This window comes from Eumetopias jubatus, unplaced genomic scaffold, assembly GCF_037043125.1.
Source record: "Eumetopias jubatus isolate StellerSeaLion01/CBP00866 unplaced genomic scaffold, mEumJub1_p1.0 scaffold_6, whole genome shotgun sequence".
In the NCBI taxonomy this organism is placed as follows: domain Eukaryota; kingdom Metazoa; phylum Chordata; class Mammalia; order Carnivora; family Otariidae; genus Eumetopias; species Eumetopias jubatus.
This window is the reverse complement of record NW_028274812.1, coordinates 96,589,672-96,733,850: the sequence shown is the minus strand read 5'-3', so window position 1 is coordinate 96,733,850 and position 144,179 is coordinate 96,589,672. Positions and strand designations below refer to the sequence as shown.

General features: G+C 37.0%; 1 protein-coding gene, 1 non-coding gene and 1 pseudogene across 2 annotated transcripts; 2 read left to right on the top strand and 1 right to left on the bottom strand.

The window, feature by feature from the left end:
- The first annotated feature begins 68,303 nt into the window (after positions 1-68,303).
- SACK1B (scaffolding CK1 anchoring protein B) lies at positions 68,304-130,647 on the top strand. The gene is made up of 4 exons (XM_028097507.1): positions 68,304-68,759; positions 120,079-120,243; positions 121,005-121,129; positions 128,346-130,647. The coding sequence occupies exons 1-4, from the start codon at positions 68,304-68,306 to the stop codon at positions 130,645-130,647; spliced, it is 3,048 nt and encodes a 1,015-aa protein (XP_027953308.1).
- LOC114204682 (U6 spliceosomal RNA) lies at positions 82,600-82,706 on the top strand. Its single transcript, XR_003608209.1, has one exon. It is a non-coding gene; the product is annotated as a U6 spliceosomal RNA (small nuclear RNA).
- Positions 130,648-135,984: 5,337 nt separating the features above from the next.
- Positions 135,985-136,275, bottom strand: LOC114204610 (dolichyl-diphosphooligosaccharide--protein glycosyltransferase subunit TMEM258 pseudogene; annotated as a pseudogene).
- Positions 136,276-144,179: the final 7,904 nt, after the last annotated feature.

Here is a 144,179-nt window from a genome sequence, read left to right as displayed (position 1 = left end):
TGCTGGTAGGAATTATAATGGTACAGTCACTTTGGAAACATTTTTGCAGTTTCTTTAGAAACTAACATGAAACTAACATATAGCCCTGCAATTGCACTCTACAGGCATTTATTCCAGAGAAATGAAAAGTTATACTCATACAATAATTTGTACATGGATTTTCACTTAGCACTTTAATTGTAATAGCAAAAATCTAGATCAGCACAGATGTTCTTCAACTGGGGAAGCTTTAACAAACTGTGGTCCATCTGTATCATGAAATACTACTCTGCAATAGAAATTAACAAACTTAATACATGCAAAAACTTGGACAAATCAGCAGGAAATTATGCTGAGTGGAAAAGCCATCCCAAATGGATACATAGCATATAATTTTTATTTATATAGCATTTTTGAAATGACATAATATGAGAAATAGAGGAAAGATTAGTGATTCTCAGAGGTACCAACTAGGATTGGTGGTGGCTGGGGAAGGCAGAGGTGTGGGAGGGAAATGAGTGTGGTTCTAAATGGAAAACCCAAGGGATCTTTTTTTAAAATTTTTTTATTGTTATGTTAATCACCATACATTACATCATTAGTTTTTGATGTAGTGTTCCATGATTCATTGTTTGTTCATAACACCCAGTGCTCCATGCAGAATGTGCCCTCTTTAATACCCATCACCAGGCTAACCCATCCCCCTACCCTCCTCCCCTCTAGAACCCTCAGTTTGTTTTTCAGAGTCCATCATCTCTCATGGTTCGTCTCCCCCTCTGACTTACTCCCCTTCATTCTTCCTCTCCTGCTATCTTCTTCTTTTTCTTTTTTCTTAAAATATGTTGCGTTATTTGTTTCAGAAGTACAGATCTGTGATTCAACCCAAGGGATCTTAATGGTATTCAGTATCTTGCTATGGTGGTGGATACATGGACCTGCACAGGTGATAAAATTGAATAGAGCTAAATCCACATACATGTACACACACATATGAGTGCAAGTAAAACTGGAGAAATCTGAATAACACTGGTGAATTGTATCAATGTCAATATCTTGATTATGATATTATACTACAGTTCTTGCAGTATGTTACCATTGAGGGAAAACATTGTGAAGTGTACATGAGATCCCTCTTATAAGATTATTTCTTACAACTGTATGTGATTCTAAAATTACATCAAAATTTAAAACATAGGTTTCTTTTAAAAAAAACATTGTACGCTGAAATTAAAACCATAGTGAAAATATGATTACAAGAAAATGACTGAAGTACAAGGAAACATGTATTGCTTAAGAAGTGAAAATCTCCATTATATTTTTTTTATTTTAAAATCTCTCCTTTGTTTTTGTGTGATGACATTGTAATAGATAAAATTTAGAGGCAGCTGAAAAGAAGAGAAATCCCACCCAAAAGAATAGCCATTACATTTCCATATATTGATTTAAGTAAAGTAAGTACTATAGGGACATCTGGGTGGCTCAATCGGTTAAGCGTCTGCCTTCGCTCAGGTCATGATCCCAGCGTCCTGGGATGGTGTCCTGCATTGGGCTCCCTGCTCCACGGGAAGCCTGCTTCTCCCTATGCCCCTCCCCCTGCTTGTGTTCCCTCTCTCGCTGTGTCTCTCTCTGACAAATAAATAAATAAATAATAAATAAATCTTTAAAAAAATTTTTTTAAAGTAAAATAAGTAATATATAAAATATAGTCATTACTTAATGATACGGTAAAATATATATCAATCAAGAGACAGAAAATGTCCAATAACTTTCAGCTCAACATTATTTTCACAGTGAATCTCCTTCATACTCAGCAGTTCCCAACTTTTTTATACATTACAAAACACTAAGAACATTGTATTTATGTGCCACATGAGACTATACAGTTACTCATAGCCTTAGGGAACCAGTCCTTGTTCTCAGGAGTCACTGATTCCTAGCCTATCACCTTAAGACTGAAAAGATCAATATCTTCATACTGTGATTTTGCACTTTGGGAGCTTCTGATACAGGCTGAAATTAAAAATCTCTGTTTTTTTCTTGGATGAGGGGCTCTAACGGATCTGTGCTCTACCTACAAGCCCAGCTTCACCTTCTTCCACTTCATGCCTCAAACTGGGAGCTCTAATAATAATGCTCTGTTCTAGTTCTCTGAACACACCAGGCCTATTGAGTCTTCTCCATTTCTACACTCACTAATTCCTCTGCCTGGAAGTATCCCTATGCCTGATCCATCTGCCACAATGCTTTCATCCTTCTGTTACTGGGGTGATTAAAAGCTTTAAAGACTAAATCTCTTCTTAAAATTTGTGCTTAAATGGAATTTCATTTGTCAGATCAAAGTGTTGTATACAAACCTCAAAATTGACAATTATTTTGCTATATACATTCATTTACTTGACAATATCCTGATTGGACTATACCACTCTTGAAGGCAAGAAATGCAGTTTTTAATCTTTTTAAATTTCATTTAATTAATTTTGTGGGGAGGGCTAGTGAAGTACAAAAGACTGGGTGGTCAATACACATTTGTTGAATAAATTCATTACAAATATTTAAATAATATACATAAAGTGGTATCTACTCTGGCAGAATAACCTCTTTATTGCATCTTTGTCTAACACATAGTCCTTCTCATTACTGAATGAGAGTCATGAATTATCTCTCCAGAAAAAACACCTATGCATAAAAATTTGCACACAATTGCCATATTCACAGATTTCCCTGTAGATGACCTAAAGGTCACTCACCATCCAGGACAGTGGATTATACCAAAAAATCTTCTGAAATGAAAAATTATTTTTCTCCTATTGGGCAAACTACTAGTATGACTTGATACTTACAGATATTCTTACTATGCACTTAGACTAGATAGATTGTACTTAAAAAATTTTCAGAAATTGATGAGTTTATTTTATGCTTAATGTATGAAGCTAAAATGGTACCAAAATTGTGTATTATGTGTCAAGGAAAAAGGAGTCAATTAGTACCCAATAAATTAGATATTTCACGCTCCGGAATAACCCAGTATGTTATATTTTTAAATGTCTGAACCATCAAAACATGTTGTCAAGGTATTTCTTACCTCTTAAACTGATTTCACTCACTCTTGATGCTCAGAATATTTTGTTTTCAATGTGCTGAAAAGTGTATTCTATATTTATTATTTATTTTGAACATGTTCACATTTATGTCATGAACAGAATATAAAAAACATTTTAGGAATTACTAAAGGCATTGCAAAAGTGATTTGAACATCATTCAAATTTATTTCTACTTTTGTTAGTATCAAAGGCCCAATTGTAAATTGCTATGATTTATTAGATTTTCAGTATATTTTTATCCCTTAGATTTTATTTTACTTTTTAAAATATCTTCACATTTAAAACTATAAGAATACAAAGATTCAAATTATCTTCTCCAACACAGGATTAATCTTAACCTTTTAGCAGTTCAATTTTTGTATTGAGGCCATAATTCTTTTGGCATATCAATTAAATATACTGCATAATACTTTATTTTCTATTATGACAAAGCCCAAAATAAATTTCTGGGTTTTTTGTTTTTGTTTAAACTTTTTTATTTTAATTTTTAATTTTTTTTTTTCAGTTTAGGAACTCAGTACCAAAAAAGGGCCCTGGTTTGAAAAGAAATATCCACAAACGAACAAACAAATCCACAAAAATTGAACAGCAACAAACTACACTCAAAGTAGGAAATAGTAAAATAGCAGAGGTAGAAGTAGACCTCTAAAATACTTGTAGTTGGCAGGCGTGGGTGGCTTAGTCGATTGTGTCTGCCTTTGGCTCACATCATGATCTCAGGGTCCTGGGATCGAGTCCCACATTGTGCTCCCTGCTCAGCAAGGAGTCTGCTTCTCCCTCTCGCTCTGCCCCTCTCCCCACTGCTGGTGCTCGCTCTCTCAAATAAATAAATAATAAAATAAAATCCTTGTTGTCTTCATGATTTGTTTGACTTCAAATTTGATTTGTTTATTTTCATAGACACTGATGAATTTATATACAGACTTTTAAACACTTTATTAACCAGGACAGAAAACTCAGTTTAGAAGGTAAAACTAACAACATTCACTTTATCATCTCAGTAATTCAGTGCCCATTTGCTGTGGTGCCAATTTAATTATAGAAAGGTCTGTTAAAATATTTATAGGGTTGTAAAATTTTGGACAGACTAATAAACTTTATAACTACAAATATCTGAAGTGATATCTATCTTTTATGACTAATTATGGAAAAAATTTACTGTGTGTATTTTTTAGTTTTTTTTTTTTTTTTTTAGGATTCTATTTATTTATTTGAGAGAAAGAGAGAGTACAGGAGCAGGGAGGAGGGGCAGAGGGAGAGAGAGAGAGAAGCAGACTCCCCACTACATGTGGAGCCTGAAGACAAGAATGCAGGCTCTCAGGACCCGAAGGTCATGATCCTAGTCAAAGGCAGACACTTAACCAACTGAGCCACCCAGGTGCCCCTATGTGTATGTTTTTTTGTGTGTGGGGTTGTATCAATATTTTAGATCAATTACTCAACAAAAGTCACCTTTACCAAAACCAAAAAAGTTATGTTCCAGGTTATTTATTTAAAGCCATATTTGATGGGCGTCTGGGTGGCTCAGTCTGTTGAAGGACAGACTCTTGGTTTCGGCTCACGTCATGATCTCAGAGTCATGGGACCGAGCCCTGCATGGTTGCACACTCAGCATGGAGTCTGCTTGAGTTTCTCTTCCTCTGCCCCTCCCCCCACTCACACTCTCTGGCTCTTACTCTCTCTCAACTAAATAAATAAATCTTTTAAAAAAAATAGAGCAACATTTGGTATAGCAAAATTCCAGTATTTCTGTAGACTCTGGATCGCCTGGGGAGTTCACTGCAATGTACAGAGCATTTTACCTATACTGGAAATCATTATATTTAGGTCAACCCACTTGTGAAATTTGTACTTATTGTCTTTTTATTTACTTTGCTAATAATGATGGGTATATTTAATAAATGATTTAATTATATATTATATAATACATATTATATATTATAATATGTATGTATACACACACACACACACACACACACAAATATACACTCACTGCAGGTTCAGAGCCCTTTCCTTCCATGACCTTACCTGATTCTTCTAACAGCCATATGCAATAGGTGCTACAAAAAGTATTGTACCTGCTCAGTCCAGGAAGGAATAAAAGAAGGGAAACTTTAAATAACTTGCCCAAGTTTACTAGTTAGTCATTGTCAGAATTGAACCCAGTAAATGTTGTTCCAAGTGGAATGTTTTTCCATGACACTATCTCCAGACATGAAAGAACAATGAAGGCAGAAAGCTGCTCACAATTTTCATTCACCTGGAAAACAGAAAGGTAGGAGGAGATATATCTGACACTTTATTTACTATGATTACTCTTAATATATACAAATGTAAATAAGCTGTAAATAAAATCAGCAAGCATTAAATGCTCTCCTTTTCTCAGTGGGGTGCACCTTCATAAAGATAATATCCTGTATTGGTGCTAACCAGATGCATTTTTTGGTGAATATTTATGTTAGTGACACTCCCTACAGAAGATTTTCTATTGTCATGTGACTGGCTGGACATTCATTTTCAAGAACAATGTTATTAGAAGCCCTCAGGATAGGTGCCACTGGAAAAAGATCAACTCTGAAGCAACATGCTCTGATGTTATAAGAATCCTTGAGTCATGTTGAGTCACCCCCTTTAGTGATCAGTTCCCACATGATTAGGAAGATAGCATTACATATAGGTGAAAGTTTCTGAAAAGTCAACTTGTGGAATCTTTACTTACCTCTTTCATGTGAAAGACAGCACTTTATGATGTGCCTGATTCAGAATAATTTTTCAAATCAGCTGTTCTCAGCAATTGGTATCGTAAGAGCCTTTTTTTAAGGACTACACTGTGTTACTGGGTTATATCAGTGTTAGTACCTACTCTGGCTATTCTTACACTGTGGGCATGTGAGCAGTTTTTTCTATATCCTTGAGTTCTGCTAGGTCATTTTGCTGTTCTTGTGGCTCATATAAAGGATGTTAACTTATATGAATAAAGACAGGATAACCCCCAATAAACCTGAGCTTATGCTCAGGAGTGAGGAAATTAGTCCCTTTTTATCTTCTGATAGACTGGACAGAAAACACTGAAGCAGCCTTGATTAGCCTTACTGATCAATAAAAAGCAGCCACACTCGCAGTGGACTCTCCAGCAGCATTCCATGGCAGCCCCCAGTGCTGCCCTTCGACCGACCGGGCTTACTCCTTCATGCCTGTCATGTCAATCCCAGGCCTGGAAAATTCCAACCTGTGTTTCTTCTACTTTTGCTCTAGCTCCTGACCAGTATTAGATCTAATGCAGAAATGATGGACCAGATTTCACCTGGGTCCTTCCTTTCCACTTAGTTCATGCAACTAGTTCATGGATCGCCTGGTAATTCTTTAGTGAAGACACCATAATGGTTGTCCAGACTTTCTTCTTTTTCAAGTCTTCTAACTCTGCAATGCCTTTAAAATCCATCTGCAGTGAGCTCCCATATTTCTCTTACTTCTAGCCCAATGTACTTCTTTGTCTATACAGACATTCATTTTTTTCCCTCTGGACAGAGAAAGATTCCACTTCTTGACTTGCAGTAAATACTGATTTTATTTTTCTCCCACTTCCTCACTTGTATCATCACCATTCCTTCCATTTTCATTAACAAAGTTCCTTTTAGCATAGCATCTCCTCTAGCTCAATTACAACTCTGAAAATCCTCACTTGATATGGCTGCCCTGTCTAGTTACCTATCATATTGTATTATAAAATGTCTTAAATGTATAGACATGAGAGCTTACTGGATCTGGACCAAAGATCTGAAGTCACACAGGTAAGTATAAGAACTTGTACCCCCAATGTTATCATCTCTAAATCTCAGTATTTTCAAATATAAAAAGAGCCACCCAGTGCCTTGATCTATCTCTCATTTTTAACAATCCTTTAATTTGGACTAGGTGTGTTCATTTAAACTATTGGATTGTAAAATCTTTGAGAATATGAGCCAATTTTCTTTTCCTTCTCTTCTTTTTCTTCGTCTTTGTTCTTCTTCCCAACCTCCATTTTTCATAATAGGTATTACTTAAATGCTCACTACTCTATGAATTGACCTTCAAATGCTTTAAAACTTAAACTGGAGAGTGTGGCTGCTGATCAGGAGAAAATTACTCTCACAGGAGTAAGCCCTGAACCCGATATGGTTATCAGCTGATGGAGTTCTTTTCTCCTGGGTGGAAGAAAGAACTCCCAATCATGTATGAATAAACTACAAAATAGATATAGTGGTGACTGAGCCATGACATCTCAGTGAACCACTAAGACCACATATGCAATTTAATATCTCAATGGATAGAAGTCTTTATTCATAAAAATGCAATCCAGTAAATACCATAGCATTGTTTTACTACCCCTTTGCTTATCATTCATTGATTGGGTCTAGAACATAGAATTAGACATAATTTATAAGCACTTGATGTACATCTGACAAAAACAAAAAATACACGAAAGAAGATGATAAAATTATTTGGACTTGGTGCCAGTGCTAAGGGAGTTTATTATCAGAGTCAATACATCAATTTTCTTTATCTTTAGAGAACGTGGATCACATTCAAGTTCACAGAGAAGGGAAACAAATAATAGATCTTCCAAAGTGGGAAATTTTTGCAAGTGATACTAAGAACATAAGAGCCTGTTGATAATTTTCTCAGCTCTGGTTGGAAATTTAAAAGTAAAACATTCAAAACAAACACATAACAAGAGGACCTAAATTCCAACACTTACTAGTCAGTTTCTAGCATGCGGTGAACCATAGAGACTCTAGTAGCCGAATAATTTGGAATGGACTGCTCTCCTGCTCTGCCAATATGGACCTTGTTAGTGTGGCTATTCACAATGATGGGGAATATATTCTTTTGCTCAATGCATATTTTTAAATAGCTGCCATATGCCAGACACTAAGCCGTGTCCTAGAGGAATAGTCAAATAAAATAGGATCTGTGCCCTTGAAGATTTACAATAAAGCAGAATGAGAGATAGGCCTGTCTTGAGTTTCAAAATTAAACATCAAAATACAGGGCACCTGGGTGGCTCAGTCAGTTACCTGTCTGCCTTTAGCTCAGGTCATGATCCCAGGGTCCTGGGATGGAGTTCCATGTCGGACTCCCTGCTCAATGGGGAGCTTGCTTCTCCCTCTGCCTGCCACTCCCCCTGCTTGTGCTCTCTCTCTCTGTGTCAAATAAATAAATAAAATCTTTAAAAAAAAACACTAAAATATAAATATACATTAAAAATCATGTCTGTTTCTGATTATCCATATTATCATTTTCCTCCATTGGTGCAGAAAACTTATTAGAGAGATTGAGGAAGAGAAAATCAGTTAGATGTAAAACTAAATATTATTATATACAACTTAAAATCATTAACATATTATCAATTTCTTCGTTATTTAAAATGCCTGTCTTTCCAGGAAATACATCATGTAATATAAACAGTGGAATTTCCTCACCTGTTAGTCAAATGCACTCAACTCAATGAGAAAATACGCCAACTGTTTCTTCATGCATATCAATCAATGAAAAGATTTTATGTAGTACCTACATACAATGTAGGTAAAACTTTGACATTCTTTTTCCATTGGTACCACTGGAGGTGTTTTGATATTCCAGATGGAAAATTACTGGAATTTACATTTTTTTGGAGTGTCAGCCATCCCCAAACAAAGATAGTGTAAGGTCTACATAGGCCACCTGTTATTAGAATCTCAGTATTTTAAAAGTAAAATAATAGCCCCTTCATCATTAAATTAATACCTTGTATGACCTACCCTCAGCAGACTCTAAGTCACCAATAAAATTTTTCATGTATTCCAGGCTTTTGATGAAAGTCTTATAGCTACAGATGCCAGATCCATCTTACCTTGAAAAAGTTAAATATGAAATTAGAGGTTAAGAAGTAATAAGTGTTGGGGCGTCTGGGTGGCTCAGTCATTAAACGTCTGCCTTCGGCTCAGGTCATGATCCCAGAGTCCTGGGAATGAGCCCCACATCAGCTCTCTGCTCCGCGGGAAGCCTGCTTCTCCCTCTCCCACTCCCCCTGCTTGTATTCCCTCTCTCACTGTGTCTCTCTCTGTCAAATAAATAAATAAAATCTTTAAAAAAAAAAAAGTAATGAGTGTCAGCATGGTCATGTGATATCATATCATGGACCTATAACTGAGTTTTGGTACTTATGACTCATACTAGTGAGCCACAGTGAATCAGGCAGGCAGGGCTCTTTCTAAGTCATTCAGTCAAAAAGTTTGTTTCTTCATTGGTGAATGTTCCTGAAGAATATGGGTCTCCTATGTATTATACATAGATCACATTAATGAGGTTCACTGTTTAAAAATTTATGTTACTGGGCGCCTGGGTGGCTCAGTTGGTTAAGCAACTGCCTTCGGCTCAGGTCATGATCCTGGAGTCCCCGGATCAAGTCCTGCATCAGGCTCCCTGCTCGGCAGGGAGTCTGCTTCTCCCTCTGACCCTTCCCCCTCTCATGTGCGCTCGTTCTCTCTCTCTCTCTCTCTCTCTCTCTCCACCTCCCCCCTTCTCTCTGTCTCAAATAAATAAATAAAATCTTTGAAAGAGAAAGAAGAAAAAAAAATTTATGTTACTAAGAAGAACTTAATATTAATGATTGATTGGGTTTGAGGGACTGTATTTTTCCTTTTGACTATATACAATAAATGAAAGTAATAATGTTAGTCCTAGAAAAAATGATATGCCTTCCTTAAAATTGCAGATAACAATAAAAGTAAAATTGGCTTAGAAGAAGATATAAAGGTTAATTTGAGTTAGAATGTGTCAATTATATTCTGGATATATGTTATTCTGGAAGATGACATCAATGGATCATTAGAGTGAACTATGATGGCAAATTTAATACTTGGCAATGCTATTTCATTCAAGCCCTTCATTGACCTCATATGTAGAGCCAAATCCTCTCCAAGTACAGACTTCTTGCCCTAATTCACCAACAGATTTAGATTTATTATTTATTCAAAGAAAATATCATGTCTATAAAGATTATATTTAAGTTCTTCTAATTCTGCTACATTTAAGTTCTTCTAATTCTGCTATTCTCCATGGTCTTTCTGTAGGACTGTTTTGGAGAAGCAAAATTTGCCACCCCAAAATGTGTCTCTTTGGCATGTGGATTATTTTAGGCTATTTTTTAAAAGATTTTATTTATGTATTTATTTGAGAGAGAAAGAGATAAAAAACATGCATAAGCTGGTGGAGAGGCGGAGGGGGAAGGAGAGGGAGAGAGAAACTCAAGCAGACTCTGCCCTGAGCGAGGAGCCCCACGTGGGCTCAATCTCACCGCCCTGAGATCATGATCTGAGCTGAAACCAATAGTTGGAGTCTTAACCAACTGAGCCACCTAGGTGTCCTTAGCATGATTATTTTTAAAAAAAAACAGAGGTTCAGGAAAAAAACTTTGACTTTCCCCCTAACTGCCTAAGGACTTGCTCCAGGAAGGGAGGTATCACCATAGATAACTCTAGTATAATGCAAAGTCTGTTTGTTAAAATTTTTCTCTATGTCCATTGTTTTAGAATGTCCCAGCAAATACTGATTTATCAAACATTTACTATTTTTCATCTTCCTGTGAATTGTCTTCCTTTTGAAGTCTCAAAAACCGTATCTCCTGTTTAGCTCTGGATGGCCAATAAGCCTCAATTGCTTGACTGCCTGTAGGGCTCATATTCTTATGGAGCCCCTGTATGTACATAATTAAACTGTATTTTCTTTTCTTAATCTGTCTTATGTCAGTTTAATTCTTAGAAAAGCCAAAAGAACCTTGAAGGATAAGAACATTTTCTGACCCAACACTGTTTCTGGTAAAATGAGGTTAATTATATGGCACTGCCTTATAAGAGCGCTTGAGGGTTAGCTAATTACTTGTCCTAAAATGCATATAATATTTCAAATAAAAGAGGCTATGACCTTAATGTAATTTAGAAACTGCAGGAAAATTTATATATATATATATATATATACACACACACACACAACATAATATTTATATATCATGATGAAGACCAGTATCTTCTACTCTGACTTTCTTGACAAGGGATTGGAAAAGGAAGATTCTACCCTTCTATTCATTTTACAAAGTATTAAAGTGGAATGTTCCAACTCTGAAGGCATCTCAATCCTTGGTGCCTTTCTATTGCTTTCTTCACATCTTTAGTACTGTTGATATATACTCCTTTCTTTATTTACTATCAAAAGTCATGAAACTAAGTCATTGCAGTAGAACCATTGACAGGGGCTGTATATGTTGTTTGATTTATGGGGGCTGAAAAATCTTGTTGCCAGAAATATCTGTACAGTGCCAAAGATGCTAGCATTCAGGTCAACTCTTTGCATCAAGCACACTTTCCAACTGGCTTCTAATCAAATGCATGCAAGTTGCTATGATGAAGACGAGTGACCTGGAGAAAGAGCACTCATTAGTATATATTTTGACCACAACTTTTAAAAAAGAGCAAAACTCTCAGTGAACATGACACAGAACTACAATTGCATGGCCTGGTATATAGTACACTACATGGGGAAGGTAAGACTGCCAGAAGCCCAATAAAAGTTGGCCATAGCAAGCAGGAAGTTAATATGGAGACAGTGGAAGGAGAAAGAACCCAACCATTCAGAGAAGGCACTGGAAAAAGAACTTCTTTGGAAGTTGTCTGAGAATTAGGACTAACTAACATTCCACCCATTTCTGTCAAATTCTTATTTTCTAAAGGGCGTAGATATCCTCTGGATGCAATCCCTTGATTGGAATAGGTGTAATTAAATTCCAACAAAGAAAGGGAGACACTAGTTGAATAGAAACAGGTGTAAACTGACTTCAAATAGCAAATGTCACAGAATCCCTTGGGCTCTTTCAGGCTTTCAAAATAGTCTTGAGTTTTGTATAGCTAAACTTAATATATAAGTATTACCATGAAACTGATACGCTCCAAATTATTAGCTTAAAAGTTAAACATAAACAATATGAAATATGGCAAAGTCAAATAATAACACAAGTCAGTGCATGATTCAGGACTAAGCAAATCATAGAAGTGAGGTGAGTGGGTATTATAGCAGCAGGCAGACCAAGAACTGAATCCTAGTTCTACTCCCTACTAGCTTTATCAAATTGGGAAAGTTTCTTAGCCTATTTGCTTCTCGGTTTCCTCATTGGTAAAACAGTTAAAATAAAAGCTACCCACCGGGATTAAAGATTTATATGAATTTGCTTAGTACAGTGCTCAATAAAATAGTAAATGATTACTATTGTCATGGCTGCTTACAACCGCCACTATGGACAATAAAGGCAACAAGTGTTGAAGAAAATATAAGGTTCTATGAACTATAGCTCCCTGGGATAGTTTCACAGTAGAGACAGGGTTTGTGCCAGTATTTGAATGTTGAGTAGATTATGTACAGGCAGAAAAGATTCTGTGAATGGGAGGAGACTTCATTCTGTTAAAGGGGGAATGGTATAACTGCGTTGTGCAGACAGAAATATCTCTGACATGATTTAAAGACATAATGAGTAGACCGACCTAATAGGGAATCCATGTTAGGGAGATATGGGTAATAAAAGAGGAAAGGTTAACTTGGGACCTAATTATATGATTTTAAATATCTGCCAGCCCTTGGGCTCTTCTCTGTGAATAACTGATAATGGGCTGGGTTATGATTAATGGACCAGTGTCAACCAGAAGAGAGATGTGTGGTCATAATCTGTAGGGCTGTTCTCATCGCTGACATTTTAAATGGGTTATCAAAGACTTAGCCTACATAATTAGGTAGAGACTCTGGAGCAAGAGAATTGAGAGTTCTATTCTATTCCTCACTGAGCAGACCACAGTTGAAGTAGGGGAGCACATCCACAAAAGAATGAACAGAATTAAGAAACCAGAAATCTTTGTCATGGAGAGATGGAAAGTTTTGGGTATTGTCAAAGAAGCTCATAGATATTTTTTGAGAGCTGAGAAAAGGTTTTTTTCTCTTCTTCTTCTCATGATTAGATAGCAAAATGAAGGAAATCCAGATTTCAGAATAAACAGGGTCCCAAAAATAAAAAGAGAAGTATTCAAAGTATTTATAGTATAACATATAATATTTATATTACAACATAAATATTATATTTTATATTTAGTACAGCTTATAGTATTGTGTATTATAGTACTTCTGCTCTGTATTTACTCTTCAAATCATTATTTAAAGTAAAAAATTCCAGCTGGATTCTGTTCCAGTCATTTTGATATAGGCCAGGCATTCCTGTGTTTGATAACAAGAAAAAGGAATTTTCTGGCTTGTATAAAGATCTGAGGCTCTCTGAGTCTGTTTGTAAACTATGTCTTTCAGGAATGCAAGTCATTTAGAAGTATCCATCTTTCTGAGCTATAGAATGTGACAAGTTCTATGTCCAACCAGGGATGGGCTAAGCTAACAGCAAACCATCAGTTTTACTTTTTTTTTTTTTTAATTCTCTATGTTTAGCTGGGGGGAAAGAATCCTCAGGAAGACCATGTTAACAAATGTTCAAGAAATTAAGCTGCCATGTGAAAAAAGATAAACTTATTTGCAGTGTCACAGGGTAGGCCAATTCTAGCTTTAGATAAGAAATATTTTATAGAATTGGATGAAAATAGCTTAGCTTGCTTCATGAAGACGGAAATATTCAAGCCAAAGGTGGATGTTCAGTTGTTTGTGAGACTAGAAGCAGCTATCAATTAACTCAGTGATTCTCATTCTGTCTGCACATCAGCATCACCTGAAGGTTTTTTAAATCTACATTGACACCAGCCCCCTCCCTCCGACCAATTCATTAAAACCTCTGGTAGTTAAGCCTATGGGCACTGACATTTTCATTAAGCAGCAGGGTTGTGAATAACTACATCAGCTAAGGTAATTGCAGGTTGTCCCACAGTATCCATCCTATCTGTAACATTACTTAAGAGAATGCCATGAAGAGTCATTTAGCATGGGCAATCGTGGGATGATATGCAGAATGGATTGAGGGTAATCCAGTTTAGGGGCAAGCGAGACAAAGAGGGGGCTGCTGTGAGTCCAGCTGATCGATCATGAAGACTTCTGCAGTAAATATGCATTGCTTTATAATTAGAAAAGTACGTTTTTTAAATTAGCAATAATATTAAAGAAAATAAATGAAAACTTGAAAGTGTTTTCTAGCTTCATCTTCAGTCCCTCATGTACTCCCACCACTTTCCCCCAACACATGCCTATATACTTGTGTTCCGGCTGCAGTGGATTCTTGAAGGTTCTGAGAACATTATAAATAGATTTTTAGTCATTGAGACCAGTCTCCTAGAGTAATGTCTTCCCTTCCCTGCCTGGTAAAATCACTTATCTCCAAGACGTTGCTCGACTATCACCTCCTCTGAAATTTTCCCTGAATTCCTCAGAATTAATTGTTTTTCTATAATGTTCTGAACATAGTCCAAGAGTTGTATTTATCATGTTGCATTTTAGTTATTTTTATTCATGGTTGTCCTCCTAGATTTTGTTTGCTCTTCTGGGCAACAAAGAGGAGAGAGACATTTTTTTAAAATTCAGGTTTTCTTCAGGAAAATATAAAATCACTGATGGAATCACATAAGTTAATTGAGGATATTTTAGTTTGAAGCAGTGTCTGGGCACACATTTGTATATACCCTATAAGTGCTAACAAACTCATTTCTGAAGAGCTTTTGAGAGATGCCAGGGACAGAAATCTAGATTCAGGATTTATGCACAGAGAAGAAACAGTTGAAGGTCAACTTATTTATTTATTCAACAATTTTATTCATTGCCTTCTATATGTAAAAGTACAGAGCTAGCAGTTAAGGATACATTGGAAAACATATGGCTGGATGGCACTATCCTTTTGGAACTTACACTTCAGTGCAAGGGGAGGGAGGGTAGAAATGAATTTCTGAGGCTGAGTATGTATGCAGAAAATAGCAGATGGCTAATATACGGACACTAGGAAATGCTCCCTTTAACAAGCAGGAGAAGGAAAATGAACTATTAAAAATGGACCATTCAGTCTACTACTCATTCCTTCAACACTGTAACATATTTCTCTGGATTAACATAGCCAACTGAGAACTTTATGCCAAGTAGAGTAGTTACATAAAATATAGCAAGTCCAGTTAAATTAAACCAGATAAATGAAAAATAATTTTTTTAGTATAAATGTATCATATGCAATATTTAGGACATGACCTAAAATTTATTTGTTGTTTGTCTGAAATTTATATTTAACTGGGAATCCTATATTATTGTTTGCTAATTTTGTGAACCCTAATTCCAAGATTACATCATTTGACTCTTTGTAATGTATGTTTAATATATTTTTCTTCAGAATATTGTCCTATATGGAGATAATTTATGAGGGGGAAATAACAGGAAAGTCAAGCTGAGTAATATTGTTTAATGGAAGGTCTTTAATTTGAAGTTTAGATGTTTGATTGGTATTATAAACTCATAAAAATTATACCTGTATCTGAATACTCACTCAGTAAACATTTATTACTGATTTTATTACAAGGGTTTAAAGTCAATGAGAACATCAAATATATTACATAATTTTATGTAAAAATGGCACTCGATAAAAGCACCTGGGTGGCTTAGTCAGTTAAGCATCCAACTCTTGATTTTGGCTCAGGTCATGATCTCAGGTCCTGGGATCAAGCCCCATGTCAGGCTCTGTGCTCAGCAGGGAGTCTGCTGCTCTCCCTCTCCCTTAGCCCCTCCCCCACTCACACACACACTGTCTCTCTCTAAAATAAATAAATCTTTTTTTTAAAAAAGCACTCAATAGTATAACTTTATTGTTGATCATGTACAATTACACTGGTTAATGTTTTGTAAAATAAAAATAGCTGTTTAGACCAAGTTATTCATTCTTTTGTCCTAACAAGATTGGTACAAATTATTAACTTTTTCATTGACTTTTATTTTACTCTCTATATTAGCCAAATATTAATAAGTTAAACATATTGGCTCATTTATAGCAGACCTTTGCTGAATAAAAATTTTTATTCATCAGGCAGATTTTGCCACAGTTATCAATACAGAATTTTACTTAACTTTATTACTAAAGAATCTTACCATCTGGGAGAAAAATATTTGCAACCTTTCAACTGTAAAAATAAATCTCTCCTATATACAAACAATTGACAAATAGAATTTGAAACTAAAAACACAGTACCATTTACATTAGCAATACATAATGAAATATTAGCTATAAATCCAACAACATGTATACGAGATCTATATGAGGAAAGCTATAAAAATCCGATGAATAAAATCAAAGAAGAATTAAATAAATGAAGAGATATTCCATGATCATGGATAGGTCAAATATGGTCAATATTCAATTCTTTCCAAATTGATCCATAGATTCAATGCAATCCCAATTAAAATCCCAGCAAATTATTTTATGTATATAAACACTTGGTTCTAAAATTTAATCAGAGAGGCAAAAGACCTGGAGTAGGGAGAAGAATAAAGTTAGAGGATTGATGCAACCTGATTTCAAGACTTACTATAAAGCTATAGTAATCAACCCTGTGTAGTACTGGCAAAAGAATAGGCAAATAGATAAATGGAGCAAAATAGAGAATCCTAAAATAGACCCCCATAAATATAGTCCACTGATGTTTGGCAAAACAGCAAAAGTGATATAACGGATCAAAGGTAGTCTCTTCAACAAACAGTGGTGGAACAAACAGACATCCACATGCCAACAAACTGAATCTAAACAGAGATACTACACTCTTCACAAAAATTAACTAAAAATAATCATAACCTAAATGTAAAAGACAAAACTATAAAGCTCCTAGGAAATAGGAGAAAATCTAGATGGCTTTGGGGATGGTGATGCCTTTTTAGGCACAACATCAAAAGCACAATCCATATTCATAAAACTTGGGCTTCATTAAAATTAAAACTAAAAACTTCTGCTTAAAAAAAAAATCAAGAAAATTAGAAGACAAGTCATAGACTGGAAAAAATATTTCAAAAAACACATCTAATAAAGGGCTGCTATCTAAAATACAGAGAATTCTGGGCGCCTGGGTAGCTCAGTTGGTTAAGTGACTGCCTTCGGCTCAGGTCATGATCCTGGAGTCCCGGGATCGAGTCCCGCATCGGGCTCCCTGCTCAGCAGGGAGTCTGCTTCTCCCTCTGACCCTCCCCCCTCTCATGTACTCTCTCTCTCTAATTCTCACTCTCTCAAAATAAATAATAAATAAATCTTAAAAAAAATAAAATACAGAGAATTCCTACAGCTCAACAATAAGAAAACAAATAACTCACTTAAAAATGACATAAAACATTAGTAGACACCTTACCAAAGAAGATACATATATGACAAATAAGCCTTTGATGTTCCACATCATGTCATTAGGGAAATTCAAGTTAAAACAATGAGATATCTGGGCACCTGAGTGCCTCAGTCAGTTAAGTGTCCGCCTTTGGCTCAGATCATGATCCCAGGGTCCTGGGGTCAAGGCCCATGTCAGGCTCCCTGCTCTGCAAGGGAACCATCTTCTCCCTCTCCCTCTGCTTGTGTTCTCTCTCTCCCTCTCTAATAAATAAATAAAATCTTTAAAAGAATGAGATACCACCACATACCTATTTTACCAAAATCTAGAAGACAGACAACAGCAAAATGCTAGTGAGAATGTGGAGCAACAGGAACTCTCATATGTTGCTGAGGGAAATACAAAATGGTATAGCCACTTTGAAAAACAATTCAGCAGTTTCTTATAAAATCAAATATACCTTAACCATATGATCCAGCAATTGTTCCTTGGTATTTACACAAAGGAGTTGAAAACTTATTGTTTACACAAACACCTACACATTGACGTTTTCAGCAGCTTTATTCAAAATTCCCCAAATTTTGAAGCAACCAAGCTCTCCTTCAGAAGATAAATGGATAAATAAACTGTGGTACATCTAGACAATGGAGTATTATTCAGCAATAAGAAGAAATGAGCACTCAAGCCATGAAAAGAAATGGAGGAAACTTAAATGCATATTACTAAGTGAAAGAAGCCAATCTGAGAAGGTTATGTAGATATTATACCAAAATATGACATTCTGGAAAAAGCAAAATAGAGATACAATGAAAAGGTTAGCAGCTGGCAGGGCAGGGGAGCAGAGAGAGACAGAAGAGATGAATTGGCAGAATAGAGAGAATTTTTATGAATGAAAATGTATGATATTCTAATTATGGATATATGTCATTATATATTTGTACAAAACCATTTAACGTTCAACACTAAGAGTGAGTCCTTAGACAAACTATGGACTTGAATAATTATGATGTTTCAATGTAGGTTCAACTTTGGTAAAGAATATAACATTCCGGTGAGTAATATTGATAACTGGGGAGTCTATGCATGTCTAAGAGCAGAGAGTATATGGGGAATCTCTGTACATTCTCCTTAATTTTATTGTAAACCTAAACTGCTCTATAAATAGTAAAGTCTTTAAAACAAAGAATGAATCTCCTGGGGCACCTGGGTGGCTCAGTCAGATAAGCGTCTGACTGTTGATTTTGGCTCAGGTGATAATCTCAGGGTGGTGAGATCAAGCCCTGTCTCAGACTCTGTGCTCAGCAGGGAGTCTGCTTGAGATTCTTTCTCTCCCTCTCCCTCTGCCCCTCAGCCTACTTGCACACACTCTCTCTCTAAAATAAATAAATAAAATCGTTTAAGAAAAAGAATGAATCCCTATTTAATTGTTTTATTTATTATTGAAGTATAGTTGACATACAAGGTTATATTAGTTTAAGATGTACAACATAGTGATTCAACAATTCTATACATTACTTACTGTTCACCATGGTAAGTGTAATCTCCATCTGTCACCATACAACATTATTACAATATTACTGAGACAATATTCCCTATCCTGTACTTTTAATCTCCATGATTTATTTATTCTATAACTGGAAGTTTATACCTCTCAATCCTTTTTATCTATTTCACCCATACCCCTACCCACCTGCCCTCTGACAACCACAGTTCGTTTTCTGCATTTGAGTCTGTTTGGGGTTTTTTGTTCGTTTTGTTACATTTTTTGGTTCTACATATAAATGAAATCATATTGTGTTTGTCTTTCTCTGTCTGACATTTCACCTAGTATAATATTTCCATGTCCATCCATGTTGTCACAAATTGCAAGATCTCATTCTTTTTTATAGCAGAGCAATATTTCATTGTGTGTGTGTGTGTGTGTGTGTATGTGTAAACATCACATCTTCTTTATCCATTTATTACTGATGGGGCACTTGGATTGGTTCCATATCTTGGCTATTGTAAATAAGGTTGCAATAAACATAGGGGTGGTGTATCCTTTCCAATTAGTGTTTTCATTTTCTTTGGGTAGACACCCAATAGTGGAGTTACTGGATCATATGGTGTTTCTATTTTTAATTTTTTGAAAAAAAAGTACCTCATTTCTTTCCTATCCAATTAGGGTAAGGACTTGTAGGGGAGCAAAACCTGCCACCCCAAAATGTGTCTCTTTGGCATATGGATTATTTTAGGCTTATTATTTTTTAAGAAATAGAGGCTCAGGAAAAAACTTTGACCTTCCCCCAACTGCCTAAAAAATTTAGATAGAGGACCTGCTCCAGGAAAGAAGATATCACCATAGATAACAACCGAATACAGTTGACCCTTGAGCAATGTAGAGGTTAGGGGTGCTGTCCCCCATCCCTTGCAGTGGAAAATCAGCATTTTGACTCTTCATCTTTGGTAAAGAATATAACATTCTTCACTAAGAATGTTAACTAAGACTACTGTTGATTTAAACCTTTACGGATACCATAAACAGTCAATTAAAACATATTTTGTAAATTAAATGTATTATATACTGTTATTTTACAATAAAGCTACAGAAAAGAAAATGTTATCAGGAAAATCATAAGGAAGAGAGAATACATTTATAGTACTGCACTGTAAAAAAACCACATATAAGTGGACCCATGCTATTCAAACCCATGTTATTCAAGGGTTAACTGTAATATGAACTAAGTGTGGTAGACAGAGAGGAACTCTTGGAAAGTCTTAAAATTCTGCTTTATGTCCCGTTGTTTCTGTAGGGCCTGGCAGCAAACATTTGTTTACCAAATATTTACTCTTTTTCATCCTATGGATTGCCCTTTGAAGTCCCAGACCCCTACCCCCTTGTCTCTTATTTCAGGATGATACATACATTTCAATCTCCCAACTGTTTTTGAAATCTTTCATGTTTATGTTAATTCCTCATATGTAGGTAATTAAATTTGGTTTTCTTCTGTTAATCTGTCTCATGTCAATTTAATTCTTAGACCACACAAAAGAACTTTGAGAGGTAGAGAAATATTTCTTTCCCCAACAGGTCACACCCATAATTTAGGGTAGCTGACAGACTTTTATGATTCAAGTAAAATTTAGAAAGATAGGCCAACTGCTTTAGAATAAAGTAATTGGGTGAGAAACTTTTACTCTCACTGAGATAAAAGACATGATTATTCACCCTGAGAGTTACTTTTAATTGTATCTGGCATTCATCAGATATATTTAAAGATCTTTCCACCTCATTGAGGTAAAATTTAAAAAAAAAAAACGGCAGTTGATAAACCAAGTGAAAGGTCTGAATTGGGCTATGAGGATAACATGTGTGTGGAGACAAGCAAGGTCATTTATGTGAGAAGAAAGAAAGTGTCATTACAAAGTCTTCTCGAAAATCTGGAGAGGGACAGTCAAAGGAACTTCTACGCAAAGTGTCATAACAAAGGCTACTAGTAGAATGAGCTGGGTGGTTCATAACAGTCTCTCCTGATTTCTGCTCAATGTGGACTCTGTATATCACAATAAAGGTTTTGAACTTGAGATAAAGGGTGGTTCAACACAGCTTTCTGGACTCCATCTGAATGCTTGGTCACTTCAGGTATTTCTGTTTGTTGGTTTTTTGTTTTGTTTTATTTTGTTTTTTTAACCAATGGACTACATGATTTGGCCATATACGTTAAGAAAATACTAAAAGAATAGCATTTCTTATCAGGAGATATTGATTAGCTAGCTTGTTCATTTAAGATCATATAACAAATCAGTAATGGTAAATCGAGTAGTATCGATACCACTTAGATATTAAGACTTTTTGAATAATAATTTTAAATTATTGATATTTTCTAATTAAGGATCTGCTATTTATTTCTCATTGAATGCATCATATTAAATCCAGTTACACTTAAATTAAGCATTTATGGTTTCAGGCTAGAAAAGCAATGTAATATGATATAATATGAATGAGAAGTCCTAGATTCTAGCTTTAATGCCAAGATTTTATTCTGATTAGCTGTGTGATCTTTGGCAAGGTATTACACATTTCTTGAGATTTTTATTTCCTCATGCATAAAAGATAATATATCTTTGCTCATTTTCAGATATATTACCAATATGATACAAGATCATTTATGCAAAAAATGTGAACTAGAGAACATTTTACAAATGTAAGTTATTATTTTATTATAACAAGCAATGTAAAATATATATAAAAATATAGAATATTTTTCACACACATTTTAAAATAACTAGTTATTCCAAGAAAGGTTTTCTAATTTAATATAAAAAATTAACTAGGAATTAAAGTGTCAAGGATGGCTTTATTTGTTGGGTTAACTAGTTCACTTAGGGAACATAAATGCTTTATATGCTGATTAGATAACCGTCTGAAAATGAGGGTCTAATATCACTTATGTTGGAACTCAGGATTTTGTTGTCCTTTTGGACACAAAAGATTAGAAATACTTTGGGAAAAACAAGTTTTATTTCCATGTATTCCCCTATGCAACTTTTATACTATCCCAGAATTATATTACTTGTTCTTAAGCAAGTCCCTAAGTTTTCCTACATGCACTTCATTCTCTGATATCTTTTTATTTCTGCTCGTCAAAAGCTATAAATTTAATCAAAATATTATTTATTATATTCAAAGACTAAAAACAAGTTGGGTGTCAACTACAGACAGTTTCAATTATAACCCACTATTATTTCTCCAATTCTTACTTGATAATGGAACCTCTAGTTTTTAGCTGGGTCTTGGTTATCTGATATACAGGATACTTACATTTTCTCACAGTAGATGTGGACATGTAACTATGTTGTATCCTTTGGATATAAATAAGAGTGGTATGTGCCACTTGTGAGAAATGTTCTTCGCCTCTGCTTAGATTTACTACATCATCCTAAAACTTGAGAAAAAGATAGGCCCGGGATTTGACATGATGTGGCACCATACCAGCCCAGAATTTCTTTTTTGCATGTAAGAAAGAAAATTCTGCCTTGTTTAATTTACTCTTAGTTTTGGTTTTCTTTGATTTGCAACCAAACCTAAAACTAACAAGTGCAGCTTTCAACTTGGGAGAACTGGTTAAAAAAAATCCTTCAGACATTAAAATGACGTAACAGAATGGGAAGTTAATCAAGATATATTCAGTGATGCAATCAGTTTACACAATAGCATTTATAGTATGATCTGAAAGTGTAGAGAGCACCATATTAACTATTAACAAAATTACCCTGCATAAGAAACCAGCCCCAAAACTCAGTGGCTTACAAAAATAATGAATTACTTCTAGTTGCATGTCTATTTATTGTCTAAGAATTGGTTAATCTAGGAAATTCTCTGTTAGACTTAGCTCCAACTTGTTGGTTGGGTCCAGTGGGTCATCTTTATGAGTTCTTATTCTCTGGGTACAGCAGCCTAGCTTTTTTTTTTTTTCCCCATGGCAATGGAAGAAGTATAAGATAGCAGTCACATTTCAAGCCACTGCTTGTGTCACATCTGCTAATATCCCAACAGCCAAAGGAAGTCACATGGCTAAGTCCACAGTCAAGACACAGCAAAGTATACACAACCTTTAGTGGGAGGAAAGTCAAGTCACATAGGAAGGTCAAGGATAGATAGAGAGGATAAAAAAATATGACCAATAATTCATTCCTCTACAATTACAGAATTAATTTTGACTAACAGGCTTATAGGCAATTTTATTTTCTTATATTTGAAACTTATTATTTTCTAATTTAGATTAAATAAACAGCTGTGATAAAGAATAAATTCATAAAATGTAATTTTAAAACATTTTACCCATTCTTTAAGGCTCATTACAATGCTACTTTCTCTTTGAAGTCTTCTTAGAGAACAGAAAAGGCTAGTACTTTCCTTCTCTGAACTATGAAGTATTTATATTTATACCTTTCATATGGAATTTTTCATGTCTTTTTTCTTTTAATTAGCATTGTTTGTACTCCTTTCCCATTAGACATCAGAGCAGAGATTATGTCTTGCTCAGAAATGCATCTACTTAGGCAAGTTTCCCACACAGAAGATGCTCAGGAAATATTTATCAAATGAGTTGGTGAAGCACAGTCAAATAAAAAAAAAATTGGACACCTTGTATAGGAAAATATTACACAATCTTCATAAAACAGATACTGACAGATCATACCCAAAATATTTGAAACCTCTACAAAAATGGTATTCATTAGGATAGTATCCCATTAGAGATGGTATTTACCTGGTCTGGTTTGCACATTCCAAGGACTTGAATCCTAACTCTTGTAGACAGATAGGGTACATCCATTTTTAATGGCCAGTTATTTAACTTAGAACCTTATAAACATCACAAGAGGATTCAGTGAAAACAACTGAGCAGAATATAAGTAATCCTCAGACACCACCCTAGGAACTCCCATAAATAACTTGTAGAGACTTAAAAGGTGGAATTGAGACCCAGCTTTCATAAAGGTGGAGGCTACCATATTTTGAAAGTAATATTTATGTGGCTTTATTCATTTCTTCCCATTAATAAGGAGAAGCTTATATACATAAAGTAAATTCTACCGAGTATAGAATAGGTTATTTTATCAATCTGTAGTGTTTCCTTATAACAGGCCTTCAGAAAAGTCTCACCTGAAGTGATAGTCATTTCTGGTTTAATTCCCTTTCCCAGATGTCTCATATAATTCTTGCTTTTTGCCACTTGGTCTCTTCAAGTTATGTCAGTTCTTTTCAGACCTGTACATCTATATTTTTAAATGGATTTATTCAAAGTATCAGTACTCGTTAGCAGGTTTCTTCAGGAGTCTTTCCATCTCTCCAAAGTGATCTGGCATATCCTGGGTGTGGCTGCAGGTGCTGCAGTTCTCTGTATCTCTGAGAAGAGAGCTCTTGAGTTGTAGTCTACAAAGTAGGGGAAGGTGTTGCAGTATAAAAAAAAAAAAAAAAAGTCTAGTCCCTTTGCTGAGAAATTCACTTCATGATAGAAGTGATATCTGAAAGAATTTTACAGCAAGTTCATGTAATAAACCATCGAATAAATAGCTTGGTTTTACTTTTCATTGCTATGGGCCCCTTAAGAAGAATAATAGTTATTCTGGGTTCCCTTCTAAAGAGGGCAGCTGGTTTTATTTGTATAGATTCTCCTTCACATGAAAATGTCAAGGGAAAAACAGAATAAATAGTCTTTTTGTGTTTCACGACTGGAAATTGAAATCCTGATGATTAACTCTTTTTGACATTTGGAGCAAATATCCAGAAGGAGAAAGTTATGGCAGCTTTATATTCAGAGATGAGGTGTGTATATGAGGACAGGCCTAAGAAGAAGGGACACCCACCCAGGGGCAGGGAAGAGTGCCAGGACTAAACGTTCTGTGAGGGATACAGTGACCAGAGAGTTTATTTTCAGTCTCTTTCTTAGGAATCAAGCTCTCAACAACAACAAAGAAAGCACAGTTTTTGGGGTATCTGTGAGCACTGGGTGGGGTGGAGGGAGGTAAAGAAGCCGCATAAGTTGAGAGCCCAAGCAAGGGGCCCCCATGGTAAAGTTTAGAATCACAGGTGGAGCTGCCAACTGAATGGGTTCCACTGGTTTGGGCAGGAAGCTGGGAAAGAACCCACATTAGATGCAACTTCAGCATTGAACAGACACAACAGACTCACCAAGATATTCTGCATCCACTAAGAACTGAGGTTGCTATGGAAACCATGAAACTCTTTTCTGAACCAAATAAGCACTTGAAACTGCATGGCTGTACCAACTCAGGGATGAGAAGGAGCTCCTGAAAAAATATTGATAGAGGTAGTGCCTGCTGCATTAAACTTGAATTTGGGCAAACAAAAAAACATGTGACACCACTTTTATTGTTATTGTTATTGTTATTATTATTTGTGGTAAGCGCACTTAACATGAGATCTATCCTCTTAACAAATTTCCAAGTGTACGATACAGTATTATTAACTATAGATGCAATTTTGTAGAGTAGATCCCTAGAACTTTTTCTTGCTCTTTTAGTGTTATGAGGCTATAGTAAATTATGATTGAAAATGAAATGACATTTTTTATCCATCAGATTGACAAGAATAATAAAGACATAAAAATATTTAATATTGATAACGATGAGAAGAAATTGGTATTATTATACACTTTTGGTGAAAGTGGTATTTTTTGAAACATAACTTTATGTTCTGGGTTGCTAAGGTGGAACTATCACAGTAATTCCAGTTAGGGCCCCCCTCATTTTTCACAGCCTCCCTTGGACCTCTCCCATCAATATTTTTAAATCTTATTCACCTAGATGATTCCTTGACAGAGACTCAGTGTGTTAGAGAGCATGGTTTCAAAAAGAGTATATCACTGGCTCATCTTCCTCCATGCCCATAACTCTCATGTGTCTGTAAGAAATGTGGTAAGAGCTGACGGGGATATCAGTTCTGTCATATTTCATGCAGTGCTCTTATAATGTCATTTTTTAATTTTCTTTACATTTTTCCATTTACCTAAAATTATATTCATAGAAGTGAAACTGGATCGACACTGATTTTACCTTTCCTGAATTGGTCACTTTTTCTATTAATTTGTCTTTATATATTAAGCAAGAGCCAAAGCACAAGAGAGTCCACATTACCCAAGATTTAAAAACTTCTGCACAGCCAAGGAAACAATTAACAAAGTGAAAAGACAACTTAAGGAATGGGAGAAAACATTTGCAAACCATAAATAGGGTATATATGGTATATTGCCTGGTATATTAACCATACAAGGGGTTAATATCCAAAGAAAACTTCTTCAACTCAATAGCGCGCGCGCACACACACACACACACACACACACACACACACACACACAAATGGACAAAGGACTTAAATATACAGTTCTCAAAAAAAATATACAAATGGCCAGCACATATATGAAAACATACTAAACATCACTGATCATCAAGGAAATGCAAGTCAAAATTATAAAGAGATATCAACTCACGTTTCTTAGGATATTTATTATCAAAAAAGCAAGCGATAACAGTGCTGATGCAGATGTGGAGAAATTGGAACTCTTGCATACTATTTTTTTCTTTGTATACTATTTTTGCAAATGTAAAATGGTACAGTCACTATGGAAAACAATGTAGAGGTTCCTCAAAAAAATTAAAAACATGATCCAGTAATCCCATTTCTGTGCATTTGTGCAGAAGTTTTAAGTTTGATGTAATCCCAATTGTCTATTTTTATTTCCTGTATTTTGATGTTAGATCCAATAAATCATTGCAAAGACCAGTGTCATGAAAGTTTTCTCATCTGTTTCTCTAGAAGTTTTATAGTTTCAGGTACTATGTTTAAGTCTTTAGTCCCTTTTGAGTTGATTTTTGTGTGCCAGTTAAGATAAAGGCCCAATTAATTCTTTTGCATGTGAATATTCAGTTTTCCTAACACCATTTTTTGAAGAGGCTATTCTTTCTCTATTGTGTATTCTTGTCACCTTTGTCAAAAATCAGTTGACTTTAAACCTTTCCATATTATGTTAAACAAAGGCTCGGATCTCTGAAACATTTTCCATGAGTTTTAGGGCTTATGATATGATTGGTTTTATTGATAATGCTTAGTGGTATAAAATAGAGATTAAAATACTGGTAAGCAGATAGGAGTACATCATCTATAGCCCTAACAATCTACCACCACCAGTGGGTAATTTATGACATTTTCTGATCTAGTAAATCCCTCTGCCTTTTTCCCCCTCAGATAATTGAGATAAGACTCACTAACATTTATAGACTGTCCTTTGGGATATTCAGACGAAAGATGTTTTAGATGTATAAAATATTTTACAGCTATAATCTAATTAACCATCCCTTAACTTCTTGGGTTAAGTGACTCTAATTATTTCTTTGTAAATTTGTAATCTAGAAATGATGAGGTCAATTGATGTGCTGAAAGTAATATTCTAAATTTGGCACAGTGTTAGAAATACAGCCTAATAATTACAAAACTTACTGGTATAAATCTGAATAGAATCAAAAAAAATTCCTTGATTGTTTTAATTAGATTTGTCTGATTGGTTTGGGTTAAAAAGAATGCCACTCTAATGTATTAAACGAGTATTGTAAGACATCTTTTCTTTTAAAGTTCTTGTACTTGATATTCACTGCTTTTGTAGTTGTGCCAAATCTGTGAAAATTCTACAGACAGAATGAGATAGTAATCCAGGAATAGAGTTAAAATGAAAATGCTTGTGAGGCGCCTAGATGTCTCAGTTGGAAGATTATGAAACTCTTGATCTCAAGGTCATGAGTTCAAGCCACATGTTGGGTGTAGACATTACTTAAATGAATAAAAAATAAAATGAAAATGCTCTAGGTGCTAATATGAGCAGTGAGTTTAACATCTAACTTTGATTCCTTTGGTGAAAGACATCATGAATTTTATAAATCCTGAATTAAAACATTTGTTCTTCATCCTTTTTATCAGTTGAACTTCTTAAACTATTCTGTACATGTTTTGATATGTCTTTCTGTTATGCTATATTAGTTTTCTATTGCTGCTGTAACAAATTACCACAAATTTAATGGCTTAAAACAACACAGATTTATCATCTTACAGCTCTGAGGCTCAGGAGTCCAAAATGGGTTTCTTTTTTTTTTTTTAAAGATTTTATTTATTTATTTGACAGAGAGAGACACAGCGAGAGAGGGAACACAAGCAGGGGGAGTGGGAGAGGGAGAAGCAAGCTTCCCGCCGAGCAGGGAGCCCGATGTGGGGCTCGATCCCAGGACCCTGGGATCATGACCTGAGCCGAAGGCAGACGCTTAACGACTGAGCCACCCAGGCGCCCCAAAATGGGTTTCACTGGACTAAAAGCAAAGTGTCCAGGGCTGTGCTCCCTCTGGAGTCTCTAGGGGAGAATCTGTTTTCTTGCCTTTTTCAGCTTCTAGGGGCTGCCCACATTTCTTGGCTTATTGTCCACTTCCATCTTCAAATCCAACAATGGCTGGTCTAATCATTTCCATATTGCTATCTTTCTGGTTATCCCTCTTTTGTTTCCCTCTCATACCTATAGTAACCCCTGTGATTACATAGCGACCCCCACCCAGATAATCTGGGTAATCTCCCCATCTCAAGGCCAAGTGATTAGCAACTTTAATTCTATCTAATACCTTAATACTTCTTTGACATGTAAGGTAACATATTCCCAAATTTTAGGGACTAGAACATAGACATCTTTGAAGGGCCATTATTCTGCCCACCACAGATGCAAAGAAATAAAGACCCTCAAATGAGTAGTAGGTATAGGAAATTGTTGCCATAACTAACCTTACTAATCTCAAAAGTTCTAATTTCTTTTTAGCATGCCTAAATATCATTTTACTCACTTAGAAAATATTTTTTAAATATCAAACCTTTTGTATCTTAAGTATTTTTTTATCATTAAAGAAGATGAAAATATTTCTGGCTGATAATTATCTGAAAACATGCAACAAACTAAATCATGTAATTATATGTGACCGGTAACAATATCAGATAGTCAGCATACATACATAGAATCTACATGGTAATAAAAATAAAACTTCAATCCAGGAGAAAAGTGTTTGGGAATTTTAAAACAGAAAACACAGCCTTATAATAATGGTGAATGGTTCCTTTCCTATAAGATTATATTTGAAAGTGATCACACACATTTTATACACCTTAAGGACTTTGTTCCTTTTTTTTCTAGTCAATAAATGTCTTCACTGAGGCTAGAGAGAAACCTCGTTACGGGCAATCATAGAATTATTTTAAATTGTAAATATAACATATCATAGGATCATAAAAAATATTGATTGAAATAAATACATTTCCAAAGAAATTTGCCAAATTCCCCTTTTAAAAATGTGGGTTCAGGAAGCCTGGCTGGCTTAGTCCATAGAGCATGTAACTCTTGATCTGAGGGTCATGAGTTCAAGCCCCATGTTGGATGTAGAGCTTATTTTAAAAAATAAATAAATAAATAAAACATGTTAAGCTCTAAAGCATTTGACATTAAAAAAAAAAAATGTGGGTTCTTTCCAAACTTCCTCATTGTTTGTTGAGGACACCACTCTTCTTCTAGTCACTCAGCATCATCATGCACACTTCTGCTTCCTTTATCCAGATATCAAATTGTTATTCTATTTTTTTTGAAATGATATTGTCGCAGTTACCTTCTACAAACCCTAGTCAGTCTATACCAAGATTTCTATAAGAACATATCTAAAGGATTAGTCTACATTTTTTATTTGAAGGTTAAGGGAAAAAAATCAACTTACATTTACTGAACATTTTACCATGTCCTAGGCAGCATTCCAAATGCATTAAAATATAAAACTCATTTAGTTCTCACCTTGGCCCTATTAGTTAAATATTGTTTTAACCTCATTTCACAGATGAGAAAACTAAGACACAGGGAAGTTAAATAATTTACCCAAGATTGGGCAAATATAAGTAGTAAAACCAAAATTCAAAATCAGATAGTCTAGGCTGAGTGTTTCCACCAACCTGCTCACAATGCTGTGTGGAAAGTTCTGTGAGAGGCAAGTAACTCTGTGTCTTGGGGGGTTTGTGTGACCAATCATACTAATTCTAATATGTTCTCACTCCAACAGATTCCACAGGGAATTGGAGGGCATATTTAACAGAGACAAGGTCCCATTGGGTGAGAGGGCCTCCATTACCAAAAGAGGAAAGTGGAGGAACAAGTCTTACCACCATCAGGCGCAAACCAGCAGCGTCCTGTTTCCTTAGTCCTGCCTCATCACCCTTCTTTCAGCCTAGCTAGATAATGCTGCCAGGTGCTCTGATAGCACCTCTTACATCATGTTATTCTCCTACCCAGTAATCTAAATTGACTTTGTAATGCTTACAGGAGCAAGTCCAAACTACTCACCTGGCACTAAAGATTCTTATTATTCAGATCCATTGTATTTATCTAATCTTCCACTTCTTCCAAACATAGATTTTGTAATTCCAAAACCTGAGTCATCCTTGACTCCTCTCTTTCTCTTATACCTTAATTTACCAGCAAATCCCACCTACTCTAACTTAAAAACATATCCCAAATCCAGTCATTTTTCAACACCTTCACTGCCACCACCCTAGACCATGTAACTGTCATATCTTACTTGGACCATTGACATAGCTGCCTAACTGGTCCAGCTGCTTCTGCCCTTATGTCTCTGCAGAATCTTTTGAAGACTGCAGGGGAAACATTGCTTTAAATTACTCCTCTGTTAAAATCCCTCTAGTATCTCCCTATGTCAACTGTATAAAAATCTAAAGACCTTATCAGAGAGTGCAAGGCCTTGCATAATCTAGCCCCAGCAATCTCTGACTTGTAAACAGTAAAAAAATCTCTCTCACATTAGTAAATAGTATTGTTAGTAGATGTGTATTTAGGACCAATTTCTGAAAATATAGTGTAACTCCTGTGTACTAGTGTTAAGATAAAATAAAATGGAAACCTTAGGTTTTTATATAAAAATATTAGTTGAAATTTCTGGGGATAAAAACAATCATCATTATAATTGAAGTTGTAGTCTTTGAAGAAATATAGTTTTTTATACACTTCTGTATTTGAAAAAAAAATGGATTAAGGTCATCCTTAAATTCTCATTTAGATTTTGAAAAAGAATATTTTAGCTAGATATAATGTATTAAGAAAGAATATAACACAAGAGATATTAATAAATTGACACTTTCTGAAGGGAGAGAAACTTATGGAAAGAAGTATCTTTTTTTTTAAAGATTTTATTTATTTGAGAGAGAGAGACATTGAGTAGGGGAGGGGTTTGGGGAGGGACAGATGCAGATGCCCCACCAAGCAGGGAGCCTGATGCAGGGCTTGATCCCAGTACCCCAAGATCATGACCTGAGCCAAAGGCAGACACTTAACTGACTGAGCTACCCAGGCACTCCAACCTTGAATTATCTTTTAATATGTTTATCCAGTTTGATTTTTGGTAATACCTAAGTATTACAAAGTAATACAAAGTGAGCCTTAAGGGTAGCCCCTTCTTTTCCCTTTCTCAAGTAAAATCACTATTATAACTAATAAAAGCTGATTTTGCTTTATCTTCTATTAAAATACACATTTCAGAAAGTCTCCATAATGGGTTCTTTTTGAACATTTAAAAAATAAATTCCATTTTGATGCTAAACAAACCAGTATAAAACTGAATAAATAAATGTCATTCTATAAACTTGCCTTACTTAAAATTGGCCTGCTTCTTGTAACTGAACTATAGATCCAATATTGAAATCTACAAAATGAAACTACAAAAGTATTAAATGACATAATGGAGTCACTCTTCTTTTTCAATTGTGGTAAAATATAGATAATATAAATTTTACCATTTTAATAATTTTAAGTGTATAATTCAGTGGAATTCAATGCATTCACATTGTTGTGCAACCAATGCGACTATCCATTTTCAGAACTTTTTAACTTTTTTTTTTTTTTTTAGGGAGAAAGAAGGAAAATCCCAAGTAGGCTTCATACCCAGTGCATGAGCCTGACGTGGGGCTCGATCTCACAACTCTGAGATCATGACCTAAGCTGAAGTCACGAGTTGGACGCTCAACAGGCTGAGCCATCCAGGCGCCCCCAGAACGGTATCATCCCAACCAAAACTATACTCACTAAACAGTATCTTCCCAACCACCCTGGCAATCACTATTGTACTTCCCGCCCCTATGAATTTGCCTATTCTAATTACTGCCTACAAGTAGAATCCTATAAAAGTTGTCCTTTTATTCCTGGCTTATATCATTTGGTACAATGTTTTCAAGGTTTATCCACGTTGTATCATATATCAAAATTTCATCCCTTTTTAATGCTGAATGATATTCCATTGTATGGATGTACCACATTTTGTTTATCCATTCATCTGTTGATAGACATTCGAGTTTTTCCCGCTTTTTGGCTTTGTGAATAATGCTGCTTAAATATCATTCAAATTTTTGCTTTTAATTTCTTTGTTGTATATACCTAGAAGTGGACTTGCTGGATTACATGGTAATTCTCTGCTTAATTTTCTGTGGAACTGACATATTGTTTACTACAGCAGCTGTACCATTTTACCTTCTCATGTGCAAATGCACAGTGGTTCCAGTTACTCCATACCAGCTCCAACACTTATTGCCTTCTGTTTTTTTTTTTAATAGCCATCCTAAGTGGTGTGGGGTAATTCTCTTTTTTATCCAGTTTTATTGAGAAATAATTGACATATATCACTATATAAGTTTAAGGTGTATAATATTATGGTTTGATTTACATATATTGTGAAATGATTACCACAATAGGTTCAGCTAATATCCATCTTTTCATAAAGATACAGTAGAAAAAGGAACAAAAGAGAAAAAAAATTTTTTGCTTTGAGAACTAAAAATTAACTCTCTTAACTTTGCTATGAATCACACAGCAGTGTCACTTATAGTTATCATGTTATACATTACATCTCTACTACTTATTTATCTTATAACTGGAAGTTTATACCTTTTGGCCACCTTCTTCCCCAACTCCCCCTGCCCTCTATCTCTATCTCTAGGAACCACAGTCTGATCTCTTTTTCTATCAATTTGTTTGTCTTTCTTTTTTGTCTTTTAGATTCCACTTCTGAGATCATACAGTATTTGTCTTTCTCTATCTCACTTATTTCACTCAACAATTACTTTATTCAATGGCCTTAAGGTCCATCCGTGTTGTAACAAATGGTAGGATTTCCTCATTTTTTAGTACTTAAATAATATTCCATTGTGTGTGTGTGTATACATATACACATGTATATATAACTTCTTTATCTGTTTATGCATTGATGGACACAGGTTGTTTCCATGTCTTGGCTATTGTAAATAATGCTACTCTGGACATGGGGGAGCAAATATCTTTTTGAGTTAGTGTTTTCATTTCCTTTATATATTCCCAGAAGTGGAATTGCTGGATCATATGGTAGTTCTATTTTTAATTTTTTGAGGACCCTTAATACTGTTTTCCATAGTGGCTGTAGCAGTTTATAATCCCACCAACAGTGCACAAGGGTTCCCTTTTTCCACATCCATGCCAGCATTTGTTATCTCCTGTCTTTTTGTTGATGGCCATTCTAACAGTTGTGGGGTGATATCTCATTGTGGTTTCAGGATAATTCTTTTTTAATCTCAGAATGAAGAAGATTTTTCCAAATATAACAAAACAGAAGCCATGAAATAACATACTGATGAATTTCATTAATTGAAAATAAAAATTTAAGTAATGACTGCATGGCTAAAATCATCATAAGAAAAATCACTATAAAGACAAACTCAGAAATAATTGCAACTTTTAGACAAAGAGTTAATTTCCCTAATTTACAAAAAAAACCCAACTCCTTCAAATAAATAAGTAAATAATCATCACCTAATTGAAAAGTGGACAAAAGTTAGAAATAAAAAGTTAACAGAATAGAAAATTCAAATAGATCTTAAATATATGAAAAGATAGTATGTGTCTAAGGTGACCTAGTTCAAGATGAGCTAATGATATTATCTGCATTAGGCTAATATATAGATTCAATATATAGTAAGTACTCAATTAATAAATTTTGTATGTTTTAATAAAAATCTAGAGTCTCCAGGAAAGAGAGCAATGCAATCCAATTAGAACTAGGACACAAGAAAAAAAAAAAAATAGTTCTTAACTTGGAACTCAGCTAAAAAAATTAATTTCTTCAGAAGCAAGGTAAGAGACAACCAACGAACAAGGTATTAAAATATGAGCCATATTATTAAATTCAATGAAGTCAAATTGGTTTCAGTATAGTTGTAATTACAGAAGAGAAAGAATATAGGGAAATTTTCAACCAAACATCTATTTCTGGAAGAAATCTTGAACCTTTTAGATATTAGCAATAGAAAATTATTGGAGGGAGGAAGAACTACAAAAATTTCAAAATTTCATTCAACACTTTCATCATCAGACGTTGAAATACCTAATCACATCATTCATATACATGAAGATCTCTAAAAGTCTTTGACTACCTTAAAATGTGGCTTTAGTGAGTCTTTGACTATTGAAGTGTAATTCTAAGAGGCTTAAATAACTTTGAGAATGATTTCTCCTTGAGCAAAACTTCTTGGTGAGGAAAATCTATTTAAATTTCATAAACATTTGATATGGGATGTATGTGTTTAATTGTCATGTTCCACACCAGGAGATCAGAATGATCAAAAATATTCACATAGCAGCACTTCTAATCTCACCCATGAAGCCATTATTAAATGAATAATTAATATTCTTCTAGACATATACAGAAAAACAAAGTTAATGAACTCAAAAAATTATTTTCTACAATAGATATTAACTTTTTCATACCTCCCATTAATAAACTTAATTTACTCCCTCATTATATCCTGAATTCCTTCTGTGTACCAAATGTGATGAAATCCCTGCCCTTGAAAAGACTACATGCTAATAGGAAGAGATCACAAAAATCATAAAGCAACAAGAAAAAAGTCATATAAGTTTATAGAGAAAAATAAAGAAGGGTAAAAGAACTAGTAAATGACTGGAGATGGTTCTCTTATGTAGAGTGGTTGGGAAAAACCTCACAAATGAGGTCATCTCTAGGAAGCCTTGTAAATATTTGAGGAAAACATACTCTAGTCAGAAGCAATGGTAGGTGCAAAGGCACTGCAGTGAGACTCTGTTGTAGTAAAAGCAAGGAGGACAATGTGTCCATAGACTAGTGAGCACAGGGGAAAGTCAATGGCAATGAAATCAGAGAGGTACCCAGAGGAAAATTTGTGTATGACCTTTCAGGCTATTGCAAGAATATTGGCTTTAGTCTGAGTGGGAAGAGATGTCATTAGAGAGTCTTATAATGACGAATGGTATGATCAGATATATTTTTAAAATTTCACTCTGGCTGCTCTGTGAGAATAGCCATGATGGGGCAAGAGTAGGGAGATGGGCTAAGAGGCTCTTCCAGTAATTAAGGTGACAGTCTCTTTCCAGTCATACAGTGACTAGATATCTGGATGGTTGTTGTTGCCAAAAATAGCTACAAGCTCTGAAAAATACACTATGGGAAAGTGTGGCAGAAACTGCTAGATACCTCTCGATATTTACTTTCTCCTTACTCTTTGGTAATAGTTCATTAGCTCAACACATTGACAGGAGGATTCACATACTCCCCCACATCTCTTATGGTACGCATGGCCAAGTGACAAAGTTCTGGTGAAAAATAAGTGAAATATTATGTGATGGCTCCTTAGGAGTGGGAGTAACCTCTTTTTTATGCTTTCCTCCCTCCTGGCTCCTCAGAATATAGAGAGGTGCCCAGGCTGGAGCAGACATCTTAGATTTGGGGGCAATTCTCTTAATATAGTGGAACAGTGAGATAGAGGTCCCTGATGACTGTGGAACCTCCGGGAAGTTTCTATCTTGTTCATACCGCTACTTGTGTATTCCCATTAAACATAGCAGAATCTAAGCTTAGTGATCATAGGAGCAAAAGTGAATGCAGGTTGACAAATGTGGAGGCTTCGCAATAGTCCAAGTAAGAAATGACCAGAAATAAGAGGTGATGGAACAATAATAAGTGGAGAGATTCCAGATACATTTCAAAGAACAAGCCAATATTTGTTGGTGGATTGAATGCAGATTATATTGTAAAAGGAGCAATCAAACATGCATCCATATTTTTAGCTGAAATGAAAAGAAATGGAATTACTATTTACTGATTCGGGGAAGATTACAAGTAGGGCAGAATTTTGTTTTGTTTTGTTTTTGAAGTCTTAAAATAAGCAAGACTTTATTTTGGATATGTTAGTTTTAGGATGCTATTATATTTCCAAATTGAAATATGGTAGGGGCATCTGATAAATAATTCCACAGTTCAAGGGAGAAGACTGGGCTGGAGATAAAATTATGGACTTATCAGCAATCACTAGGGAATAAGTATAAAGAAATGATCACAGGATGAACTGAGAAGCATCCATGTATATAAATCCAAAAGTTGAGGTTGAATTAGCAAAGAAAAATCAGAATGAAGAGCCAGTGAGGTGTCTTAGAGGCCAAAAGGCATGGGGTATGGGGCTGTGTTCTAAGAATAGAGTGACCAACTGTGACAAATGCTATTGACAGATCCAGTTAAATGTAAACCAAGAATTGACCATTAAAATTGGCAACATGAATGACAGGGACACAGATGATTTTGTCAAGAGCTGTTGTTATTAAGTTGACTAGGTGGATGGGGGTGTCAGGGGGTGGTTCATTGGAATGGATTCCAAAAAGAAGGCAGACATTAGAGACTCCTAGTACAGACAACTCTTTTTATTTTATTTATTTATTTTAAAAGATTGTATTTATTTGCCAAAGAGAGTGCAAGAGAGTGAGCATGAGTGCGGGGGGAGTGGGGGGAGGAGGGACAGAGGCAGAGGGAGAAGCAGGCTCCCCACTGAGCGAGGAGTCCAATGTAAGGCTCGATCCCAGGACCCCAGGATCATGACCTGAGCTGAAGGCAGACGCTTAACCGACTGAGCTACCCAGGTGCCCCAGACAACTCTTTTTAGAACCTTTGTTGTAAAGAGAAAAGGAGGGATGAGGAAGTAACTTTAAAATTTTTTTTCATTTTCTTTTAGATGGGAAATACTATATTGTGTTTGTGTGTTCACAGAAAAGATTCAGTAGAGATAATCAGTGGAAAGAATGAAGCAGGAGAGAGAGGAAGTATGTCCTGTCTTTGAATGGGTGGAAATGAGTGAGGAGTTGGAAATCTGGTGTACATATGTTGGAATTGGCCTTTCACAGAAGTAAAAATAGTTCATCCAAAGGTTAGAGCAGGATTTTATTTTCAAGTTTTTACATTCGGTTGCTGGAATGTTGGGACATTTTCTTCAGATTTCTTCAGTTTTCTCAGTAAAATAAGAGAAAAATCATTAGCCAAGAGTGGAAAGGTGGAGATATTTGAGATTCAGGGACAGAGGAGAAGATAGGAAATAGGAAGTACAGTGTGGAGTGAATTAAACAAGGGTAATGGGGGTTGTTCTAGGTGTTGCTGGAAGTTACTAATCATAAATGTAAACTGGGACCAGTCAGCATGGTGGTGAGTTTTTCTCCAGCTGTAGTCTTGCCTTGGGTGTAGGTGTAGAATAGATAGATGGAGGATTATATTCACTCAGGATCAGGCTCTTGGCCAGGATAATACAATAGAGGGGAAGAGAGATAGGGAGTTTAGAGTATGTATAAGGAATGACTATAATGATGGACTGTGGAATCTAAGCCAGGGAGGAGTAAAATGAGGGATGAGGGGACAAAAAAGAAGGGAAAGGTGTTGGAGTTGATGAACTGAAGGTCTACAAGAGTTAGAGTCTTAGATATCAGAGGTGTAGTGGGAACAAACAGAAGAATGAAGGTGGTGGTCAGAGTGTGCGAAGTTTGACACCAATCTTATGGAGGGAGCATCACTGAGGGTAATGGTAAAGACCAAGTTATGACCATGAAAGTGGTTACTTGAGATAAATTGAAGGCTAAAATTGTTGGAGAAGAGATTAAAAACCTTAGTCACCAGCATGTATCAGAAAAAAAAATGATCTCTGTGGATCCTCATTCATCAAGAATTAGAGAGCAAACCAGGTTCTAGAATCTTCAAGGAAGTAGAGAGTGTGACTAAGAAACCTGTAAATGGCAGAGATGGCAGCAACAAAGAGAGATGATGGGTAGCCAAACAAGTCATGTACTCTTCAAGCTGAACTGTCTGAGGTACATGAATACACAGGAACTGTGGGATAATCTTGTGTTTGATACAATAACGACTCATTTTACCTGTTTTTGTCAAGTGCTCACAACGTACTAGGCACCACAGAAGGAAAGGCAAATAAGGGTGGCACAGTTTCTGGTATTAAGGAAATCATTCTAATACGGGAGATAACCTTGAAAATACATGGTGATACAGTGAAAATGCCTCCCAGCAATCTGTGGAACATTAACAGGATATTGTGATCATGGTGAATTGTTGAAATGAAAGCCTTTTGGATCATATACAAGTCATCCCTGGATGCAGTTCAAATTTGGATCTACCTTACATTGATTTTCTCAAAAATATCTAGTGAGTACTACATAAAAGCGACAAAGTGCAGTAGAAGATACAATGATATATTAGATTCAAATTCTGTCTTTATATTGAATTATTTTATGATGAGTCATGTCATAGGTAAGGCTTCCCATGGTTAACTTTTTTTCCAGAATTTTATTTAGGCAGTCACGTGAGTTCTGTTCAGCAAGGACAAAATTGTCTTTTCATGTTCTATCAAATTGTCTGAGTCATGTAAGCATTTGTTTAAAATTTAAAGCCAGAACTTCAGCTAAGAAAAATATCAGGGGAAAACAAAATTGGATACTGATGAGAGAATGCACTAAGTGCTATCTTTCTGAACAGATTCACAAGATTTTTACTGGGAACTTAAAACAGTGGGATATCATTTTGTTTGTTTTTTTGTTTGTTTATTTGTTTTGGGGGATTTTTTTGGATCAAATAATAGTATCTGTCAAAGTGACTCATAATGCCACCTGATGGCTGATATTTACCTCTTAATAATTATCATACCATGCCAGTGAATTACCAATACCAACAAAGAACTTGCTCTCTTCCTGCGATTATTCCTTACATTTTCTGTTGGAAGCCAATATCACAGTTTATTTAAAGGAATTCAATAGTTATTGACTTTTTAATTTGATTTAATAACTTGCTTGAATAGTTTTTCAGTTAAACATATAACAATATATGTTAACCTTAATTTCATCATTAAATTGGGGATAATAACATCTATCTCATGAGGTTATAGAGAAGAATAAATGATACATGTGAAGTTATGAAAAATGCTTAATAAATTTTAGTTAGCATTATTATTATCATTACCATCACAATTATTATTATAACTCCACAACCATTTTCTTACGAAACATCCAGTTGCAAGTAAAGAGAACCCAACTAGTACTAGGGCAAGAACACAATGAAGTTTACCCGAATTTGCAGAGATCAAAGAGTGACATAAGGGTGGGACAGGCATTGAGCCTCAGAAGACAATAGGATTAGGTCCAGGAGAGCCATCAAATTTCTCCTTCCCTCTCTGCTGTTTATCCCTGCACATCTGCATCAGCATTTCGTCTCTGCATAATGGCTTTCCTGCTTTTCTCCGAAAAAGGAGTTTGCGTGTTACTACAACATGTGAACTCAGAGGCATTGCCACGGCCTCTGAGTTCACATGTTGTAGTTCAAGTCACATGCTGGGATTAACTACCTAGCTCTCAAAGCCATTTCTCTCCAAAAATGGGAGAGAAAATGTGATCAGTCCAACTGGATTCACTAATCTCCTTCTGACTCTGTTAGGATCAAAAAGTTGGTATAATTTAAAAATGGCTGCCTTCTCATCCTCATGATGTTTCAGACAGTTTCTGGAGGACAGAGGATTATTGTTAGCACTACTAAAAAGATCTACCATGTTCTGCTCTTGATTTCTTAGCACATATATATCTTTCTTTCCATATACCCAAAAGATATTCTATCCACGCTTCAACTGCCTAATGCGTAACAACACACTGAACAGCTCCATAACTGGAGGAAACCTGAAGTAAAATCTGTTACTGAAACCAGAGGCATGCCACAGATCATGTATCAGGACTTTTTAGGAGAGAAACAACTCAGATTAATTTAAAGCTAAAATGGAAATTTATTAAGTCATTTAATTGGGAAGTGCAAAGATATTTCTAGATTCAGGCTCAATTAGATTGCAAAGTCCAAACCATTTTCCAATATGTGTATCTCTACCTCCACTGCTTCCTTCTGTGTGTTACCTCTACTTCAGAAGGACTTTATCCATGTGTCTAGGGGTGGGTCACTATTAGATTCATGATTTTTTAGTGTCTGGGTCACTATTAGATTCATGATTTTTTACCCCAGTTTCTCTCCACTATCAAATACATAATACGGAGGAGGACTCTTGTGATTGATCTCATTTCGGTCATAGGCCCATCCTGGATCAGTTGCTCTATTTAAGAAAAATGGAGTTCTATGGCCAGGTCTGCATCATGTGGTTACTTCTGAAGCTGGACATATATATGGGGTAGGGACATGCTGTATAATTGACAGCTGCACAGGACCTCGTTATTGGGGAAAGAATGGATCCACGAAGGTAGAAGGACTGATAAAATACTTCCCAGCCCAGGGGCACCTGGGTGGCTCAGATGGTTAAGCATCTGCTTTCAGCTCAGGTCATGATCCCAGGGTCTCGGGATGGAGCCCTGCGTCGGGCTCCTGGCTCAGTGGGGAGCCTGCTTCTCCCTCTGCCCCTCCCCCTGCTTGTGCTCTCTCTCTCTCTCTCTCTCTCAAGTAAATAAATAAAATCTAAAAAAAAAAAAAAAAATCCCAGATCAAGAGCACTGGATCTTCAACCCACAGGTTTTCTCCCTATAATTGTTACTGTAGTAAGTGCTGATCTCTCGAGATCACTGCTATAGGACTTCTACTTGGCCCTAAGCTAATTGTAGGAAGGGTGAGCCCACCTCTGCTCTGTCCTGCTTCATCCCAGAAGATAGAGCTTTACATTATTTACCTCCTAGAGAGAGAGAGTATTAACTGTCAGTTGGGGTACAAACATTAGGAGATGTTTGGAAGATGAAGTCTATGACTTAAACCACTTGGGGTACCAATTGTGTTTTCTCACCTCTCTGCTTTCACTTGTTTTAACTTTTTGGGGGGCAAATAATTTGTTTTGTTTTATGATTAACAAGGCACCCGTTTTCTGACTCTCAGCCATCTCAGATTCCTGTGTTGTGCTATATAAACAAATCTAAATATTGTTCTCTTTCTGCTTGCAGATTTCTGACTTGGGAATCTAAGCTTGTCCCATTCTTGCCAGATCTCACTGGAGGCTGCTAAAAATGACCAATATTTGTTAACATTCTCATATATTTGCTAGGTCCCCAAAGGTTCCACCTAAGGAAGGCAGGGGGTCTGAATTCTAGGATACATCAAGAGACATCAAATACTTCCAACTTTCCTATGCAGAGACAGAGATCCTTGCTGCTCACAATGACATGTGGTCTCAGACAATTTTCTATCTCAGGGTTTTGTTACCTGCAGCATTCCTTTACAAGATACCACTTTATTTTTTTTTTTTAAGATTTTATTTATTTATTCATGAGAGACAGAGAGGCAGAGGCAGAGGCAGAGGGAGAAGCAGGCTCCCCACAGAGCAGGGAGCCCGATGCAGGACTCAATCCCATTACCCTGGGATCAGGACCTGAGCTGAAGGCGGATGCTTAACCGACTGAGCCACCCAGGTGCCCCAAAACACCACTTTATACATGAGGACTCTTTGAGGTGCAAGTGTCAAAACACAACTCGGATTAAATCTAGAACAGAACTGGGTTGGTGGTTTTATACTTGACTGTATCTAGGACTCAATCATCTTGTAAAGTCCCTCCCTCCTTCCCCCTCCTGTTTATGGTTTATTTTCCTTCACAAATTGGCTTAATTTCCTCCTCCAACATTCCTTCATTCAGCTAAGAAAGAAGGAAGCCAGTCTTCCAGGCTCTTTCACTTCAGCTTAACAATCTCAGCAGAAAGCTTCTAATTCTCCAATTGCATTGTGATATATTGGTATTGCTTTAAACTTTACAACGTAATCCTATATGTCACTTAGGGGTGCATACATATGTAAAGAAAACGAGTGTCAGGATAGACATCAGGGTGATAAACACCAGACTGGGGAGCGTGATTGCCTCTGTGAGATCACAGGGGAATGAGCCGTGGTGGGGTACTTCAGGGACTTGAGCTGCATTGGTTTACATGAGTCCTTGTTATATTATTCCTTATACATTTAAGTATGACCAAGATATTTCAAGAGGGAGAAGCAGCCCCCCCTGCTTCTTTTAAAAAAGAAAAAAAATTGTTATTAATGTTGGGAGTTTGGTTTCAGAGACAACCTCTGATTGGCCCTATGTGGACGATTTGAGCAGCCTCTCCCCTCATTTCCTTTTTTTCCAGTAAAATGTGGAAAGCTAGGTCATATGCTGACATGGTGGCTGTGGGGACAATGAAGAGCTACTGTGGTTCTCAGGCCATCAGGTATAAAAGGAACAGGGAGAATATGGTTTTCCAAAAGAGGGGGTTATTGGTTAGACAAAAACAACTGAGCGACTTTTTAATGGGTTAATTTTCCCTAAATGAAACTCATTCCTTCTCTAATTCATTTGAAATCTGTCCAGGTATGGATTCTCACCACCTTAGATACTATGACCCAAGAGTATAATATTAACCATGGTCAACATACCTCAACATACCTGATACTCAATGATGGAGGAAAAAAAAAAAAACCACAAGATGAGTCTTTAATGAAGTAAATCTTAATCTTTTCCTTGGGCAGTGCCCTCCAGAGCCACCCCCAAGAGGAACATGAGGAAGGCTCCTCTGTGTGTGGGTGTGTGTGTAAGCACACACAGATAGGTATGCAAACACCCCTTACTCCCTGGTGCCGCTGGATTGGGATCTGAGGGTGACCCAAGTGGATAATACTCCCCACACTATTTGTGGGTCACTGTTCCTCAGAGTTTCATACTGCCCTGAAACTTCCTGGACTGTCTTTTGACTTCATTGTGGGGAACGCCATCTGTTTAAAAAACATTTCCACAAGACACTGTCAGGATGCTCTCCAAACCCTATTTCACCATAAAAGCTCCCTGCCTGTGATCATGAGCTGTTGTCAATGCTCAACCATCTCCATTATCCTCTGCTCATGGACCTCAGCCACAGACCATGGGTGGGTAACAATGGAATAAGGAAGAAGCCTTTCTTACCAGGGCCCCATCCTGGTGCTTTTTCCTGACCAGGTAGTGATAGATGAGCTTTTCAATGAAATGAAGAGAGTTTGACTCTCAGAAACAAATGTTTGAGGACTGCTTTAAAGACATAGGATTGGGAGAGGGTTGTCAGGTTTGATATATGTACACCCAATACTTAGATTCTGGAGTTTCTTAATCCATACCAGTACCTGGTAAATCTACCTACTGTAGTTCATGTAATTCGTGGTTTTGTTTTTTTTTTTTTTTTATAAACCTCAAATATTTTAAATAAGTGACCCAGGTTTTCGTTATATGTTTGCCGCTGAATGCAGGACTGTAGCATATCCTGGCCAAAATCTAAAAATTTCAAGGTGCAAATAACACACTCCCACTCCCACATACCCAGTTATTCGCTACTGTTTCCCCTAATGTTCATTATTGGTGAGTACTCAGACTATGTCTCAAGAGCCAACAGATAATAGCTCAGTCAAATACTTCATTGTGGTATGGTATGGACTACCAATTTCTTCCTCTGGGGTGAGAAAACCCTCCCTGGACTTGACCCTTTACTGACTTAGCCAATTCCACATTCTCTGAAGGTCTATTATACTCAGCCTTTCACCTCATACTGAAATGAGTCATTAGTTAGAATTTTTAGATCACAAGCAACAGAAAACAGCTTGTATTTACAAATATAGGAATGGAAAGTATTTTATGAGGATGGATACCTATTCCCCGAGTCCCAGGGCAAGATTGCATTCAAGGCCACAACAGAATCTGGATTTAGGAAGTGTCATCTTCTGTCTCTACTCTGTGCTGTACCTTTGTGTGTCCCCATCCTCTTTGCAAACCAGTTTTATCTATTTTTTTTTGGTCTACATGGCTAAATATGGTTATTCCACAGACTGATCTGATAGCTCCAGACTCCACATGCTCAAGTTGTCTCTAAATTCCAAGAGAAAATCTGATTGGCTTAATTTAAGACAAATGCCTTGCCCTATTTCATAGGTTTTGCAAGATGAAAACTTCACTTGGGGGGGTTATTTTGAAACATCAGATGATCTCTTTAAAACGTGGGCATCCTAGATGAAGCATTAGAACGGAATTCTGTCACGAAGAGACGAAGACTGTGTTTCTGTTCTAATTCATCCTAGAGCTCACCTTGGCTTTGATGTTTGCAGTACGTGAAGAATGTCTGCAGGAATGATAACCACAGTAATATCGGACTTTTGTATGATAATTGCAGGTTTTCCAAGCTATGCAACATCAATTTGAGGTCTGTCAGCATTATTATAATTACACCAGATCTGGGGATATGGAGACAGGAATTTAAGATGACATAGGAATTTAAGATGCCATGCTAAAGAGTCATGACTCATCCAAAATTTGAATGAAAATCAAGTGGCTCTAAAACTTGGGCTCAGTAAATTTAGGTAATGGTATTGGATTTCAATCTCTCTTCCATCTGAATTTCTATTTTCTTCTTAACCATTTTTCCATTCCAGTTGCTCTAAAATCCCAACTGCTTTTCATAATAGATTTTTTAAAAATAAAGAACTGTAGTCTTCATATAATAACAAAGAGCAATGTAATCTGTCTATGACAATAGTATTTTGTTTCATTTTATTTTTTAAAGATTTTATTTATTTGTTTGTTTATTTGTTTATGTATTTATTTATTTGAGAGAGAGAGAGAAGCAGACTCCCTGCTGAGCAGGAAGCCCAATGCCGGGCTCCATCGCAGGACTGGGAGATCACGACCTGAACTGAAGGCAGACGCTTAACTGACTGAGCCACTCCGGCACCCCAACGATGGTATTTTATGTGTTTTGGTAATTTTTTTTTCCTTGGTTAAATATTATCCCTTAATTCCTTCTTTCCAACTAGGAATCACAATGATGGTGGGTTTTATTTTGCCTATGTTCGTAAGCAGAATTGGAGCCGTAGGGAACATCTACTTAAATGAAGTTTAGTGTATTTAAATTAAATTCCAGTTTAATTTCCACTAGGGAAATATACTTTTGGTTGTCATATGGGGAGTGGTGAAGGCAGAGAAGGGCACTGTTCAAAAATGTGACTGCTTGTGTTTACATATGAATAACTTCACTCTAGTGATTGTAGCAATAATGAAGAGATGAATTTTGATATTGGAAGTTTCATATTGAAGAATTTGGAAGTCAAATCCTCGAAGCTCACAGTTTCTTCCATTTATCCTTTTCACCCCTATACCAATTTTCAATTCTCAGAAGGAAAGAGGAAATATGAGCTATAGGAGTTGTTAAGAGATAAAAGGGAGAGTATGCCAGCATTACTTAGAAGAGTTAAAGCCAGGGCGTACTCAGTTATAATACTTTATGAATTCACTTTCTTCATTCATTCCCTCATTCATTCTTCACATATTTGTTGAGCCCGTACTATGCACTAGGGGTAAAATGATGGACAGAAACAGATGGATGCTTGTTCTCTGGGAACTAGCGGGAGTTCTCTGGGAATGAGAAGAGTTGGGCTTTGCATAAATAAACCTAAAATTATAATTTTGATGGTTTTTAGGAAGAAAAAGCACATGACATTTTATAAACCTAGAACTCATCTGGTCTGAGAAGCTAGGAAGGCTTTCCTGAGGATGGAAGCATTGCATTTAACTCTGAAGGAGGAGTTCATAGATTTTTTAAAAAAAATACACAAGGTTGTTTAATGCAGCATTGAGAATAGTAGAAAAATATCATCAACATAGAATTGTAATGAGTAGGGGAAGGCCATGTGTATAATAGATATCCTCACAAAAGGATATTATGCACCCATTAAAAAATTAATGAAAGCTTTACTTTTTGACACAGAGGGATTTCCATGAAGTGATATTACATAAGAAAGGGAACATTTATAGGGGCACCTGGGTGGCTCAGTTGGCTAAGCATCTGCCTTCGGCTCAGGTCATGCGCTCTCTGGGTTCTGGGATGGAGCACCATGTGGAAGGGGTTTCTATGCTCAGTCAGGAGCCTGCTTCTCCCTCTGCCTGCTGCTCCCCCTGCTTGTGCTCTCTCTTTCTCTCTGTCAAATAAATAAATAAAATCCTTAAAAAAAAAGGAAGAAAATGAACATTTATCAAAACAAACAAACAAACAGGAATAATTCTACAGAGTAGGTTCCTCAAGGGAAAAAGAGGGGAAGCAGAGTGAAGACAGCTTTCCAGGCAGAAGGAACAGCGTTTGCAAATGATCTGATGAAGAAGAGAATCTGCCAAAACAGGTTAACTGAAAGGGGGATGATAGGGCTAGATCTCAGAAAATGATGCGGGCCAGTGGGCCGGGGAATGCAAGGGGAAGGGGAGAGGCCAGGTGAAGCAGAGAAGCAGACAGGCCAGACCAAGCAAGAATAAGCCATGTGAAGGACTTTGCTGTTAACATTCAGTGAATGTTTTATTCTTTTGAACTATTTATTCTTTCATCACTTAGCTGTTGCATGCCATCACTGTGCTGGTCCTGCAGAGTATTGAGTATATATACGAATCTAAGGCATTATTCCTAGTACAAAGGGATTACTCAATAAATCCCACTTTTCTCCTTTGCTTACTCCTTCTTTCCATCCTGCTTCTCCCATAAAAGGGTATAATGTGGCTCTGTAGTTCTCACCACTCAGACCCAATGCCCCTCTATATTTTTGAACAAATGAGGTTAATAAGGTTAAAGTCCCCTTATTATAGTAAAACAAAATGAAATTTCTTGATAAAATAACCTATGCACATATTTTTAAAAAGTAATGTCATGACTAATTATAAGTATACGCAATTTACAAAGAATGCTATTTGTTTGTATATAAATACTCACACAAAAGTAGACCAGAAAACACGAAGTTGTCAGATGCTTGACCTACAGGTGTTTAAGGAGACTCATGAGTTTTATTGGTAACTCTGATGTAGTTCTGTTAGTGCTGTGATTTAAAAAATAAAGAATTGGGGTGTCCAGTCGGTTGAATGTCCAACTCTTGGTTTCCTCTTGGGTCATGATCTCAGGGTTGTGAGATCAAGCCCCGCACTGGGTTCTGCACTCAGCAGGGAGTCCTCTTGTGGTTCTCTCTCTCCCTCTGCCCCTCCCTTGCTCTCTCTCTCTCTCTCTAAAAGAAATAAACCTTAAAATATAAAATAAAAAATAAAGAATAATTCTTAACAAATGTCTAAATTAAAAAAATGTGTTGTAATTGGATTCCTGGAATTTGGTATATATTCAAACTGCAAAAATTTCTTCTGTTGTGTGTAAAACCGAGAAGTTCTAGACTTAGGTAATTATTAATGGCCTTTTCATCTTCATTATATCTGGCAGAACTGCTGTTATTTGTACAAGACATGGGGTAATTTTCCATTGTGAAGGACATATTTTGGACATTTATCATTCTGGATTCTCGCCCACTAAGTTTCTGTAGAGCCGTCAGTCATTATAGCGTTTTCCCCATGTCCTCTGTGGGTTGGTAGCCCTGGTACTGAGAACTACTGATCTGATTGGAAGATAAGACAAGACACTGAGAAGGTTAAATTATACCAGAAAACTTCAACAACAGCCCAGGAGAAAAAACAAAAAACAAAAAGCAAAACAACACCGCCCCCCAGATACAAATAATAATAGGGGTGTTATAAAGCCACATTTCTTTGGTAGAGAGGTAGAAAGGGGATTAAGGCTTATGCATTTTAAGGAGCCCATGCAAGCCAAAGCTGAATTAGACAATGAAGGATTAAAAATGAGTCTTGAATGATGGCTATCCTACAGAGAAGCAGGAAGAAGCAAGAAAGGCATCTCAGGCTGGACATGTACTGAGCAGAGATGGGCAAAGGCATGAAGTGTAAATAAACATGCTATGTCTGGGAGACAGTGATACAGAATTGCAGGCATCTGCAAATTAGATCTTCCAGAAAAGGCCCATGGAGTTGGCAGTTTACTGATTCTTTCTCTCCTCTCTCTCTCTTACTGCCTCTTTCTTTTTTTTCTTTTCACTACAAAAGTATAATTTATATTGCAGACCTCAGTTGGCCTCTGTGAAATCTAGTCCAGGTAATGATTGCATCCGAGGACACCTAGAATGACCACTAATGATGTATTTCTACATAATTTACACAACATAGGATAGCAGTGGATGTCTGTGATGGTGTTAATAATGTTGGTGATAATAACTTTTACATATTGCTATGATAAAATACCTTGGAAGATGGCATTCATATTCATCCATAACAATGACAAAGAGCTTATGACTTTTCAGGAGAATTTAAAATATATTTAAATTGGACAATTTTCGTATCTCTTAGCAAATACTGGCAACAAAAGACTAATAATGAATATTTGAGACATTGAATAATTACAATAATCAGTACTTTACATCAAATATCTTCTATTAGCATCGCTTCTTGTTCTGACCCTCCACTTAATTGCATGATTATTCATTTTACCAGTAAATACTGGCAAGGGTTTAAAAATTATTTATGAGTGTTATGAAAAATGTAAATGACCTTATATTTTCATGTATTTGATCTGCTGAAAAGAAAGAGAAGAGGGCTGTGTTCATGAGAGGGTAGGCTCTAATGAGTATAGCTATTTAAAAAGAAAGGATTTCTCCTGTTTTGTCATTTTATTTCTCTACCTCATTCCCCGAAATAATATTAAAATGATCTAACCTTTCAGATGCTTACAGATTAAAAAAAAACAAAAACAACTTCACAGTACTACATAATAATTTTGAAAATGAAGGAATCACAGAATATAATAATGTATATTTCATTCCTTCTAAAGGAATTTTGTGATGGAGAATAAAACAATTATTAATCTATGTATCTAATTTTATGTAATTATACTTGTTTCCACACACCTCTCTTCACAAATACTCTAACGTCTTTGTGGACTTTAAATTGTGTTTAAGTTGTGCCATCTTGACACACACATAAATAAGCACACACAGACAAATCAAGAATTCAGATAAACATGGATGAATCCTGGTTATATCTACTGTGCTCTATTCATCTTTCCGTCCTCTGCCCAGTGCTTGGCACAATGTCTTTCCTACAGAAAACTCTCAATAACTATGTGTTGAAACAGTGACACTTACATAATACTTTATGTAACAATTTAAATGTGGCAGATATATGAAATGATTATGAAGCTCATTTCAATAATTTTCATGGTAGTCTTAACATGAAATGTCTTAAGATTATTAAACTAATGTGCTGATTCAGCCAGTAGGTTTTGCCAACACTATCAGTAATTTTGCTTCTTAACTTCCCTCAGAGTACGTTGGAAAAATGTTTTAGATAAACACATCTAGTTTTTTATTGTTACATGTGACATTCTTTCTGTATCAGTGGCTTTATCTGCCTGGAAGCCATTGTCTTAAACTGCATTAAAATATGTATATTATAAAGCTCTTAAAGGGACACAAGCTTAGTCTACTAGTAATGACTTCTGTCATTATTCAATTCAAATTCCTACAGTTCTGTAAAGTTCCATCAGCATCCCTTAATGAGTTAAGCAGTTAATCATTTCTTTTTTTTTTTAAAGATTTTATTTATTTATTTGAGAGAGAGAGAATGAGAGAGAGAGAGCACGAGAGGGAAGAGGGTCAGAGGGAGAAGCAGACTCCCCGCCGAGCAGGGAGCCCGATGCGGGACTCGATCCTGGAACTCCAGGATCATGACCTGAGCCGAAGGCAGCCGCCCAACCAACTGAGCCACCCAGGCGCCCCAGCAGTTAATCATTTCTTCCTCTTACCTTTTTTAAAGACCTGTGTGCTTTCCACTTCTAGTTCCTCATACTGGCTTGTACTATTAGCTTCCTTTCCTTGTTCATGTGTCCTCTCTCTTCACCTGGCTTGTAGGCTCCTTAAGGGGTCACATCAGTTTTACATAATTTCCCATCCCACTAAGGACAGAAAGCCTTTAGCATAGCACCATTAATGGATTCTCTCTCTTCACCTACATTTTCCTCTCTTTCATTTGCTTTTAATAATTAACACTCTAGTAAATATCCTTCCTTGAAATTTCCCTCGAGTTATGTATGAATGAATATCTTAACAAAATCAGACTTTCTGTGGGCCCATTTTAACTTGTTTAGTCTAAATATTTTTGCTACTTTTAAGTAAGTTTATATTTATGAATGCAGTCCCAAATGCTCATAAGAAACATCCAGAATTATTTTTGAACATCATAAAAGCAAATGAGTAAATGAAGTATCACACAGAGAACATGAATTGAGAGAGTCAGATGTCAAAATAAAGACCAGGATTGCAAAAATATTAGAAGGTTAGACATAGAAATTACAAGAAGAAAAAAGTTACATATATAAAACAAGATAATTCTCCACACACCGTTGGGAAAAAACAAAACAAAACAAAACAAAACTATAAATCACAGACACCACAATCTGGGAAGCCTACATTTGTTCTGTCTTGGAACTTGCTTTTACTTTCTGACATTGTCCTTTGCTCTGTTTTAGCGTCTAGAATATGTAACTCTCATCCTCCTAAGTCGACTCATCAGTCAAGACCTAACTGAAATCCCTATAGTTTAACATTTTCCCCAAGTATTTTATTCAGAGCAAAATATCCATAGAAGTCATTTTTAAGGTCAATTCCATTTTATGGTAATTTACATAACATGCCAAAAGCTTAAAATATGCTTATTATTACCCTGTTTCATTTTTCCCGTACTAGGCTGCATTTTTAACGTTTGCTGCAAGTGGCTATATCTTGAAGCCTATATGACTATAAAATTATTAGAAACATTCCTAAGAGATTTATTGAGATGTAGACAAATTTTTAAAAAAATAAATTTTATTAATTGCTGTAATTATTTTATGTTAAAACCAAATGATAACGCCTCTACTCCTCTTCTACATTGCTACACAGTATCCCACCGAGACTGACCTGCTCTTCACGCAGGTATTCCTATTTTAAACAGTATCTTTTCATCTCAAGTCAGCAACCAGGGTCATCCAAAGTCGATACCAAATCTTGATGATGTTTAGAATTTCTCTTTCACATAAAAAGGTACATACACAAGCACTGTTTCTACCACCTTTCCACCTCCTGCTCTTTCCCAAGCCAGCAAACACTCAGGTGGTTGAGTAGGGGTCTGCATTGAGGGCTGCTGATTGGCATTATCTCCTGCAGGCTGAATCCGCCCCACTCTCCTGAGGGTGGTACAACCCCCTCCCCCACGCCCCTGCTCTAACCCTGAGGCCCCTTCACCCCCCCGCCCCAAGCATTCCAGAGCCCAGGAAGGACGTGGGTGGGAGCACAGCCCCGCTCCTCCGAGGTCCACCTCCTTCGCAGGTGTGCGCCGCCGACCTCCCGGATTTCTGCTCCCCCGGCCCAGGTGTCGGGACTCGTAATCGCCCGAGAGCCTCGAGGGCGGACGGGGAAGGAAGGCTTTATACTTTGCTGGTAGAGGGCTGGGTTGGGTTTCTGAGTTCAGACAGGTTCCGAGGCGCTTTCTGGTTGCGCGGGGTTTGGTGTGACACCACTTCAGACTTGTTGCAACTCGTCCCCAGACGCGCCCTCATTCGGCTCTGCACCCAAGCCCGGGGAGGCGCGGTCCGAGCCGGAGTCAGCTTCCCTCCGCCGACCTGACGCTCGGCAGGTAACTCCCCTCCCCTCCCTCGGCCGCGCGGCTTCCTGGGCGGCAAACGTTCGGTGGCGGCCGGGGCGGCGCGCGGCTCGGGGGCGATCCTGGCCGTAAGTGGGGCTCCGGGCTCCCCTCCCCGGCCTCGGCGGGCGGGAGACTGGCTGGCGCGCGAGCCGGGTGCGGCGGGGTCCAGAGGCTGCACCCACCTTAGGCCGGCCCGGTGCGGGGCGGGGGAGGGATGGGGAGCACCCCAGGGGAGCCGGCGCGGTGTCGGCAATTCGCCAGGGCGCAGAGGTCGCTTTCCTCTGTTTGCTTAATTTTCTTTCATTGTCGTGTGGCTGAGAGCGCGTTGGGAAGTTTGAGAAGTTAGGTCTCAGGCGGGACGAGTTCGGGTTCCCCTAGGAACAGGCGCCGCCCCACCCTGGACTTGGTATTTGCTTTCTCTGTCCCCCAGGAGGCCGTCGCGGACCCCGGGGGAGGGAGCGGTGGGAAGGGTCTGGGAAGAGCCTTGTGGGAGGAAGTAAGGGGGGGACGCGGTCGGGCTGGGGGCGGGGGCCGGGTAGCGGAGGGGGGCGTAGGGCAAAAAAGTGGGAGCATAAGCTGCAGAAGGGCGCGTGTGTTCTTTAGATCTTTAGTAGGGAGTGGAACTGGGAAAGGAAGACAACGTTATTTGTAACAAAAGCTCTTGTTTGTATCCAATGGACTTCTGTCCACAGGTGTTTTCCAAACTCCAGTTGGCCTGGGTCTGTGTCCTTAGTTAGCTCGCTCGGTGATTCTGGTACATAACCAGATTTTTGAGAACCACCGCTCTAAAGGGACATTGTGCCTAGAGGAGATAGCTTCTGGAAAGGTACTTGGAGTCTTTAGGCCTATCCTCTGTGACACGTTGGGAGAGTTATTACCTCTAGAAGGTGCGTGAGGAGGCAGAGAATGTGCATGTGTTGTTGCATTCATGAGTATGTGAAGAGACAATGGTGCTTTATAGGGCGGAGGCTGTGGGAACACAGGATACCGTGCTCACTGTGCATGCAGTGATGAGGTTCTAGGTTCTAGGGTTTCTGACCCAGAAGTGGAGAACTCAGAGGAGGCCAGAACACAAAGAAAAGGCCGTGCTGGCGGCAGGCAGTCGAGGCTGTAAGACCATGATGACCCGCAACTCATTTCCAGATTCCCACTTGCTACACATTTTGCCCGTTTCCTGGCAGGCACCTCCCCTCTTTCCCTTTCTCATCCCCAACCAGTGGAAGAGCCCCAGGGAAATCCATGACTGAGGCTGAATCAGTCCTGACAAGAAATAGGACAAGGGAGCAGTGATGAAAGGGCCTTAGAAGAGAAAGGTGGTTTTTTGTTTGATTGTTGGGTTGGTTTTTAAAAATATATAAATAATGAGAAGGGTGGGAAACAGGATGAAGTGGGGGTTGGGGGTCGGTCTTCGTTTTGTTTGTTTCTCAGGATGATGGCAGTTCCCACACCTTCCAGTTTCAAATTCCACCCCCTGGCTTTGGGTTTAGGGCACACACGTGGTTGCACTTTAATAGGTGTGTACCTATTAAAGAGTGCTGGCTGCGCCCTGTAGAGCCTGCCTGAGGGGCTGGGTGGATCCTGCCTTTAAAGCTGGCACATTCTAGACCACAGATGCTCAGAACTTACTGTGGGAAGCTTTGCCTATTGAACAGCTGCTGAAAGGGATTGCAGAGATGGAGACAAACCACACCTCTGGTGCTGACTCAGTGATGTCCTTTGTGATTACTCTCTGGAAACTATTATTTTAACTCTAACACTAAACTCTTTTGGGATGGGTTAATTAATTTTCTAATTCTTTCTATTATATCTCCTCCTGCTACCATATCCCCTTAAAATTTATGGTGGAGGCTCATACATTGAGTATTTTCTCGACTATGACTGTCCTGCAGCAATTCACCTACCTGTTTCCTGTTCAATGATATTATACAATAGTGAGTTTCCGTGATGTAACATTATAGTTTTAGTCTTGAGAATCTTGTGGGTGAAAGTGTGATCCCAGTAAAGCAGGCCTCTTCTATAAAAATTATCTGGTTGGAGGAGAGCTTTTGAAAAGCCCCTGCTTAGCTTAATTTTAACTAATTATTTGCAAAATTACAAGTTGTCCTTGTTTTGCTAGTTAGGTAAGTTTGCACATCTGTCCCTCTGTAACTTGTAAAATATGAGTGTTCCAAGCATGTTTCGCATTTCAGAGTCTGCTAAACACAATGTTACTGCTAATTTTGAAATGTACTTTCGTTTATTTAATTATTTCTAATCTGGAAGTGGAATGTATTTTAGAATTTTGCTGGTGAGTTTTTCATTTGAAAATCAGAATACAGTCTCCGAACCACCCCCAAAATTGTGTTCTAACCAATGGTTATGGATTTTAAGATATTGTGGATTAAATTTTATACACACGGCACCTAAGTCCCACCAAAAAATTAAATCCACCAACACCTCTCTGAGAAAATGTACTGGAGCCTTCAGATGGAGCTTCCTTCTTACTGAGGCAGGCCACTGGGCATGAGCATTGTTCTGTGGTGTCTGTCCCAGCCCCCAAGGGTGGAGTGGGGGGGGGGGTTTGTCCGTACTACTGATCCTTGGAAACTGAGTACTGTGGGCTGCTGACACAGGAACTGGGGAAATGGTGGGCTCCTGGAGAAAGGGCTCATGTGGAGGTGAAATGGAGTGGGAGCAGGTTGGCTCCAGGATTGTGAAGGAGGGTTTATTAGAGTCAGGAGGCTCACATATATAGGAGGTAGTGGTGGGGGATCAGGGAGGGAAAATGATGTTTTCAGCAGCTTTGATGCTGTGAGGAAGATGAGACTGATCCAAGCATAAGGATTATTCACCCATTGGGCACATCTGTGTTGGGAAGTATTTGAATCATGTGATCATGGCTGCTATGAGGAACCTTTTCCTCGGGGACATCTAATTACTACTCAGTTTGTAATTTTGTTTTATTTTCATACTGTCCTTAGGAGTGAGGCCAGATGTCCCCTAAAGGCATATGCCTTTTATCTTTTGAGCTATGTATCAAGTAGTCTGTAGACTGCACCCGTATCTGGGGAAGGTAAGTTAGTGATGGTCAGCCTCTTGAGAACTGGCATAGGGTCGGGTGTAACCTCCATGATGCTGGCAGTGGCTGATTTTGAAGAGTTTACGCAGAAGTTATGCAGTACCGATATCTAAAAGTTATGACTTTTTGCACTTACACTCTACCCATTCATTAAACATGCATGTATGGACTATTTTGTGCTGAGCAATGTGCTCCACTCTGGGTAGGAAGGTAGCAAGCTACTGTTTCCTGGATCTCAGGAAGCTTACAGTTAGGGACCTAATAACATTTATAAGTGCAAACGGAATTAATGAATCTGGTCCACTTATTTAGTATTTCCTTCATATTCTCTGGAAGTTCCAGCATATACTGTATATGTCCATTAATCATTTGTAAAATTGAATATTAGCAGACCTGACTTAGTCATGATTTTGGACAAAGTACCTAAATTCTGTTGGCCTCTTTGGTTTTTCAATGGCCTGTCCCATCCTGCTCTGAAATTCTCTGTGATCACTTCTTGTTGAGGGTACTGTAAAATGATGCTAATGGACATCTCCCCGTAGCGGTGTCACTGGGCAACTCATTATTTTCACTTGTTTTGTCAAATTTTCATCTCCAAGGGTTTTAGTTCTCTATTTATTGTCAGGTTGCCTCTCTGGTTGTCTAAGCATTACTCATTTGGGGAAGAAAAGGCAGTTTTCAAAGCACTAAAAAGTGGCATCTGCCACCTCAGTGGCTACAGTGGAGTCAGTCACCCAGCGGATTGTTTGTCCGGACTGTCGTTTATTTCCACGCGCAAGCAGTGATGGCTTTCATTCTTTTTTTTTTTTTTAAAGATTTTATTTATTTATTTGAGAGAGAGAGAATGAGAGGTAGAGAGCACGAGAGGGAAGAGGGTCAGAGGGAGAAGCAGACTCCTGCTGAGCAGGGAGTCCGATGTGGGACTCGATCCCGGGACTCCAGGATCATGACCTGAGCCGAAGGCAGTCGCTTAACCAACTGAGCCACCCAGGCGCCCGACTTTCATTCTTAACAGTACATTGCTCTAACTACTTAGTCTCCTCTGACTCATTCAGCAGCTGTTTCCTGATGTTTTAAAATAATTGTCTTTTTCTCGAATAAATGTGACTTCTGAATCATTTGTTAGAGAACAGCAAAATGAAGCCAAGATGTTCTTAGAGTAAGGAGCTAGTGACTGTCACCGCGTTCCCCCAGTGATCCCTTGCTTGCTTCGGGTTCATGCCCTCCTTTCCTTCATCTCTTCATTCCTTCATCTCTTATTGGCCCTCTGATCCTTTGTAGGATCTTAGGTTTCTGGCCTCTTTGTTCCTTCTCTGTGCTTCTCTTCCTTTCCTTTTCCTCTGTCTTCCTTTCCCTCTTTTCCTCGTCCCTTTTCCTCCTTAGGCTCATCTTCATTTTTCTGTCCCACCTCTCATCTTGTCTTTTTCCTTCTCACCCATTACCTACTTCTATTTATTTGGCTATTTCTCCATCTGTTCACCTATTTGCCTTTATTTCTGTCATCTCTCAATATCGGTAGTTTTCTATTTTGGTACATTGTAGGTTTCTAAAAATCTATAAAATTCAGATATGAAAATCAAGTAACATTGCAGAGGTAGTTTTGTTCTGTAAGAGTTAAAATATAAATAAACTTGCCAGTTATACTTTAAATATTAGACTCACTATTCAACAATACATTTCTGGCAGTTTATACATTTTAAAAAATGATCTTTAGGGATCCTGGGTGGCACAGTCGGTTAAGCGTCTCCCTTTGGCTCAGGTCATGGTCCCGGGGTTCTGGGATCGAGCCCGGCATCAGGTTCCCTGCTCGGAGGGAACCTGCCTGTTTCTTCCTCTCCCTCAACTGCTCCCCCTGCTTGTGCTCTCTCTCTCTGTCAAATAATAAATAAAATCTTTTAAAAAAACATGTTCTTTACCTTCACAGTAGAACATGTGTACAATGATCATCTGATTAAAACTCATGATTTGCCTTATTTGGCATGTTCAATAATTTCCATCTTTGCCTCTATTATACTCAGTTTATTAGATAAGCATTTTACTAACATCAAGACTTTCATTTTTCCATTTTCCTAAAACTTGTAAGTTGAAGTTTCAATAAAATATTCAAATAAGGGTGTAAATAAGATAGTAAAAAAGAAGGATCATGATGTTATTGAAACTGGATATTGACATGCCCACAGCCTCTGTGCAGTAAGTTGAAATATTTGTTGGATTGAAAACTGGATTCATGACAGGAAAGGTACTTTTAGTGTCAATGTCTAATGTAGAAAAGTTCAAAGGTCAAAAACACTACATAGGGGACTACTAGTACATACAATTGAAATTTTTTTTAAAAAAAATCTCAAGAAAATGACACTAAAGAAAATTAAAATCTCTCTTAAGGCCATTGGACCCAAAATACGGTTCTGCAAAATGTGGGGCAGGAGCCCATGAACATCCTAATTAGGTATGTGCATGTATCACACATAGAATAAATGTCTTGATAAAATCATGAATTACTTGAGTTAAAGAAACTAGTTACTATGTTTGATTTTCACATCCTAGCATAGGGGTATCCTTATCTGGGGTATCGTCTGCCTTCTCTGTCACAGTTACACTGACCTATGTACACAGACAAATGGGAGTGAAACAGAAGAGCTGCCAGGGGCAGTTTCGGGCTCAGGTCTGGTTTAGGGGACCATGACTAGAACTTGAGAAGCATCAGCCTTCACTCAGTCATTACAGTTGCCCAGGGTAGAACCCCCATCACAGGAATGTAGCAGGGTTGTGAGGGAACATTGTTCACGCATAATCCACAAGACCTGGAAATCCATCTTTACAAATCCAGCAGCATTTTGCACATTAAAAAAATATATATATATCTTTTTGGTTAACTTCTGGGTGTGCAAGTGTTCTATCACCAAGTGAGAGGAGCCAGGGAAGAAAACAATACAAGGTCTAAACCAGGACAGGCTAGTTTTCCAGTAAGACTTTTTGGGGAATTTCTGTGGGAAAATAAGCACTTCATTTCATCTGTGATATAGCTACCTAAGCAGGCTTAATTAAAAGCTAATCCTGAGGGAAAAGACTAATAAAGGATTGCTAGACACTGGGCTTGCTTTATACATGTTCAGTTTATGTGGCTCTTTGTAACACATTAAATTATAAAAAATTAAAATTTTCCAGGCTAGATATATTAATAATACTTAATATTTTTTGGCATGTTAAAAACTGGTGTCCACTTGCACAGTTTCCACAATATTATTTGTTTTAAACCTCTACTTTTAATGTTTTTAAAAGATTTTTGTATATTTTAGAGTGCACACGTGGGGGGCGGGGGGGGGGGGCAGAGGGCGCCGGGGAGAGGAGTCGAGGGAAAGGGTTAAGCAGACACGGAGCCCGATGCAGGGCTCAGTCTCCCAACCCTGAGATCATGACCTGAGCCGAAATCAAGAGTCCAGTGCTTAACTGACTGAGGCTTCCAGGCGCCCCACTCCTCTACTTTTTAATAGTTCAAGATTTTTTTGTTGCCGCTAAATACTTAAAACACTGACTTTGATTGCCGTTCCCAACATGCATAGGGAAAATCCATTTTTTTTTTAAGATTTTTATTTATTTGAGAGAGAATGAGAGAGAAAGTACAAGAGGGGGTAGGGTCAGAGGGAGAAGCAGACTCCCCGCTGAGCAAGGAGCCTGATGTGGGACTCGATTCCGGGACTCCAGGATCATGACCTGAGCCGAAGGCAGTTGCTTAACCAACTGAGCCACCCAGGCGCCCTGGGAAAATACATTTTCTTAAGACATTTTATTTGCGAACTTTCACTTTTTCATAGATGAAGCACACTGCTTTTGTTACACATATTTGGAAAGCCACTTTCATGGTTTGTATTGGAGCACATGTTTATGATGTTTTCCTACAGCACCCGTTCTGTAAATGTCAGTGTGTACCCAGATTGGCGCTCTGTTGTCTAAAGTAGACTCAGAAGCTGGGACAAGATGGCATATGAGACACATTCAACATTTTGCTCAGTGGGGCCCTTGTTGCCTGTGGTGCTCTCATCTAAATATATCAAGTCCTTGTTTTATATTAGAGGTTTAGAAGCTGAGGTTGAAAGATCCTGAACCCACTTCCTGTGGTAATCTGGAAATCTAGGTGTTACAACTTGGGGAGGGTTGGTAAGGCAAACAAGTGAGGAAATAGGTAGACCCCCTAGTTATTTCACCTTTGTGAGGACAAGTGAGGGAAGAATGGCATATAGATCCCAACATACTTAAAATGTTAAGACAATAGGCCTTATCTAAGACAGCAGTGATACTCAAAACAAGGAATACCCAATATGATAGTGGCACAGATAAATTAGAATGAATAGCTTGGTGGCCTTTGATCAACTTCCATTTTAGTGAGGGGGGGATACAGGCAATGGCAAGTAAACAAATACCTTGATTATTTTTACATAATAATAAGTGCTAGAAGCTAAATAAAACCAAGTAATAGAATTAAGCATAGCAGAGGGTAGGTCCTTTTTAAAATGGGAGGTCTGGAAGACCTCTCTACGGAGGTGCCACATGAGTAAGATGGGAATGAAAAGAAAGATAATTCCAGGCTGTTGGAATGAATAGTGCAAAGGTCCTAAAACAGGAATTAACTCGGCATGTTCAGTGTAAAGAAAGTAAACCACAGATGGTGTCCAGAAACCAGTCGAATCGATGAGTCTGGAGCCTGGGGGAGCAGTCACGTCTGGAGATGTTCGAGTCATCCGTGGGTATAGAATATTTCCTGCTGTAAGACTGGATGACATTATCCTGGGAGGAATATTGACAGAGAACAGTGAAGGTACAGCTGAGTCAAGTTCCCAAGTCCAAGCCCAGACAGCAGGAAAATAAGTAGCTTGATGGCATTTGAAGGGAAGTCTTAGCCTTCTGTGCTACAACCCAGTATCCCAGCAATGATTTACAGATACCATTGGCAGTAACAGTAGTCACTGTTAATAATCATTTCCCCTACGACTGTAGCACTCAAGGTGGGGGGGGGGGAAGATGCCTATCCTGTTGCAAGTTATTCCTACCCTTAGGGCGGAGGGATCTACGTACTTCTGAAACTAGAATCCGGATGATGTGTTGGATAAACTTAAGCCTCACACAGCTCTGTTTTACTACATTGGAAAATATGGACTTTTAACCTTCTCAGCTCTGCTCTGGAATATATAGTTAACTCTAATTTCACCTTAATGGTATACTAAACATTGATAGTCATAATCCATTTAAACACCCAGTGAATCCTTTCCTCCTGCTGAAATATAATAACAGAACTAATATCAAAAACAGGAGAAATAAGTCCTACTTTACAGCTAATTTGTATCACTATGTTGAAAAGCAAGACTTAGAACTTTGTTTCATGAAGATTAATTTATGCAGAAAAAAATAAAATAAAAAATAAATACACAGAAACTATTTTCAGAATGACTTGAACGTAATTAAACATTTCAAAATACACTTCTTAGCGAGAATTCCCAAAGGACACTTGATAATATTTCTATCCTTTTCACAAATTGCTCATTTGAAATTAGTATTGATGTTTATTTTCAATAGAGATCTATGGATTTATCTAATTACTTTGACTGCTCGGTGGTTTTTCTAATTAGTCTACTAAAAGCCCTTTTCAGTGGGTAATATTTTGTATTATCAAAAAACTAACCTCCATTTAATAGAAACAAATATGTGCTTCAGTCTTAAAAAGTTCTCTGTGGATACTATCATTTAAAAAATTATACTTCAGGATTTTTTTGGCCTATCATATTTAATCAACTCATTCTGTTATGCTGAGTTATTAAAGTATATTATTAGCTTGTTATATAACAATTATGTACTGAGCATTAATAATTGTGCTTAACAGATAATCTCCACCATCACAGAGTTTATAGTGAAGAAGGTAGAGAATAATGCATTTAAATAGTGCATGGAAAGTGATAATATGCACAGAAATTGCTATGGGCTTGCAGTGGCTCTGTCCCTAGCCCCGGGGAGTTAGGGACAGCGTTGCACATCAGGGAGCTACTTACTCAGACCTCATTAAGTGTATGCTGTTATTTTTATTTTATTTTTTTTCCTTGTTGGTCCTTGAATCCATACAGCTTTAGTTTCTCATATTCTGCACTTGTTCATGTGTTGCTCTGTAAGAATTATTAAACTGTTTTATATGCAGCATTTTGAATTACCTGTGACACTCAACTTAGTACATGAATGGATAAAGAGGAGGGTATTCTAAAGTAAAAAAATAAGTATTGGAATAATTCTCTTAAAAATTCCTTTCCCCCCCCAAAGCAAAACTATATATATATAACATTTGGTAAATACAGAAATGTGTAAAGTAGTTTTAAAAAATCACCCACAAAACCACCTCTCCAAATCAGTCACTTTCATTTTTAGGTATGTTTTTATTTTTGTTTTCAGATGAATTTTTTTTAATTATAATTCTCTTATATAGTTTGATAGCCTGCTTGTTATCCATAGAGCATCATAATATAAACATTTTTGCATGCTATCAAAACAACTAGAGGAGGCTTTTGACTTTCTTGGCTTTTTGTTTGTTTTGCATTTGAAAATGAGTATGTAGAATATTCTTTATTTAACTTCAAAAAAAATGAAGCTGAGGGGCGCCTGGGTGGCTCAGTTGGTTAAGTGTCTGACTCTTGATTTCATCTCAGGTCATGATCTCAGGGTGGTGAGATCAATGGAGCCTGCTTAAGATTCTCTCTTTCTCTCAAAAGAAAAAAAAAAAAAGCTGACTTGTGAAAGCTGACTTGGGAGAAACTGAGAAGAAGGACATGAGTCAGTTCTTTGTCACACTAGAAACACTTTTTTTTTTTTTTTTTAACCACCTCCCTCCCTCCAAACAATGTTAGCAAGTTTGTGGGTATTACAGATCTTCTCAGCAGGCAAAATGAATATCATCTTAGAATTTTGGCAAGGGTGCCCTGGAGCCCAACTTGTTACACATTATAGGATTCTTTCAAAAATATGTCTTCTGCTTGATTACACACAGAAAGAGGATACTCATTAAGAAAGTAAGAGAAAAATAGAACCTTATTACTAAGTGAAATTCTCTCCTATATTACTCTAACCAGGGTGTGGGGGTGCAAGAGTGCCTGGCTCCGGGGTCCCAAACAGACCAGCTTCAGCCAGTCACTGCTGACAAAACCCAAAGGCAGAGAGACAAGTGGTGGGGAAACAAGAAAGGAGTTTATTTCGGTGAGGCCACCACCAGGAAGACACTGGACTAGCACCTCAAAGACTGTCTCCAAAGTGCTAAAGATACTTCCAGGTTTGTATAAGGGCAATGTGGGACAAAGGTCAGTGGGCGCCTGCAGGTGGGTGGGAAAGGTCAGGCCCATTATTGTCTTGGGGTCAGTCACAAGGGGTCTCGCTGGCCCAGGGCAGTCCTCATTGCTTGAGGGGGTAGTTTCAGTTCCTTGGCAAAACGGGATGCTTTGCTTGAGGGGTCTTTTCCCTGCCTTAAGAGATAAGCTGGAAAGAAGAATTTAATCAGGAAGTACACACTGAGGTCAAAATGGAAGTATTTGAAGTCATCTTTCGTTACTACCTAACAATTTATTGTAGCAGTCTTTATGGCTGATACAGAGTTGAGGGCTTTTATCTCCTTTAGTCCCTTTGCAGTCAGTACTGTTATTTTACCCATTTTCCTAGTGAGGGACATGCAGCTTAGAGCCCTGAAATTTTGTGACCAAAATCTTAAGACCAGTATGTGGCAGAGCAGAAGACAGAACTTGGGCCATCTCACCGCTGAGTCACTGAGCTAACCAGTGTTTTGTCCCTCAACCCTACTTTCCCCCCCTTCGTACAATTAAAGACTACTCTTCTGTGTCTCTTTTAGTGTTCTCTTTGGATTAAACCCTCTAATTTTTCAGCTATTCTTCTTGACATAATCTGCTGCAAGCTCTGCTCAATCCTGTACTTGTATGGTTAATTTTTAATGTAAATTAAAACTTTTACATTTATTGTATTGGATTTAAACTCCTTCATTGTGCTATATATTTCACCACTTTAAGATCATTTTGAATATTAATTCTGGCACCTAATGTATATGCTAGTGTTTATTTCTGCCACCTGTATCAGTGTATTTCTATTGATTCATCCGAATGATTGTTAGGTATATTGATCAGGATCAGGACAAGATGGAACACTTGACAGCACAAGTTTCAACCCCATTAGGATGACCTTATCTCATTCATTGGAGCTTCTGGAATGCTTGTGTCCATAATACAATGCAATTCAGGAGTCGTTTATTGTGTTGGTAAAAGAGTAATTGCTTTAATTCCACTTGCATTTTAAGCCATGCATAGAGTATTCCTCTAAAGTGTGACTAGTATATGCTAGTCTGAGAAAAGGGTTTATTGGGTTTTTTTCCTATGAATTTCTCTACAGGAATTACTCTCTGATTCCAAATGACAGTGAATGATTGTTTTAATGTTGTTAACATATATTGGGGGCCTATATATTCTTATGTCTAGATTATAGTTTAAACTGGGGATGGGAAATATATTGAATAACAGGTAATACAAACAAACCCTGGAATTAAGTGTTTTGATATGAAATCAATAATGTCATACCATCACCCAATTAAAAAGTTAAATTAATGTTTAGATACTGAGTAATGGAATTTTTATTTGGGATTTGTGAAGTGAATTGGAGGTATTTAGTTTCCTTTTCATGAGCTTGATAAGGTGGGTGACTCTATTTGTGATCTACATATGGAGATATTTGCATTCAGAACCCTGTGACTGGGTGTGCTGTGTGTTCATGTATTCCTTGGCCTGCTGGGAATCAGACCCTGTGGAAGGCTGTAATCTGTACTGTTGGGCCATTTTGTTGTAAGTATTATTATGAAACCAGCTGAGAATTTTTTTAATAAGTTTGGATGCCAAAATTTGATATCAAATTGTACTTGGCAGCTTGACAATTATAGTAAAATTTTTAATTTAATAGTATCTCAAATTTCTTGTAATCAAATTCATAGTCAAACACAATCTTGGTAGCTAAAAATTCAAGGAAAAAGATATATAATTTTCAACTGTTGTGGACCATGGATTAAACATGACCTCTCTTAATTTGATTACATCTGCAAAGAAGACCCTATTTCCAAATAAGATCCCATTCACTGGTACTGAGGGCTTGTACTTGAACATACCTTGTTAGAAGACATTATTTAACCCATAATGGCATTTAGTAGTTGAAAAGAAACGGCCTAAGAGAAGTTGGAAAAGGTACCTCAGAGATACTGGCAGCTGTGATCCTTTTTGTGTTTCTTTCAGTCTTGACGTTGGTCATCTGCTTGCATGTTAGTAATCATAACCTCAGATCATCTGCGATTTAAGAAAATTGTAATTTCTCTTTGGAGCATTTTTCCATTGACCTGTTCTTTCAGAAGTCTTTTCAATGAATCTTCTCAGATCACAGACCATAAACAAGTATGTCATTTGCATATTTAGTTTTATAATGAAACTGCCAAATGTTTTCCAGAGTAGCCCATGAATTGAAATCTAATGTTTTTTTTTTTAAGATTTTATTTATTTATTTGAGAGAGAGAGAATGAGAGATAGCACGAGAGGGAAGAGGGTCAGAGGGAGAAGCAGACTCCCCGCCGAGCAGGGAGCCTGATGTGGGACTCGATCCCGGGACTCCAGGATCATGACCTGAGCCGAAGGCAGTCGCTTAACCGACTGAGCCACCCAGGCGCCCTGAAATCTAATGTTTAGTACCTTTGAAATGTTTACTTTCCACAGATGACACCAAAGATTCAATATCAAATGAATTTGTAATGCTTTTGAGGCATGGATTTGAATCCCATATTTTGTAAGCCTATTTTTTTTGGAATGAGTCACTTAACTAGCAGATGAGCCTAGTGGTTGGTTTAGCTTTTACATCATAGTGAAAGTTTTTCTCTACTCATTAACTCTATTATGTACGTTTATATACTTTCTAGGAGTTTTTAATGGTTATTAATAAAATAATGCACCTTTACATGTTTAAGGGCATACCCAATTAATTTTGTCCTCAAATTAAATCTTTAAAATGTTCAGTGATTGAGCTCCTGAGAGTGCTATATTAAATCTGTAACTAAATACAGGTGCTGTTTTATTGCAGTGCCCATTTATGCAAGTGCCATTACCTTACCGTTCTCCCTTAAAGCTCTTGTGATACATATGTATCTCTAGACGGTGGTTAGAGGTTAGAGCTTCTCTAGCAGGACAAAATCAAGCATATTTATTTATTTATTTATTTATTTATTTATTTTAAAAGATTTTATTTATTTATTTGAGAGAGAGAGAATGAGAGATAGAGAGCACGAGAGGGAAGAGGGTCAGAGGGAGAAGCAGACTCCCCGCCGAGCAGGGAGTCCGATGCGGGACTCGATCCCGGGACTCCAGGACCATGACCTGAGCCGAAGGCAGTCGCCCAACCAACTGAGCCACCCAGGCGCCCAAGCATATTTATTTTTTATCTTAACTCTTTTATGTAATATCTCAACTTCCGTGCTCATAGCTGTTGCATTTTTTTTCTGTGATGGGTTTTTCTACATTGTATCTGGCATTGTTATTTGATTAGTCCTATAGTGTTTTACGTTTTTTCATCTTCGATTGTTTTTTCCCTCATAATTAACTTTTTGTCTTTGTCTTCATGGTTTTATTTTACTTTCGTGGTCCTTTTGATCTCTGTGATTTCACAGTTTACCCATAGCTCAAGAGTGAATTTTTTTATAGTTGCAGAGTATATATTTACCTACATAAAGCTTGGGAATCAATACGGTTTTTTAAAGCACTTCATGCATTTTAGCTTCTAAGTAGATAATAGGTGCTTAACTTCGTATGTTATAGGACTTCAAAAGTTAATTTTTTAAAAAAAATTAGGAAATAAGTGCTAAGAAAATTTAAGATTTTTTAAACAACCAGTAGTTAATTACTGTCTTAAGCAGTTATAAATAATAGATGTGATTTTCATGGGATCACTGGATGCTGTCCCTTCATGAACCGGAATTATCAAATGAACACCACACCTCAGTAAACCTTAGGGAACTATACTGTAATCCAATGGATTGATTCAAGTAAATAAAAACCTTATTTCTTTGTTAAAAATGAGTCCAGTATTAGGTGCAAAAAAGAACTTTAATGAACATCGAAAAGATCATTAGTAGTATAATACCATGTGAGCAACTTGATGAAGATTTCTCAACCATGGCACCATTGACATTTTGGGCCAGATAATTCCTTAATGCAGGTGGCTGTCTTGTGTATTGAAGTAGGTTTAACATCATCCCTGGCTTCTACACAGTACATGCCAGTAGCATAAACACGTTTTGTTTTCTTGTATCAGATTTAATCTTTAGGCTCTCTGTACTTTTAGACTTTTCTTTTTTTAAAGATTTTATTTATTTATTTGGCAGAGACAGAGCAAGAGCAGGAACACAAGCAGGGAGAGTGGGAGAGGAAGAAGCAGGCTTCCCGCGGAGCAGGTAGCCCGATGCGGGGCTCCATCCCAGGGCCCTGGGATCATGACCTGAGCTGAAGGCAGACGCTTAACGACTGAGCCACCCAAGGCGCACCTGCACTTTTAGACTTTGTTGGTAAAAATTTTGAGCCTAGGGATGGGGACAGAATTGTCTCCACTAAAAGAGCCAAATGGATCCTGTATCTTCCTTGTTTATTAGCTCTGCGTTAGTATGTGTGCTGAATCTTTTCTGATCTCCCCACCCTTTCAGCAAAACTTGTGGTCCCGTTTCCCATTTCGTCACAACCCTCCGTACGATTAGTGACTTGTTACATCTTTTGAGCTGAGGAGTTAATACATGATAATAGCTTTGTGGATTACCCTCCCAAATCAGGTTTGAGTTTCCATAAGTCCTGAGTCTGAAAAAGCTGGGTTAAGTGGAAAGTTTTAAATTAGGACAGGGCCCCTGACAAAGATGTTTATGGTCAAATTAGTCCTTTAGTGCTTATAGCACTTCATAGAGCTGAATTTTGTTTGAATCTATACATTGGAGAGCATGACTTCAAACAATTGGAAAGTCCCTTATTTGATCGAGTTAAAGTGGAGTGTGGTATCTTACACAGTAAAGGATTGAATGAATGACAGTTTGTGGGCATTGTGAGGGGTTGGGGTTTGAGCTTGGTTAGGCAGATTCGAATTCCTAAGAGAAATCCCTGAATTATCTTTGATATCTCAAATTTGTTCATCACCTAAATGCTGTCAAACTATCAAATCTCAAGAGTCCTTACTTTGAACCAGCTCTTGAATATTCTTGTCACTTCTTGACTGGGTGTTTGAACACTGAAAGACTTAGCTACTTGTCTCTCCTCCATTCCCCTGATACTGCCAGACTAATTGTTTTAAAGACTGGTTTTGTTGAATCACAAAAATCTCCCGTGTCCCTCCACACCTGGCTCCATCATGTCTATTCAAATTTGTCTCCTCTTCCTAGTGAAAGAAACCTGCTTTCCAGCAGACCAAGTTTTTTTTGTTTTGTTTTTGTTTTTGTTTAACTAATTCATGAATATGTCAAGCTCATGCCTGTTTGCGCTTTTGCTATGTTTTCCTCTCTTGGGTGGGGTTAAAATATGCCTTCTTGCCACCTGATCATATTCTTATCACCCTAGGTTCAGCTGAAGCCAGGTCCTGCATATAGGGATATACATAAATCCTTTATTCTGTATTGATCTCTACTTGCTTTAACCTGAAAGCACTGACTATAGGCAGTACTCATTTTGGCCCTTAGGAATATATGGCTTTGTTCAAAGTGGTGACAGACAGTTTGTGTGTATGTTTTGCTTCTTCAGCTAATTAATACATTTCTGGAAGGCAAGTATTTCATGCTTTTTATATTCCATTAGTATGCAAGTATATGCATAACAGGTACCTAGTAAAAACGTATATTAATGGATGGCCAGGTACTGATTGTGTTCTATTTTAAGATACGGTAAAACCCAAATCAAGAAAGCGTCTAGAAACTGACATGACCATTTGTAGTCCCAGATTAAAATTAAGGGTGACCTTTCTGGATGTCAGAGAAAGGAAAATGTTTTTCCTTAGGTGAGAAACTGAAAGTAGAGGTACCTTGAAAAAGGAAAACCAACTAGTGGCTTGTAGAAGGAAATCTGTTTAGCTTATTTGTAATATGTATGTGAATTATGATGCAATTAATGTCACTTTGGATGTAAAATGTATGTCATATTGAGTAATGGTAGTGGAAATGAGTAAATGCAAAAATGGTGATTGATGTGGATCAAAAAAAAAATTCATTACAGAATTCTAACTGATCTTGATTTCCTTCCTTTCGAATACCCAGATACCTCTCATCACTGCACGAATGGACATTTGAAAGTGCTGTTGTCAGATGCTTGCAATCATGGAAACCTCATCAATGTTGTCCTCACTGAATGATGAGTGTAAGTCAGACAATTACATTGAGCCTCACTACAAGGAATGGTATCGAGTAGCCATTGATGTACTAATTGAACATGGGTTAGAAGCATACCAAGAATTTCTTGCCAAGGAACGAGTATCAGACTTTCTAGCTGAGGAAGAAATTAATTATATTCTGAAAAACGTCCAGAAAGTTGCACAAAGTACAGCACATGGCACTGATAACTCCTACGATGATACATCATCTTCAGGGACTTACTGGCCCATTGAATCGGATGTGGAAGCTCCAAATCTTGACTTAGGCTGGCCGTATGTGATGCCGGGACTCTTAGGGGGCACCCATATAGACCTCCTCTTTCATCCACCAAGAGCACAATTACTTACAATTAAGGAAACTATTCGGAAGATGATCAAAGAAGCAAGAAAGGTAATATTTTCCATTACTAAATGAAATTTTTCTTTTAAGTGAAAAATTTTTTTTTCATCTAAGTAGAGTTGACACACAATGTTATATTAGTTTCATGTGTATAACAGGGATTCAACAAGTCTGTACCTTATCTGGTGCTCACCACAAGTGTAGTAACCGTCTGTCATCATACAACACTATTATAATACCATTGACTACATTCCCTGTGTTGTACCTTTCATCCCCATGACTTATTCATTCCACTCGAAGTGAAAAATATGAAATATGTGGAAAATGCACCATAGTAGTATAACAGATATGCATGTTAAAAGAATCTCTGTATGTGTAGACCATGCCTATTATTCTCAGAAGATATGCATGTGAACACATAGGAGGGTTGTACTTCCCATATCTTGTATTTAACAGAGTGGTTAGGTCCCTGCTACAGGAGATTTCCTTCTTTTAATGTACCTTCTTCTCCCTTTGAAGACTAAGGTATATGAATTGGCAACAAGATGATGTGATACATTCCTTGAGTTCAAAGCACTTATATTTTCCTTAATCTCTGAAAGGAAATGTGTTATTGGTAAATCTGGTGAAATTTGTTTTGTACTCAAAAGGACTGAGCCCTAATTCTTGCTCTGGACCTAGTTTATGCTGTTAAATAAACCGTAGATTTACTTATTAATTTCCTCAGTTGTGTGGAAATGGTATAAAATCAGGCATGACAATGTAAAATTCTGAGGTAAGGTCCTGAGCTACTTAGCATTTTAAGGCCTCTGTGTTCATTATTAAATATTTATATTGGCTTATAAATCTCAGAAATTCTATTTTAGAGCTCAAAAAAAAAACTAGAAATTTTCTTTTAATCAAATAAAAGTTGTTGAGTGTTTTCTAGGTACTTAACACCATGATAGACAATTTTGAGATTACAACAAAATTACCTAAGCTCTCTTTTGAACTCAATCTAGAGTTTTAAAAATGAATGGATAAGGAGTTATGATTTTTCACTATAAACCATCTATTTCTTACAGATGCCATTAATATAGAAGTGTAGATCTAAAAGGGACCTGAGGATCCACACATACATGACATTGCTTTGTTTCATGTCACCAAGACGCAGAAATGCTCCAGAAGCTTGCTTTTATGGAGTACAGAAATATAAGACCCTTGAAATTCTCAGTGACATTATAGTTTGCAAGATAGGCAACTAAAAGCCTCCCAATCATGTTAGGGAACCACAATGTTCTGAGGCTAATGTCAAATGTAGGCTTTGCAAAAGTAAGGTGACTTTTTTTTCCCCTATACCTTTTGAACTCAAATAACCTGGCATTTAGCCATGAACTTAGCAGTATTACATGAAAGTAAGTACTAATCTATTCCATTTGTTAAAAATTAGCTATAAAATCAGGCAATGGTAGGTGTCCAAACTTATTGAATTAAACTGTCAGTTCAATTTTCTGGATTGAACCATGAGTATTTTTTATTTTATTTTATTTTTTAAAATTTAATTTATTTAACAGAGAGAAATAGAGCAAAGCGGGGGGTGGGGGCAGCAGAGGGAGAGGGAGAAGCAGGCTTCCTGCTGAACTGGGAGTCCAACATACAGGTCTCAATCCCAGGACCCTGGGATCATGACCTGAGCCAAAGGCAGATGCTTAACTGCCTGAGCCACCCAGGCACCCTGAGTATTTTTAATACTTTACTGTTTACTCCGTGGACACATCATACAATTGTATTTTGTAAAACAACAGAACGAAAGTCAATATATATGAATCCTTGTAAAGGTAGAATAACAAATATCAGGTACTATAACATTTGCTCATTTTTGTTTCAGGAGACAGTATGTTTTTGAACTGTAATAGTAACTGAAAATTTAGAACATCAGTGAAGATTAATATTATGGTAAACCTTGTTATGAATTCATGAGCCTACATCACAGCTAGTTTCCTTTGGAGCATTGCATTTCTGTGATGCAAAATGAAATTCAGGAGATATCATAAGTTCTTGGGCTAGCACTCACTGGAAACTACTGAACATTCGTCATGACTGCTTGATGTGTTTTTCTTTCTTTCTAATGTGGCAGCTATTTATTTAGTGAGCCTCTGAAAGTAATATCCTCTGCCTGGTCATTGTCTGCTGGGAACTTCCACTTGCACTGGCAAGATGAGGAAAGTGAAGTACATACTGTAAACAGTGGTCTTATGGTCTGCTTCTCTTCCACAAAATCAAAATGGCATGAAATAAGAAAGAGAATTCTACCTTTATTGGGTTTTGTGTGTACATACCCAAGCTAAATTCAAAGAAAGAGAATTATTTGAACCTTGTGCATTTGAGTATAAATCAAACCACATAACATAGTGTTTTGTTTTCCAAAAGTGTTGGAGAATGTTTTAATTTCTACTGGGATGCATTAAATATTGAGGTTAAGTGGTGTGTGTATATAATACACACACACACACACACACACACGTAATGTGTAATTCTCTAGTCTTTTGGAAATATCTTTGTGTGTCACTATGTCTACTTAAAGATTTTAGAAGGATACAATACTCCAGAAAAGAAAAAGTTATTGAACCCGTTTTTTACAAAATGTTACACTATTTAGCCCACAACTGGACAAGGTCTTATGAAAAAATTTAAAATAAGAAGAGCAAATATTATTTTGAAGTAAAAGCTAATCAGAACACATTGTAGATTCAGTGTGATTTTCATGACTATCATTACTCAGGATAAGTCAGGTTCTTAATAATCTCTGGAGTCAAAGGAAGCTTATTAGTTATCAGGGTCAACTTTCTGTTTTCAAACTATTTTCAGAAGACATTCTCTTTATTGGATAACTCAATGAATTGTCATGGCATTATGAAGAGAAGGCATTTTTTCCATAAAGTGTTTGAATAATGTATATTTTAATGAATAGAATGAATTTTCTTGCCTTCATATTTCTTAGGGAGATTCTTTAGGTAATCAACATTACGAAACTGTTGAGATATGAAGCCAAACAGGTAGGGCTAAGAACCAGCATAGCAGAACCCAAGAAAAGTGATCTCAGAGAATAATTTAAGTCCATTTTCACTGTTCTGTTTGCAATTGACAGAAGATACTTATAAAAAAAAAAAAAAGTCATATTATGGAAAAAAATCTTAATGAAAAGAATCCAAAAGCACTTTTCTTAGAGGTCCAAGCATTGGAAGTCTGACCACCAAATTAACCTTCTAGTCCCTTGAGAAAGGAAATAAAAATGATACTATATCATATCTATCTGTACTGGAAATACTTTGTTTTTAAATTTCACTGATTTATATGCTCTTGTTTCTGTCTCAAGTCACACAGTCTCTGAATGACTCTACTTTTATAAGCAAAATATAATCTTTATAGTATTTGAAAAATCCATGGATTTGTTTTTATTTACTCATTTTATTTTTGCCAGTTGTCACTCAGAAATTGTATAAAGTGGGCACCTGGGTAGCTCAGTCGGTTAAGGGTCTGCCTTCACTCAGGTCATGACCCCGGAGTCCTGGGATCAAGTCCCACATCTGGCTCCTTGCTCAGTGGAGTCTGCCGCTCCCTCTCCCTCTGCTGCACGCACTCTCTCTCTCTCCCTCTGTCAAAAAACAAACAAACCAACAACAACAAAAAAACCCCTTAAGTTGTATAGAGGTTTTTTGTTTTCCTGCTTTTTCCATTTGTTTGTTTTTCCTTTGTATGCTTATTTTGTTATTAGAGAATTTTCCTTTGGGAAAATCCAGTTAGAAATAACTTCTTACTTGTGCCCTAAGTGGGCCATATTTTTATTGACTGGCTCTTTTTTCTAACTCCTTCCTATTTTTCCCTATGTGGTTGCCATAATTATATTTGGGTGAACTTTATATAATCTGATAGCATCTAGCAAGACTTTTCCCAGGTAATTACTTGTCTCTTAAGAGGTGTTCCCAAGATGATATATGCATGTATTCCTAATTACTGTGAACACCTCTTATGAAAGTATCCTCTCTAATTACTTTAAAAAATCATCTTTCATTAAAGTAATTTTTCTTCTAGCCTCTCGGTGGATATCCATAAAGTTATGATTTCTGATAGTCTTGAATATGTGAATGCTTAACCAGAACGCTATTTTCATTTGTGCTAGCTGCTTCTGTGAGGTATGAATCTTACTCTTGTGAAATACGGACTCAAGAAGACACAGAAGCATGAATCTAGTGAGAATTAGGGCAGAGTAGTTCCTGAGGTGTTTTGTACTGCCTCTCCTGAGTCACTGCTGTTGGGTGCGGCTGATATGGCCTGGGGGGCTATTAGTAATACAGAGAAACATTAACCACCAATTGGCCCATGGCCACAACTGGGAAGGTGAACAGATGATGGGGCTTTTCCTGGGATTTACCTGGCATTACAAAGGTAGTACTAGACTAGAGGCTATATTATCAGGGGTCTACCACTAACCAGTTAGAGATTGAACAGGTCATTGCACCTCCCCAGGTATCTTCATTTATGTAGTAAAAGACAGGAAGCAAAGCCTTTCAGTGTTTTTTTTTTTTTTTTAATCTAATGTTCCTGTCCAGATCTCTAATAGTGCTTCCCAATTCAAGATTATTTCAATATGTTATACTCCTTGCTGAATTAGTCCATTAGATGAATAATTTTTTGTGTGTTACAGTGTGTCACTTCCATCTGCATGACTTTGCGATCATATCCTTCCCAGCAAAGTGATATTGATGTATTTATCAGTGCCTTTATTAGGCTAGGATCATCATTGCCCTGATGTTCCCGATTTTTATTAAGAATTTCCTCTCTGCCCTCCCTGTTGCAACTCTCACTGTGAATACTTTCATTGAACTTGAGTCAAAATTAGTTTTTTCCAGGAAATGTTTTTTTGTGTAGTCAGATTTAATGACATTTTTTATCCTGTGACATTAATTTGAATACCTCTTCTCTAAAATATATTACATGTTCATATATATATATATACACACATATACACACACACACATTGTGTATATGTGTCAGAGAGAGAGAGAGGTATCTTGTTAAAATTGCTGTGCTAACTGTTGTTGTGTCTGTAGGGGAATCCACTTTCTCCACTGAGCTCCTGGTGCTATACAGAGAGGTAACACATTCCACATTCTTCCCAGTTCATTTACCTACTCCCTTCTTCTACTGTTAGCAGTAACTCTGATGATACTAAGTATACAGTTTTTAACACAATTACTTGAGGGGAGAGGAAAGAAGGCACCATGCAGGCACTCGGACCTTATTGCAGGATCAGGTTATGGGCTTCCTTAGTTGACTTGAAAACTTGTATGGACAAAACACTGTAGCTTCTCTCTCTCTTTTTGAATTACCCAAATTCAAATATGCTCTTTTTTAAAGGGGCTTCAGGGAATGGTATGAAGGCTCTGAATCTTGGAGTCAGTTAGGGCTGGGTTGAATCCCCCAGTTCAAATAGCTGTTTGTATTACCTATTATACTACAACCTCTCTGAGCTTTATTTTTCCCATCTGTAAAATGGCGATGCTAATACTCCATGGGCTCCTTGTGAGGATGGAGTTGAGATAGTTGACGTGTCAAACATGACACATACCACACATTTATTTATTGATTTATTTTAAATATTTATTTGTCAGAGAGAGAGAGCACAAGCAGGGGGAGTGGCAGGCAGAGGGAGAAGCAGGCTCCCCACCCAGCAAGGAGCCCAATACCGGACTCCATCCCAGGATGTCAGGATCCCAGGACCTGAGCTGAAGGCAGACACCTAAGTGACTGAGCCACCCAGGCGCCCAGACTCAGATCCCTTTAGAGCCAAGCTAGAAAAATAACGCTGTAGAGGGGAAGAAGGCATGTGGTATTCCAGCAGGGAGTGAAAAGAACATGGGCAAAGGGAAAATAACTTGACTTTGTAGGCATTCTTGTTTAAAATGTAATAAATGAAACATACCTTGCAGCTAAATGAGATAAACTGAGGACCTCAAGTGCACACTGAGGCATCTTATCAAAAGTTAACTTTCATGAGAATAAGAGGATATAACTGTCCTTTACTTATCTGCCTTCTAATGAGATGTAAAATGTAATGGCGGTTGACAGATGAATGGATAAAGAAGATGTGGTATAGGGGCGCCTGGGTGGCTCAGTTGGTTAAGCGACTGCCTTCAGCTCAGGTCATGATCTCAGGGTCCTGGGATCGAGCCCCGCATCGGGCTCCCTGCTCGGCGGGAAGCCTGCTTCTCCCTCTGACCCTCCCCCTGCTTGTGTTCCCTCTCTCGCTGTCTCTCTCTCTGTGTCAATTAAATAAATAAATAAAATCTTTAAAAAAAAAAAAAAGATGTGGTATATATACACAATGGAATATTATGCAGCCATCAAAAGGAATGAGATCTTGCCATTTGCAACAACGTGGATGGAACTGGAGGGTGTTATGCTGAGTGAAATAAGTCAATCAGAGAAAGACATGTATCACATGACCTCACTGATATGAGGAATTCTTAATCTCAGGAAACAAACTGAGGGTTGCTGGAGTGGTTGGGGGTGGGAGGGATGGGGTGGCTGGGTGATAGACATTGGGGAGGGTATGTGCTACGGTGAGCGCTGTGAATTGTGCAAGACTGTTGAATCACAGATCTACTTCTGAAACAAATAACGCAACATATTTTAAGAAAAAAAAAAGATAACAGGAGAGGAAGAAAAGGGGAGTATGTCGGGGGGAGACAAACCATGAGAGATGATGGACTCTGAAAAACAAACTGAGGGTTCTAGAGGGGAGGGGGGTAGGGGGATGGGTTAGCCTGGTGATGGGTATTGAGGAGGGCACGTTCTGCATGGAGCACTGGGTGTTATGAACAAACAATGAATCATGGAACACTGCACCAAAAACTAATGATGTAATATATGGTGATTAACATAACAATAAAAAAATTAAAAAAAATGTAATGGCGGTTTGCTGCGGGAGCCCTTTTGAGATGATGAGGGCTGTAACACCAGACTGACATTTTGTATTTAAAGGATTCTGCCTGCCCTTCTGTAGTTGCCACAGATTCATCATGTGGTGTATACTTTTATATTAATTATTTTTTTTAAACTAGTCACTCTTCATATTGAGAAAAAATTGTTGCTTTTATCATCAGGACTAAAAGTGGGATCTGGTTTTGAGTAATGGATTTATATTATTTAATCTAGTAACAGTATCAGGTAATATTTACTGAGCGTGTACGTGTCAGGCACTGTGCTAAGTACTTTATGTGTATTACCTTAAAGTGACCTTCACAGCTACCCTGTGAATTATGTACTTTTTATCACCCATATTTTACTGATGGATAATCTGCTTTTTTTGTGATGGATATGCCTCCAAAGTGATCATAATTGGAAAGTAGTGATGACAGCCTATTCCTAAATGAAGGTATTAGAAGATATGGTTGAGAGGCTCTAGGATTAAAACTAGATGGTGGAGATGTAGAAGCACTGGTTTCTAAATGAACCACGTAGAAAGCCATTGTGGGGTTGCTATTAGAGGTCACAGTAACCTATCTGCCACTGACAGAAGGTTGTGATTAAGTTGATGAGATGTAGCATCTAGGAGGCAGACTACATCAGGAGGCACTAAAAAGAAATGGGATCTCTTGAGTTTAAATGCAGGGGAAACTTGAAGAAGTAAGTAAAGGGGCAGTCAGATAATGAGGTTGTCCTTTGGTCTCTTCAGGCTTCAGCTGTGAGGGGGGAATCAGTCAGTCTTTGGCCAACCTTATGGGTAAGAAATATGACAGGGTGTTCATTCATTCAAGCAAATATTTAATGCCTACTGTATGCCAGGTACTGTTCTAAATTCTATGGATACATAAGAGGGTAAAATACATAGGAAACCCTGCCTTTGAATGGAGCTTACATACAAATGAGGTAGATAATAAGCATAATAAATGAGGAGTGGTATGGAGAAAAAGAAAACAAAGCACAAATATGGTTGGGTCAGGAGGATTGAGAGTGGTGGTGGTGTTAGTCTGCATTTTAAATAGGGTGCTCAGAGTATACCTCATCAGGAAAGCGACAGTTGAGGGAAGAGGAAATGAGACACGCATCTCTTTGCGGCAGAGCGGGCTAAACATAGGGTAAGCTTTAGGGCAGGAACATGGCTTCCTGTTTGTTAGAGGATGCCATTAAGGATGCCAGTTGCTGGACCCAGGAAACAGGGGAGATGCATAGGTGGGTTCAGAGAAGTAACATGGAGGGCCGCATGAGCTATTATAAGGATCTTGGCTTATACTCTATGTAAAATAAGGAGCCACTGGAGAATTTTGAGCAAAAGAAAGACAATCAATGTGAAATATGCTGTATTAAAGGATACGTCTGGCTGCAATATTGAAAATTGACTATAGGGCTCAAGAATAAGCACATCAGAGGCTCTGAAAATAATTCAAGTATGAGATGATATATTAAATGGTCGGGGTGGCAGCAGTGATGGTTAGTTTTTGGACATATTTTGAAGACCGTAAATGTGGGTATGAGATAAGTTAAAGAATATGAAATTACTCCAAAAGTTTTGGCCTGAGCAATTGGAATGATGGCATTGTCATTTGAGGGTGGTGTCAGTCATCAGAGAGTTGGAATCAGGAAGCACAGAGGCCTGGAAGTTCCTATTTTCACCACTTCCCCAGGATGGTTGACCAGTAACCTAGCCACCAAGACCTACAGACACGTCTGAGTAGACATTAGGGATCGCATTTGAATCCAAACACAGACTGGACTTGGAGATCAGTCCTGATCCTGAGGGCATAGGTGAGGGATGGAAAGTAACTTAGGTAAGATTCGGGTACAAAGTAATGGGGCGAATGGAGTGAGAGATAAGAAGACTGACTGGCTGGATGCTGACCCAGGACCTGATAAAGCAGGAACTTACATAACTTGCTGAGACGTGGAACCTCCCAAAGGCAATTATTTAGCAACTCTCACATGCTGGGTCAGATGAGTGAAAGACAGAATAAGACGCTGGGAAGTTGTCACTTGGGAGGTCACTGTTTTCACAAATCATTTGGGTGTATAAATTTGGCATTTTCAGATAGTAGGGAATGTGGAGTGAGGAGAGTGGGTTTGAAAAAAAGGAAGGCATGGGTTGGGGGGAGAGGTAGATTGAGATCCAGTTGTGGAGGTCTTTGAAATCAGTTCAGTGGTTATGGCTGGTAGGAGGTCATGAAATAGGAAAAAATACAGGACAGTGATAAGGAAATAAAATCTAGATATTTTCTTCCCTGTAAGAGAAGTAGATGGATAGAGAAGTGTATGTGCGCAAAAGGGTATGTGTATGCATTTTAACACCTTCTGTAGATCTCTGAAATAGGATGTTTATATGTAATATACTTGAGATCATACTTGAAATTATGTATAAAAATTTGTCTCCTACTTTTTTCACTTAGGATTTTTCCCATAATAAAATAATTGATTTCCTGTACTGATAAGCAATGGCTTCACAAAGCAGGAACAGTGGGAGCTGCCTGCCCTGGATGCAGGTAATAAGGAAGTTCATTATCTCTAGGGAATTTATAACAACAATAAGATTTACTAAAAGGCAGCCTGGTTTTTATTATACCATATGCTGGCAGTTGTAAATAATGTCACGGATGATATGCTGCTCCTCACCAGGGCAGATCCCTGCTCCCCCCACCTATCCTTACCCCTTCTATCATTCCTCGGTACACCAGCGCTGATATGACGAGACTCTCATGGTAATATTCCTTTAGAAAGGAACAAAGCTTCATAACTGTTTTTGTGTAATCATTAAATACTCCATAATTAGTTGACTCACAAAGCTTTAAAAGCAGAAAAAAATCAGTACACGTTTTTTTCGCAAACCAACACTTTCCTTTGGACTGTATTAACTTCTTATTAATAATCACCTTTCAGTTTCCCCCTTAAGAATTCAAACAGGTATTTTAAACAAGTAAATAAATGTGAAAAGCAAAAACAGTGCCGTTTGGCTAAATATCAATCCAATATGTGCTACTGGAAAATCCGTAATCGTGGAAAAAAAAAAATCAGTATCTGTCATAGTGGTGCCTGCTGAAATCCTGGAGCAGTTACTGAAAAAAATAAAAACAATAAAGAATCATGAACCATGTAGTCTTTTTACAAAGGGGCGGTTGGAAATTGAGAGAATCCGAAAGTCTGAAGTCACCCCACTGATGAATAACTGTTAAGACAAAGAGTATTCAGGCTTCTCAATTTCCCTTACCAGACTTTTTTTTTTTTTTTAAGATTTTATTCATTTGAGAGAGAGAGCATGTGCACATGAGCAGGGGTGGGGGGAGGGGAGCAGAGGGAGAGGGGACAAATAGACTCAGCACTGAGCAAGGAGCCCAGTGTGGGGCTCAATCCCATGACCTCAAGATCATGACCTGAGCCAAAATCAAGAGTTAGACACTCAACTGACTGAGCCACCCAGGTGCCCATCCATTGATCAGACTTTTATGTTATGTTGCTTCTCTACTGGGAAAGAGAAGTAAATTTCTCAACAACATCAGTAATATCTAATGTTCATTGAATGGCAGGTGCCAGGCAGGGTTCTAGGCTCTTTGAATGTATTAACATATTCATAACCACTCTCTAAGGTAGATAGCTCTGTTGCCTCCTTTCAGAGGTGAGAACAAAGAGGTTAAATAACTTTTATGCTAGGATTTAGAAGTAGGAAATGGCCATGCTGGTATTTGAGCCCTGGCAGGGGGTCCAAACAGAACACATAACCATCAGTATTACCTCTGATAGACCATTCCATTTGGTACTATGTAGACCAACTGAACTCTCACCATGCTTTTGTGCAGGTATTGTCACATTTGATTCCTGCCTATCTACCAGATGAAGTCCAACTCAGTAGGCATATATGAGGCTCTTCGTGTGTCCTTTTGTGTTTTATCTTCTTCCTCCTTCCGTCACCTTAAACTCCAGTTTTATTGAATTGGCATTTTCTGGACATTCCATGGCAACTTATTCCTTCTTAATTTTGTAATGGTTATTTCCCTACTTGAAGAAACCTTTTCTGTATTGTCTCCTGTCCAGTTTTTAAAAATCCATGTTAATGATGAGTCACCTCCTATGACATTGCCACTTTGTACTTGTCCTTTGATTTTAGATGAGCTATATTCTCCATTCTGTCATAGGGTTCAAGATTCTTATTCTTTTCTTTCTTTAAAAAAAAAAACTGGGTTATTTTCAAGATTAGATTCGTATTTTTAATTGAAATATAATTAACATACAATGTCTTAGTTTCAGGTATACAGCATATTGATTCAACAGTTTATACATTGCTCAATGCTCACCATGATAAATATGGTTACCATCTATCACGATGCAACGTTATTTTTTTAAATTGATTTGTAATCTTTTTCTTTGCTGCATATGAATTCTTTGTTAGATACATATATTGCATATATCTTCTATGGCTTACTTTTTCACCCTGGTAATGGTATTTTTTTGATAAATAGAAGTTCTTCATTTTAACATAGCCCAATCTTTTATCTTAAGGTTAGCTATTTCAGAGTTTCTTGGAGGAAATATTCGCCTATCCTTAGATTTATTGGCTTTTAGAAGTTTTATTTTATCTTTCATATTTGGGTATACAAATCCTTTCAGTATTGATTTATATGTATGATATGAGGTCAGGGTCCGTGTTTATGTTTGTGTGAAGATCTAGTTGACCCAGCACCTTTAATTGGCAAATCATCCTTTCCATGCTGTACTACCAGTGTCACTAGTGCCCTAAATCACGTAACCACTTACATATACTGGTATATTTCTGGTCTCTGTTCTGAAGATCTATTTTCTATCCTTGTGCAAAGACCAAACTATTTTAGTTACCATAGCTTTATAGTAAATCTCTTTGTTTAGTAGTATAAGTCCTCTGTTGTTTTCTGTTGTTGTTTTTTTCCTCCCAGTATTGCCCTGGCTATTTTTGTAGGAATTTTAAAATCAATTAAAAAAAAATCTGAGATTTTCATTGACATTATGTAGAATAGTTTGAAAAGAATTGGACTTTATAATATTGAATCATCCAATCCATGAACAAGGTATATCCCTTCTTGATACCCTAAAAGTTTTTTGTTCTAAATTTTTTTTTGTTTTCTTTACTAGTATATAGAATTCTGTGCGTGTGTGTGTGTGTGTGTGTGTGTGTGTGTGTGTGTGTTGACTTGGGCCCAATGACTTGATAAATTCACTTACTCAATCCAGTACTTTGTATATAGATTATTTGGAATTTTCTACCTATATCATATCTATAAATAATGAGTTTTCTCATTTAATTTTCAAAGTTTTTGATTACCTTATTACATTGCTAGGTCTTCCATTACAATGTTGGATATAACATGAAACATGAACAGTGCTCACTATGGAATTTTTTCTTAAACTCAATTGTAAAGCCAACTGACTTTTAATGTTTTTTTAAAGATAATGTGTTTTTTCTATTTTAAGATTTTCTTCTCTCATTTTCAGTGGCTTTAATATGATGTAACTACACGAGTATGTGTTTTTCATTTTTTTTTTTTTTTTCTCTTGGGCATAGTAAAGCCTCTTGAGTCTGTGTCTTAATGTCTTCCTATTGTTTAAATATCTCAGCTGGCATCTCTTCAAATATTGCTCTGCCTTATTCTATTTCTCCTCTTCTAGGAATTCTAATTAGAGGTATGACATACATCTTTGTTTCTTTATTTAAAACATCCCATATAAATTTCATACTCATTTTTGTAATTTCCATAACTTTCTCTGTACTTCATTCTGGGTATTTTCTGTATAGTTATCCTTAAGTTACTGTCCCTTCTTCATTTGAGTATTATTTACTATTAAACTCATCCATTGAGTTCTTAATTTTGGTATTGGTATTTTTCAGTCATGTAATTCTTGAATGCCTAAATAACAGTTACTTTAAAGTCTGTTTATGATAATACCAATATCTGGATCACCTATAGGTCTGTTTCTGTTGTTTGTTTTTTCTCTTGGTGTTTGTTCATTTGGTTCTGTCTTATGTGCTTGGGATTTTTTGATTGAATGCTGAATATTTAGTATAAAAAATTGCAGAGGTAATCTCCTTTAGACAGGATTTAGTTTTCTGTGGGTCGACAGCTAAAGTAAGATTAGATCCTCTTATTCCTGATAGGGATTGAGATATAGTGAGGCTGAGATTTAGTCTTTCAGAATAGTGGTCTATCTCCAGTTTTCCCTTACTCTTAGGGTAACACTTGTGGGATTTCCTTTAAACACTGAAGGTGTTTACAGGGGCCTCTTTCTTAGAAGAATTTGAACTCCAGTGATTGTCAAAAACATTCTTAAGCTTTTCCCCCTCTTACCAACTTCCTTCTGTTTGGTTTCTTACCCTTTTACTCAGTGAGAAATTTAGGATTTGGCAGGTGTCTTAAGGGCAATACCACAAGGAATCTTGAGTTCACTTTATTGTGATTCCCTTTGCTCTGTGACAAGGGGTTATTGAGTCCTTTCTGCCTTTGTGGTACTGGCCTCCAGTTTTGTTTGTTTTCTCTATCCCTCTGAGATTGCTGGAAGGTCTTCACCATATCTTACCTTGCTACCAGTGCCTTGCTCTGAATTGGCAAATGTGTTAAGTGTTAGGTGAAAAAGTGGCAGGAAAAATTTGTCTTACTTTGTTATTTCTCTTCTATCTATGATCTTGGCCCCACAAATACTGGCTGCCTTATTTTTTTCCTGGACCTTATTTCCAGTAGGAGAGTTGGTCTAATAAAATTATCATTAGAGAAGTCCCTTTTGTTTTATTTTGAATGCATTAGGATGATTAAATATCACAAAATCTGTAGGTGAATTTAAGAAAAAAATAGCACACATATCAGACATATATTAAAGGAGTTTAAAATAAAAACCATTGATAGTATTCACTTCAGCAGCACATATACTAAAATTGGAATGATACAGAGAAGATTAGCATGGTCCCTGTGCAAGAATGACACGTAGATTCATGAAGCATTCCATAATTTTGCTGGATGGGGGATGGGTCTTAAGGAAGGCATTTGTTGTGATGAACACTGGGATGTTATATGTAAGTGATGAATCACGGAATTCTACTCCTGAAATCAATATTGCACTGTATGTTAACTAACCAAAATTTAAATAAAAATTTTTAAAAATGATAAGCTATCACTATTTAAATGTTTAGAAAAAATATTTAGAATTTATGTCTAGTACAAAAATATAGATATAGACTAGTTTTATTTTATTCTTCTTTTGAGCATTTCCAACATTTTTATGAATGGAAACCATCCTGTGTCTTATTTTAACTTCTCATGCCCTTACTTTGTCATCATTTCTCTGTATAATGCATGTCATGAAACTCATTATTTTAACCATTATTCCAAGAAACTTTGTATACAAGCTACAGATGATAAATTCTTGTGTTTAGAGTACTACTCAAAATAGTATACATGTGAGAATATGTTTAGGTATAGATATGCTACCTATGTAAGGATGGACATTCATGTGTATACATAAGGGGATAGGTACGGACTTCAAGTTTTGCATGTTTAAAATATTAGAGACCTGGAAGTCCCTGAAAAACACTTACAGATGTTTAACTGGGAAACTTAATAGGGCTTACGTGCTCTTAGGTTTAAAGTCTTAAAAAAGTAACTGTGTGTCACAAATATCATATACAGCCATATATAATTTAGTAATAATACTTTATATATATAACTTATATTTTAACTGTTTCAGTTAAACTTATTTTTTTAAACAAAAGTATATAATGCCATAATCTATTCAAAACACGAAGATGAAAGCAACCCCGAGTGAAACCAAAAACAAGCATTTTATAGCATTATGTCCTTCACAGTTGTGTTCTAGAAAACATGTTTGGGAAACTAATATTAATTTTTTTCAAGTGTATGTTTACTTCATCTTTTTTTCCAAAAACATTTGCCACATTCAAACAGTAAATGTATTCATTGAGCCAAGTATACTAACCTCTCTCTCTTTGTAAGTTACATTCCAAATAGTTTATTTCAGTTAACAGTCCAATTTAAAAAAACATGCAGCTCATTCCTAAAATAAAAGATTGCCCTGTCAGCTGCCACTTTATGTTTTTGTAAAAGTAGACCAATTCTGATTCAATCAACATAGCTTTTAGGATTTATTTACATAGTTTCACAGTAGCAAAATCCCTGGAGCTCAAAGTCACAGAATTCCCAGAGCTTACTTTCACATAAGTATGTCCGTCCACACTGTTTTATTTTTATTTTTTATTCTTTGGTTTATTTAAATTAATAATTCCAGTATAGTAAATACAGTGTTTTTTTTATTTTTTAAATTTTATTTTGTTATGTTAATCACCATACATTCCATCATTAGGTTTTGATGTAGTGTTGCATGATTCATTGTTTGCGTATAACACCCAGTGCTCCATCCTGGTGATGGGTATTAAAGAGGGCACGTATTGAATGGAGCACACTGTTTTATTTTTAAAGGTGATATCAAAGAAATTGAGAGGTCAAACAATTATTTAAAATAATATTTCAGGAAATGTGACCCAGAGAATGCACTCACTTGTTACTCGTGTTACTCCCCTCAACAGCAGAAGTAAAAAAAAAAGTCCATTTTTTTGCCCTGGTTACTGAAGAGACTGGTACAGATTGTTAAAACTATGTAAAAATATACTCAACTCATGTGGTCATATTGACTGAGAAGAAACAGTGATAAAATTTTTTTTAATTATCATTTTATGATAATTTTATTTCATTTATCATGGGGCTTAACATTTAAAACTGGACTGAATATCTTTGTTCTCAAATGCCAAGGGCTGCTTTGATAAAATCCCCAAAGCTTCCTTCCCAACTAGGGACTTAAGTTTCCAGCTTTTCCACCTCAAATGCTACCTTCTCTTCTAATCTGTTTCTCCGGGGTTGGGGGGGAATCTCTGATTACTTTGATTTTTGTTTTTGTTTTTTACTATAGTTGACACATGATGTTAGATTAGTTTCAGGGGTACAGCATAGTGATTCAAGGGCTGTATACGTCATGCGATGCTCACTACAAGAAGTGTAGCTACCATCTGTCACAATACGGGTTACAACATCACTGACTATATTTTCTATGCTGTGTCTTTTTTTTTTTTTTAAAGATTTTTATCTATTAGAGAGAACAAGCAGGGGGCGCGGCAGAGGGAGAGGGAGAAGCAGGCTCTCCAGTGAGCAATGAGCCCGATGTGGGGCTCGATCCCAGGACCCTGAGATCATGACCTGAGCCGAAGGCAGACGCTTAACCAACTGAGCCACCCATGCTGTGTCTTTTTATTTCCATGACCCTTATTCATTCCATAACTGGAAACCTGTATCTCCCAGTCCCCTTCACTCATTTGCACCCCCCACCAACTATCAGTTTCTTCCCTGTATTTATAGGTCTGATTCTTCTTTGTGTTTGTTTATTCATTTGTTTTGTTTTTTAGATTCCACATATAGATAACATCATATGATATTTGTCCTTCTCTCTCTGATTTATTTTACTTTGCATATATCCTCTAGGTCCATCCATGTTGTCATAAATGGCAACATCTCATCCTTTTTTATGGATGAGTAATATTCCATTGTGTGTGTGTGTGTGTGTGTGTGTGTGTGTGTGTGTGTGTGTATATATATATATATATACACACACACCACGTCTTTATCCATTTACCTTATTGACAGACATTTGAGCTGATTCCATATCTTGGCAATTGTAAATACTGCCGCAACAAACATAGGGATGCATATATCTTTCAAATTAGTGTTTTTATTTTCTTTGGGTAAATGTCCAGTAGTGGAATGATTAGATCATATGGTATTTCTATTTTTAATTTTTTGAGGAACCTTCATACTGTTTTCCACAGTGGCTGTACTAAATTACATCCCTACCAAGAGTGCAGAAATTTCCTTTTTCTCCACATCCTTGCCACCACTTGCTATTTCTTCTTTTTGATTCTAGCCATTCTAACAGATGTGAGGTGATACCTCATTGTGGTTTTGATTTGCATTTCCCTGATGATTAGTGATGTTGAGTATCTTTTCATGTGTCACTGAGCTATCTGTATGTTTTTTGTTTTTGTAAAAATGTCTATTCAGGTCCTCTGGCCCATTTTTAATTGGATTATTATTATATATTACTTTATATATTTTGGGTACTAACCCTTTATTGGATATATCATATGCAAAGAACTATTAGAAATAACAAATGAATTCAGTAAAGTTGCAGGATATAAAATTAGTACCTAGAAATCAGTTGTGTTTTTATACAGTAGTAATGAAGTGGCAGAAGGAGAAATTAAGAAAACAGTTTTAGTTACATTTTCACCAAAAATAATAAACTTAGCCGAGGAGGTGAAAGATCTGCCTGTACTCTAAACTATAAAACATTGATGAGAGAAACTGAAGGTGATACAAGCAAATGGAAAGGTATTCCCCATGCTCGTGGATTGGAAGAATTAATGTTGTTAAAATGTGCATAGTACCCAAAGCATTCTATAGGTTCAGTGCAATACCTATCAAAATACCAGTAACATTTTCCACAACACTAGAAAAAATAATACTAAAATTTGTATGGAACCACATAAAATTCTGAATAGCCAAAGCAATATTGAGAAAGAAGAACAAAGCTGGGGTATCACAATCTCATACTTCCAAGATATACTACAAGGCTGTAGTAATCAAAACAGTAAGGTACTGGTACAAAAATAGATCAATGGAACAAAATAGAGCCCAGGAATAAACCCACACTTATATGGTTAATTAATCTACAACAAAGGAGGCAAGGATATGCAATAAGGAGAAGACAGTCTCTAAAATAAATGGTGCTGGGAAAGCTGGAGAGCTACACCAACAAATGAAACTGGCCCACCTTCTTACACCATACACAAACATAAACTCAACATGGATTAAAGACCTCAGTATATGACCTGAGACCATCAAACTCCTAGAAGAGAGCAGAGGCAGTTATTTCTTTGACATTGGCCATAGCAACATCTTTCTGGATATGTTCCTCAGGCAAGGGAAACAAAAGCAAAACTAAACTCCCCGGACTACATCAAAATAAAAAGCTATTGCACAGTGAAGGAAACAGTCAACAAAATGAAAAGGCAACCTACAGAATGGGAGAAGCTATTACTTTGGTTTTTATACCTTTAATTTGTATTTATGAGTATTTCCTTTCTGCTTCCCAGTATAGCACTACTCTAGAGTGAATTGTTTGCCTTCATCCTGCTATCATTTCTTCTACCATTTTTTTTTTATCTCTTATGTTTTAACCATTATACTTCCTTAAGAAATAGTTTCCATCAAGTGTCTGTACTTCCTTATTTTTCTTTCCTCCCAGTCCTACAGTCTCCATTTCTCTTCCGTTCTTCTCCTCTATAGGTTGCTGTTGTCTGCGTGGTTGAGACACACTGGCAACCTTTTAGTCACCCTGAGTTTCTTCCGCTTTGCTGTCAGTTAGTGTCCACTTGTAGTTCTCTTGCCCTTAGTTTCTGTGATTTTTCTCTATTCATTCTTTTCCTGTACCTTTACCTGTTGTTTCTTAATGTTTCCTGAAAGGGAATGTTTCAAAGATTTTTCTCCTTGGGTCTATTCTCTCTGTGCGTTTTATTCCTTAGTGCTGCCTTCCACTTCACACCTTCAGCTACCAGTGCTATTTATGACTCTGGGCTGGCCTGTCTTCTGAACATTGGTCTTTAATTCTAGCGGACCATCCAGCGGCATCTTTACCTGTGTGGCCTATGGGACTCCTAATGCAGTATGTCCAAAGTAACAGCTAGAAATTTATGAACTTCACTATACTTCCCCTCCTGTCATCTCTCGGTGAAAGGCATCATCACTTTCTTAGACACTGAGGCCATCATACTTTGGAATCACATATGATTCATCTCTCTCTCATCTTACCCAGTTCTGTGTGGACTGGACTTAGTGACTCCCTTCTAATGAAAACAACATGGCTGAAGTGATGGTGTGACCAGGTTACAAAAGACATAATGCTTATTCCTTGCTCCCTTTAATACTTTCTCTGGGGAAGCCAGCTTCTGTGACTTGAGGTCACTCAGCAGTTTATAGGTAAGCCCAAGGGGTGAGGAAATAAGACCTCCTACCAACAGACATATAAGTGAAGTGTCTTCTTGGAAGCAGATACGCCTTACCGGCCAATTCCAGATGACTACAACCTTTGACTCTGAGTCAGAACCACTCAGTTTAGCTGCTCTCAAATTTTTCAGCCACATAAACTATGAGATAAGAAACGTGTGTTACTTTAAGCCACTAAATTTGGGGAGTAATTTGCTATGCAATGATAGATAACCAACACAGGAAGCCTGATGTCTGCTAGTGAGATGAGATTCCTCCTTAGAATTCTCTTCATTTATACCACCGATGTGTTCCTTGACACTGTTTATTTGTATTGTAGTTACTCATCAACAAATTTTATACTTTGGTGAATTAGGGCAAATTTTTACAAGCCTGAACTGTTTAATAACTATGTAAATATATCAGAGCTTAAAATATGAACCAAATTTCTATATCAATTCAGTAACAACGCTTTGTCTTAAGAGATTCTAGATGTAAGTGTTTACCATCACCTGGTGGTTCTTAAAAGACATTCTCAGCATCTTAAGTTTCATATTTCCAATTATGTTATATGTCAACATCCATGAACCAATTAAAATACTGTAATTCTACTAAATCAAGTTACAAGTCACAGGGCCAATTTCTAAATTCTAAGGTTGAATACTTGCACAGAGTAATATAGATGGAAAGTGATTCTTTTTTATAAAAACCTAAAGTTTAGCACTAGGGATTCTTCTTGATAACACTTATATGCAAAGAAATACAAAAAGGAATCTTAAAAAGTACTTTATCATGGACATTTACATGTGTGAGGCCTCAGTATTTATGAACTATAGCTATTCTACTTCTCCATTTTGGAAGTGATTTGACAATCTAATCACTTTAAGTGTTACAAGTGCTAAAAGATAATTGGTTTTTTGTCATCTTATTTTAACCTGAATCAGTATGTTTTATGGTGGTCAGAGAACAGTCCTCTTTAATTATGTCACCAAGCAAACTCTTCTTTTCCATTTGGACATTTATATTTGTAGAGGGTTAGTTTAAGGGTGAGGGGGAAGAATTCTTTCTAGGCTCATATTTAACAGTGTGGCCTTTGCTCTTTAATCACATTAATTCTGTAGTATATGCAGCTGGTGGCCTTCGATGACTGTGGTGTCCACTGCTTTAAGTGGCTCTCCCAGGTGTTCCATATTTAAATTCAGGAAGCAATGGATCTACCAAGAATTCGCAAACTCTCAAGTCCTAGAAGCATTTTTTTTAATCTCATAATTAGTAGTCAGATGGTATAAGTAGTCTATTGGATTCTGATGAATGTCTTGATTTTATTTAGGTTGACAATCCCATAGCTAAATTGGGGAAATATAACCTACTTTCTATAACTTAACATATGTGTGTGATGTCTGCCAATAAAAAACACATATACCAAAAAAAAAAAAAATGGACAGATATAATCTGGTTTATGCAGGTGTCTAATATTTGAGAGAATATACTTGAAGAGATTTTAATTAAGAATATGTGTCATCTTAGGGAAACTAAGAAACAGAACTCTATGAGGGTTTGTCCTCAGCCATCTGGTGTTTGAATTAACATTTTTGTTTTTGACTGAAATAAAATACAAAGCCTCTTCCTTAAGTTTGGAAGGGGTACAGGCCCTTGAAATTTAGGATTCTAGTGGAGAATGGTTTTGTTTGTCCAGAAAAGTATTAGAAATAAGCAGGGACAAATTTGACATTTTACTTTCAGAGAGAAACTTCAGAACATACAAGTGTACATGGCAGCTTGGGGCAATGGTTTTGAGCATGGACTCTGGATCCAGACTGGCTTTGAATCGTAGTTCTACTGACTTAGCTTTTACCACGTGCTAGGTCTGGTGCCCTGTGACTAAAAGAGTATTTCATTTGATCCTCAAAAACACTGTAGGTATGTTTTATTTTTCCATTTTTTCAGATAAACTGAGATTTCAAGAAGTTAAGTAATTTGACCAAGATTAGCAGCTGATACACATGGTGGATGGAAGACTGGAACCTCTCTGTGACTTACAGCCAAAGGATTACAAATACTTTATTGTTGTAGACTTTGTAACTCAGAAGGGATGTGGGAAAACAATAACAACAGTAATTTCCAAATACTGGATGGGTGAGAATGAGCATTACAAAGAGCTTTTGAAGAAATGATCACTCCTGAGCTGGGAGAGAACAAGTTTTGGTTTGACTGGAGCAAGCATATTCTTGGGAAGGTAAAGGGGAGGGTAAAAGGCCCTTTCAGTCCTTCTCATTTTAGCCTTGCATAAAATTCTATTATACGTCTTTTTACTTCCTTGAGACTGCCTTTGTAACATGTGTACCTTTTCTATCCTCAGGTAGATGTTCCAGTTTGTGGTTCTGGCTTTTACTTTCACAAGCAGTATGTGTTCAAACACAGTTGTTTCATCAGAGAATGTTAATACACACTCACATAACCAAATCGACACCTGTTCTAACAGTGAGCATGTGAAGTTCACATTCATAGTTTTAACTTTGTATATGGTTGTATGTATTGTGTATAATGGTTGTTTCTATTGAGAGACACTTCAACTAAATTAGAGAAAATAGGTTTTAAACCAATAACCAATAACATGGCACATTTTTAAAAAAATCTTTGGTTAAAATACTCTTATCAGTTGCTTAAACCACAAGTATATGCCTAACATGTTACCTTTCAAGATTCAGCTGCCTGTTTATAGCATCTATCTAGAATGATTCAGAGAACCAAGAAATCAATGGATCAGCCCTAAACAGGCAGTATAGACATGACCATAAACTACAGCTTTTTGGTGCAGCACACCACCTGGTCGTCCTCCAGAGCCTATTTATCTTTATTTCTCACACAATTAAACTCCCTAATCTTTCCCAACCCAGATCAGATTACAACTACTAAATTAGAATACAAGGAGCCATACTGACAAGAAGAGGAAAGATTAGTTTGATATCTTGATAGCAAGAGAAAAACAGTAGGAAACAGACACAAGAATACCATGAGCCTTAGCAGTTAAGGCCCTGAAATGTAGTGATTGGCGCCGTCAACAACCTTCTAAATTGCCATTGTCAATAAATACACATTTTCACCGTAATTTTTTTTAATCCTGTACCATTGCTGAATTCATTTATTGGCACTAATAGTATTTTTGATTGCTTTAAGATATATATATATATCATGTATATTTATTGACATTGAAAATATTTACTCTGTATTATGATAGGCAAACAATTCCTTTATGGGAATTCTGCAAGTACCCTATAACACATTCAAAAGACAGAAGATAAATAAAAAAAGGTCGGGGGGGAAGGCAGGCAGGCAGTCCTGAGACTTATACCCATTTGTTTTTGGCTTATAAACATTTATTATCTCCCTGTGAAAAGAGAGACCCGTGATCCAAACTATGGCTCTTCTGCAATATTCTTATGATTATGGTACATTTAACTGTTTATTAAAGTAACTGTTTATACATTAAAAAAATAAATTGCCATTGTCTTAGAAACCTTTAAATAATTCCAGATTTAAATTATATTCGGTATACTATGCTTGAAAAGTCAAGGAAGATTGTTCTCTATGTAAGAATTTTTTCCATTTAAAATCGATAGGACAAAGCAACAAACATATTTTGGTACTTAAAGTCACATTTCTACAACTATCAGGAAACTTATTGTATATGTTAGCCAGAATCCTTGGAAGGAACTTCTCTTTAATAAAAATCAAGTATATCTGTTAAAAATTAAACGCAATCGAATATTATAGTCAAGCCTAAATTCAGTTGGAAAAGATAGGAAATGCAAAATAATATAAAAATACATTTGATGCCATCCTGACTGTTAGTATTTAGTTAAAAGTTGTCTCTGTATTTTCTTCACTTGAGTCTTCTCTGTTATTAATACACCATTTAATTTTCTATTCAACACTGCATCCATTCCTTCCCATGTCCTCTCCCTGAGACCCTTTAGGCTACTTACTATCCTCTAACAGACCTGGGATAGCTTTACCTGCTAATTCTGCTTCTCTACTGGTGTGGCAGTAACCTGCTACGTGACCTAATGAAAAAAACACAACAATGACATCTGGATAGTAGGGAAACCACAGATGGGACACAGCTATGGGAACCATGATTAATCTAAAATAATATTTATAATCTTGCTGATAATGAAAGCCTTGATTGCATTATTGTGTATTCTGGGTAGTTTAAATCTTATAAATAGAGAGCTCTTAAGTGAAGTCAAAATTTCTGACATTTACTTATGTAATATTGTGTTCTCTGTGAATAGAGTAGAGGGGCAGAGGGCTAAGGAAATTTTCTTAGAACTTTTGACAGAAATCCTAATAATTTCCATCTGAAAAATTCTGCAGATGTCTGGAAAAATACAAAAGAACACAAAAACCTAACTGTTAAGTTAGCTGTCAAATTCAGGTCAAAGAGTTTAAGCTTTTGTTTGGTAGATTTATATTCTGGAACTTCTTAGTAACATCTTTTTTTCTGGACTAGTAGGATAATATGACAGTAAAAAAGACGTGGAAGTAACACTAAGATATCTGACCGAAGAAGAACTGAGCAGCTCAGTTCACAGCAATGCTTTTGGCAAGCAGGAAGGGATTAGGCATGTATAAAATAGAAATAATGCCTGTCCAATTTCAGTGTTATAGTGTAAGATCAAGTAAAACAATTATCTGTGCCAAAGAGAAGACCTGGGAAAATATCTGAATTAGTATACATTTTTACCCAGCCTTATCAGACATTCTCAAAATCATGCTATCACTTACATACTTTTCCTTTTTCTATTCAGGTTGGCCTTTCTTAGAGTGGCTAATGTTATGTTCTCCCTACCCCTTTGGATGTTTAGGTACTTTTTTTTTTTTTTTTTTTTTTTTTTTTGGCTTAAGTAGCATTTCCAAGGAACCAACATGGATTTCTCTATATATCCCCTGGGAATTAATGCTGGAGATGAACAAGAAGGTTCTGGCATTCTCTAACTGGCCTATTGCTGTCCTCAGTTGCTCTTCTCCTCCAAAGCTGCCTATAGCTCAGAAAAGAATTTTCTGCCAACCCCAAGACTCTGCAGGAAGAATAGGAATCATTGGGAGACTTATCACTAGCTGTGTTCAGGTGGGAAGTAGGCTCAGGTATTCACTATACTTTGTGCAGAGACTCAAACATGGAGATGGCTGGTCTTGTAGGTCATTTGTTACTTGTTTGGAGATGGCTGGTCTGGTAGGTCATTTGTTACTTGTTGAGAATTGGGACAAAAGCAGAAAGAATGAATTGCTGCCTATCATTAGTTCACAATCACTGTCTTCTCGACATCTCCATCTGAGTGCCTCCTGCACCCCAAACTTAGTACTTGCCCAACTGAACTCTTTATCTCTACCCTTCTTACGAATTGGATATTGCATTTGTATTTTCTCACTAGGATAATGGTATCGCCATCTTAACATGCATTGAAAATAGTAACCTTGAAATCAGTTTTTGTTAGCTCTTCCCTCTCCCATATACCTTCTGTTACCCCCATTTAAAATTTTTATCAAGACCTTTTGATTGTCTCACCAACGTATGCCAACTTGTTTTTATCTGTTCTGTCCCCAGTGCCATCTGCTCTACTTCAGGCTTGCATGGTCTCTTGCCCATACCGTTTTGGGAACCTCTTATCTGTCTGTTCTCCTGCAGTGTTCCTTCCTGCTAATTTCTTCTTAACCTTCAAGTTTTAATTAACATGTCTTCTCTGCTAAACATTTCCTGAACTTCCCACGTTAGTTCAGTATTGCCTTCCATGCTCACATGCACATCTTTGTAGCACTTACCCATGCCATGATCATGCCATGATCCACATCTTCGTTTATGCCTCTGTTTCTCCAATCGGACTTGGAAGCCCTCAAGAAATTTTAAAGGTATACTTTAAAATTCTGAGCACATAGTAAATGCCCAGCATCTTGCTTAAATCAAAATGATGACTAGAAAAGGTTCTGATGAGTTGTGAAATCCAGAATTAGTGGTATAAATGGATAAAGTAGAAATCAGGAAGGCCTTATTATATTTTAAACACACATTACGTACAGCATTTATGTGAATGGGAGAATAGGTTCCAGGTTTTCCCAAATATTTCTCTCTCAAGCATTTTAAAAATCACAAGCAAATATGATTTACACTGTGATTTTAGGATGTAGTAGTAAATGCGGCAAATCAAAATACACAATATGCCAGCACTCTACCTGGTTCTGTCAGTAGTCGGTTCAAAAGCTAGTGGAAATTGCCAAATTGAATATTTTTCAAGGGTTCATTGGTGACTGAAGATAAGTTGAGCTCCAGGGGCCAGATGACCCAGAGCACACTTTTTAATCATAATGAAATGATTCATAATTAAATGATTCAGGTATAAACAGACAAAAAAACCTATACATGAAACAGGTTAAAATAGTTTATTCTATGATATACAGTTTATGAATGATTATAAAGTGCAGTATCACATTTAAAATTGACTAGAGGGCGCCTGGGTGGCTCAGTTGGTTAAGCAACTGCCTTCGGCTCAGGTCATGATCCTGGAGTCCCGGGATCGAGTCCCGCATCGGGCTCCCTGCTCAGCAGGGAGTCTGCTTCTCCCTCTGACCCTCTTCCCTCTCGTGCTCTCTCTCATTCTCTCTCTCTCAAATAAATAAAATCCTTTAAAAAATAAATAAATAAAATTGACTAGAATTTTGTGAAAATGTGCACTTGTATGCGAAATGTAATTATGTACATGAAGTTATTAATGTAATAATTATTATAGCACACCTCAGCTTAATGGTGGGGCTTTGCAGCTTTTAGTATCCTCACGTAAATTACAAGGCAACTTGAAAGCAAGAACGTAGAATTTATCTTTAGATCATTGCCTTTCCGTGGGGTGGAGTGATTGGAAGAGTGAGGCACTCCCAACCTCATCCCACCATGGCAGCATATCAGAATCTCTGGGGGCCTTTTCAGACTGTTCATTCTTCTTGGACACAGTAGGAATCGCCATGTATAAAGATAGCTTTTCCTTGATGAGAGTTTGTTATTCTGGAAGAATATTAAGGCAGAAAAAAAGAGAGTACTATTGAAAAAGGAGTCTGGTTGATATCACTTTTGTTTCATATTTGCCTTTTATATTTTCACATACTCAAAATGAAGCATTTATAAAATAATTTTGGTGTTACAGATTCTGTCTTTTCTCTTAATCAAGTAAGTATTGATGACTAAGGGGAGAAAAAGGGACATATCATTGACAATATATGCATAGATACCTGTAACACATATACCCAATAAATAAAATGCTTGACATAGGAAGGCTGAACCGACTCTGCTTCTAGCTAAATGGTGGTAAACCTCAAATATGTCTCTTTAACAACGAAGTGAGAGATGCCAAAAGTGAGCATGATAGACCACCCATTCTACTTAGTAAGAATGGCTGGGAAATACGGATGCAAGACCACAAGAACTCTGTTTACACGTGTAACTGCTAAATAACACCAGGCACCGATATACTCACCATTCAAAGGAATGTTAATTGTGTATTCAGACATTAAAGGGCAATCATAGGTCAGAATTTCAATTTCTTCAATAGAACATGACTGTTCTTTGACACGAGTCAACTTTGCTGAGTTGCTGGCAACAAAAGCTATTATGGACACATACCTAGAAAGAACTGGGAATCTGTCTATATAGCTAACCAAATCAGGATTCTTGAGTTGTCTAAAAACAACAAGTCTGAAGGTTAAAGATGATAAATGTCTCAGAATATAATTTATATTGATCCTGCCTTTTTTTTTTTTTTTTAAGGTTATTATCCTTGAAATCTGTTGCCCTCCTCTTAATACATTAACCATGTTTTCCTAGATTGGAAACATCATAGGGACTAGGGAATTTGGCAAATGCCTAACTCAACACAGTATCTCAGTAAGCAAAATTGTATCAGGTTTACAGTGTGGCTCACCTTTATAAAAAATTGTATATTAATATGACTTGAAACAAATATGGTAAAAGCCTGTTATAATAAGGAAAAGAGGTGATGGTCTTATCCCCTGAAATCATTATGTTAAAGACTTTCCTGTTCGGTGAAAGAAGACGTAACACATCACATACTCACTGAAAGAAGCTTTTAAAAATGCTGTGATGACACAGCATTGCCATGATAGAGATAAGTAATAAAATAACACATAGGTTCTTATAAAAATAGCCTTGCTTCTTTTAACCATTCCTTTAATATTGAAACAAAAGAAGGAACGGTTGCTGGTTGAAGTCACGCTCTTGAGGTTAAGTTTTACCTTGGAATGACTTTGAAGAGAAGTCAGTATTTTACATTCAGATCAGTTTTATTAACCAGCTTGATAAAGAAGTAATTTAAGGTAATTAAGCACTTTGACAGGTTGATGTTTAGTGACAGGTGTGTCATTTGTATGGCAAGTAGCTAATTTGAGACTGTATTTTTTTTTTTCAGGAGTCCCTCTCCTGCCTCCTTTTCCAGTCTTTAGAGGTCAGCTGTCTTCCCATCCTTGGGTCTTTCTTATTTAGGGAGGATAAGACTGACTTTATTTGCATTCATAATATGTGATTGTGCCACCATTTGCCTGAATCACTTTCAGGACAGTTGTTTATTTCATCTAACTCATGGCAAAGGGATTGCCTTTTGGGATTGAACATTGTTTCCTGTATCTCTGTGCTTTGCTTCTGACACTGAAATCAAACTGCATGTTGTGAGATAGCAGAGTAATTGTGTTTCGTGATGTTGACTCTGAAATTGGAAGACCGTGTCCCCAAATGCACCTGCATTTCTGTTTCAGAGGCATATGTGAGTCTATAAATCATGAATTCACTTTTAGTAATTTTGGATCATATTTCCATTGTTTTGACTCTTCCAACTTCCAGAAGTAGAAATTTTGGAAGTCTGATCCCTAGATGGAATTTTGTCTTATCTAGGGACACATTCGTGGGAATCATCCAGGTCTATCCCGAGAGTCTTCAACTCTCTTGTGATAATAGTATTTCTGAGAATTCTAATTAGTTTGTCTTGGTTATCGGAGAGGCTACACATGCCCTTCTTAATTATAGTCATCTTGTTTTTGACAATTTCCAATACTTTTGTGTTTGTCTTAAGATAAAAAGACTGCAGAATTCTAGGCGGACCTCCCTTATATTGTATAAGAGTAAGATTTAAGATTGTTCTCTTCATTTTACTTCTATTACTCTACTAGTGATGTCCAAATCTTTTATACATGTAAACCCTTGTTCACTCGGGGAGAAATAAGTCTCATTCAGACAGAATTTTTTAGAGTGCTGGTTTACTGTATTTTCTCTCTCTATGCACAGGAATCTTGAGGGACTCTTTAACTTCAGCCTTTAGGATAAAATGATTTGTTGAGAATGACTGAACTCCCAGTTATGTAAGGTAAAATCTGTATAATTTAATTTCATAAATACTTAAATACATTTTGATAATCCAAAAAATGGAACTAATTCTACTTATAATATTAATACAAATACAACACCAGAGGTGGAAAGAAGACAATAAAAATAACCTGAAATAATTTTGTGATTATAGTTGTAGATTTTTTCCTATGTATATTTCTCTATATTTCAATAAATGGGTCTCTGTCCTACATACTGCTTTGAATCTGGCTTATCTGCACCACTTTTTTCCCACTATACGATTGTACCATAACTGTAATGCCCTTTTATTTTCCAGACATTTAGGTTGCTTATGTAATTACAGAGAATCCAGTGTTGAACATGCAAATACATACATCTCTACATTTGAGTAATGTTGCCCCTTAGGATAAGTCCAGAGAATTGGTCTGGTGTGGTAAAAAGGTATAGTTTGGTCACCTATTAACTGTAAAGAACATTGCCAGATTGTCATCTTGGAAAATTATTTCAGTTTGTACTCCCTCTGACATTGCATATGAGTACCTGTTTTCTCTCTTTACCTGCCAACATTGTGTATTGTTAATCATTTCAGTTTTTTGACATGGTGCTAGGTAAAACCTGATAACTAGTTTAATTTGCAATCCTGTCTGTTACTGAGGTCTTGTACATCTTCTCATACATTTATTGGATATGTGTATTGGTTTTTAATTATTTTTCTATAGAAGTATTACTCTTTATTTTCTTATTTCCTAACTCCATTAATGTAATGCATTGTTTTTCCTCAACTGTTCGAAAATCACCTTTATCAAAAAGCATCTTGAATATATTTTTTACTCATTTCCTTTATTTTTTTCCATTCCTTTCTACTGATCTATTTTTTATGTGTTAGTAGCATACTATTTAATTCTAGCAAAATATTACACTTTCACTTACTCAAATTTTTGTGAATTTTTCTATATATTCACATTTCATTTTCCAGGCAAATATTAGAATCATGACTACATATATTTACAGATCATGCGCCTATAGAGTAGGTTCTGATAGCACTGCCCAGCTCTTCCTCATCAAGGAATTAGTGTCAACCTTATCTAGTAGGACTAAGGGAAGAGTTCTTCGTTCGAGTGAAAATTATGTCCTGCACCCTCAATTGTTATTGTCCCACACCATTTGGCCAAGATATTTGCTTTTTAAGGCCCCCATGACTAATCACAAATAATTTAAAGTCTTTGTTTACATATCGTTCTGTGTTCGGTTATTAAGTATTGAGTTAATGTTTTAAAAAAATTATAAGTGAAAGACTATTTCTCTTTATTCTAAAATACTTTACAAAGTAGTTGTTCTCAGATATTTAACAGTGTTAGGGAGTGATGATCAGTAAATATGTTGATATGAAGGCAGTTAACAACAAGTTCACTGAACAAACAAAAAATTTGTTCTAAAGCAGTGAATAGCATTATCTTCCAAAAGTCCTAAGGCACCCTGTCAAGTGAATTTACAGATACTACCATGTCTGTCTAGAAGTACTGTTGCCCAAAGATTGAATATTGTTGTAACCTAGATATTGCCTCCCCACACTTTTCTGAGGTAATTTAAGATAAACAGTCATCCACGGTACCCTCCCACCCACCGCCCCACACCTCCAGCCCCGATTTAATACCTCTCACGGTGCCTGGCAGAGAATGAGAGCTCAGTACACAGTGTTTTGTTTGTTTGTTTTAAATAAAAAATATACCGATGGACACGACCCCGCCTCTACCCATTTCAGTTGTTAGTGTTTGTTTCATGGATGGGCTTAAGAGGTTCTGACCAAGACATTAGACTAAGAAATTCAGAACATGAGACTGTAGATGACATTAGCACTAGAGCTGGGAGACCAACAATACTCAGAGCCAGAGTTTAGCTCCGGCTACAGGAACGTCACGCAAGCCAAAGTTGGCCAAGTGGCCGTGGGAGGCAAAAACTAACTGTGGAGAAGCCAAGGGGTCAAGAGAAACAAAGAAAAAAATATATATCCAGAGGGACAGAGAAACAAAATGAGAGGAGAAAGGGCTAAGAGGAGAGGGGAAGGGATGGGAGGGAGGATTGATTACCCATAAGGAAAAGGAAGGATGTTCTGGCAAGGCCTGGGGAGGCATCCCAGACGCAGGAGCCATGTGGAAGCAGTTACAGAGTAGGCAGAGGTGAGGAGGAGCTGCTGGCCACCTGCTAAGGTCATTCTGCTTACTCAATGTAACGTCTTCTCTGCTTCCACTCAAGGTAAGAGGAAGAGGGTGAGGAAAGGACAGAGGGGAAGCAGAACTGCTGCAGAGACAGTGTCGGGCATTGGAGCGGTTGGGGGTCACTGTGGGCTCCAGCCGTGCCTGTCAGAGCTGCTCTCTCTCATACTGACCATGTGGCCGGGAGTCCACTCCTCAGGAAACGGGTCCCCCCATGGCTCCAGTGTAAAGGCATCGGTGTGGGTGAGTCTGCTGATGGGACTGAATGTAGAGTCCGATCTTGCTTCAGCTGCCCACGCTGTTCCATCGCTGCAGAGAACCTGGACTCCATTTAAGTGGCACTTTCAAAGGGCCACCACTTACAGAATGTCTGGCTCAGTTTAGAAATAAACTGGGTCATTTATGCTATTAAGAACCGATGAAAGCAACAACCTGTGACAGTGATTCCATATAGGTATCGCATGGACTGAATGGAGCTGCTGCTTAATCTATTTTATCTGATCATCTAAATTGAAATGTTTAAAACATCCTTATTTTCCTAGACTCAGAACTCAATCTAAGTCTATACTATAGACTACATTGTCAAAGCAAAACAAGTTATTGACTATTCCTACAGTTGCTCAGGTGATTTTAAAAATATGGAGATTTGATATAATGTTGCCAAGAATTGTCTTTAAGTCCTGGTAAAATACTATGACTAAATAACATGTTTGAAATATCCATCCACAGGACAGCAGGTATGATACAGTCTCTTTCATCCAATATATATTCATGAACCCTTTTGGTTAGACATCCTTTCTTGATTATATTCAAATTCATTCTGTTTTATGAAGTGTCCATTTCCATTTTATGTTATTACTACAATGTATTTAGAGTAAACAGTACCATCAAATATAAACCTCATTACAGTTATATGGAGAAAGCCTACCTTTTAATATGTGATTTGTTTCTATTTTTACCCTGTGCCCTTTCTTGAATGCTGGTTAACTGTAAAAAAAAAAAAAAAAAAATTATATATATATATATTCCAGCCTCTTTTATTGTTATTGTTTCTGTAGTGTACAGTCATTACTGAGATAAGTCTTACTATATTTTTAAACTAAAGAATATTGTTCCTATCATTATTTTATTCAACCAAATAGTATTTAAGAATGTGTTATTTTTCTTAGTGTAATTGTATTTACTGATCTCAATTGTTTAGAAATGTTATAGTGGAAAACCATCAAATTCCAAAGCATTGTTAAAATGTTGCTAAAATATAAAAGTAAAAAGTTTGATGGTGTGGCTAACACTTTTGAGTACTGTTAGCCATTCTCATAAAGGGAGTGCTGTGTCTCTTCAGTTCCTTACTCTCTTTGCTCTCATTAGATCTTTATTTTCAACTTCTATACCTAACATCTCATTAGCTTGTAGCATAAGGAGCCTCCTGATGGCATGAGACCAAGGAAATAGAACTCTTGGTAACATTTTCATGGGGGATGTGTTTTGTGAAGTTTGTTTGTGTTTGTGTTTGTTTTAGTTTTTGTTTTTTTTTTTAAAGGAGATAGCATCTCAGAGTTTGAAAGAATTTCAGAGGTCAGAATTGACCTAATTTATGCCTTTGATGAATGAATTTCTTCTATTCTGTGCAGGGTTCCTGTTAAACACTGTAGTGTTGACCAAATTTCAGAAAAGGTTTTATAAATTGAAGGAATCTCAATTTCTAAAGCTAACATGTTTTTTATTATAGCTTGGAAAGGGACCAAATATAAATGTTATGGTAACACATTTAGCTTGCATCACCATGTGATTTTTATCAAAGAAATGGCATTAAACAGGTGTGATATAGAACTCATTATGAAAGAAAATCCACTCAAGGGGTTAAAAAAAATTACCACTACTTATTTAAGGCTCTCCTTTACCAAAATTTAGAGGAGGAAAAAAAATAAGTTGACTTGATACTTGTGAAATAAAAGGCAGCTGTTGCTACCTCATTTGTTGACCCAGTGGAGAGCATTACCTTCTTGGGATTTCATGGGGGAAAAAAAAATGCCTAGCAAATGCTAACAAAGATGCTGGGAAAAGATATTCCACTAATAGAAGTTGTAGTCAGTGATTTCATTCACTCTCGAATTCCTAATTATCTCATTCCACTTTTTTCCCCTTTGTTTCTTTATTAGAAACTAAGCAGTTTCTCTCGTGAGCCATTCTGTTTATACTTTTGTAGCTTTGACTCCTTTAATAGGTACAGTTCTTCCATTCTGAGAAATATTTCTAAGGTACAGTTCTACCACCAAAGAGAAGAGCTCCTTTAAACATTCTGAAACCTGTCTTATATAAATATTCTGTGAATTTTAGCATGGATGAACATAAGATTCATTTTGATTACTTGATTTTTAATTTTTAAATTAATGAGATAGATTTTTCAACCAACCACTTTTCATCTATACTTTTTAAGAAAAAATCCAGCTGTAATTTTCATATCTCATATAACTTATGCATATATTGGAAAGCACCCATAATTTTATATACATTTGGAATAGACCCTTCAGACTAAGGTTCTGCCCATAATGGCTTTAGATATGGCTCTGCATAGACTATAGAGAGAAAGTAGAATTCAATACTAGTTTAATCCAATGATAATAACATGGAGATTGTCAGAATTTTTTAGACAACATTCAGAACGTAGCATACAGTTTTATTTCAAGAATGCAACTCTGCATCAAACTATTCTTTGCCTCTTAGTATCAGTGAAGCATTAACCATACATCTGGGATCAAGTTGGATTCTACCAAAAGAGATGGCCACCATGTTCTGGAACCCCCTCAAGTAAACACATTTTCCACGGATTCAGACAAGGGGTCATATGGCATCATATTAGAGTACTGAACTAGAAGAAAATTAGTTCTGGTTATACCTTCATCGCTTACTGTGATATTAAATATCTTAGTTTCTGTGATCGTTCACTTTTTGTCACGGATGTCATTGGTCTGTAATACTACTTGTCCACCCCAACTCATAGAACTGTTTTGAGAAATACGATCCTTATTAATACCTTCCACAGTGCAAATGTTTGTATTCCCAATTTACTACGACCCACATTTTTAACATGTATTATCTGTGGCAATTACAGTATATTTCAGGACATACTTTATTTGAATAGCGGGCAGATACCTTTTGGAAATCTAGTTTTCTCATAGAGGTGCACATACATAAAATATTGCCTACAAACAGAAGACCGTAAACATAGTAGTAACAGCAGTCCACGTGCTCCCTTCTACTTCCTTCCCAGAACTCAGTTTTATTTTTTATTTATTTTTGAGTACTCAGTTTTAAATGAAAAGCACCATGAGAAGTTTCCAACACAGTGCTTTATTTAGAAAATCATAAGAATCTTGAGTTCAAAAGAAATGTAAATATTCATTTAAAATATTTGCTTGTTTACTATTTGAAAATAACTACACTTGATGCTTTGGAGAAATAACAGTAATATTATTGAGTTTTATTGGTAAATTGATGGGGACACAAAAATGACTGGTATACCTCCCACCCTCTGGTAGTTTATTTCTTCCTTGACTAAGTAAGCAGCAGGGCTGAGTGAAATAAATGCTAAAAGTATAAATAAACTACAGATGGAATATAAATTAGGATGCAGTTAATTTAGGCTCAGGGCATTGGCAAAGGCTTTGTGCAAGGGGCCTGCAGGTACGCTAGGGCCTGAAAGGTAAGTTGGATTTTCCTAGAGAAAGGGAAGGATGAGGATTTTAAACAAAAGGAACTGCACAAGTAGTACAATATGAAAGGTGGTGAAAGAACATGGCCATCAGAGTAGGATGCATGGAATATGCGGTGATGTGTGAAACTAAGAAGAAAAGTTAGATGGGTGAATTCCATTATAAAAAATTCACATTTGATTCCATAAGTTATTCTCGAATAGTCTGAAGTATAGAACAGAATATGTGAAATTGGAAGCCAGAAGCTTTCTCCTGAATCTCAGCCCCGACGACCAGCAGACTATATGGGTTTCCACCTACTGTGTCATAGATGTCTGAAACTCAGCAGACCCAAAGCCAAGTTCATTCTTTCCAACCACCTCCCATCTGCCTATGTCTGTCATCGACGATACCAACTTATCAGTCACACAATCTAGAAATGATGTTTTCCAGAAGTACACTCTCCTCATGTACTCTGCCATCCAGTTGACTGTCATATGTTGTTTTTGTCACCTACATCCTAAGTATCTCTGAAATCTGGCGCGTGTTCTCCATCTGTGAGCGTTTTATCCTCTTGCCGCATGCTTGTCCAATCTTTTCCGCCTTTCTCTGCCCTTTGGTTTTCGGAGGCTGCTGCAGTAGGCTGCATCACCTGGGTCCTTCCTGCCTGCTTTCCTCCTGGGGGGTAAGGGGTGCCCAGTGGGAGGCACCAACAGGAGAGTGAAGACCGGACAGAGAAGAGTTCGTTTTCTTTTTGTTTTTTTCCCCTGGCACACTCCCTGCTTGGTACCCTTAACTGTGCCCACATTTCTGTAAATAGTCTTTTCATAAATTTGTCAACATTAAAACCCTGCAGGAAATTTGTTTTCCTGCCAGAACTCTGAAAGATAGAATCCCCTTTTCCAATTAAGGTTCTGGACTTTTGCAGCAGAATTCTAACTGGTCTTTCTCTGTCCAGACTGCATTCTTCACACTGCTTTGGAGAACTATGTTTTTTGAACATGTGATGTTATGACAGTTTGTATAATAGAATATTCTGTAATGACCAATGTGGCATTACATAAATAATATAATCTCAATTCTGTAAAAAAAAAAAATGCATACTCCAGTATGAAAGGGAGATGGCATTGTCCCTGGCATAACTGAAAATATTGCTGTTTTTCTTTACTTGGTCTGGGTTTGTTTGTTTGTTATAATTTTTACACTGGGGGTGGAGAGAATTAGACAAACTGTGTATATAATACAAATATTTTATAACTTTTTTTGATATTATAAGAATGTTGCTCACTGCTGGTTTGTTTGCTTTCTGACCCAGATGCTAGAATTGAAAGGAATGCCCCTAAATTTTACTTAGAAAGTTTGAGTTCAATGTAAAAAAGGGCAGATCTAACATTAAGTCTAAAAAAATAGTGAGGTGATCTTTTAACTGGATATATGAGGTAGGGTTGGAAATCTTTTCTAGATGCTCATGGATTATAATGTAACTTAAAACTAAATATGTTTGATCCCAGGGTCCTGGGATTGAGCCCTGCATCGGGCTCCCTGCTCGACCGGAAGCCTGCTTCTCCCGCTCCCACTCCCCCTGCTTGTGTTCCCTCTCTCGCTGTGTCTCTCTCTCTGTCAAATAAATAAATAAAATCTTAAAAAAAAACCTAAATATGTTATATAAAATGCTACATTCTATCAGTTATTTAAATTCCCAAGAGCATTTTGCATAACCCTCTTCTACACTCCTCTCAGAGGACAAATTACTTTGGACCCCTTATCAGTTGGCAGGCTTACTGATGCATATGATTAACTCAATAATAAAAGCTTATGGTTGGATTTCTTACTGAGTTGCTCCACATTTTAATCATTTGGATAATTTTTTCTTCTGTGATTATCTGAATGTTTTAATGCCTATCTGGTATAAATTTCTTTTGCCATTTGATCTATTTCCAAAAATGAAGTCTCAAGAAACCGAAATTATAGGCATATTTAATTTTTTTAAAAAATATTTTACTTGCCCAAATTTTGTTAGAAGGGAAGTACACATTTAATGTGTTATTCCAAGAGAATTTGGGTATTGTTTTTCTTCTTGTCTTCATCTCATTCTGCTCTTTAATTAACTTCCATTTTGACTAGATGCTTGAGGATATATTATATGGGACACATTTTATTTTTCAAATGTATTTATGGAGAATTATCAATCAAGGGTGATATACAAGGACATGGAACTTTCTTAATTTTATAGATGAAACAATTGGGTTTAATGTAATGGGAATGGTTGGAATAAATGTGATTATTTCAGCTCTTGATAGCAGTCTCATTTTGATAAAACCTCAACTTTCAGATGCAAAATATGTAATAAACAGAAACAGACTTTACGTAGACATCTGACCCATTCCTTGCTATGAACCTACTTTAGGAAAACAAATACATTATACTTTATCATTTTCTCAGCAGAGAAAATGAAGATTTTCACAATGGCATTTGAATAATAATATTGAAAACTTGAAAATAAAATAGCTGCTAATAAAATACAAAATCTGTATCTTCTTATTAGAGCCCCACTGAAAAACATTTACTGTTTTGTGTCTGTATATCGTTTATCTGTATAGAATGACTGCCATTAGATGTTCAAAATGCTTAAGAAACCTGAAGTGCGTGGGAGAGGGATTATTCAGGAAGTAGTCTAATGCGGCTAAAGTTTTTCAATTTAGCTTGATGGTGTCCTGAAAATTATTGTCCGTATCTCCTAGCTTTTACAAACACTGCTCCCTATACCAAAGGAATGCTGTCTTGCAACTTTCAAGCACCAAAGTGAAAAATAATACACAACTCACAGATGTAGTGTATTATTGTAGTGTGGGAATTACCCAAGAGAGAAAAGAGGAGTATTGGAGTTAAATGAGCAGGGGATGAAGTACATATGATTTGACTATAAGGTAAAGGCATGGCAACGTGTTGAATGCAATACAAAAGCCACTGCAATTATTTCAAGACTTTAACTCCTTGATATTGAAGTTCCTTATTCCGATAGAAATTACTAGAATAAATAGAATTTGTGGTATTTTTGCCATGCAGTATGTTTGTTATTTTTTTATGTCATGTTAATTATTTATTGTTCGCGTTAAAGTGGACTAATTATTTCCCAAGTAAAGACTACAGCCTCTTAAAGCAGGAATAGAAAGTTTTGTTCTGTTTTGTGGTAGTTGTTCTTCTGAGGATTCAGGAATATTTCTTTAAGACCAACATTATAAATGAAGAGGATAATGAAGTGAGAAATGTGAAACACTTCACTCACCTCTTTAAATTAGGGACTATAAAGTTCTCAGTATAATAAAAATGTCTATTCTTTAAGCTATGTTATCACCAACATTTTTTTTTAATAATAGCAACTATTTAGTGATCCTTTGCCATGTGCTTATAATGCTTATTATTCTTTCTCACAGGCCACTTACCAGCAACTTGATACATGTCATCTTAATTTCTCTAACAATCCTGCAGGATAGGAATTACTTGATTTTATAGATGAGAAATTTGAGGCTTAAAGAGATTCATTTTCCTCTCTTGATTTCACCTAGTTAGAAAGTGGCTGATCTCAGATTCAAATAGACATGTAAAGACAGACATTTGTAGAAGAAAAGGACACCTCAAAAAGTGACTTACGAAGAATGAGTACAAAAATAAATGGAAAATTTGACATGAGTTAAAAAGATAATAGGAGGGGCGCCTGGGTGGCTCAGTCATTAAGCATCTGCCTTAGGCTCAGGTCATGATCCCAGGGTCCTGGGATCGAGCCCCACATCGGGCTCCCTGCTCGGCGGGAAGCCTGCTTCTCCCTCTCCCACTCCCCCTGCTTGTGTTCCCTCTCTCGTGTTCCCTCTCTCGCTCGCTCTCTGTCAAATAAGTAAATAAATAAAATCTTAAAAAAATAATAGGAAAAGAAAAGATAATAAGATGAGTCAAAGTCTAGTTTCTTGATTACTTGTTAGAGAAGTTTTCAAACTCACATAAAAGAGAAAATAATATAATGAAACCTCATGCACCCACCACTCATTTCAGTAATGACCAACTTGTGGTCAATTTTGTTTCCTCCATATTCCCCTTTGGTGCTGAATTAAAGAAAATTACATATATTAAATCATTTCATTTCATCGGTAATTGTTTCAATTTCATTCTCTAAAAAATAAGGGCTTTTAAAAAAACATACATTACAAACCTAAAACAAATCAATGTTAAATATCCAGTCAGTATTAAAATTTCCCTATTTGTGACAAAAATGTCTGATAGCTATTGAACATTGCTGGAAAATTTCTCAAAAACTTGCTTAAAAATCAACGACAAATTCACATTTTTTTATCCCAATTGGTCTCTCCTTTACACCACAAACTCTCTTGATTTCCCCCTAACTTTTTACTGTATCTGTGAGAGCAGATCTTTTTCATTCCCCGTGCAAGCCCACAGTCAGCTCTTACCGACCACACCCCCAGAGGAACACTTTAACTCTAACCATGAATGGTATTTCTTTCAGTTACCACCCGTTCTCCTCTTCTCGTTCTCCTGTGGTCTTAGCACTTTTGTGTAACCTAATTCGAAGACAAACTCTTCTTCTTCTGCTCACCCCATCCCATTCTAACACCACTGAGATCTTATGCCATCAACCTAATTACCTCTTTCCCATTTTATTCTTTTGGTGTCCACCTAACTTTTCCTGTATGCCTAAAAATGCCTAAGCAGTGGTTAAAAAAAGAAGAAGACGGCTGCATGGATGGGTGGGTGGGTGGTTGGATAGATGATTGGTTGGATAAATAGATGGATAGGTAAATAGATAGAAAAATCAAAGAATACAGCTTTTTTAGCACATTGTTTATCACAGTTTTGGCTTTCCTACATACAAAAAAAGTGAAATACTACTTTTGAATTTGAAGTTTTCTTACAGTGGTGCTATAATTATCCGTTTAATTTGGGTCTCTTATCCCTAATGATCCCAGACTAGCTGCTCTGTGTTGTGTTCCTCAAGCACTTAGCCATTGAATGTTGTCAAAACACCCTTTGCAAATTTACCTCCACCCCTTTTTATTTCTGCTACCACGATCCACGTTGGGATCCTATACATTTATGCTGCATTAGGATTGAAACCCCCTAACTCCTCTACTGCTGATAGATGTTCCAATTTCTAACTCATCCCCTATATACCAACATATTAATCTTCTCAAGTATTGTTTTGATTACATCATTCTTTGACTATAAAGCTTTTAAATGTTTCCCCGTTGTGCCTTATGGCATCTGATTAGACTGGCATTCAAGGACTGCGCCCTCCAATCTGGGCCAAATTGACCATTCTGGTCTTTCTAATCTTATGGTTAGCTCCTCCTCAGCAGATGTCCATGTCTCAGCAAAACTGGATCACGAGCTGTTCCCACTCTAGTGCTTCCGTGCCTCTGAGCCTCCCTTACGATTCAGCTCCTATTACCCAAACCCTTCCTCCTCCTCAGGCACTATTCTGCAATGTTCCTAACACACCCGGATTTCCACTCTTTCTTCTCTTTCTCTTTCTGACTGCAGTGCCCTTCACTCCTTTCTTCACGACAGACACCCCTTTATATTGCAGACATTCACACATGAGGTATTTCAAGCCTATGGATGATTATGTTTTAGAATAAAAAGATCTCCCGAGTCTCAGGAAAAAAAGTTAACTTTCGTCAACTTAACAAGTTCTAAATTCTGGACCTTAGACTTAAAAGCCTCATCCATTTCTTTAAAGTAAACTTATTTTGACTATGTTTTGAACACTGATGTCTGACATCAGAATGCCATTTTATAACAAGTCAGGAAACGACAGATGTTGGTGGGGATGCGGAGAAAGGGGAACCCTCCTACACTGTTGGTGGGAATGCAAGCTGGTGCAACCACTCTGGAAAACAGTATGGAGGTTCCTCAAAAAGTTGAAAATAGAGCTACCCTATGACCCAGCAATTGCACTACGGGGTATTTACCCCAAAGATACAAATGTAGTGATCCGAAGGGGTACGCACCTCGATGTTTATAGCAGCAATGTCCACAATAGCCAAACTGTGGAAAGAGCCAAGATGTCCATTGACAGAAGAATGGATAAAGAAGAGGTGGTATATATATTCAATGGAATATTATGCAGCCATCAAAAGGAATAAGATCTTGCCATTTGCAACGACGTGGATGGAACTGGAGGGTGTTATGCTGAGCGGAATAAGTCAATCAGAGAAAGACATGTATCATATGACCTCACTGATATGAGGAATTCTTAATCTCAGGAAATAAACTGAGGGTTGCTGGAGTGGGGGTGGGGTGGGAGGGATGGGGTGGCTGGGTGATAGACATTGGGGAGGGTATGTGCTATGGTGAGCGCTGTGAATTGTGCAAGACTGTTGAATCACAGATCTGTACCTCTGAAACAATGCAATATATGTTAAGAGAAAAAATAAAAAAGATAGCAGGAGGGGAAGAATGAAAGGGGGAAATCAGAGGGAGAGATGAACCATGAGAGAAGATAGACTCTGAAAAACAAACTGAGGGTTCTAGAGGGGTAGGGGGTGGGAGGCTGGGTTAGCCTGGTGATGGGTATTAAAGAGGGCACGTTCTGCATGGAGCACTGGGTGTTATGCACAAACAATGAATCATGGAACACTACATCAAAAACGAATGATGTTGTGTATGGTGATTAACATAACAATAAAAAATTTTAAAAATGCGGGAAAAATAAAGTAGAATAAGAAGTAAATACAAAATAAAATGCAGAAACAGAATGCCATTTTAACAGTGCCTGTTGTAAGGGCTCACGGTGCTGACAGACCTTAGTTAATCTAGCTGTCTCATTCTTTCCCTGTGGCAATATGATAGTAAGCCCCAGTATACTTGAAGGCCACAAAATTAGAGTAAGAGGGACTTGTTACATGAGGTTTAAAATGTGTCTGGTTCAGATGCTGTTACTAAACCAAGTCTACTTGGCCAATATTACAGAAAGGTCAAGTTCATGCCTTTGGTCACTCACTTGTCCCTCTGGACAGTACTTAAATGAACGTGGGCAGTATTTGTCTCTGTGACTCTGTTTCCACAGTTAACCAACTGCCATATTCTTCTGTTGAAGCATCTACTTTTATTTTATGTTACTGTCATTCATGTGGATTCATTTAACTATCCTCATATTGTGCAGACCTCTCTCTCTCTCTCTCTCTCTCTCTCTCTCTCTCTCTCTCTCTCTCTCTGCCAAGGGACTCTTTGTACCAGTGCTTTGATCTACTCTTCAGTGACATTTAATTCTTAGAAGGTAGTCTCATTCCCTTATTTAACAAGATCTAAGGAGACACTTCACTCAGCTAGGCTCCGGGTACTAATGGCATGCAGTTCTTAGAAGAAATTTTTCTCTTACAGTAGTTTGGTCATAATTTTATTATGGCAAGTATCACATTGATTTATAGTTCTACAAGTGAATCTCATAAAAAAAAAAACAAAACTGTGTGCTCCTTGAGAACAGGCACCATGTAGCTACTGCATCCCAACAAAAATTAATTAAACACCTGATCTATTTCAGGTATACTTATCCTTGGGCGCTAGGTAACAATGTAAATATATCCAAGTTTTGTGGAGTTACAGAAAGATTTAACTAACCCAGTAATTGCAGCATACTTACTCAGAACAATTAAATATGTTTTAGTCTAAACAGAGGTTTTACTTAAAATTACAGTTTTTATGACTATAAAATGATTTTTAAAGAATTTTCCACTCCTAATTATTTCTTTCCCAGTGGCATCCTCTTAAATTTAAAATATTTTTTAAAAAATTATTTCTTTTTAATGCCATGCTAATACTCATGATTGGTGAAAATTAAAAAAGCAAAAAAAATTAAAAATATAATGACATACCCCTTGCCATAGTTTTACCTCTTTGGTCAGAATTTTGAATAGTTTAGTTTAAATTAATGATTTAAAATAATAATTACTCTAATAAACTCATTTTCCCCATAATGTTTTCTTTTAAACATCATCAGTGAAAATAACCAATTACACATACAATTTTAGTGCAAAATTGAAAGGTGAATAGTAAGCTGCTAAGAAATTAAGTAGAGAAATGTTTATTACTATTAATGAATGGCTGTTGGTCTCAAGTGAATCTTCTGTTCAGTCAGGTGCCTTTTGTATCCATCCCAAGCCTTTTTCCACACCCTGGGCAAAAATTACAGCCATAATCAAATTTATCTCAATTTTTATTCTTAATTTTGATCCCAAATTTCTTAATACATTTACATGACAGCATTTTAACACTTCTTAAATATTGGTGTCAGTATGGATATTCATTCTGATATTCTTTCAACTTTACGGCATGTTTGACAATTTTGAAATTAAAAGTTAAGAATGAAGTTTAAAAAAAAGTCACATATAAATACATTTTAATTCAGTCCTAGGGAGGTACTACTACTATATATCTATATTGCTGTATACTTATATACTTCAAAGTATTAGGGTGCTATATAACATGTACTGTGTCTTTTAGAAATTGTGAATGCTTCATAGTTTCCTAGTAAAGTCTGTTATTACTTTTAAATAAATATATAAATTTAACTTTCTCCTTCTGTTTTTTTTTTTTTTTTACAAATGTTGCCAGAATTTGACTAAATGTGACTCTGATTTTTCCATAGCTGCAGAATAAACTAGCATTTCTAGTGCTATGATGACAGAGCACGAATCTTTATTTTAAAGAGCATCCTTTTGACACACTGAGTTGGGCTTTGCACCAAGTCAGTGGGATGGTAACTGTTGCTGGTTGAACAGAACTGGCTTCCGTGCTGCCTCCTTGCATTCAGGCTCTCCGCGTCTTTCCTGGTAGGGCTCCTGCTTTAGCAGTCTGGTGGACTGTGCTGTGATCACAGAGGCTGGGAAGTCCTGAGCTCATTTTTCCCACTGCTGACTCCTCTGTCTAGATGCTGTGACACCTCAGCTTTGGGGTCTCATGCTAGAAGACCCTTACCGGGCCAGATTTGAGGAAAAGTCACTTTAGGGGAAGTACTGAACTATGAAATCAGTGAAAGGAGTATGGCTCTTCTTTGCAGTTGCTTTCAGGCTTTTAGGCCTGCTCCCATTTCTTTCTTTCTTTCTCTTTCTTTCTTTCTTCCTTCCTTTCTTCCTTCTTCCTTTCTTCCTTCCTTCCTTCCTTCCTTCTTTTCTTTTCTTTTTTTTCTCTTTCTTTCTTTCTTTCTTTCTTTCTTTCTTTCTTTCTTTCTTTCTTTCCTTCCTTCCTTCCTTCCTTCCTTCCTTCCTTCCTTCCTTCCTTCCTTCCTTCCTTCCTTCCTTCTTTTCTTTTCTTTTCTTTTCTTTCTTTCTTTCTTTCTTTCTTTCTTTCTTTCTTTCTTTCTTTCTTTCTTTCTTTCTTTCTCTTTCTTTCTCTTTCTTTCTTTCTTTCTTTTTCTTTCTTCCTCTTTCTTTCTTTCTTTCTTCTTTCTTTCTCCTTTTTCTTCTTTCCTTTTTCTTCCTTTTTCTTCTCTCTCCCTCCCCGCCCTCCCTCCCTCCCTTCCTTTTCCTTTCCTTCCTTCCTTTCCTTCCTTTCCTCTTTCTGTATTAGGTTAAAAGCTATTTTAAAAAGCAAAGAGGGGCACTGGGTGGCACAGTCGGTTAAGTGTCTGACTCTTGGTTTTGGCTCAGGTAATGGTCTCAGGGTCGTGAGATCCAGCCCCACGTTGGGATCCGCGCTGAGCATGGAGCCTGCCTCAGATTCTCCCTCTTTCTCTGCCCCTCTCACTTGTGCTCTCTCTCTCTCTAAAATAAATAAGTATTTATGGGATATCTGGGTGGCTCAGTCAGTTAAGTGTCTGCCTTTGGCTCAGGTCATGGTCCCAGGGTCCTGGGATCGAGCCCCACGTTAGACTCCCTGCTCAGTGGGGAGTCTTGCTTCTCTCTCTACCTCCGCTCCCCCTGCTTGTACTCGCTCTCTCTCTCTCTCTCTCTCTCTCTGACAAATAAATAAAATCTTAAAAATCAATCTTTGAAAAAGCAAAGATCCGCCTTGCACAGAGCTGATAAAAGGCTTTGATTAAATTATAAAGATAACATAATCCATTTTTGTAGTTGTCGTAGTCCATTCGGGCTACTGTAACAAAAATATCACAGACTGAGTAGCTTGGTAGCTTAAAGAGCAAACATTTATTTCTCACAGTTCTGGAGTCCAAGATCAAGATGCTGGCGGATTCAGTGTCTGCTGGAACTCCCTTCCTGCTTTATAGACACCTGTCTTCTCGCTGTCCTGACATGGTGGAAGGTACAGGAGAGCTCTCTGGGGTCTTTTTTTATAAAGTCACTATTCCTATTCATGAGGGCTCTGTCCTCATGACCTAATTACTTCTCAAAGTCTCCATTTCCAAACACCGATCATATAGTACACTGTAAAAGATGCAGGAACTAATTTATGCAGTTTCTCTTCTGAGCTGTCAAACATACATACTAGTTCAACAAATTTATGTCGCAGCCATAACAGAGCCCAAACATTCCTCCAGATGTTGGGTAATTGGGAGTAAATCAACAGTTCTTGAAACATAGAGTTTTAGAACTTGATAAAATGCAAGATGTTCTCTGGTTTATTTAATGTATAACAGAGGTCAGTGAGACTCCAAATTGTTTCAGCGGCTTCCCCAAGGTCACTTGTGATAGACCAAGCAAATGATATATTGGTAACAACTGTTAGTACAGGTGCTTAAATGTCTGCAAAAATTAAGGTCTTCATAAGGTAAAGCTGTCATACTAAACAATAGTATAGTGCACACAATATATTGTATGAAACATTTTATACAAAATGAACACTTTTCCTTAGGCTGCAGAAGGATAAGGACCAAAAGCATTTATTCATAACATCAGCCTCTCCTTTTTTCTGAAATCCACTTAGCTCATTGCTTTTGACAGATTTTATAGACTCAAAAATATATATTCCCTAAGTGATCATTTTCCTTGATTTCTATTACTCAATTCAAAGTTTTCTAGCTATGTTGAATTTTACTAAAAACATAGTTATTATAGAACTCCATTAATTTATTTTTTTTTTTAAATTTGAACTCATTAGCTTTTCTTCTGTTGGAAAAAGTAAATCCTCCTGTATCTATGTAGGCAATTACCAAGGAAGTCCGAACCCTTTCAAATGGTGCTTAGTATTTTGAAGCATAAAAGGTATAATTCAATTTTTCAATTTTGAGGATGATAATGACAGTTCTGTGACTACAGAACATTAACCCAAGGGATACTTACATTTCATGAAGTATCTAGGTCATATAAAAGCATATTGCTAATGGCTTTCTTTCCTAATGGATTACAATGAGAAAAATAAGGTAGGGTTCAAAATTAAAATTCTGAAGATTGTGAAGCATGTTTCTAAGGTAATGCAGGTATTGAATGTTAACATTGTGGTAAACATTTTCTATCAAATCTATCTTCAATTTTCAGTTCTTTTCATCTTTTCACTGGTTTCTGCCTCACTTTTTTTTTGGTATTTTAGTGCATTTATAAATATGAACATTACAATAAGAATAATGGGGCTTCATAATCTTCAGTCAGTATCACTCAGGGGAATTTAGATATTTTCAATAGGAATATTGCTATCATACTCATTTTCTCAGGACACTATTTTGACCAGATACTTATTTTTTCAGGTTTTATATTGCACTCCAAATCAAATCTAAACATGTGTCAGATTTTCAAGATCTTTCATAACCTGTATAAATCCTAAGTCTATTCCATATTCATAAGGAATGACCTTTGTGTTTAATTTGAGGTTAATTCAATAAACATTTTTAAAAATATTACTATCATCTTCATTCTGATCTTTGTCTCTTTGTCTTTGCAATGCTGGTCCTCCAGCTTGGATAGCTAAAAGTAATCTTTACTCATTATTTAAGGCTTACCCATGAAGCTCTGTTAGTCTTTTTCCTCCTGCTTTGGACCCACCCCTAATAACCATACACATATAGAGCATTTTTTTTCTTTCTCTGAATTACGATTACAGTATATTACTTAACAACTGATTATATAATCTCCTGAATGGCCTTATATGAGAAATTCATTGTCAGTATTCATATTATTTTAATTTAGTGTGACCTGCAGTGTCTGGGTCACCTTGGGAGAATTTGCTACTGTGAGTAAGCTAAGAGAAAACCAATGACCTTGAGTCAGGTTCTCTGAAACTACTAAAAGAAGTGAGGTTTCAGTCAAATCTTAAAAATGACCCAGGATATCTTTCTAAAAATGTTCTAAGTCTCATGTTGCTGATAAATGCATTTATTTGTTTAGTTTTTCAATTTACAAAGCAAGAATAAAACAGGAATTAATGAAGAAGCAAAATAAGAATTTAAACGGTATATAACATAATAGTTTAATGAATACCATTTCATGTGACTGGTTTCTTTATTGACTTATAAAATCAATTGATGTACCTTTTGAAAAGCCTTATGTTAATTAGGTATATAATTTTTCTTTTATTATAGATAGTCATTGTGGTCATTTCTACAGCACAGTGTGATTTAGTTAACTACTTGGGATTGTAATACTTTCAGATCAGGTTGGCCTATCTCCTTAGTAATTATTATTCCTTTCCAGGAATATAACCCACCATAAAAAAAAAAAAAGTGCTACATTTTATTTTGCCTTCCTTGGCACAGCTGAAATTTTCTGTAGATGTTATATAATTTTCCACCTCATGAGGATGCAGGAAACCAGAAGTCCTGATAAGCTACCTGACTCGGTTGACATCAGATAAGCTTGTCATAGATGTATAATCTAGTCTCTTGGATCCTGATCCACTGTATTATCTGTCATGCAAGAGAGATTGTAATTTGTTCAACATTTAGTATGCTAGAATCATCCATTGGCTGACTGACTTCAATTACTTTTTTGCAAACAGAAACCTTTATTTATCCTGGTAATGTGTTTTGTTTATTTCCAAAGTCTTAATTTATTACATGAGACTCTAGCAAATAAAAGATAAATTCTTTAGATGTGCTGATTAATTTCTTAAACAATACATGTTTTCTTATTTAAAACAAAAAATTTCTAGTTAAAAAAAAAATAGTGTCAGACTGCTCCAGACCTAAATTTTTAGAAGTTATTCTGTAAAATAAGTTTATAATACAGACATTTTCTTTTCCTTATCTCAAAGTTCTACATCATCATACCACTTGTCATTTCAGAGTTAATGCATTAATTAATAATTCTGATGTGACTTGAAGGTCTTTTCTCATATGTAGTTTTATAAAGAATATGCACAAGACATGCATGAGGTTGTTACCACTATCTTTTTCACTGTCTGGCACCTCATACCATTCATAAATAAGAAAAGGGTCATGTGAAGCTACTAGAATGATTGAAATTGTTCTTCCTAGAAAAAATCTGATTGAAGTATGTTTCATTGGTAGTTTGAAGAATGTCATCGACTTCTATAGTCTGGGTATGGTCCAGTTTTTTCTTTCAACCTGTCATTAGAGTAAATAAAAACAAGTTTACATATCATCCATGACTTTCTTCGTCTTCTAACATAGTCACAATTATGTTCATTACATTTTCCTGGTTATTGTTGCCATGTGTCTCTTCCATCCCCTCTCATTTCTTGACAGTTTTTGTTCCTTGGTCTCCATCACTCTTTCCAGTGCTACTCCCGTCTCCGCTATCCATGAAGAGATGCTTCTAAGATCAATCCCTTGCCTCCCATGATCTTGTCCTACATATACCTCAGCCATTGACTCCTGGTCATATCCTTGATAACAGCATAGCCGGTAACTGCAGACCCTCTAGAACCTAACTCAGGTATCCCCATCTGATTGTCACTTGCCTCTGGTACTTGCTAGTATCTAGTATTCCTTTATTTATTTATTTTTTAAACTTTGTGCTGTGAAAGTTTCCAAAAGTAGAAAGTAAGTACGTAGAACCCTCATGTTTTGCCAATTTTGTTTCATTGACTATCATGTGAACTAAATACAAGGCAACCTATCATTTCATCTGTAATTATATTAATATGTATATTATTATGTATATTTAAAGGGTAAGACTTTTATTATATACTGTCAAAAAGTTAAAAGTAATTTCTTAATATTTGTTTTTTAACCCTATCAAGACTTCACAAATTCATTGATTCCACTCTCATTTCACTGCCTCCCACATCGATGACTCTTTCCTCTCTTTGTCTACTTTAAATCCCATGACCAGTCACTTTAGCCACTCCACATTACCTACACCCTCAGTTCCGCTTCCTTCTCTCACTCCATTATACTCTCATGGCCATAACTACACCCGTGGTTAAGTCAAACTCTCCGCCTGCTCCATGCTGGAGCAGCTCATTAAAGCTGGAGAATAACTCACAACCACATTGACTGTTCTCATTTTAAATTTATGATCGAGTGAGTCCTTAATACAGCCCTATAATTTTACTGCATTTCTGTAGTTCATTCTGTTTCCTGCCATCCTAGATGATTCCTTAATACCCCTTTTGTCATCTTCTATCTAACACATCTCCCATAATCTAGGGTCTTCTCAGTTGAAGCCCTTGCTTCCCAGTTTATGGAAAACATTGAAGCACTCACAAGAGAACTTGCCCAGCACCACCGCCACACCTGCCTTTCCTCCAGCATCTGCACCCATGGCCTTCTGTCTTGATATTAGAGATGATCTTTTCCTGGTCTTTATTCTCTGTGCTCTCATTACTTTATTTTTACACTAGATTTGCTCTTCTATTTCCTACTCAAAGACACTGCTCCAGAAATTCTTTCCTTCCCCACCCACCTCCCACCATCTCCTACATCATTCAGTTTCACTCATTCATTAGCATACAGACATGCCGTTATTTCTGTCACCCTAAAACAACAAAAAAGTAAAACTCTCCTTGGTCCAGCTTTCCCCATGGCTACATCTTCATTTCTATGCTTCTTATTATAGCCAACTTACTTGAGAAGAGTTGCCTATTCCTGCTATTTCCGGTATCTGTCTTCCCATTGCCTCTTAAACCCCTTACAGTAAGGCTTTTGCTCTTACCACTCCACTAAAACTATCGCGTCCTTTGCTGGTACCTTCTCTTGTCCCAGGGCACAGTCCTTGGTCTCCTTCCCTTTATCCAGTCTTCCTTGGTGACTTGGACTTAACTGTCATCTCCACACGACTGACACGCAATTGATATCTCTGGCCAAGCCTTCTCTACTTAGCATTCCACTTGGCCCCTCAAACTTAACTAGCCTTTCTAATCTTCTACCTAAAATTTAGTGTCGCTGCATTCTTCCCGATCTCAGTTGATGACAACTTGGTCCTTCAGGTTGGTGAGGCTAAAAATTTTAGAGTCACCTTCTTTTCCCACTTTTCCTCTCACATCCTGGGTTCAGTCCCTTCAGAAATCTTTTGTGTCAAAGGTATCCAGCATTCGGCCATTTGTCTTCATCATTGCTGGTGACTGGGACCAGGACTAACCCTTCTCCTAGCCACCATCACTCCTGACTTAAATTGCTCCAGTAGTTCTAACTGGCTGCCTGTTTCCACCTTGATTCCCACCCTTAGAATCAACAAAGGAGCCAAAACAATCCTTTCAAACATAAATCAGATCATATTATTGCCTCAACTGAAAAACTTCTCATAGCTTACAGTCTTATGCAGGACAGAGGGCTGAAGGCTTTATGATACCTTCAAGGCGTTGTGATTTCATGTCATTTCCACTGTCGACTTGCTGTCTCTCGAATATGCCAGGCAAACTCATTATGTTGGGCCTTTGCACTGCTGGTATCCCCTGCCTGGAACACAATTTCTCAGGGTATCCATGTTGATGACTACCTCAATTCCTTTTTATGTCTTTGCTCAAAGGACACTTTCTCAAAGAGACCTACCTAGAAAGTCCCAAATCCTACCTTCTCAATTTCTGGGGGCTCATGATCCCCCTTATTCTTTTCTATTTTTTCCCCAATAAGCTTCTCATCTTACAGGGGCGCCTGGGTGGCTCAGTCAGTTAAGCATCCAACTCTTGATTTCGGCTCAGGTCATGATCTCTGGGTCATGATGTTGAGCCCTGCATCACGCTCCGTGCTCAGTAAGGAATCCGTTTATCTCTCTCCCCTAGCCCCTCCCCTACTCATGCATGCAAAAAAAACCTTATAGCTTATTACCACATTTATCTATTTCTTGTGTTTATTGCTTGTGGTTTCTTCCCTGACCTAAAGTATAATCTTCACCAAGGGCAGGGATTTTGTGTTCTTGTCTAGCGCATAGTAAGTGATCAGTCGAATGATTTCACCCTGCTTTCAGCATTATTTCACTCCACTGCTTCTCAGAGTCAATAATGGTTCTGTTGCCAACAGTTAACTTGGACTCTCTTCATTTTAGGGGTCTGTTCTTTAGGAAGTTTCTGTGTTTATCTTCTTAATCATTCTGCCTTTTGCTTATTCTGCTTATTTTGTCTGCTAAGCTTATTTTAGGCACATTTATTTAATTTTCTGGTCTTCAAGTCTGTACCCTTTCTCAGCTTTGGCTGCTTCCTAGCTATATTTCTATTTCTATAAGTTTTTTTTTTTCCCCTTTCCCAGTACCCCAAAACATTTATTACTAACAGCTAGTTTCAGACAGGTTGCTTTTCCCTAGAAATGTTTCCCACAAAAAATTGTAACACTGGTTTCCCCCTTCTGTCTACCCATCTCCTCCCACTACCCTACTTGCATCCATGTGACTATGATTTGGGTTCGTGTTTGCTCAGCATCCTACTGAAATGCAGATTCCCTTTGACTTAAAGCCAGTATGAAATTACTTAGTTCTGCAAATCTGTATGTAGTCATTTGTTTATTTTCAGTGTACTTTTGTATCTCCTATTTTAGGAGACTGTACACACATTGTGTATACATTTATAAGTGTTCTGTATTTGATTATTTTCTATTTTACCCAATTATTATTGAGAGCAGGCAATTTCTAAACCTTTCCCTATTGGGTATCTATAATTGTTTTACATTTTTATCTTTAATAGGTCATTGCTTTAGTGATGGATATATTTACAGATGTGGACATTTTCAAAGAAATAGTGGAGGCATCAACTCGAGGGATATCTGTATACATTCTGCTGGATGAGTCCAACTTTAATCATTTCCTAAATATGACTGAAAAACAGGGCTGTCAAGTTCAACGACTCAGGGTAAGAATTCCATGTTTGTTTGTTTTTTCTTCAAGTATTTTGTGTACCATTTTTATTTCAGTTGAATTTAAGGCAAGTTAAGCTATAGTACTCCAAAAATAAAAATATATACATATATGCATAAATATATTTAAGATGGTATAATGATTGATCACAGAAGGGTACCCTTGTACTTTTTTGGAATGTGACTGAAAACACACATCTTCATGGTGGGTTTAGAAGGTGCTTTTCTTGATAACGGGGCGCTTAAGCTTCTGAGTTAACTTTGCTCAGTCCTAATAAATGCTTCCGTTTCTCCATAAATACCCTTGAAGCCAGTGACTCGAGTGATTCTTTCATTCAGCAGATGTTGCTTATCACAATCATTAGGCATAGTGTTTTCAGTTACATTTGACTTCTTAAAAAGGAGCATGGATTTTAATTGTAGTTATTGTGAAATCATGCTACTATAACCTGAAAGGCTCTCTTGCAGTGGGACCCTAGGTGATTTATGAAACCGTTCTGTGTAACTGTGAAATAATGCCTCCTATTTATGTTATGTTAAAATACATATTTAAAGTGACTGTTTTTCTTGAGTATTTCTTTTTTGGGTGATGTCTTAAAATTTGCTTTTACCATTTTTTGTTGTTGCTGTTAGGTGTTTTAAAAGATTATTTCAAGTATACTTTTTTGGTACTAAGATTTTATATTGACATGTATTTCACTTTCAAAATATCTCTTTTCTAGTTATAATTTTACTTTATATTTACATGTAATTATAGAATATTCGAGTGCGGACAGTAAGAGGCCAAGATTATCTTTCCAAAACAGGAGCAAAATTTCATGGAAAATTGGAACAGAAATTTTTGTTAATTGACTGCCAGAAAGTTATGTATGGTTCCTACAGGTAAGATCATTGTGTTTACCTTCAGCCTTATCAGTCATTTATAGAATTTATTAATTTCAAATTTTAATATAACCTATTTAGCTATTTCTTAGAAATAAAAAAGAACCTTTGCATGGAAGCTTGGAGACTTGGGTTTCAGTTCTGGTTGTGCCTCTAAAGAACATTAACACATTGGGCAAGTCATAAAACTTCCTTGGGCTCCAAGTTCTCCGGCCCCAAAATGAGGAGTACGGCGTTGACCGATATTTCAGGTTCCATACAGTTCTATAATGCTAGGAGTGGTTTTGCTCCTTACGAAAACAGTCATAGTATGGGCTTAATAATAACAGTTGCTCATAAAAATAGAAGCACTTTGGGTGATAGACATTGGGGAGGGTATGTGCTATGGTGAGTGCTGTGAATTGTGCAAGATTGTTGAATCACACATCTGTACCTCTGAAACAAATAATACAATATATGTTTAAAAAAAAAGAAGGAGAAGAAGATAGCAGGAGGGGAAGAATGAAGGGGGGAATCAGAGGGGGAGACGAACCATGAGAGACGATGGACTCTGAGAAACAAACTGAGGGTTCTAGAGGGGAGGAGGGTGGGGGGATGGGTTAGCCTGGTGATGGGTATTAAAGAGGGCACATTCTGCGTGGAGCACTGGGTGTTATGCACAAACAATGACTCATGGAACACTACATCAAAAACGAATGATGTAATGTATAGTGATTAACATAACATAATAAAAAAAAACTAAAAAAAAAATAGAAGATCTTTATCACTTGGAGCAACCTGACCTATGGATTGTTCTTATTTTAGTATTGTTAAGAATCTGATAGTTATCATCATGTAGTCACTACATGTAGTGCTAGCCAAAAAAGCATTTCGGAGTCAGGCTATTAAGAATGCCATGGTAGACACTAGACAAGGTCACTCGGGTTACTATTATCTGACATCTTTCAAGGCGACCACCGGTTGGAATCTCTACTCTGTTCCAGCTTGGCTCTTCCACATATGTCATCCCCCATCCTTACCACTTATACAGGGTATAAGGGCACTTGTTCTCATCTACATTTATAAATGATGAAACTGAAGTTCCAGAAAGCTAAGTGACCTGTCTGAAAACTCCACAGCTAAAGGTCAGAAGCAGTTGAAGACTGGCAGCCCAGTCCAAGTTCTGCTGGCTCCAGAGTTCAAGTGCTTCTCTAATACTCTCTGATAAATTGCGGCCATCAGTCCTAAATGGGCTACACAATAAGGTCGTATCACCAGGCAGATGAAAATATCAACCAGCACATGCAAACTGCTAAGTCACCAGGGTAGCACAGACTCGTTACTAAAGACTGTGGGAAGGAGCCAGGAGAGCTGTGGGGGTAAACAGGACAGTGTGAGGGGAAACGTTTGCCTCTTAAGAACTGAAAAAGTCCACAGTAAGGAGACACCAAAATGTGTTGAAGTGATTGGCCATGGGCAAGTTACTCAACTTGGTTGCACTTCAGTTTACTCTTCTGTAAAGTAACGGTAATCCTAGAGCCTACCTTGTGTTGTCGTAAGAATCAAAGGAGTCAATGCAGCACAGCCCCTGAAGTCAGCTATTACTGTAGGCATGTTTTAGCTGTTACTGTCTGCTAATTTTCCCTTTCGGCTCAGGGACCTTTTTTTGAAAGTGCCTTTTGGAGTTCTAAAGGGAAACTTGTTAAGAGACGAAATTACAACCAGTGCTTGGAATTAACGAGTCCTCTTAAAGACTTAGTATAGGTGTATGTATTTGTTCAGACCCACTTGGTTTTACAGGGTTTTTCATTGAAATTTTAATTAAAATTAGATGTTCATTTGACTTATAGAATGGTATTTATTAGGCTTTCTGTTTTTATTATTTAACTTGACTTTTAAGATTACCTTGAACAATAATTTCACTTTGACTTTGTTTTGCTACCACTAGGCATTAATAGGTGCTGTATGTTGAGATAACTGTGGCTAAAGTGACGTTGGGAAAAACAAACAAGAGCAATAGAAACTCTATCTTTCTATGTATATCATAAGTCAAGGCAGAATTTAAGTTACTGTTTATGGAAGTGAATCTGTAGAATGCCTAGGACCACAGATGATAAAAATTAACCAAAACTCTTTATGTAACAACTCCACTTTCCTTATTTTCCATGTTGATTTTAGATACACTTATTTAAAAAAAAAAAAAAAAAAGATTGTCAGCCCTTGTCTTTTTTTTTTTTTTCCTCATTATCATGGACCTTTCCTATTAACAATATTGTAACAGGATCTGGTGGAACAATTATGAACCAGTCTTCATAGAAACTCGTTAAAAATTGATTTATTTTTGGTTAAAAACAGCCTTTGTTTCATATCCCAGTGTTGCCATCGTCTTCCTCATAGCCCAAATCAAAATGCCACCTTCTTTAACTCAAAATTTTTTGCCATAAAATGTCTATATATTCTATTTTTTAAAAGATTTTATGTATTTATTTGTCAGAGAGAGAGAGAGCACAAGCAGGGGGAGCAGCAGAGGCTGAGGGTGAAGCAGGCTCACCAAGCAGGGAGCCCGATGCGGGGCTCCATCCCAGGACCCTGGGATCACGACCTGAGTTGAAGGCAGACACTTAACTGACTGAGCCACCCGGACGTCCCAAAATGTCTTCATATTCCAAACTCCAAGCATTTCCAGAGAGGCCTGATACCTAGTCATACAGTGTGTGACAATTCACTCATCGTGATGACAGTTTTATCAGAAGACTGCAACAGGTGTTCTGTCCTATCATGATACTAACACTGATGAGATAAAACACATATACTTTTTATCAATGTGTACAAATCAAATTGTGAATTGGATGCCCACATTTGAAATTGTATGAAAATCTGGAACATATTTAGTAAAATATTGTCCACAAATTTGACTGAGGAGAATTTTATAAGCCTTTTTTTTTTTAATCTTATGGTCTCTATTAAAGCTCCTTTCAAAAGACACATTTCACTGAAGTTGTTGGCTTCCAGGTGCCATCTTTGATCAGACTTGAAGACTGTCACAGTTAGAGAACCATGCTACAACCCGTGTGCTGTCACTGCTTTCACTCTCTGGATTTCACTGTGTAAACCCCCAACCAGGAAGCCAGAGTTTTTGAGCCACTTTTTAATATGTAAATTCATAACCACTTTCCCAATATCATGAATATGACAGTGTGTCTGAAGGGAGTGGGAGTAGTAAGTTAATTTTATGTTTCATGCACATTTTTAAAAATAGCAAATATTACTAAAACATAAGCAATACAAGGGCACCTGGGTGGCTCACTTGGTTAAGCTTCCGACTCTTGATCTCAGCTCAGGCCTTGATCTCGGGGGTCGTGAGTTCAAGTACTGCCTAGCATGGAGCCTACTAAAAAGAAAAGAAAAGAAAGAAGAGAAAAGAGAAAAAGAGGGAAAGAAAAGGAAGGAAGGACGGAAGGACGGAAGGAAGAAGAAGGAAGGAAGGAAGAAAAAGAAAGAAAAGAAAGAAAAGAAAGAGAAAGAAAGAAAGAAAAAAGGAAGGAAGGAAGGAAGAGAGAAAAGAAAGAAAAGAAAGATAGATATGCAATACAAGACAGTTTTTGTTCTCCATCTGTATCCACTCCTGGAATCTGATCTCCAGATGCAGTTATTTAATTCTTTCAGCTAATTCTTCTGATAGTTATTACATTCTCTTACATAATGTGATTATACTGCAAATGCTCAATTTATCACTTTTAGATATTATCTCTTCATTCTGTAGTATGGTAATTGAAGGGTTACATCTGCTATTCACCCATATCCACTTGCCCTCCTGGTTACCATTCACCCAGTACAGTTTTATCACAGTTGTTTGTTAAGTGAGAAGTCTCAGTTTACATTACTGAAATTGTGTCAGAATTGGTCATTGATGAGCCATGGAGTCATTGTGATATGCTTCCTTTTTTATAACAAAGTTAATAATGACCATTTGGTTTTGGTTTTATTCATTGTCTTTGTTTTCTATTTATGTATTGCTATTTTTTTTCCAGTTGACTCTACAGATTTCTTAGCACATGAACAACTTTTCCAAATGCTCGATTACTACCAACAATCTGTCGTGTCCCATCTGGCCTAGCAGGTCTTTTACCTGGAGCTCTGCTGGGGGTCCTGTAATTTCCCATACTCCCAAGTAGTTTCAGCTACAATGTCTTAAATCCCATGTTAATCCCCTTTTTCCTTCTTTTTTGTTTCCAAATCATAGTTTTTCTCATGTTTGCTCAAGAACAATTTCCCTTACCATGGAACTTTTTTTTAAGTCCAAAAATTCATAATTTTATGTGATTAATGGCCTAACTGGGGATAGAACTCTAAGCCAAATCGTTTTTCCTCCGAATTTGAGACACTGCCTGGCAATCAAAATTACTGTTGAGAAGTCTCAAACAATTGTTATTCCCATTCTTCTTATGTAACTTTTTTTTTTTTTTCCTCACTGGAAACTTCTAAGGTTTCTCTTCTATTCCCTGCTATTCTCAAATTTATTATGTTTCTTGGTCTAGGCTTTTTTTCAATTTATTGTTCTAGGCAATCCAAATACTCCTATCTTTCAATTCTGGGACATTTTCTTATTCTTTGATCATTTCTTCTCCTCAGTTGTCTCTATTCTCTCTCTCTCTCTCTCTCTGGAATTCTTATTCACTAGATTTCTGCTCCCATTGTAATTTTTTCCCCTCTGATTTTCTTTCTGAGGGTGGGTGGCATTGTACTACCTGAGGGATTTTCTCAGTTGTTTATTCTAACACATCTTTTACAACTTTTTTTTAAATTTTTCTATCAAATATTTTTAATATCTCCTACTTGGACCATTTTCAAAGCATCCTGTTTGTGTTTTATAGATTCATCATTTTCTCTATTTCTTTGAGGATATTAATTATAGTTTTTTTGTAGCTCTGTTTTTATATGTATTCTTATCTGTGCAATTTCTGTTTCCTCCAGGTGCCTGTTTCCTGCTTGTTTTGGCCTGTTTTGCATCTAAACTTTTAAGCTTTATAAACCATCTTCTAAACTGTCTTCAAATGTCTGCTGATCTTTTGCTGTGTATTGTTGTTAAAGAATGAGGGACCCTAACGCTTATTGGAAATTGCATGGGAAATGTTTATCAAGAGCTGAGTTTACAGGAGAGTGATTGGCTGGAGTCTTGACAGTCTTATTGAAAGTTTCCTGGGTGTCAATAAAATAGCTCTTTTATTTGGGGCTGTTAGTGGTTCCGGAGAATAATCTCTACACTGAACATATATAGTTGAATGTCTTCCTGTTACCTGAAGTGATATCACAATATTGTTTTTTGACTGACCAAAGCAGGGAAAGTTCTCCCAGTTGCAACATATTCACCAGTGCCATTACCTTCTCAGTTTCCTGAGCTCAACACCTGGAGGTTATTTTTATTTAATAACCTATACACGTCCTTTATGACGTGCCGATATTCTGGTTCTCTCTTCTTGTTCCTGGCTCAACATTTTTACTCTTTATTCTAATTTCTACTCTGGTTTGGGCTCTTATCCCCTTACTTCAATTTTCTTACCCGTCACAGTAAGTTCAGTCCCTCATCTTTCAAGTCTATAGTACAAATACCTACTGGAAAAAATCACTCCTCAAACATCTTTTTATGATAATTTATCCAAATTGGGGGGGGAGGGAATCGTACACAGTCAAACTTTCTGCTTTGCTTTCAAGATTTTCCCCACCCATTCATCAGTCCCTTATATAACTTATTTACCTCAGCTAAATGTAATTTCTTTTCTGTGTTCAACCAAAACATGGCCATTCTTCCTTCCTTCTTATTCCCATATGTCTCTCTCCTCCCACACAAGCTGTTCGACACCTTTTGTGTTTTAACGTCCGGGTTGTACAGTCTCTGTCAAAATACAGTTAAACTTCCACTTGTCTCTGGGGATTTTCTCATATGTCATAGTTGACTATTCATTCTTCTACTGGCTGTTTCTCACAAATTTTGTATTCAGTTCTTCAGTGGGGTTGAAAATTCCTTTAGTGATTCACTTTGTATCATTTATTTTAAGTCAACCTGTGACCCACACATCTGTACAAGAAGAGCACTTAGTGAGTTATTCTTCTCATACCATGCATCCAGTAAACACATTAGATAAAATAATAGGACTCTTAAGTTTTACACTCTTGTTTATGATATTTTGCATATTTTAAATTCATACTCTGTACATTCTTTTAGTATTTCATCTGCCTTTGTTATTGTGTCCCCTCTATAAAGAGCAGGCTCCTTCATTGTGGAGAATGTCTGTCTCCTTTTTCCTTTATTAACCCCTATTATATCAGGAACAGTATTTGATACATAGCATATCAGCAATTCCTTTTTTGGCTCAGTGACTCTGTATGCTACATTATCTAAATTTTTACAAATCAGACTTAAAATTTTATATGACATTTCAACTGTCACCTCTAAACTGTAGAAGTTCCACAAAGTACTATAAAGTAGTTACAAACTTTAATTTCCTAGAAATTGTATTTTATATGAAAAGATCTTAATTGGCATTCTGACTGGCATGGCTTTTGAGGCTAAATTTACCAGTTCTCTGTCCACTGCATGCATAAAGTAAGCAGTAAGGTGCCCTTTATGGACTGAGACTGCAGCCCACAAAGGCTCTCTCTGTTCACAAGCCCTAGCATCCCAAAGTACACTTCCTGAGTAAGCCAAAGAGATAAAATGTATGAGCAAAGACCTATCTTGTATTATAACATGCTAGAACTATAAGGAATGGTAGGATTATGCTAGCGTTTTGGAAACTGAGGCCCATGCTCATGTGGGTAGATAGCTCAACAAAAGTCAGGTCTCTCAACTTTTCCACTCATACTGGCTTGCCTTCCCTCTGCCAGGCTGCTATCTATGAAATATAACATTTTCTACACCATAAAATCTTAGGAGGCAGAGATGCAAAATGTACAGCAGGTTGTTCTTTGGACTTCTAGAAAGTAATGTCAGAAATTATGGGTGGATTCAAAGCCAGGACTTGAGTTGCTTTGTTATTTAAGATACAAATGTGGGAGTAGGGAGATACAGGCCCTGCAAGCATTTAATGATTGAAGATGTTCTAAATTACGGTAGGCAGGGAAAATGAACAAAAATACTCTTGTTGATGTTAAACAACACATTTTTTCTTAGAGTTATATATTGTCATTAATCTTCTAACAGAAAAATTAAAATTTTCCAATTTTGATTCTTTTTCAGCTACATGTGGTCATTTGAAAAAGCTCACCTCAGCATGGTTCAGATAATCACAGGACAACTTGTTGAGTCCTTTGATGAAGAATTTAGAACTCTCTATGCCCGATCCTGTATCCCCAGTTCATTCGCTCAGGAAGAATCAGCAAGGGTGAAGCCTGGCAAAGCACTCTGGGAGAGTGGCACCTACCAGCGGTCACTTTCTTCATTAGCTTCCGTTTCCAGCCAAAGAAACCTTTTTGGCAGACAAGACAAAATTCATAAACTAGAATCTGGTTACTTCAAAAACAGAGGGATATATACTCTAAATGAACATGACAAATACAGCATAAGAAATCATGGATACAAGCCTCATTTTATTCCAAACTTTAATGGTCCAAATACAGTCCGTCAGTATCAATCCAGTCAGATAAATGAAAATTGGAAGAGGCATAGTTATGCTGGGGAACAGCCAGAAACAGCACCATACCTGCTGCTTAACAGGGCTCTAAATCGAAACATTAATCCTCCAGGTAATTGGAAAAAGCCTTCAGATAGTCTCAGTGTGGCATCCTCATTGCGAGGAGGCTATGTGAGCCACCGAAACACACCTGCCCAGAGTTTTGCTGATCGGCTTGCCCAGAGAAAAACAACAAATCTTGCAGAGAGGAACTCAAATGTGCGGAGGTCTTTTAACGGAACAGATAATCATATTCGCTTTTTGCAACAAAGAATGCCAACCCTTGAACATACCACAAAGTCATTCTTGCGTAACTGGAGAATTGAATCCTACTTAAATGATCATTCAGAAGCTGCACCTGACTCAAATGGGTCGGCTCTAGGTGACCGGTTTGAGGGCTACGATAGTTCTGAAAATTTGAAAGCCAATGCCCATTATACTCATTCTCGGCTTCGTTCCTCTTTTGTGTTTAAACCAACTTTACCTGAACAACAGGAAGTTAACAGTTGTACGACTGGCTCCTCAAATTCAACTGTCATTGGTTCCCAGGGAAGTGACACACCTAAGGAGGTCCCAGACACCCCTACAAGTGGACAGAACGTGACAGACAAACCTGTGCCAGAATCAAGCCCCAAGCTCCCGTTGCAGTCAGAGGCACCAAAAATGCACACCTTGCAGGTTTCTGAAAACCACTCCACAGTCTTAAATCAAACCACAAATGGCCATACAGAGGCAAACAACTATTTATATACATCCTTGTGTGTAAATAAGCAGACAGAAAATCTAAAGAATCAACAAAATGAGAATCTGCTCAAAAGGCGAAGTTTCCCATTCTTTGACCACTCAAAAGCCAACCTAGATCATGGACATAGTAAGCATTATGTATATAGTACGCTTACCAGGAATCGAGTTAGACAACCAGAAAAACCCAAAGAGGACTTGCTGAAAAATTCTAAAAGCATGCACAACGTGACCCAGAGCATAGAAGAGGACAGGGAGGTCATAAAGAGACAGCCTCCAAGTGGCACCACGACCAAGTCAATTTCCGTTGCTGCTTTGCTTGATATGAATAAAGATGAACCTGGCAAAGAACTCACTGCAAAGAAGGAAGTTAAAGGCTCTCCGAGTTTTTTGAAAAAGGGATCTCAGAAGTTAAGGTCATTACTTAGCCTGACCCCAGAGAAGAAAGAAAATCTATCCAAAAATAAAGCACCTGCCTTTTATAGAATGTGTAGTAGTTCTGACACTTTAGTTTCTGAGGCTGAAGAGAATCAAAAACCAAAAAAATCAGAACCAAAAATTGATTCATCTCCTAGAAGAAAGCGTTCTTCGTCATCAAACTCTCAAGGCAGTATTCACAAGAGTAAGGAAGATGTAACTGTTAGCTCATCTCAGGGGATAAATTCTCCATCTGATGAAAGTAGCAAAATAATACCTGCTCCGGGTCCAGTTGAAAACAAGTTCTTGGAAAGAGCAGGAGATGCTTCTGCCCCGAGATTTAACACTGAACAGATCCAATACAGAGATTCGAAGGAGATTAATACAGTTCTTGCTCCTGAAAGAAAACCAGCTTCTTCTCCACGGCCAAAGCCCAATGAGCTTCTAAGATCTCATTCAACTGACAGGCGCATTTACAGTCGTTTTGAGCCATTTTATAAGATTGAAAGCTCTATTCAGCCAGCAAGCAACATACCAAATACTGGTGTGCACCGCCCAGAAATAAAATCCACAACTGTGGGCAATAGTTACGGCAGGTCCAGCCCGATGCTTAATTACAACACCGGTGTTTATCACTCATACCAGCCAAATGAAAACAAGTTCCGAGGATTTATGCAGAAGTTTGGAAACTTTATACACAAAAATAAATGAACTACTGTAATTTCAAATAGTTTTTTAAAATACAAATGACTAGCTATAAGCATTTGTCCAAAGAACTTTGTGGACACTTTTTTGTAACATGCCAATAGATTCTGTAGGGAGAGAGTTTGAGGTATGATGTATATGTTTACCAGTGTACTAATATACAGTAAAGTTGTTCTGTGTGATAAAGTTAGTTGTGCTTAATTACAGTGTAGATGGAATGTCTCTATACACACGATTTTTAAATGGTAATGGTAAATAGAATGTAGATTGTCTCCTTCAGACTGAAGATCTTCTTAAGTCTCAAATAGAAACTTTAGTGGAGAGATGGTGTATGGATTTCAAGCATTCATTCCAAAGTCTTTCCTTTTAAAAAAGGATCCTAATACTATCAGTGGCCCTTTTTAATATATCTTTATAGGTTTTCATATCTCCAAATTATGAGAAAAATAGTACAAAGCCTTTTTGGGTTTTAATTACCTTTAAACTCTACAGGACAACTTGTTATATTTTATTAATTTTCCTGTGGAGCATATACAACTGGTTGGGCAGCAACAGTACAACTTAAACTATGTAGCTCAGCACATCTTTCATTTTGACTGAGGTGTTTGCAAAGTATCAGCCTCATGTGGTACATGCTAGGAATTTCTTTTCCTCATTTTGTGAAAATCTTTCCACTCTGGACCAGAGGACCCCATGCTGCCCTCACCAGTCAGCTGCTGAACTTATGTAGTCATTCCTTCCTTGAAACTTAGAGCAACCAGCAGATATTTGGGAAACCTGAATTATACTTCTCCTCTAAGATAAAAAAGCTTTTAGAAATGTAAACTTCTGCACAAATTTTTATCTTAGAGTAGTCCAACAATGCTTAGGTGTTTTGCTTGCAAAAGTCCTTGCTCTTTTTTATGCTGTGCCAAATGCAGTGTGAGTGCATAGTGTTTTCATGAAAGTACCATGATGGACATGAGAAGTGGTATCTGGCCTCATTCTTTCATGACCAGAGAGCCTAGTTGAAAGTTTTAAATCTTTCCTATCTTAACTGGATCATCCTCAAGTATTTAGATCATAAGATATTCTTTGCCTTTCTTGAAGTAATGAAATTAAAGCCCCACATCCACTAAAGAGACTTTAACTTGGCTGCACTTCATCCACAAAGGACAGAATTCAAGAAACAACACACCATTTGAGAAGTGTGAGGTATTTCTGTAACTCTTTAAATATATTAACACCTTCTAAGTTGTAATATGGGGCAGTATGTTGTTTTAAAAATTCAAAGATTCAGTCAAATAAATATCTATTAAGTTAAAATGAGAGCATTAAAATATCAGTCATTAAGATAATTTTCCATAGTGTTTAAAAAACACGATGAGAACATGAAAAGAGAAAACATGACAGTAGGGAAAAGAAAATCTAACATTTAGTGAGCCCTCGTATGGACCAGGTCTTGAGCTAGAACCTAAAGTTCCCACAATAATTATTTTGTGGGTACCCTTGTCCTCATTATTTGTAGATGAGGTTTGAGGTGATAAATGAGACTTTGAGACTCAGAGAGGTAATGCTCCAAGTCACATAACTATAAGTAATTGTACCAACGTGTCTGTAACATTCTGTCACATCCCATTACCTCCCAAATTTGTTCAATATCTGCCTCGCCCAAACTGTTGAGAATTAAATGAGAGAATATTTAGATTTTATGACTCAATGGTAATCAGCCAAGAAAGCTTTAGTTGAATTCCACCAGACAACAAGGACACGCATGGCTCAAAATAATCATAGTAGGTGAGGTAGGGAATGAAATTGATGTTACTTTCTGATTGTAACTTACCAGGACAGTTTTAATTGCTAGGCCACCATTTTGATCTTGTGCTGGTTGCCCTGTGACAATGAAAAGGGAAAGGAAACAACAAGTTTAACTTGTGTCTGTGCTAGGCAAAGCAGTCCCTTAGGTTAGGAAGCTAGGCAGGGGATGGAACTCAATGTTAAACATATTACCTTGTTAAGTATTCACAATAACGCTGTAAAGTAAATAGTTCCTTTTTGCAAATGAGAAAACTAACCCTTCGAGAAGTTACATAACTTTCCAAGAGTCACATGCCTCTGCATAGGTAGAACTGGGTTTGAACGCAGAATCGGGTTTGAACGCAAAAGCCTGTACTTTTATTTTTATTTTTTTAAACTATTTTTTTTAAGATTTTATTTGAGAGAGAGAGAATGAGAGAGAAAGCACATGAAGGGGGGAGGGTCAGAGGGAGAAGCAGACTCCCTGCCGAGCAGGGAGCCCGATGCGGGACTCGATCCAGGGACTCCAGGATCATGACCTGAGCCGAAGGCAGTCGCTTAACCAACTAAGCCACCCAGGCGTCCAAAAAGCCTGTACCTTTAATACTACACCACACCATACCTTGCTGGCTTCTACTCCATTATGATGGAGGCAACTTTTCTGAATGTTGTCTCTCTCTTTTGCTCTGTCTCTACCAGAATATACCAGAAATATTGCAGTAACCTAAGCCGTTTATGGCATTTTATAAACACAAATCCAGAATATGGACCCAGTTTAACATTATTCATAAAAGCAGGTTTTACGACTCCCATTATAACGGAATTACTGCAACATGGGATTTTACTGTTTTGGAAAGCTGCATGTAATCGATTGGAAATTTTGCAGACTTTCTAATGAGGTAATAGCATACAAATAAAACTTTGAGAGAGAACAGTTATTCTTCACAGGAAAAGTAGCCACTTGATCTACAAAAGTTTTGCGTTTAAAGAAAAATAACTGTTGGAATGGGCATTGGCTTATAATCTGATAAGGAAATTGTATAATCTTTATATATTAGTATCAGATTATTAAAAAGCATTAGAATTGGAGTCCAGTGAATGCAAGAGATTTTTCATTTTGCTCTTAGAAACATTCGCTTTTGTAATTCCGGACCATTGTCCTTTACCCACTTACCAAAGACAGAACCCACATTACCCAAACCAGATTGACTTTAATATTACCCATTCTTTGTTAGATGGCCTAAGAGGAAAATGGGCTAATTGTCTTTAGGCAGCTCTGAAATTGGAAGTCCTAAAATGTAGAGCAAGATAACTTTGAAGGTGAAATTACATAAACTAGTTTTAATCATTTTTAATTACAAGCAAAAGCTTGTTGCCTTTTTGTGCAGCAACTGCCACCACTTCTGGAAACAGGTCACTTTTATTTATTTTTTTATTATCTTTTTAAATTTTATTTTATTATGTTAGTCACCTACAATACATCATTAGTTTTTGATGTGGTGATCCACGATTCATTATTTTCATGTAACACCCAGTGCTCCGTGCTTTTAAATAATAGCTCCTGAATCCCTCCTCTCCTCATGGCACTGAGAAGGCAGGAGGCTTTGTCTCATCGGCCTGTGACTGGTAGCTTCAGCTTTTGCACAGATTTATTCTCCTCTGCCATTTGTCTTTATTTTCCTTTATTTATTTTTCCCTCCAGAAACATCTGTATGTCAGAATCTAGGTGTAGTAACTTTCCAAAGTTTCTGTGGCTGAGAAATTCCTCAGGGGTAAAGGCTGAGCAAGCACATAATACTTCAAATAATTTGTTCAGAGTTTAAGTTCTCAACAGACACTTCTAAACTTCATGGATGTAATCCTTTCAAGCAAAATACTTCCTTTTTCTCCCCACATTAATATTGGTGGAAAGATAATGGCACTTAGATGTACTTTTCATAGTAAAGATGGGTAAGGTGGTTTTACTCTCTACATAGTACATTTAGTGTGTAAGCAGAAACTCAAGAAAATAGGTATGAATTCAAAGAAGTTCTTGGCAGATATCTTCAGAATAGTTTAAGTGCCTGCATCCTGAACACGCTGGTGTCTCTCTTATAATGATTGGGATTAGCCATAACTCTAATGTGGCGTATTGAGTAATGGGTATATGTTGGCAGTCTACTTTTATGGAAGCAAATATCTTGTTTAATCAAGATGACATCTAGAGTAATCCAGATAAGCAAGGAAGAAGTTGAACTCTGGCTACATTCAACTTTAACTTTACTCAAGATTATCCAGTTATTCACCTATTATTCCAAAGATATTTGTCATGAAAGACAAATATGATGTAATATGACTATGGCTGAGGAATATAAAGTAGAATCATTGTTTCACATTAACCATGTGTGATACTGTTTAAAAAAATGTTTATTTTAATACTTAGTTTGGTTCTAGAATATTTAAAATGAAAAGGATGAAATTATAAACCAAAGAGTCCATTTTTATATACATAAATATTATCAAAGAAATATTCTTCCTAAGTAGCTTGGTTTTAGATCTAATAAATGAATATTAAATAATTTTATACAAACATCAATGTGTTGTAAGTTGTTTTTTATCTTCATACCCTGCATTTCTCTACTTAAACACATGCTTTTACTTAGTTTTATATCATTTATATTTGTGCATGTTTTTAAATATTTATGAATTTTGAAATATCTTCATTTTATTTTTGGTTAGCACATATTTCATACAATAATTTATCCATATTTGATACCCAGTGACAATACTCTTCCCTTAAACAACTGTATCCTATACACTCACTCTATTTCTATTGCTACTGTAATATATAGTTATTTTAAATAACTTGAGACTTTGAAAAATAGAATCAATTTTGCTAAAAAATTGATGGCTGAATTTTGTATAACTTTGTAGCATTGAATTTGAATAAATATTCTAAAGGTGCATTTGTAGTAGATCAATTAGTGACATTAAATAACCTAGAGTCTGAAAGTTATTTAAAATTCAAAAGGCATTTTTCCTAGGGAAAAAAAAAAACACTTGTCCCTTCGATCACAGATAACGATGTAGTTGAAATACTGTGTATTGGGAATTAAATAGTGTCATTTTTAAAGGCAAATGTGATTTTTAAGTAGGTAAGTATAATTTTCAGTAAAAACCTTGATTTTTTTTTCCATTTACTGTAAACACAGATGTTTAAGAAAACCCTGGTTCAATGAGCTGGTAAGGAAAATAAATAAGGTTTTGCTTTTGTGACCATACCTAAAAGAAACACCTAACTAGGCTCTGTTATTTAAGGAGTCAAAGACCAGCCTGAGGTGACTGGGTTTAAGATGAGAGGGGATTGAAAGGAGTAAGCATATGTCCTGCCTGTGGGAAAGAAATACATGAGGTGAAATTACCTGACCTGAAAGCAGTAAGAAACTGAAGAGACGTATAGATGAAAAATATAACATGTCAAATTGGACAATTCTCCCATAATCTATTTCAACAGTCTGGCTAATTTGGGGGGGGGGTCTGCCTTTATTGTGAGCAGCAGGTAGGACACTTCCAACAATAGTAAAACAATTAATTTACAAAAGCAGGGATTCGGTGAAGCCACCTGGTTGGAACCCTTGGGAGCTCATGCATAGATGCAACCCAGAGCAGCAGGAAGAGGATTCCAAAGCCCATGAAGAGTGAGGCCACCAAGGAGATGAGGAGCTCTTTGTAGATATCCCGAGTGCACGTGTAGATATCCTCATAAATAAAGAACTAGGCAGTGAAGAACATGCCGATGATCAACAGCACCACAGTCGGATAGGGAAAGACAGCCAGGTTCACTGGGCTGGTGTATCTGCTCATGGCCTCAAGCTCCATTTTACCAGGCACAGGGTCATCCACGGCTCTGCCAATGGAATCTAACACTCATACTGGGAACCTACTTTGTTCCAAGTATATAGGTTATAGTAGACTTTTGATGTAAGGAAAAAAAGAATGGGTAATCAGAAGCTGCAGCAAGTTTTCATGAGTGTTTTAGGAATAGCCCAAACTAACAGCAAAAATTTGCTACCCACAGCCTGTTTGTCCAAATTTGTGTTTTTTTGTACTCCTAGTGCCTACCAAAGTGCACAGAAGAAATGCCTGATAAATATTCTATGTGTGAATCCTGTCATTTCCTTAACTATAGTTAGGTAAATATATATTCCAGTAATATCGATACATTAAAATATACAGATACCTAAATAGCCATTTGTATAAAAAAAAAAAACATGGATGAGTTAATGCAGCAGGGGTCCTAGTATAAATTTCAGTCACATTTACCTAGGGCTAGTCTTCTGAGGACATAATTTTTTTTTTTTTTGAAGGAAAGAAAACCCCTGATGAAGAATTCATTCTAAAGGAAAATGGAGTAGAGCTGTTCAAATTCAGTTCAAAGATAGTTGACACACAAGGGAAGGAAGTGGTGACTGTGAGTAAGGTCATTCAGATTGTCAACCAATGTAGTTCAACTCTGTGGGACTGCAGCAGAAGAATGGCTTCTCTAAACTCTCCATGGACAGTGCGTGGAGAGTCAGGTGTCAGGGGCCACCACCATGGGTGTCCGCACCATGATCCTCAGCACAGCCTCCTGTGTTCAACAGCAGCCTCTGTGCTAATGTTAAAATGTTACAGCAACCACGGCAGACTCTTCTGGGCACAAGTAGGTACATCTACCACTTTGGGTGTGAGTGGTCCTTGGCAGCATTAGCACAGAGGGCCAGAGCAGAGAAGAACAGGTGCCACGAGGAAGCCAAGCTAGCAAATCCCAATAGGGACTCCTAGAACATATGTGGTAGGAAATGAGGAGAGGTGGACACCCCACCAGAACAGATTTAGATGGGAACTTACAGTTTCCTTATTCTTGCTGAACTCCATTGGCTTGGGAAGTATGTCACATCTGTAACAGAGCCACAAGGAAACACAAAATGTTGTGACAAAATTCACATAATCAATTTGACAGAATGGTCTCTGCTATTTTGCTTGAATTAGAAAGAGGTAATGGCGGGGGGGGGGGAGAAACCAACAACCCCCAAAACAAAACAAAAACAACCTTAAATCAGGGACTTATTTTAGAGAACAACTTTCAAGGTATATCCTGACATTAACACATTCTGTCTCTAAACTTCCCTTTTCTAGCTATAGGAATAAAGATTTTTCACAATCCCTCTCTGTGTCTCAGTTATCAGGCACATTCAGTTAGATTTAATAGACCACATTTTTTAAAGAAGGTTCTTTTGGGTTGTGGGAAGGGGACATATTTTTGGTTTATTTGTTTGGTTGTTTTACAAACTAGCAAAATTTTCTTTGAGTTCACTACTAAGGCTAAATAAGTTAGATAGTCATTTAATCAAGATAAGCATTCTAGCTAATAAGAGTCTGCCAGAAAGCTCAGACTTGGATGTGTTTTCATAACTGGGGTGTCGATTGAAAGAAAGCCAACCTCAAAATGGTAAATTAGTAAATGCTTTATAAGTTGTCTTACTGAGGACGAACACCCAGTAAAGTCTTTCAAATTGCTTTGAAGAACTGTTCCAAAGCTTATTAGCTACAGGTTATATATACAAAATGGGGGCAAGGGGATACATGTTCTCCAAATGCATGTGTGTCTCAGAAGGTATAACTTGTAATAGTTGTAAAAATTTAGGGTTTTCTGATTTCCACATAGGAGAAAGACCCTTAGGTCTCTTAATACCTTATGTTTTAATCGGAGCCAATTGTTGCATACCTCTGCTTAACTGGTTTTCTGGTTCTTCCTGTTTTTGAGATCTCCTTGAGGTCACTCGAGACTTTCACAGAAGGCTGGCATCAGTCACCTGCTGCAGTTTTCATGCACGGTCCCCCTTTTTGGCAAATTGCAACCTGTAGGAGACGATGGTGACCAAGTATTTCTTTGTCCCAGGGCACTAGGAAGGTTCATTCCTAGTTATTCTGATATATGAGGCAAACATGTCCTAAAAAGCATAACTATCTGTAAACTTCTAAATTTGCTAAAGTTTAAGAATTTTATAGCCTGAGGTGTTTCGTTGTGTCTAGGCATAAACTGTCAAACTTTATACAGAACTGTATATATTATTTATAGTATCCAGACATTTGACCATCATTAGCTTAGTGCAAGTCTGAGTACACCAATGCACACAAGAAGAAGTTAATTTGTATAGTAAATATATTAACAATAAAAAGGCTAATATCTTAGCTAGAAACATTAGAATAGATTTAAACCACGCATTTCAGAACCAAGCCATTGAGCTAATGTTTTCCTGAGACTGGGTGTTAGGTCACTTAAGGCTGATAACTGGTATGATTAGCTTGTTCCAGCAGAGTGGCGCCCTCTGACTTAATCTACCCTAACTGAGAGTCGTCTACACGTATCTGGAATAGATTTTCACCAAAAGTCCTTGTGGTGTGGTTGCAAAGTAACATTCTCCCATTTTGATAAGATTTTTTTTTTCTTAGAATAACATCACCTATCAACACTGTTCCCTCTTAGCTGGAGTTAAACTGTTCTGTTCTGGACCTTAGGTAAGAAGTCTGTTTCACATCTCATGAACCAGTCCTAGTCTTGAGAACAGGTCAGTTCAGTTAAATACAGTTGTCTCATTTCAGGAGCGGTCCTGCAGATGGTCTCTTAGAGTTAGGACTGCATTGTGCAAGCAATGTAGGTAATGAATAGAGGCATTTCTTATGGAAAGAAAAGAAAAACACAGGTTAATGGAGCAAATTATAAACCCAGTGTCTGAATCCTGAGTACTCTCAGTGAGATAATTTCTAGATGTTGGGCTAAAAGCATCTTCAGATGGAGTGAGAATAGACAGTGCAGTCTGACAGATTTTCCTGGTTCAGTTTGAATATCTCTGGTGATCTTTCTGATTGGCCCATTTAGCAACAAATATGAAGAGAGTCTAAATATGGCCACTGTGGCAATTTCTCTGAAGTTTACCTCAAGTTGTCTAGCTTCAGTCTGCAGGGCTTCAGGAAAATGGGCAGTTTAAGTTCTCAATGACTCTAAGTTAAAAGAACAGAAGAAAATTGGAAATCTTAGTTTAGAGAGTAATAGCCAGATATTTGAGGAAACCAGAGGAATTCAGGATTCAGCCCAATTTTATAGGCAAACAACAAACACTCAAAGACAATTAATCAGGACTAGAATCTAACATCCACAAAGTTGTGTTACTGAAACAGAGTTTTTCTGAAATCACCCTTACTTTCTTTTTTTTTAAAGATGTTATTTATTTATTTGAGAGAGAGAGAACGAGAGATAGAGAGGGAGAAGCAGACTCCCTGCTGAGCAGGGAGCCCGAAGTGGCACTGGATCCTGGGACTCCAGGATCATGACCTGAGCCGAAGGCAGTCGCTTAACCAACTGAGCCACCCAGGCGCCCTCACCCTTACTTTCCATCAAAGTTAGCCAAAGACTAATTTATAAAATAAGTCCAGTTTTAACAATCTTGTCCTAATTATTGACACAATGCCAGCAAGAATAGGGATTGGCCATATAGGTCCTTTCAAATCTGCTCTGCCGCAAATTTTTATCAAGAATTTTAACGGCCCCTTGAGGCTAAGAAGCCAAGCCAAATACTTGCCATCAGACTCGCCTGTTAATAGCTGTAGATTTGGTTACTTCCTTTCTTCTTGCAGTCCCTAAAATATTCTGAGGTTCCAAAGCCTGCCAGGAAGTGACCTTCCTTACTCACCTGGTAAGGTTCCCAGGAACCCTATAAGCAGTATCAGGCTGATTTCTCCAAGGGGCTTCATTGGCTGCATAAAATCAACCTTAGTTGCTTAAAGCTGTCTGCTCATCCCTGAGTCTATGCATGTCTCTTGCAAATATGGCATTCCAGTCAAAGCCTTGCTAATATAAGTGATGTTTCCAATGATGTCCTGTTACAAGGAGAACAGATTCTTATTGAACTTATGCAAATAACTATAACTGCCCTGGAAGTAAGAATATTTACTGAGAGTTTCCAAATTCTGGAGGGATCAGGTAGGGAGAAAGAGAAATGAAAGTTTCATATTTGTTTACAATGGTATATTTTACCAAATTTCTCTAAGTCAAAGATAGCTTAAGAGAAAAAGTTTCCTTAGATCTGAAAGAGCAAACATTATAGAACCAGTAAATATTTCAAACAAAAGTCATAAAAAATATAATCATCTTAGTCCATTCACTACCATGCTATTAATTCCTGTTATGTTTGAATCCAGTATTCCCATTAGTTCTGGCAATTCTTTAGCCAGTTTAGTTTTATGACCTTAAAGGTATCAGATACCTGTATTTGTCGTAAGTCCTTTCCATGAATATTCTTGAATCTGAAACATGTTTGCAAGAGCATCAGAGTAAAAACAATAACGGTAAATGACAAAAGATTCAAAAATGGCCATGGTTAAAGATCTGATGAGAGTTCATTATAAGGCAAAGTTGGTTATTTCTGAGACACACACCATTTCAATAATTAGATTTACAAGTGATAACATTATACCAAAACAAATCAAAACTTGAGAAATTTTTTAGAATTTCTAGAAAGATCATATTAATAGCATTCACCCATACTATATAATCTAAGAAGGTTTATCATCACTTATCTGACAATGCTTCCCATGTAATTTAATGTACCAAATAAGACTAATTAGCCAAAAAGACATCCTTCAAAATTTTGTGAAGGTTGTCAAAAATATCAAAGTTTTAAAGGACGTGCCTAAATAGAATTACAGAGCAAAACTTAATACTTAATAATACTTAATTATCTATTTAACCAAGGTAGCAATAAAAGATTCAAAGGCAAATAAAGAAATTACATAATTGTTAGCAAAACTTAGCTCTTTTAATACTGAGAAGATTCAGTTTTCTTAAGTGATCAAAGATCTCATAAATACAAAACAGAGAAAGTGTTTTTCTAGGTGATTACATTAAAGATAAACAACCTTGTTTACAATTTCACATTAAGAGTAGACCAATAATCTAAGGAAACTTTGTCATTTTAACAGAGAAAAACCAAATTCCAATCTTATACCAGTGTACTTTTGACATCATTTTATATAAATTTATTCTAATCTTAGCTACTACTAACCATACATATTCTTTTCCAAAGGTTTCCTTTTTGCAAACTTTCTACAACTCTTTTCTTTTTCTTTTCTTTCTTTTTTTGTCTTTCTTCTTTTTTTTACATTTAGATTTGTCCTAAGTTTTCCCTCTTTAAATCGTCTCACTTTAGGACAAAATAATTTTCTTTTCCTTCAGCAAAAATGCATTCCCATTCCTCATGCTTTTTTGTTTTTTATACCAAAAACATATATCTCACTTTCCTTGCATAGAGTTGTTTCCCTTATTATGTCCATTAATCTCAATTACATTTATTAGAGTTCTGAACTCTTAGAAACCTTAGTTTCTAGTAAAAACTAAAGTAGTAAGCAATTGTGAACTGTTTGTTATACCAGTATTCTTTAGATGGGCAAATTTACAAATACATTTAGTAATTTTTAGAAACATATGCCTTCTTGTAGTAAATGTTTCAACATGGCACAAAATATGTTTATTAATAGACCCAAATACCTTTAGTTTCTCTGTAATAGAAAGTTCAAGGTAGATAAACCTATGTTAGTAATTAATGTTTCAGTATTTTATCTTATTTGAAAATGATCTAGGTATTTAATGACTATCCATCACATAACTTAGCAAAACTAACGTTTTAACTTACAAAAAAAAGGGGGGGGAATACCTTAAGTAGACACAAATATTGCTGACAAATTTATAAACTTTTATCTTAACTCTATTTTAATCCCCTTGTTCTTAATAAAAAATTTGAGATGCTTATCATCTGTCATCTTTTTCCTTTTTTTTAAAGGATTATTTTTATTATTTATTTTTTTTTTTTGGACAGAGAGAGCACAAGTAGGCAGAGCGGCAGGCAGAGGGAGAGGAAGAAGCAGGCTCCCCGCTGAGCAGGGAGCCCAACGCAGCGCTTGATCCCAGGACCCTGGGATCATGACCTGAGCCCGAAGGCAGACGCTTAACCAACTGAGCCATCCAGTTGCCCCAATTTTTAGTATATGTGCTGCCAAGTAAGCACCAGCATTTCTTTTAGGAGCTTCTAAATACCAATCAAAATATGCATCCCACTCCAGTTTAATTTAATAGCTGGTTTTCTTGAGTTGGGTGGGTAAATACATGGTATTTCAAGGAGTTCCCATTTAGGCCATTTGAACTTTAGAATCATCCTTAGTATAATTTTCTCATTTATTTAGAAGCTTGCAAATTTATGATCCATGTGTGTTAAACATGAATCCCCCCTGGAGTGTTGGAAGGGTTACCCATCCTGTTTTTCCATTTGTGATGATTTATCTCAGTCCTACTGGGTTTAAGTGCTTGGCACTACCTAAGGGATTTTAGTTGCGGACTGATGTGCTAATTAGAGTGACCTTGCGCCTCCAGGGTCTCCCCCTGGAGTTGCTTAATGGTATTTGTGTCTCGGTGTTTCTCTCCATTTAGCCTGGCGAAAACGAAAAGTGCTCAGAATGCTGAGCAGAAGACTTACATTCATCCCTCAGTAGAGCAACTAAATTATCTGTACTGTAAATGGGAATCCCTACAAGACCAGTGCAGCATGTAAGGTTAGTCTCTGCACTCTCCAATGAGAGGAGCTCCTGTCCCTTGTGTTCGGATTTGTTCAGAATCTCATTTATGTCATCGTAGCATCAAGTATTCAAATTGGCAAAATTCTGAAAAATTTTTAATTTCTAGGATGAAGATTTGTCCCTCCGACAGACCTGCAACCTGTGCTCCATACAGCACAGCGCCCTTTCTGACTTACACAGGAGGAAAGAGACAACGGATAGGACCCGGAACCTGTGTTAAGCACAAAATGGCGCTCTTCCCTGACTGCAGGAGAAAGAAAGAAAGGTTAAAACCCGAAACCTGGGTCCTACACGGAATTCCACCTTTTCCTGACTTTGCAGAAGAAAGAAAAACAACAATGAATAAAGCTCTAGACCATCTACCAAACGGGGAGGTCCAGATCCCAGGAAGAGCCCACCCAGTCCATTGTACTTCGTGTAAGGAGACAATTGGGCACAAGAACCAGTACCAAGGGTCCGTTTCCTGGTGGATCTCAGATGAGAAAGTGGTGTCTCTTCTGGGGTCCTTTCGTGGTCGCCAAATTGTCAACTGAAAGAAAGCCAACCTCAAAATAGGTTAGTAAATACTTTATTAGTTGTCTTACTGAGGACGAGATTGCCCAGGAAGCAGTCTTTCAGATTGCTTTGAGGAATTGCTCCAAGGCTTGTTAGCTACAGGGGGTTATATATACAAAAAGGGGAAGTGGGGATACAATGCTTGCAAGCAATTCTCCAAATACCTGTGTGTCACAAGGTATACTTTGTTACAGTTATAAAAAATTAGGGTTTTCTGATTTCCACATAGACACGAGAAAAACCCTTAGGCCATCTTAATACATTAGGTTTTTGTCATATCTGATTATTCAGAAATATTGCCTGCATGCCTCTGCTTAACTGGTTTTCTGGTTCTTCCTGTTTTTTGAGATCTCCTTGAGGTCACTTGAGACATTCACAGAAGGCTGACATCAGTCACCTGCTGCAGTTTTCATGCACAGGGGAGTCTAAACTTGGTTTGATGTTTTATTGTTCTCCCCCAAGCAGAATATAATACTGCTTTTTTAAAGAGAAAAGAAAATTCTGTTATGTATTTTGCTAATTCAAGTATAAAACAATGTGTATTGCGCTTTGCAAAGAAT

Bases quoted from the DNA above. Each gene is read 5' to 3' on its own strand.
- SACK1B (XM_028097507.1), top strand. From the start codon at position 68,304: ATGCTTGCAATCATGGAAACCTCATCAATGTTGTCCTCACTGAATGAT. The intron at 68,760-120,078 runs GTAATATTTTCC...TATCTTTAATAG, and splicing joins TGATCAAAGAAGCAAGAAAG to GTCATTGCTTTAGTGATGGA. The intron at 121,130-128,345 runs GTAAGATCATTG...ATTCTTTTTCAG, and splicing joins GTTATGTATGGTTCCTACAG to CTACATGTGGTCATTTGAAA.